The following is a 144,179-nucleotide window of genomic DNA, read 5'->3' as shown; positions in this document are numbered from 1 at the left end:
TCCACACGTCCTATTTAAGATGCACTTTACCCCAAAATTGCATTTATATCCCACCTTTTTCCCTCAAAGGAGCTTAAGGTGGCACACATGGTTCACCCCCTCCTCATTTAATCCCCACAATAACCCTATGAGGCAGGTTAGGCTGAGGCAGTGACCGAAGGTCTCCCAGAGAGCTCCATGGCCGAGTGCGGATTCGAACCCTGGTCTTCCACGTCTTACTCCAAAGCTAAGTGCTACCTTACACTGGCTCTCTACTGAAAACAGAAAGTCTAAAAAAAATCTCATCTGACTCCCCATTCCCCAAGTAAGTAAGTATTAAAAACAGTGCTATCAACTCAATAATAATAATAATTTATTATTTATACCCCGCCCATCTGGCTGAGTTTCCCCAGCCACTCTGGGCAGCTTTCAATCAAGTGTTAAAAACAATACAGCATTGAGTCTCTGAAATAAGTTGCCATTATATTTTCTGGGGATCTAGTGAAGTGTCTCAGCTTTGATTGTTAAGACAAACTGACAGGCCAGTAATGAGCTTATAGGCATTGATAAACCATTGCCTTTTAGCATTTTTGTATTTCTGCTTATCCAAGAAATGACAGACCACCTTCTGAGAAAATATATATTTTTATTTCATTTTTTTTAAAAGATCAGACACTAAAAAAAATTTGAAAGCCTCTTTTCAGATCAAACCTAGTGTTTTCTACCAGCATCCTTTTGTTCAAACAGATCAGGCTAAACAATGGAAAAAGCCAACCAGGTCAGGTGTTTTGTGCTGCTCTAGTCAGATTAAAAGAGACAACTGCCAACTGCAGAAAATAATGGACAGGAAAGATCATGCAACTGGAATAGCAAAAGAGAAAAACTTGGTAGGGAGAAACCGAAGGCATACTATGCATAAGGGTAATGTGCCCTAACACAAGGAAGTCTTCGTTCTGCCTTGAATTCTCCCGGTGAGCTGCACATCGATTGCTGACAGAGAACTAGGGCAGTACATGAAGGTTGCTAAATTTGACGTTGCCTGAGCCCATGTATCCACCCCACTCTAATTCTGATATTAGACTGCAATTTCCAGCCAAAGAAACATTATTTCCCTTGTAATCCAGTTCAGCTTTCCCTAACCTGGTTCCTTACAGTATTTGACAATGCTCATCTACTCCTGACCATGCTATCTAGGGCTGATAGAAGTCAGGAGATAAAACAATACCTAGTAGGCACCAGGTTGAGGGTTTTCTAGCTCAGGTGTGGGGAACCAGATATTGCTCAGCTACAACTCTCATAATCCCAGGCAATCAGCCATGCTTGCTGGGGCTGATGGGAGCTGTAGTTCAACACCACTAGGTGGGCCAAAGGTTCCCAAATCCAGCTGAGTTTAATGGCTTGCTTATGCAACACTTAGCCTCAAGCTCATTTGGCCTTCATCTCGTGGATCAAGGTTTCTCAATGAATTGCTCCCACCACAATTAAGTCCGCTTTCTCCAGCTCCAGATGATGCAGAACTTCTATTCTCAGAGGCTGATGGGAGTTGGAGTCTCACAGCCTTCATGGGGACCCAGGCTGGGGGAAAAGCTCCTTTAAACTCTGCTTCCACCCCTGACCAGTCACTCAACTCCAGGAACAGACTTAAACAAGCCTTCATTACAAGCAGTATGCCTGGCAGTTAATGGAGCACAGGTAGAAACATTCATTCTACCAACTTTAGTTAAAAGGGGGGCCTATATGTGCGCTGAGTGCTTGTAATTACTCTGCCTTCTTCGTTAAGGTGGCTGCCATCAGTCCCGGTGTAATACAACTGGTGAGGTGCAGCCATTGTTTTTGAAGTGCCTGGGAAGATATTTGGCAGAAGATGGGGTAGCAGTTTGAAAGCCAGCTCAGGGGACAGGAATGCTCACGACCTCTTTTTGCCCAATTCCGCCTTGTTTCAGACGAGTCATCTCAAAGGGCAGAAGGGGGGCAAGTGGTCATGGCACCATCGTGCAATCAAGTAAGAAGAATAACCCAAAAGAGTTCAATACATTGTATTTATTTATGGTGACAGATTCTAAAGAATCTAGCAAGTTACGTCAGGCCTACTGCATGACAGGTTCGATAGCTGCAGAACACATTCAAACGCAAGACTGGAAGTGCCAAAGTGTTACACTCTTCAAATCTTTCAGATACCCCCACGCATACAAAGAAACAGCAGGATCACAGCATTTGTTTGATGCAGCCATTTGTGAGAATTTCACCACGCATTCGCACACCACAAAAAGTGCAATTTTCTTTAAATTTCTCCAGCAAGCCCTTGGATTGGAGAGGAAAGTTCGTTTGCTTAAACGAGGCAGGTCTATCACTTAGGCTTCTCATTCACAATTCTGCCAAAAAGTGCTGCTAATCAGCTGTGCTCCTTTAGTGCGAAACCAATTCTCCCCTTTTAAATGTGAAGTACTGAAAGCTGTCAAAAAGGAGATAAGAAGCCGCCCTTTCCTCAAGTGAAAGAGGAATAACCTGGTGAAGCCCCTTACATTAGACCCTGCAGCCACACACATCTTGGAGCATGGAAGGATTTACTGTACATAAAGGAAATGTCTTTGAGAGCCGTTTATTTTTCAGGGGAACTCTTCACTTACATAGTATTGGACCTCTTAAAAGATGAGCAATTGTGCCTTCTCAGCCAGTCAGAGTCGTGACAAGACAGAAGCAAACAACATGGCAGCAGACTTTTAAAACAAACAAACAGCCCAGCTTGGTCTTGCCAGACTAGCTCATGTTTCCCAGGAAGAGGCAGAATTTTACCTAGACACAATCCAAGTATGATATTTTATTTCAATTTTTTTTCAGCCTGCCCAAATGTGGTACAGCTTTACTGCAAAGAAACAGATTAGTAAGTCAGTCGCCCTTCAAGGATACACCATGAAGCATCTTCTTGTAGCCCTTTCAAAAAAAGCAGGTCTACCCAAAAAGCTAGCAATCTTTGCCTCAGCTTCCTAAAAAAGCATAAAAACAACAACCTGAACTGACACATTGCACAAGGAACTGGCAGGCAATCCAAAAACGTCAGTAAAAAGAACTATTGCGCTGTGCAAGTAACTACTTCAAAAGCTTGTGTATTTCAGGTGTAGGCAACACGGTGCTTTCTAGATGTTTCTGGACCAACTCCCATCACTACTCAGTCGATAAGCCATGCTAGCTGGAGCTAATGGGAGTTGTGGTCCAACAGCTGGCAGCCTCTGTATTGACTCTTCCTACTGCATTTGAACAAGACACCAAGAGCTTTTTGGGTTCAGAAATTTGGCTACCAACAGCTCTCTCCCACCGCCTTTCCACTGTTAACACCAAAGTACCAAAACTTGGGAATCTTTTCCACATGGAGCCAAGCAGCTGCACACAGGCCTCCAGAAAGAAGAACAGCAGCTTTCAGAGCCTATGGATGATGTTGGCAGCTGCTGCCCTTCATTAAGAGGACCAGGGCATCTGGATCAAGACTGAACCTCAGCTCTGCAACTACTAAAATGAACAGACTTCTCTGCCCATGTTGGCGCACTGTGTGCAGCTCATTTAAACTCCTAATAAAAGTTAGCCAGCCATTTTAATATCACGCCGAACTCCCATACCTGCTCGTTCCCCTGATGGTACTGATACAGCAAACACTAATCTAGATCCTTTCCTTCAGAAAGTCACATCTTAGGGGTTTTTTGGCACGGCACATTGACTAATACTTTGGGGGCAGGTTCCCATTCTTTTAGTGTTCATGATCATCTGTCAAAACATCTGCTGCTGTGAATCCAACCCCATTCTTTTGCCCCACCCACACCCTACCCCACAGCTCTCCTCTGACTGATAATAAATACAGCTGGTCCATCGGGGCAGCAAGCCATGGTACACTGGCTCCTTTTACAAGCCCCCAGACCACTTCGGTTCCCTCAACAGAAATGATCAAACGACCCCCAAACTCCCCCAATATTCATCGCAGACATCCCAAACTGAACTACCAACAGGGAGTTCTACCCCCTACAAAAAAAAATAAGGTACAGTGTTGTTTTTTCTTTTTTCTTTTCTTTTCTTTTTTTGGTTGCAGGCACTTGAATAGGATTTCTTTGGTCCCCTAAAAGGAATCGGCCACTCTGGCATATCTTCAGAAACAGAGTCTGCACAGCCCTTAATGCTTCGTGTACTAAAGAAAGAAAGAAAATCAGCTTGCATCTCAGGTAGTGCAGCTCTGCTTTCTTAACCTAATCCTATCCATCCACCTCATACATAAACTCAATCATTTTCTTACTGTAAACATCTCTGGTAACTACTCATAACACTGCACAATTGCCCACAATATACAGCAGACTTTGTTCCTATGTAGGAGGAAGACACTTTGAGCAAGAGACCCATTTTTCTTCTGAATTGTACAGCCTCTGCTTCCCAGAGAACAAGGACTGGAGCAATGTCAGTGGTTAGTTGCAGGGAAGCCAAGTTGGATAGGAGTGACTGCAAGGCAGCAGAGGCTGCATGTGGGTTACATAGTAGTTTACGTTTACTTCGCTGGCATAAGGGGCTGGCTGATAATAGCAGGTCACGTTTGTGACAGTCGGGATTATGTTCTGCTCAGCCAGGACCCTCACAGCCAACATGGCAATGAGGTTCAGCGTCTGCCTCCTCTCGTGTCCCATCAGGCACACCGTGCTCTCATTCACCACCCTGTGAAGGGTCATCAGGCAATCGTACCGCTTGCTCTCCATCCCCACAAAGTGGCTCTGAAGGTAAGACTCCAGCTTCCGCTGCTGCTCCCCAATGTCAGGAAAGTCTATAAAAAACCTGGAGCACATGTATCTCTGTAGCGCCTTCATGTCTACTTCCGATTTGGGCTTAAATCCCCTCACCAGGAGGTTGCAGTACTTCAGAAGCCCACCACCTCTGATCTCCTCCGGATTCCTGGTGGCAATGATCCGGTTCCTCAGGTGGTCCATTGCCTCCTCAAAGTCCCCGTACATGCTCTCCCCGGTGACTGTCGGGTGGAAGTTTGCAGACATCGGGTTCTCTGAGCACTCTCCAAAAAGCAACAGTGAGTCCAATATTATCTGGAAGGAATCTACGCTGAACTCAAACTGCCGCCGGAGAGTGTCTACAAATTTGAGCTCCACGTTCTTCCCGCTGTTGTTTGAAAGTGAAATAAGGCTCCAGCGGTCTGTTTCATTGCACACTTTCACTAGCTTCTGCACATAGGCCTCCTTTAGCGTCATGGGAGTGATCTTATCTTTGTTTACGCCTTCCGGGAGGAAGTCCAACAGACAGTCCATCACTACATCTTTCACTAGCTGGAAGACGTCCTCACTCTTCAAGTCTACACCAAAAATGAGGTCCAGATCTTTATACCCCAAACCGCTGTCCTGATGGAGCACGTGGCTTGCAGCCGAGCCATTCAACCTCACGTTGTGGACTGCAATTCCCTGCTTCTCCAGACGGCTACGGACCACCTACAACACGGGGAAAAGCACATTGCTGTAAGTACGGGAGGAAACTTTAAATGGCCTAAGCAAACATCAGCTGGTGTGTTTAAATAGGTGACCTGTGTGAGTATGTTAACACACTCATAAGGGCTAAATGCAAGACTCGGGGCATATCCAACACATCCCATCAGTACAAGAATTTCTGCTCATGCAATGCAACTTCCCTCCTCTCAGTCCTCTGCACATGGCCCAACACACTTCCCAAATCTGCTCCAAAGGGTGGTCATGGTGGGGAACTCCTAAAACACATTCAAGGGGCACGCGGGGGGGGGGGCATCCATTGTGCAAGGAGAAATCCATGTACTGATTAAATGAGTTGCTTAATGCTACTTAGGATATAACCTTTAGTTTCCATGGATGCAACTAGATCAGGAGATCAGCGATCTTATCTTTTGGTTTTAAAAGTAGTTCAGCAGCAGCAGGGGCCACAGGTCTGATGGCAACCATGCTGCTTCTACTAGCCATTCAGCCTTTTCCAATGTGCCAGCACCTCCACAAAGCTGCTCTGTGACTCAGAGGGGAACCCAGGCCATAGGTACCTGTATGTTTCCAGGGGCGAGTTGCTTTGGCAGAGCAATTTCAAACTAGGGAGTGACATGGGAAGGGTTTGCACCTACCCAAGCCAGTATTCCATTGAACAAAAAAACAAAAAAACTGGAAGAGCACCTATCTGCTGACATCGCATCTCGTTTGACCTAAAATAGGCTTCGGAGCACAAATGGGCTTACATGAGCACTGCTGTTCAGGCATTCCATGTTGGGAGCTGGAGATCTGTTGCTGATCCCCACCCTAAAGCAGCAGCTGCCTGGACAAGTTCAATGCAGGAAACCATGCCTCCTCCTACAGCCTTTATTCTTAAGCCAAGAGTATCCTAGAACTTTCATCTGGCGTGCAAAATGGCAAGATTAAGAGCCAAGGGAGGAGTCTACAGCACCAAACACGTCTAACTGGCACAAGGCGCCTAAAAATATTGGTAGTGCTTTTGTTCATTTCTGGAGCTGCTCTTACCAGGGCTCTATAGCAAAAGAACCGCCATATGAACCTAACCAGAGTCTTGGGTTTCCAGGCTGTGTGATTTTTGAGCACCTTTGGCCTCTCCAGAGGCTGCTGAACTACAACTCCCATCAGCGCCAGCAAGAGTGGTCAGGGGTGATGGGAGCTGTAGTTCAGCAACATCTGGAGAGCCAAAGGTTCTCCACTCCCATTTTAGAGATTTAACTTACCAACATGAAGCCAATCCAAGGGGCAGCTGCAAGGGTGAACCTAACTGATAATCAATGTAGGTTAAAATATACCAGGGGTCAAAGGGAAAGCCCTGTTTTGGGGGGTTCAAAGTTGTTGAGCTTTTCTTAGGGAGGAGGAAAGCCCCATATTTTTGGGGTGCAGGGCGGACATCCAGTGATCTACCGGTAGATCACAATCTACCTGTTGGACGTGCCTGAAATATACCAAAGGGGAAATAAACCACAACCCCAGTCTGTTAGTGGATCTTCCAGAGTAAGTCACCGTAACTTCAATATGCCAGCACCAAACATGTAGGACAAGTACAACCAGGTATTTGCAAGTATTGAAAGGGTAGCTGAACCATACGAAGTGTACCCTTCGTCATCCGGACAAAGGCGGGGGGGGGGGGGGGCAAATATAATTCATCTTGGAGGCATTTATATGTTGAAATTATGCATATATCTTTTTTTTTAAAAAAACCCCAGCTAGAACACTAACACAGGATTCAAAAACCTAGCAGCAGAATTTAGCCTACGAGTACAGCTTGGTCAAACCTTCAAATATGCAGCAGGGAAGAGAAGACTTCGCTTTCAGGTATATTAGGAAAGAAGCTATCTTAATTGTGTATAAGGAGGGGAGCTTATGAAGGAATTTGGTGAATTTTAATGTTAAGGAAGTTGGTAACTTTATTACTTTTATCCCTGACAAATGTGATGTGCCCCCGGCGGTTGTAAAATAGCAAAAAAATAAGAAAAAAATGAACAGGCACACTTCAGTTTGGATTATGAAAAGAAGAAAGCTGTGTGGCAGGTAAACTCTCATTTATCTAGCAACAATTTGGGCTGCTTGTTGGCAGAAGCTAACAGAAGAGGGCTGCTTGCCTTCTTTTTGGGAACACGGGTCCGTATATAGAATTGCCACCTACCCACTTGGTAGGCCAGACACAGCAGCTTATTCAGCTGCCTTTTCATCCAGTGTTCCTTACCTCTTTTGGTTTAAAGGCTACACACATCAAGCATTCACAAAACTGACTGCCTTTTTAGGTTACTTGCTCAAGACTGGCAAGCTCTGCATCTGAGACTGACTAATGTTTATCTGGTCAGAGTCATTCGCCTTTCTGTTTACAGAAAACTGCCGGGAGCTGTTTGAGTGTGCTGCTAGGGTTCTTTTTGTTTTGTTTTTAAAAAGCACTGGGTTCCCTTTAAAAACATCAGCCCTTTAATGCTAAAGTAGCATTGCTGAAAGCTACATGGGTGTGATGTTTCTTAAAACAGAAAAAGATGTGTGGGCAGACACATGCCATCTATAAAATAAAATAAAATAACAACAACAACAACAATTTTATTGCTTATACCCCACCCATCTGAGTTGCCCCAACCACTCTGGTTGTTTAAATGGATGGGCAACAAAAGGCCCTTCTTAAAACCTGTGCTTTGGCACAGTCGAATCTATGAGGCATGTTGGCTCCTCTGGATCTATTTGTCACACTGCAATGCAGGCTATAATTAACATCTAACAAGGGATGAAGCCAAACAGAGGTACGGTATGTCTACTCCAAAGGGTACCCCCAGTGCTGCCACTTTTGACAAGTTCACTTTCTAGAGTTAAATGAAACTAGTTGGATCAAATTGGCCCTGTTTGTATATCGTAGTAAACCATGAAGATGGCTCTAGCTTCAGTCTTCCCTTAGCCTGAGCATCAAACCAAGGTCCCGGGGCCAGGTTTCTTGCGTTGCTCAGGCCATCCATGATTGATAAAGCCAACAAACTTTGGCTTCAGAATGTGGCTCCTGGGTTTGGATGCCAGAATTGTGGCTTGTTGCCTTTTCAAGGAGCAGAGCAAGAACCACCTGCACATTCAGAGTAGACCGATGGTTTAGCACAGTGTGCAAATGCAGCCACAGAAAAGTGCTATGCTACCCTTTCTGCTAGATGATGGAAGTGCTGGACGGATGCAGTTGTTTAGTGACGTGTCTTCCAAATGACCTGGGCAACATCCTTTGTAAAATATGTAAATGCCATGCAAGTTCTATGGAGTGGTTAAGTAGGTTATATACTTATTGGAAGCATGTGCAAAAGCTTTTACAAAATTGGCTGTGACCTGCCTAAAACAGGGTGCTTTGCCCCAACCCATCTGCCTAAATAAGAGCTTGAACAACTCAGGCTTGAAGTTTCTTTCTAGCCAATCAATAGATTAACTTAAATTGCAGTGCATTATACATAATCAGATACCACCATCACCGGCCTCTATTTGCATTCAATAGAAACTGAACTGTTGCATTTGGTTCAGTGCTCTACTTCTACTTGTCTTCTTCCCCACTCTCAAATGATAGCTACTTTGAATCACATCGCAGCCTGGCATATTTCTATTTAGATTTCATAGGTATGCGTCCACCAGTTACATGGTATGTTTAGCATGTCCTCCAATTGCAACCAGTTCCATGCCCCAGGATTTCTGAGCATTTCGTAGCCAGGGCAAATGGCTCCCTTTTGACTACTACAAAGTAGTGGCAAGGTAGGAAGTTACTACTGCAAAGGAGGAAGTTACTTCGAAGAGGCAAATCTCTACTACCCTGTATCGTCTTGGAATTCTGCAAAGAAAGTGGATTTGCTTGTGTGTAGGTTTCATCATTCCACAGAACTGGAGAGTGTGTGCTGTGTTCTTGCTTCTTGTGCTTGTATAAGGAAACCAGGCAGATACAGAGCAGGGGTAGTTGCTGCCAGGACCATTTACTGCCTGTGCTACAATTTCACATACCAATCCTGATGCTCCCTCAAGGCATCAAACCCAAAATGGATTAGAAAGGCAAACTGCCTACCCAGAGGCCATACCATCCCTTTATTCAAAAAAGCTGTTTTCGTTTCCAGTGAGGGAGTGGGGCCAGTTAGAACTACTGATCTAAACCCAGGTGTCTCCATCCAGTTCTAGCATGCCAGCCTTCTACATCTAGTCTGCTAAAATCCCATCATCAGCATTACTACTATCTCCCAACTGCTATCCCATACCCAATAAAGTTGAACTCCTCAAACAAGCCCATTTCCTACATGCCAGCGCTTGCCTTCCAAATCTTTAGCATGCTGGATTAGCACTTCTTTATCCCTTGCCAGCAGAATCTTCTCCACTAGCTGCCACATCATTTGTGCCGTCCCGCAAAGAAAAACCTTGCAGGTGCCACACTGCAGCTGCTTTGCCTCTGTGCAACCATTCTTTGTTGACTGGTGTTGCTAATTTAGAAACAGCACAGACATGTACATGGGAACACAGGCCTAGTCCACATAAAAGCTATTCACAATATGGTCTCTTCCTACGTATACACTTTATTGTCCACCTAGGCAAGTGCAGTTTTACCTTAAGTTTTAGGGTATGAGAAGTACACAATTTAAAAGCTCAATGAAATGCAGTATTCTGCTTAGGGTTGCCATTTATTTTCAAACAGTGAAAATACAGACAGAAAAGTTGTTTAGCTTGTTTTTAGTAAAAGAAATGGCATTTCTGAGCTATTTTTAAGGAAAATCATGACACTGCTGACAAAATTTAACAGCATTTTGAACTTGCACATAATTCATTTAATGAGTGCATGCATGCACCTCTTGAAGACCTTCAAACTCCTGATAACTGATGTTGTGAAAGGCAGCCAGCTTTATAACAATGCTTTAAAAAAAAGTCAGAAACCAATGTGAGTTATTTTACATTAGTGAGTCATTGCAGAGGAATGAAGCCACCTCCCATACAAAATGAATATGCAGCAGCTTATTGGTGCAACGTTAATGCCTACTAAGCACACTGTTGCTACTTCACGGACAAACAAATCCCTAGTAATTTGTGGCAATTATGACACACAGCAGAGCAGGCTATTTCAGGGCAAATGGACTGTACTGGAAACAACCTTCAATGCTATCTAGCTTCATTGGAAGAGTCAACAAGCATTGGACAGTTTTGTGACTGTTGGAGATTTCAGTGTACCGACTTTCTACACAGATGCTCACTTAAGTATACCAAGAAGACCTTGCTTCCATGTACATGTTAGCACCAACAGATGCCCCTCCCCGCCAAATGAATATAATCACTATGTAAAGAAATATAATGTGTTACAGCCAGTGTGGTTTGGGGAGATCCAGGTTGAAAGCCCAATTTAGGCATTGTTTCCAGGGTGACTTGGGGCTGGTCAGTTTCTCTCAGCCTAACTTACATCACAAAACAGTTCGGATGAAATTGGGGTGGAGGGAGAACCTTTGGCTACTTGAAGGATGGCTGGGATAAAGAGGATAATAATTTATAAAATATCAAAGGAAACTACAACCGCCTGTAGTTAAATTGCACATATCAGTTTGATTCACTTTCGGTACATACAAACTAGGGCGCCGAGTTCTCCGGCAGCTCCAGCCCTGTGCATGCAACTGACTTCTGCTTTGACATGCAGAAACTGCCCTCCATAAGGGAGAGAAAGGAAATGTACTTCCATATCAGACCTGCCTGACATACTGCCAAGTACAAACGAAGTCCAATTTACACCCAGAAGTGTTACAATGTGCTAAGATTCGCTTTCTGCAGATTGGAAGTGTTTGGCAGCCAAGTGTGAAAATTGTAAACAGTCATGCTTTGGAAGTGAGTGTAAGGTTCAGCTAAATGGCGACTGCATAGTTACCTGTCTCAGGTTGTCCCCATTTCAGCTATAGGTCAGGCTACTGTGTTGTACTTAGGTGTCTACTTTAAGGGCACTGCGTTCCAGTTAGAATGTTAAAAATCCACCTTGATATTTAGACATGGAGTTGTATTTTACCTTTCCAGGAAGTCCAAGCTAGTAGGTAAAGCTGGGCACAACAAGTTGCTTTGTGCCTGTTAAACCTGTAGGGTTAATCTGTCATTAACCCAGAAGGCACAGAAGCAAGTCAAAGTGTGCTGGAGATTAAAAAATACCAGCGATATCAGCTGATGCTAAATTGCTATAAGTTAGGTTTGTATCTACGAATCTAGAACATGCTGGTCTACCATATTGTTAAACCTTTGCCATCAAGATAATATCCAAGACTAAAGACCACTAATAACCATATATTGCCAATAAAATAGAAAAAAAATCTGTCCATCTGGCACAAGCATTGTCGTCATTACTACCTCCCCCATATGTGATAGCCTATCATCAGGTTTTGTCTTGTAGGTCAGTTTTACAGCAATTCTCGGTTGAGCTGGTCAGGTAGAAACAGATATGAACAAATAGAGATTTGAACCCATGATGCTCAGCAAAGTGGCACTGGGCAAGTCACCATTATCTCATCTCAGTCTACCTCACAAGGGCTGTGCAATACACTTGTGTGTAAACCTACACTTCTTGGATCAAGCACATGGAAATGCTCTACGGCTGTGATGGCCAAACTTGGCCTTCCAGCTATTTTGGGACTACAATTCCCATCACCCCTGACCCACTGGGTCCTGTTAGCTAGGAATGATGGGAGTTGTAGTCCCAAAACAGCTGGAGGGCCAAGTTTGGCCATCACTGCTCTGCAGTAACCTTTCTCAACCTTGGGTTCCCCAGATGTTCTTGAACTACAACTCCCATCATCCATGACCACTGACCATGCTGGCTAAGAATGATGGGAGCTGCAGTCCAACATCATCTAAGGATCCAAGATTGAGAAAGGCTGCTCTATAGAGCCTGTCTTTGTACACACATCTGTGCTGCCTGCCATTACTTAAACTTTTTTACTATTTTATTAACCCCAAGAACCCATTTCTGTCCAGTTTACTTAAAATGCAGACCTATTGGATAATGGTCACCTGCAATATTTACCATCAAAAGTAAAATGTTCTTCACACCCGTTGGAAGAAGTTGAAAATATTTTAACGGCCCCAACTCCTGCAGTCCGATGCCCCACTACATCTCCCAACCATAGGGACTAGGAAACCTGCACAGATTTTTCCATTCCCGCTACAGCTAGAGACTCCCAAGCCCTGATGGCACAGAGCCAAGCCCAAGAGACCAGATATCACTACCTCAGCAGATTTATTTTCTGCTAGCAGATTCCAAGCTCCATATAAGCTGACAGAGGGGTGCCAAATGAAGGGCCAGCCAGCATGCAAGCTCATCAGAGCAGGGTCCAACATTTGACATGAACTGCTTTAGTCAGACTAGTCAATGGTGACATCTAATGCTGAGTGACCTTGGGCGATTGCTTGCTTGCTTGCTTGCACACCCACCCACCCAACTGTTCTGGTAAAATGACATGTACTCTCGTTTCCCAAAGAACCCAGATAATCACTCTGCCAAACTCTCACATTCTAAAGTTTTTCCTCTTCTTCTGTCTTATACAGGGCTTGAGATTTCTGATCTGCACCACAACTGCACCACCAGCCAACACATGTGGACTTGCAAAGTACTACTGAGTCACCTGGGGAAGACCCACCTTCCTACATGGCTGGCCTTTCCCCACTGTGCTCCTGTGAGTCTGTTTTCAAAGATGCTACAAGTCTCTTTGCTGGGAAGCAGTTACTTGGTAGGATTTCAACCTGCACTGGCTGCTTGTACTCATCATAGCAGGAGTACAAGTCCATTCTCCATTAGCTTCAAAAGATGGCACTTACCTCCATTTCTGCACTAATATGCTAAAATATAAGCCGACTTGCACAGCAATTTTATTTACAGTATTCTATTTCTTAGCCACTCTCAGGCTACGTTCCAACAATGCACTGTGTGCTTTTGCTATGGTGGGGAGGGACAATTCTGGAGAATTGTAATGGGGAATCTAGCACACCATTCAATGCCGCATGGAATCACATTGGAAACGGAATCATTTCCAGCCAATTGTGAGGAAGTAATGCATCAGGTGTGCTAAAGACCTAGTGTGAAAGGGGCCCTCGTTTCACTGAGGAAGGCAGCCACTAACCTTTGAAAGAGGCTGATGCCGCGCTACAGATGCGAACCATACACAGGGGCAACAATTCCTATTGCTTCTATAAGCCTCCCATGCTTTATGAGAAAGCTAAATGAAAGCCTCCTCCAGTAAAGGGAGCCACCCTTGGCAGATACTAAGTGCCTTGCACATCTTGGTTTCTTCCCTCCCCAAAGGATATTGAGTAAGAGCTGTTCAAACACAGCTTGGCATAAGAGGCATCTCTGCCAATTGTGGCCTTTCGGTTCTGTTTCCTTCTAAATCTTGTGGTTTTACACTTTGTATATGGATGCCTGCTTTTTAAACCCATTCTGCCAAGCGTCCTTACCAAACAGTCTGTCAAGGCAACGCTGTTTTGAGGATTCTAAACACACCCTTTATCCCAAAGGAACCCCGGGGAGTCATATACAACACCTCCGTTTAACACAATACCAAATTTAATACAATTTAGAATTGACCTCAGGCATATTAGTTCTGTTTCAAGTGCCAGTTGGCAACAGCAGTAGACATCAGTTTGTAAATAATGGAAAGATCAGGCGTTGTAGACACCAATTTCAGCTCCAAAGCAGTGACCACCCCCCTTTCCTAGACAAATGTACTGTTCTTTCACTAACCCTCACTCTTTGCAGTATTGCCAGCTGTTTACCAGCAGAAAGAATACTCCCTTAACAAAACAACCTCAGACCCTTTGGGAAGGGCCACAGCTCAGTGACAGAACACCTTCTTTACCTACAGAAAGTTCCAGGTTTGATCACTGGCATCTTCAGGTAGGGCTGGGAGAGAACCCTGTCTGGAATCCTGGAGAGCTGCTGCCAGTCAGTGCAAACAGTATGGAGCCAGATGGACCAGTGGCCTAACTCAGTATAAGGCAACTTCCTATATGTTCCTATGGGAAGGGGAAGAACCTGTCCATTCCTTCCACATCTTTATCTAAAATATCTTTGAAGAGGTCCCAGAGGTCCCTGCGAAGGGGGATTGTTTGTTCAACCACTGAGAACTGCTCTGTGAGGGGAATAAAGGCTGCCTAACAGCACCCTTAACTACAGGTCCCAGTATTATTCAGAGGAAGCCATGACTGTTCAAAGCGGCGTCACAGTGCTTTAAATGTATGGTGTGAAGGTGGTCCTGGACCACAGCAGAATGTTCTAATGGAATGGGATTTTGCTGTAACTAACTCTGCTCAAGGAATCGTTTCTTTTTCTGCAAAATTATCTGGATGGACTTAAGCGTGCTTCGCTAGAGCAAGTTTTCCTCACCCCCGACAATCAAGTCTAGGGACCGACCATTGCCAGAAATATGGCGCTTGGGAAACACATGGAAGGGATTGGGAAATAAGGAGCAGGGGGTTATTTCTCCCAGCTCTCTGTGCTCAGCCTATCGACTCTCTTGCTCACCAGCCTGAGGTTGCCTCTCCAACAAACCCACTGCAGTCGCACACCCATGACCGACGCCTTCCTATACTCCCAACCCTATTTAACCTAATTACTGCTCTTCTTGGGACAGGGTTGCCTTCAAAATAGGGCACCTGAACCTAGTATACAATTGTGGGTTTCTACTATGGAAGGTATAGTCTTCCATAGTAGACTTCTATAGTCTTCCATAGCAAGACTATGGAAGGTCTCAAGAGCTGCTCCAATATGGAAGGACTTTGCCCACTTCTTTCTATTAGGATCTGGGGGTGGCACTGTGTGGCACTCCCCACCTCTCTTCCTCTAGGTCCCACAAATAGCTCAACATAAATTGTGCATAGAAAGTACCTCCATTTCAGGCAGCCCGCCCCCCGGTTCATTCTTTCCCCTCCTTACAGGCGATTCACAGCCAGAAGATGTCTTTGCCCTTCTTCTCTCTCTAGCCACTTTTGTTAACGGGCTGTAGCCCTACCGCCCCTGTGATCCAAGAATTCCCACCTGCGAACCAACCCATCTTCTCTAGTACAGGCCAATGAACAGTTGTCAGCATACAATCCTGTGTTAAAATGAGTGTTGCCTCACAGCTGATAACTCAAATGTCATCCCCAGGCAGCAACACCTACTCCACAACGATGGCACCCTAAAGACTTGGATTACTATGACAAAAAATTTCGTGGATTAGAGCTAGTTTGGATATTCTATAAACTTCTGTGGACTAACAAATCTTAGGGTGTCACTCTTGTTTAATGCTGCAACAGACGGATATGGTTACCCCATGGGAGTTGGGGTTTTTTAAAGTCTTCCATTTCCTTCTGCTTCAGGGACAGAGCCTTTTCCAAATCCACAGGATCAAAGGGAAGGGTACCCTAAAACACAGACTGCCTACACTTGTCTTTGTATTACATTTATGTTATCATGTAGTAAACGATCCTGTGGCCTTTTGATAGAGGGTAGTGTATAATTTCTTAATACCACCACCCACTACATCAGGGCACTTTTCAGTATCCTACCAATCACAGCTAACATTCCTCATTTCTAAGATTTCACTTAGACTAGTCTCAACTCAGTTAAGAACTTAGAAATTGTATTTCATTAAAGGAACTACAGATCTGGTGCAACACTGCAGCAATCTACCATTCTTGGCTCCCACCTGTAATTGGGGGCATCAGTACGAAGGTTGTTGCAATTACTAACTGTACATATACAATACTCTGAACTATTCTCTGCCAAATAAATTTTTGTCAAACCTACAGTTTGCCAAGGCCTGAGCTGTCAATTAAGGCACCCAAATTTTGGCTTCGATATAAGCCTGGCCTACTCTCCACAGTATGGAGTTAATGCTCATTTAGTTTAATGGGGGATTATGAGAAGGATTAGCACAATTACTCAAAAAGCTTTACATTCTCAGAATATATTGTATAAGGCTAAGTACTCACAGCCAATATGCTTCCTTGGCTTTTCCAGCAGGAGCCACAATAGCTAAACTGGCTACAAAATTATGCTTTACAAACACCTATTCATTCCAATCAAGAATGATGGCTACATAGAAGAGCCCTTTAGTATATAAATAATGTTATCCAAGATAGGCTCTTCTAGTTCCTCTCCTAATTGACAGGCTGAGTACACACTGTACATTTTAAGCACCCTCCCAAAGAATCCAAGGAACTGTAGTTTGTTAAGGGTACTTGGAATTGTAGCTCTGTTAGAGATAAACTACAGTTCCCAGGATTCAGGGTGGGGAGAGAATGTGCTTTAAATGTATGGTATGTATGCAGCCTCTCACATACAGGCTTTATACCAGATATTCTAGTTCAGAATGAGTCAAATAAGTGAACACTGTATAATAGCTAGAGAAGGCTGCACTGACCTAATGACAGTTGACAGCTATGTTGCTTATTAAGGCTTCATCCCTAGGGAGACTTCCTGGGGAGTATGACCCGCTGAACTCAACAAGTTTTATATTCAAGTAAACATGACTAAGATCAGGCGACAAGATTTGTCTTTGAGTTCTTTGTCAGGAGGGAAACTCGTGGACTTTTATCACATGCAATAAGAAGCCTGGCGAATGGGTGCAATCTTGGGCATGTCCTGCTGCAAAGTAATCGATGCTTTACCGCTGCTCTTTTAAAAGGCATGTTTTATTGTTAAATTGCAGTGCATTCTCTTTGCTGTTAGGAACTTACGGCAGTTGTTGACAGACGGGGCAAGGTTAAATAGCCTAATAAATAATAAGAGCCCAAAGATGTGCCTTTAAGACTGTTTCCAGAGTTTTCACTCCTGAAAGAGTCAGAACCTTAGAAGGCAGGTCCACTGAAGGCAACGGGGATTACTCCCGTGTAAACGTGCCGATTCTTAATAATGCCTCTTTTTTTGGGGGGGGGGGGGATTAAGTACGCGGCCACCCCGGTCCACCGGGTCCTGCCACTCACCTGCACGATCCTGCGCGGCCGCACCGATAAGGTGGGGAAGTTGCCGCGGCCGTGGATGGGGACGGCCTCCTCGAGGATGTGGTCCAGCCGCTTCACCTGCTCCCAGCCGAGGACGCTGAAGCGCCCGTCCCTGCCGCTGCTGGGCGGCTGCTTCTCCGAGCTCGCAGCAGCGCCCGAGGGCCCGGCGCCCGTCACCGCAGCCGCCGACCCCGCCGCGCGCATGGTGAGAAGAAGAGAAGAAACGCTGAGGCTGGAGGAGAAAATTAAAACGGGCCGGACTCGCCGAGAAAACCAAACCGGATTGATTTTTAATTTTTTTAAAAAAAAAAAAGCCGAAAGAAAATTCCAGGCTGGGCAGAAAAACAGCAGCAACAGCAACTACCACACTGCAGAGCTGAGAGAAGCAAGTCTATATCTGAAGGGACTGGAGGGGGCGGGGAAAAGGGAGGCGTAACCGCGCCGCGTGCAACTGCCAAGTCCCTATTTCGACCCGTCCCCTCCTTCCAGCCGCGCCTGCAACACGAGCACTGCGGATGCCTGTAAGTGTGCAGCCGTCTTATATATCCCTGCGGCGACGCGTTGCGATTGGCTCGGCTCGACCAACCAATCCTCGACGTACTTTGGCAGCTCCGGACGTTCTAATTGGAAGCAAGCCCCACCCCACTTTCGATAGCGTCCTGCCCCCTTAAGCAATCCGAATGAAAATATGCGGGGAGGGGGCGGTGATGAAGTATTGGAAGAGGGCAGCTGAGTCTCGGCTCGGACGTCGAAGGGAATCCTGTCTCTGATTGGTCAGCGCGCGGAAGGCTGTGTTTAAAGAGACAGAAGTGCTGTTCAAAGCAACCTGACTTAAAAGGTAAAATAGAAATTAGAGCGGTCTGCGTAGCCGGGGCTCGGAGCCGGTCTGGAATTCACGGCCATCGTCTTAAAAGCGCAGATAAACCTGGTTGATGGTGGTTATTCAGAGAGGTCGTGGAGAGAAGAGGGGGGACGGTACTTTGCACATACTTAGAAGTACTCTCGCCTTCATGTTTCTCGCGATCCAGCCCTGACCCAAGTCTAACCTTGGAAAGGGGAGATAGTGTGGACTAGAAGACAGGATATTGAAACTGACTGGCCTTTATGCAGATTGGATGTGAGAAGTGTGAGGGAAGATATATGGAATGGTGAGGTATGGGGAGTTTATAGAGATGTATTTAAAAGACTTTTTTTTCCCCCAGGTGGAAGGGAGGAGGATTTGGGATGCAGTAGAAGAAGGGAAGTGATTGGGTGCTGCAGGAATTTTGTGCTGATGGAGCCCTCCAACCGGGTACATGCATGCAAGGTGGGTTAGTTTAAGAAAACAACAAATTAAAAAAGCCTAAATTTAAGCCCTTTACTATGTCTGCAGTTAACCAAATAAGTGGCAGCTGCCAATCAATCATTTTCCCTACCTTTGGGGTCTGAACTGACTGAACAAAAGCCAGCACAGAGTTCAAGCCCCTGATTTCAATGGGTTTAAGATTTCCTAAAACTATATTGGATTGCAGCAGTTGACCAGAACACTGTAGGCAGATTTAGTGTGCAACTGATGGAATCTTGTATGCACATTTTTTGTTTTGTCTCTGTATCTTGAAATGTTGAAAGAGTAGGAATGTGACATTTTCAAAAACCAAAACAAAACTCTCTGTAAATTTAGCTAAGGGCCCTTGGGCATCTTGGAGGCGACCAGACTCACTCATCCCTGCCCCCCTCCTCCTTGCTGTGATCACATTGACGTGATGGAAAAGCATGAAGCTTGGACGGGTGAAGGGCATTGCTTGGGGAAATCATTTTGGGAGATGGCTGAGATGGTGGGACAACTAGATGGATTAAAATGCAGCATAAATAAAATTTGTGCAGCAGTCTTTCCTGTCTTCATATGGAAAGGAGCATGCACTTTCCATTTATATCCTGATATTCCTCCATGGAATATCCTGATTTATTGCATTTATATCCTGATATTCCTCCATGGAAGCCAAGGCAGCATAGGTCACATCCACACCATACATTTAAAGCACATAGTCCTGTCCCCCCGAATCATGGGAAATGTAGTTTACCCACCACAGAGCTACAATTCCCAGCACCATTGACCAAGTGATTCTTTGGGAGATGCTATGGGCTCTAAATGTATGGTGTGGATGTGAACATACATGGTTCCCTCTCACACACACTCATGGCCCCATTTTATTTTCTGTGAGGAAGCTTAAGCTGAGAGGGAATGACTGATCCAAAGTCACCCAGGAATGTCGTGGCTGAGTGGGGAGTCAAACATTGGTCTCCCCAGTCCTGCTTCTGCACACAAACTAATACATCGCAGTGCCTTCTAACACATCAGACCAATTGTACTTCTGCCCATAACACACCAGGCACAAAAAACGTATTTGTGTTTCAAGTGTTTTGCTCCAGCCAACCTCCCTTTAAAGGAAGGAAGAGCAACCTTTGGTCTGCTGAAGCCACATTCGCATGTGGGTAATTTGTCAGGAGCCGGAACCAAAGATGGACAGAGCTACCCCTCTTCCCTCTTTCTCTGTGACTTGTTTCTCTCTTTCTGTCACTCTTCTTTCTCTCTCTGTCTCTGCCACCCACTTTAGTCCATTGCCTCCTCCCTCACTACCCACCAGGGTAATATGGCACCCTGTGCGAGGCTAAAATCAGATACCCCTCCCTGCCCTTGCACCACCTTCCCAAAACTGGGCTTTGGGACGGAAGTACAAGGACTCTGGCAGGCTCCTAGAGCCTTCCCACCTCCTTCCTAATGCTGGGAAAGTGCTAACTAGGCTTTGGGAAGGAGGTGGGAAATTAGGCAAAGGGCTGCATGCAGCCATAAGTTGCCTACCCCTGCTTTAAAAAGTGCCTAATCAGAAAGCACTTGCTCATTTACATTACCAGGAGCTTTGAAAAGAGCCATTGCTGGTTCTCTTGTAATGTACCTTCTCCTCCCTATCTTTCAAAATTGTGACTTAATTGACTTTGATGTAGTGTCATCGTACTCTATTGTGTTGTGACATGTAATATGCCCAGAGCGCCAGTCAGCCACTGTCTACGTGTGTGTGTGTGTGTGTGTGTGCGTGTGTGCGTGTGTGTGTGTTTATTTATGCCTTTCCTTTCCTTGAGGGGCTTCTGCTGATGCAGTGCTTTGACAGGCTATTTATATCTCATTTTTTTATACTAATTCTTACAGGACCGGTTTCCAAATGGATACCTGCTCCTTGATTCTAACAAACTGTACACAAGTTAACACTGCCGATTCCAACAGACCTGATTCACACATTGGTTTAATTTTGCCAGCACCGTATGCTCCCAATTCTTCATAGTAAGAGGAATGTTTGAAATAGGGTCCACTTGTCTTAAGACCCACAAACTCCAGGTAAACTTCAGAGATCTTGTTGGGCAGGGCTCGTCTGGTGTCATGAGTCCCTTGTGCCAGTAATTTGATTCAGCAAAACGTTTGTGGCAATGAAGCAACCACCTGAGAAGTGATCTCCAGCATTGCCATCAGCATCGTGAAGCAACCTCATACCACAGGTGCTCACCAAACACAGGAGGCTGCCTTAGAGTTGGAAGAGACCACCAGGTTCATCTAGTCCAGTGCCCTGCAATGCAGGAATCTTTTGCCCAATGTGGAGCTTGAACCCACATTCCTCAGGTTAAGAGTCTGATGCTCTACCAACTGACCTATCCACAATCATGCCATTAGTTTTTCTAGCCCAGTGCTGTTGACATTGACTGGCAGTGGTTCTCAAGGAGGGGGACAAGGTGCCATCTAACCATCTTAAGGACTCCACTCCAGATTTGTGTAGGGTTTACTCCTTAGCGTTTTCTTCTTCCAAAGATGTCCCACAAGGCAGTGGGTATGGATATTTCCTCAGGGTTTACTCCCAAAGCCTTTCTCATGAATGAATGGAGAAGTTTAGGATTAGAGTTTTCCTTCTTCTAGATGGGCTACCTTCCCAGGTTGATGAGCGTCAAGCCCCATCTACCCCTCATTTCCCCATTAAGCCATTGTTTTCGCCATCACTTTCCTAACTGCAAAATGTTTGCTTTTTAAAAAATGGATTTGGGGGGGGGGGCTTACATTTCCAATAAGCAATTGACTCCCTCCTGCAAAATACTGAGACGACCTTGGTTTCCATTTAACTTTTTTCTGTTAGCTGTTCCTGAATCTCTTCGCTTGCAGAGAGGCAGAATATGAGAAGTTCTTGAATGGAGAAAAGAAATGAGGTTGAAGAAGGACAGAGAGGTGGCCGTGTAGTTAATTAACTAGCATTTAAGGGGTGTGAGTACTGTACACAGAGGCTTGCTAATTCTGAGGAAAAGCTTGCGTAGGCAAGTCTTTGTAGTAGGGTGATTTATTTGCAAGGGAACATGGTGAAACCTTGCTGGTTTGCTCCTTGGCTGTAAACATCCAACAGTCCAGGAAGTGTCTTTTTTTAACCCATGGTTTCCATTATTGTCATAATGATAGCTTGCGCTTGAGCGGAATGTTCTAAATACATTGTGGCATACTGTTTACCACAACTGCTCTTTGCATAACTTAGAAAACCTTCGTGTTATTGTGTCTCTCGCCTGTCTGCTTACCTGTCTGTCTTCTTAGTGCTATGCACTTCCATTTCCCGGAGCGGAAGAGGAAGGGGCAGTAGGACAGGTTTTTGCTGTACATCTTTTACAGCTCACTCAGCCTTCCCCAACTTGGTGCCCTCCAAATGGCTGGGATTTATGGGGGCTGGAGCCCAATAACTTCTGGGAAGGCACCAGGTTGGGGAAGGGATACAAATAGACCGCTTTGGGGGAGAAGACTCCAACAGTTGATAGCATACCTGCTAATCCTGCATCACGTTTCCAAAGGGAAGCAAGTGGAGCAGCTCAAGCCAATTCACCTTTAGGCAGCTCCCATCTCTTTCAGCTTCTTTGTTCAAAAGCTGCTCAACACTGCTGAAGGGGGTCACCTTCCAAAGGCAGGGAGGAGAGATTCCCAGCCATTAGGAAGGACCCATTCCTGTAACCTTTACTCATTCAGCTCTACCATCCTTGGGTATGTATATATGTATGTATGTATGTATGTATGTATGTATGTATGTATTTCTTTTCTATCCAATCCTGTCTCCTGAAGGAGCTCAGGGGCAATGGTCAAACATTTTTAAAAACAACCACCACCAGCAGTTGTTTTTTTAAAAAAAGAAAATTCTAAAAATAGTTGTTAAATACATCCTAGAAAGACTTGAAACATTCACAACCAGTAATAAAAGTAATAATAATAATAATAATTTTAAAAATAATTATACCCCACCCATCTGACTGGGTTGCCCCAGCCATTCCGAAGGTTGTCATCAATAATCTCTTTCAACCACCAAATGCCTGGGCAAACAGGAATCTTCCAAAATTTCTTCCGAAATTCAATAATGAGGGAGACAGACCTAACTCACTAGGGAGGGTGTTCTATAAATGAGGAATCGCCTCTGAAAAAGCCCTGTCATGGGTCACCATCATAGGAAACAGAAAGGATGCTTGTGGGGCCACACTATCCCAAAGCCTTGGCCCTGAGCAATAATCTCCTAGTACTACTTTCTGGTAGTGATCCTGCAGGTAGGAGCAGCAACACAGCAGTACAGTACTTCCAATTTCCAACTCCCACCTTTTTTGAGTCACTCCAGAAGAACGCTGACAATGGTGTCAAAAGCCACTGAGGGGGTCAAGGAGAACGTGTAAGGTTGCTTGTAGTAAGGTTAAAGCTTACTGGGAAATGATATATAATGAACTGAAAAAGATGTTTAAAATAACGTTTGTAAAAACAACAACCCCAGAAGCTTTACTTTTGGGAATTATAGGGACAGAACTACCTAAACTGTATAGAAACTTATTCATGTATGCTACTACAGTGGCAAGAATGTTACTCGCCCCAAAATGAAAAGAAGCAGAAGTCCCAGCAAAGGAAGAATGGATACAAAAACTTATGGAATATGCAGAAATGGCAAAACTTACCGGAAGAATAAGAAATCAAGATAATCTTTTTCTAAATGAATGGAAATGGTCTACTGAATATTTACAGATAAATTGTAAACAGATAAGAACATTGGCAGGATTATTGTAATGACCTGCAGTTTTATAAGGGTATATATTTAAAGTAGATGAATAAATGAGCAAATTAAGTTAATTTGGATATGCAGAAGATATTAAAAATAAATTTAAGGAACCACAGAAATACGGGGAAGTCAAGTTTTGAAGTGTAAAAATTATTGTAAAATTAGTGAAATGTATAAACTTGAAATCAGACAGGAATGGATCTAGATAATCTGCTTCCTCCAGGCATATCTGCAGCTGGGTAGCCATCACCCCCTTGATCACTTTGCCCCAAAAGGAGATGTTAGAGATTGGAAGATAGTTTTTTTAAAAACCTTTGGATCCAGGAAGGACCTCTTCAGGAGGTTTTGCACCTTTGCCCTTTTCAAGGTGGCTGCTATAGCTCCTTCCATAGTGAGGCATTGACCACCCCCTGGACCTACCCAGACAACCCCTTCCACTAGATTTTACCATGCCACTCTAAACAGCTCTGCTGGACAATTCACTGAGGATGTAATAGTAGTAGTAGTAGTAGTAGTAGTAGTAGTAGTAGTAGTAGTAGCAGTAGTAGTAATAATAATAGTAATAATAGTACCTCACCCATCTGACTGAGTTACACCAGCCACTCTGGGTGGCTTCCAACAAATGGAAAAGCATCATAAGAAACACCAAACATTAAAAACTTCCCTAGGTAGAGGAAGTTGCTAAAAGTCTCCTGCTCCCTGAAACAACTCTTCATTTCCCCCCACTGCTCCCTTGAGCCTGGAACTGTTTGCTGTATTGCCTCAGTGCAACTATTTCCCTTATTCCTTTTAATTGCTCATCAAAATTAGCTTTCCCAGAAAGCCTTTGGATCCTCCACCCAGCCTGTAGCGTAACCAAGTTAAAGTATGTGTAAATGAAATTTTCTTTCCTTAGCTACCTGTGCCTCCATTTCCTCCCTCCCTTCTGCTTCCCTCTCTTTTGGAATAGGGACCAGTCCTACCTGTTCTTCAGAAAGCACCATGCAAACCAATTGGTCTGTATTAAATAAATGAAATCGCTCCCATTTAGGGAACTTCAACTGATCACTCTGAGTATTAGCAAGTGATCATCTTAAGATAGAATGGTCCCTGCCCCCAGCAACCATCAAACCCATTTTTGATAGCCTTTGGTGTGACCAAGGAACAGAATACACAATGCAGTGATGCACATAGATGCAGGCTTGATTCTTCATGGCAATAATAGCTGGTTATGTAAAGCATGCATGGCCCTTCACTCCCATGATATCCGCAGTGCACCTCTCTACTCTCTCCCATATAAGTAAGTTTGCCACTATTGTTGGGGTGGGAATAAAGTCCACAATGATACTATGCTTACGGTAATAAGATTTGAGTTCGACTAAATGCATTTTGGAGCCCCACCCAACCCTGTGACTCTGGTTGTAAAAAGAGACTGCTAATGAGGTCAAGCCAGATGGACAAATGTAGCCTGGCAGGTTTCCTTTTGTTGGGAGAATGGTGGGCTTTTGCAAAACTACAGAGAGGCCAAGTGCAGGTGATGTGTTGCTACAGAAACAAACTTATGACAGGGGGCATGCCTTTCTTTCTTGTCTGGAGGTTATCTCATCAAGGTGTCTATTTCTGAAAGAGAACAAAAGACCAGCAGTCTTGAAGCTGGAGCTGAAAGAGACACAGAAGCATGACTCACCCTCTGCAAGAGCTATAGCATTGGGAGCCCTCTAGAAGACTAATGGAGCAGGTTCTGTTGGAGTGTTGATGCTGTATAGCTTCCTTCTTATGCTCAATAAGTGTGGGTGTTGGTGTCTGTAAATAAATCTTTATATCACAGGAACCATCTTTAGTCTCCAGTGATCTTGCTTCTAAGGTACATGCTGGGAACCTCTGAAATCTCTCACCCCTCCGAGATTTGGGTGTGCATAACAATACTTATCTGGTCATGTTGTGCGGATGCCTGATGTTTGTCGTCCAAAGCAACTACTCTATTCCAAACTTAAAAATGGAAAGTGTAATGCTAGCGGTCAACAAAAGAGGTTTAAAGACTGTCTCAAGGCAAATCTTTAAAAATGTAGTATAAACACCGGCAACTGGGAAGCACTGGCCTGCGAGTGCTCCAGTTGGAGAACAGCCTTTACCAAAGGTGTCATGGGCTTTGAAGACACTTGAACTCAGGACGAAAGGGAGAAACGTGCTGAGAGGAAGGCACGCTTGGCAAACCCTCACCATGATCAACTCCTGCCCGGAAACCAATGTCCCCACTGTCCAGAATTGGTCTCCACAGTCACTTACGGACTCACTGTTAAAACCGTGTTTATGGAAGACAATCTTACTCGGCTACAAGTGATCGCCAAAAAAGAAGAAGAATACGACTTATCTGGGAATAAGTTCTCACTGGACTTCCTTCTGAGTAGGCATATGTGGAATTGTGCTGTCACTAAGCTCTATTTCCATGTTCTGACTTAATGTGGGACAATCACAAAAGCTGCTATGTTAGGATGTAGGACTATACTGCTCTGCTGAAGGGAAAACCCCATCATCCGATACTGTTAAGTGCAACTCTGTTCTTTAAATTAAGCTTTGCACCTTGTTTTTTTGAGTACTGTTGTAGCCAGAATGTTCTGTCTTCGTGCATCCTAATTCACACATCACAACAAGCTGTGTGTCAACAGCTACACCATGGGTTAGCTGTATGAAGATGGATTCACACCTTTCATCATCCGCTTTTCTCCTTTGGCTGCAGGGAGGCTAATCTAGATTAATTAACCAACGTTTAGTGTTACATCTGAACTGTAAAATGTTTTTGACCTAAACATAGTTTGTTGAAACAAGTCACCTTGCACAGCTGTGGTTAGAAGATGATTTGTTTCAACAAACCATAGTTAAGATTAACCACAGCTTATCTGGTTTGGATGACCAGGCAAGTTACAGTTAATAGCCAAGTGGGGATTTGAACAACTCTGGTCTTCCAGGCTCTTGTCCAGAACGCTAACCACTACACCACATTGGCTAGAAATAATTGCTATGATTTAAATATGAATACAATCAGGTGATCTGAGTGCAGGATCAGCCTGCTCCTTGGGTGCTGTTGATGGGTCCCTAATAATAATAATAATAATAATAATAATAATAATAATAATACATTTATTATCTTTACCCCACCCATCTGGCTGGGTTTCCCCAGCCACTCTGGGCGGCTTTCAACAGAACATTAAAAACAGAATAAAGCTTCAAACATTAAAAACTTCCCTAAACAGGACTGCCTTCAGATGTCTTCTAAAAGTCGGGTAGTTGTTTATCTTCAGATTGTTATCTTCAGATAGTTGGAAAGTTGATCTCTCTTCATATGGTTCATAATCTTTAAAGCAGGCTTGGACTGGACAGCGCTTCAGAAAGAGGGCTCTTAAGAGGGGAGGCAGTCTTCAAATATGAGGACTGTCCTCTACAAAGTAGGGCGCAGTGCCAGCCTCTTTGAGAATGTGCAAATCATGCCAGGACCCATAATCCCCAACCATTACCCTTGGAATATGACAGTCCCCAAGTTGGCCACTGCATCAAGGAATTTGAAAGCGCAGCTGTGAGCACAAACTCAGCAGCATGGGGAGGGAGGAGGAGGGAAGAGAGGGAGAATGACACATGCATTATCAGCTTACAAGTATGTGGTTGTTTAAATCATAGATGCTGGAGCTCTGATGACATCAAAGGAGGCCTGGCTTGAACACGCCAGCTGTTGGTTGCAAGTGACACCTGACAGCACAGAGTATTCCAACTATGTGGCTTATCAGACAGCAGCCAATTAAGAGATACCCTGACCACACTCTATAATTTTCCTACAAAGGGAAGATTGGGAGCAGCAAAGGTGGAGAAGCGCAGAGGAAAAGGATGTAAATTAAGCCTAGGTATGCCATTTCTGTGTCGCCAGCAAATTCCGGATCCAGGTCTATCAAGCCATTACTCCACTTTTCCTTGATCAAGTCTCTAGGGCAGCCTTTCTCAACTTCCTCTGTCTTTCTCCCTCCACTGTCAGAGGCGTTATGCCTCTGAATACCAGTTGCTGGGATTCACAAGTGGGAAAGAGTTGTTGCTGCTCACCGCACTGAGACCCTCCTTGCAGTCTTCTCATCTGGTGGACCACTGTGAGAACCGGATGCTGGACTAGATAGATGGCCTTTGGGAATCACAGATTTATAGCAAGAGGGGCAATTTGCAGCAGGTTCCAGAAAGGGCTACAGAGATGATCAGCCGTATGGATTAGTTACCCACAACTGCTCAGGAATGAGTTGTCCCCATTTCAGCCTTTCAAGTTGGCCTGAAAGAAAGTGACAGCCCACTGTGCCGCAGGGTTGAGAGAGGATTAGAATCCAGAACTTCTTGGCTGAAGTTCAGGACTATCCACTGCCCTACTGTTCTTCAACCTTGGGTCTCTAAATGTTGTTGGACCACAACTCCCATCTTTCCTGACCCTAGACTAAGATGGCTGGGGATTATAGGAATTGCAGTCCAACAATGTACAGTGGTACCTTGGGTTACATACGCTTCAGGTTACATACACTTTAGGTTACAGACTCCGCTAATCCGGAAATATTACCTCGGGTTAAGAACTTTGCTGCAGGATGAGAACAGAAATAGTGCGGTGGCAGCGCTGCGGCAGCAGGAGGCCCCATTAGCTAAAGTGGTGCTTCAGGTTAAGAACAGTTTCAGGTTAAGAACGGACCTCCGGAATGAATTAAGTACTTAACCCAAGGTACCACTGTATTGGGATCCTAGGTTGAAGCACACTGCACTACACCACATTGATGCTTCTTGCACAACAGAATGTCTTAATATATTGCACATCATGCTTGTTAGAGAACACATGACAACTCTCTTCAAATACCAGAAAGGCTGTCACAGAGAAAAGGGCAAATGTTGTTGCTTTTTCTTTGCTGCCCCAGAGAGCAGAACTAGATCTAATAGGTTTAAGTCTCTGGAGGGTGGTAGATCCTGATTGAATGTGATGGCCTCTTCCTCTTTCGAGGTCTTGTAGCAGAGACTGGACAACCACTTGTTGGAGGGGATCTTCTTTGAGTTTCCTGCATCAAGCAGAGGGTTGGCCTACAAGACCACCTCCTACCCTTATGACTCTATGGCACCATCTGCACTGTGCATTTAAAGCAGTATCATACTGTTTTAAATAGTAATGTCTTCCCCAGAGAATCCTGCAAACTGTAGTTTGTTAAGGGTGCTGGGGATTGTTTGGAAACCCCATTCCTTACATGGAGCTACAATTCCCAGAGTTCCCTGGGAAGAGAGATTGACTGTTGAACTGCTCTGGGAATTGCATCTCTGTGAGGGGGCAGATGGGTCCTAAGTCTCTCTGCTGAGTAGATGGAGTCTGAGATCGGCTCCCCCACCCCACAAGAAGGGATAGCTCCTCACTTGGCAATTTCAAATGTAGCATTTTAAATGTTCCTGGATTGTCAATTGCAGCCTCATTTTGAAGATGTGGATTGGGGTTAAGAAGTGATGCAATTTTTGGAGAAACCTCGTATTCCTACTTTTCTAAACAATGATCCTCTGGTGGATAATTTGTATCAGGGCTCTTGGATTGTCCAATATATCAATTATTTGCCTAATTTGAAAACCATAGTTCAGAACAAACTAACCATAAAAGGCACAGAGAAGAATTCAATACAAGAATTGTCCAAATGCTCCAAATGATTGTTTATTTATTGCAGATTATTTTACTCATTTGGTGCAATGATATCCTGCCTTCCCTCCAGACAGCTCACCTGGTGAGCTTCTTGCCAATGAAGATAAATTCACAAAGACAAATTTATGGATGATAAAGCTCTCTGTGGTTATGCTCTGCCTCCACAGTCCAGTTGCTGGAAACCACAGGAAGGGAAAGTGCTCTGATCAGACTCTTCTGATGTTCTTATGGTTGAGTGGAGGTTTTGATCCCATGTCTCCTCAGTCCCTGAGTTCCTCCAGAGAGCCTATTTATTCAGCATTCATGCTGATACTGCTTGGACAGTCTTTATTGAGCATTACTTCCAATTTATTTCTTCCCATTAATCATGCATTCATCCCACACTTTTCAATGCATTTCCTTATCATTTTCCAAAATGTCAGTGGGTTTGTTTAAGTGGATTTGTTGCAATGGGGTGACAGTGTGTTTTAATCCACTTTAATTGTGTAGACTTAATCAAGATGTGGAAAATATGGAAACAACGAGGAGAAGCAGGACTGAGATTTGGATATGCTTCAAGGTCCAGACTATGGGAAGCCCCAAAAAATTAATAATTATAATTTGGATGATAATTTGGTCTTTTTTATTTTAGTTTTTTATTTTAATGGGATTATGATTTGAAATGTTAATTGGATGCTTTTTATTGGAAAATTAATAAAAATGATTTAACAATAATTGTGTAGACTTAGGACTCGTCCACGCTTGTCTCATGCATAGAAAGCAGGGTTCTGAGAGGTTTACCTCTTGCTCTGATATTTTCCCAGAGAAAGCCTCCTGTTTAGTGCTAAATCAGAGAAAACGTCAATCCAGAGAAAACCCAGATTGCCATTTGCTCTGACTGAATGCTAAAGAGTAGCTTTCCCTGGAGGAAAGCAGCGGGACAAGAGGAAGTATGGATAAGACCTTAATTCCTCCCAGACAACATTGACAGTCTGAAGACACCCCTAGTCTGACATGCCAACCATTACATCACACTGGCTCTCGGCTCCAATTCATGGCAATAGGATTTCATTTCTCTTCTATCCCTTCTCGCCAACTTTATCAACATCCACATTTGAAACACTGTGATATCACTCTAACAGCCAATGTTTGCGTTAAACAATCCTGGGAGCTGTAATTTGAGAGTTGTTAGGAGACCCCTATCCCACTCACAGAGCTACAATGACCAAATTTGCTGAGAAAAGGGATTGATTGTTCTACCACTCTGAGAACTGTTGCTCTGCGTGGGGAAGAAGAGGTCTCCTAACAACTCTCAGTACCATAACAAACTACAGCTCCCAGGATCCTTTGGGGGGAGAGCCACCAGGTTTATTTAAAGAGATATCACAGTGCTTTAAATGCACAGTGCAGGTGCAGCCCTTGTCTGGATTTAGTGTTTTATAGGACACGACTCAGCAAAGAGCCCTCCTGCATAAGTGCCATGAACAGGAGGAGGAGCACAAGATATTCAGGCTCCCTTTATTTCAGCGTGGCACTTGCATCATAGATCTTGCTGCTGGATGGGGCCCTTAATTAGCTGCATTAAGGAATGCAAGCCATTTATATAATCACCATGCATTAACGACAGACTACAACAATACCCGGCTACTCGTTGCCTACTGCAATAAAGCCGGTGCGTGTGGCAACACAAAGGGAGGCACGTTCAAGGCCTTGCTGAACACACAGCCCAAAAGCCCACATTGTGCATACGCTGCAATTTCGGCCACATTAGGGAACTTGCTTGCATGGCACAACTCTCCTTCTGATGGTGCTACCTAAGTAAGCAAGTGCTAAGCCACGTATGTAGGGAGCAGTGAAGGCTAGTCCATTATGGCAAATGGGGCACTGGCTCACCAACCTCGGTCTGCCCACCGCTAGCTCCAGCCTGCCTTCTTACTGACAACGAGCCCAAGAAGCAACCCAGCCTGTCAACCTCTCCCTTCTCCTTCTCCTTCTCCATCTCTCAGTATTGCCCTTGTAGAACTTAGCAGGAAGCTTGCCCTCCAACATGGTGTGGCCCAAATCCAAAGAACCATCTTCCAGGTCTGAAATCACATGACCTGTGCAAGATCACTGACCTGGAAAAAGCGCTATTTTCGGGCACGGCACCCAAAAAGCACATGTTTGGGGGCACCGCATAAGATCACAGACCCGAAAAAGTGCTTTTTTCAGGGCAGGATCTGAGCCTGAAATTGTGTGGGAGCAAGGCACCCAAAACAGCCACCATACTTTCACAGGGGGCAGCGGGATGTCCCAATTTTTCCAGGGCAGTTGATGGGTATGCAGGAAGGCAAATGGGCTCTGCTTATCATTGGCTGTGGCTCCACCTCCTGTTGACTTCCCTACCTTTTGTCCCTCCACTCTCAATGGTCAGCAGCTGCCACTGGTTGGGGGTGGCATGTGCCGAAGCTAACTCATTTGAAAGATAAAACTCTCCAAATTGATCGCCTGCAACTGTGCAAGGCTTTGACTATACCGAGCGTGTGCTCAAACAGAAAAACGTTGCACGCCCCTTTGTTTTTGGTCACACATAACTTTTTCAGGAATTGCCTTTGAGGTGGATCCATGGGAAGCCAGACCATGGCTGAGGTTGCTAGGGATTAAACCGGGGATCTTCCAGATGCAGTACCTAAGGCTGCAATCCTAAATCCACCTACCTGGGAGTAAGGCCCATTGAATTCAGTAGGGCTTACTTCTGAGCATGGCCGTAGCCAAAATTTTTGTTAGGAGGGGACAGGCTTTGTTGGGGGGCCAGAATCTCAGGTTTGCATTGATTTTGAGTGATTTAGGTGGGCAACTGCCCTCCCTGGCAACGCCTGTGCTTCTGCATAGACATGATTGGGCTTGTGCTGTAAACTCTGCTACTAAGCTTTGGGTCCCTTCTGGTCAAATCTGCCAGGATGACCAGATGCATTTTATTTCCTTCTACTCCTTTCATTCTAATATGCACCTGTCACTCACAGTAGGGTCAAGCATTGCCCTGAGGCAAGCAAAACCTGCTGGGGACTGATCCTAGACGCTCTGTGATTTTATGACAGGATGACATCTTTTTTAACTTGTTGATACTCATTTTCATTTTACTTTGTGTTTTTTTTAACCCACTGAATTTATTCTATTCTATACATTTGGATACTCTGCTTTATGTGTTTTCTATTTTGTTTCCTTATGTTTTGTGCTGGTCATTGGCCATAAAAATAAATATTTCTTTTGGGTATAGGAAATAGAATCCATTTCAGCAAATGGACATTTTGCATTGCAAATAAAAACAGATACATAGAAGTCACACAGGGAATCTTGGAAATGTGAAGGAATCCATAAATTCTAAATTGTACTGCTGCATTTGAAATGAAAAATAAAGGCCCATTCTCAGAAGTTAAGTGTGGCACTTACAGACAACTCCTCATTTGCACGCATTCAATATGTGTGCAACCGCACATACGTGCATCACAAAAAACCCAGAAGTGACCTGAAAATGTCACAAAAAATCACAAAAAGAGGCAGAATAGGGTGGGGCAGGGGCAAGGTGGGGCTAGAACGGAGCGTTTGCAAGCTTTTTCAATGGTGTTTCAAATATACACAATTTCACTGACACACACGATGTCTCGGAACATTACCCCCAGGTAAATTGGGGGAGGGGGGTTAGTGTTGCCTGTACACTGATGGCATGATTTCTTACAACAACCCTGTGAGGTTGGTTGAATTGAGAGATAGTGAGTGGGATGTGCCAGATGACAAGCAAGAGAGGGGAACCAATGTCAAGAGCGTGGTAGGAATGGGTGGGAGGAGCAGTTGCTATTTGAGTTGTGGGAGAAATTTGATTCAGTTTGCATTTAAGGACAAAACAACCTAAGCGATGCTTTCCAATACAATATATGAACCAAAATACAGTAATGGTTCAAATTCTGCACTTCTCTGAATTTTGCAATGAAGTTCTTCAGCCAAGTAATATTTACAAAAATGCATATGCTGGCGAAAATGGCATGACATCAGGGGAATTTGTTTCACAGAAATGTGTACAATAGGCCAGATTGCATACAAAGATATGTATATTAGGACAGGGTTTCAGTAACATGCTGCTGAATTTTCAAGCAACTGCTTGAAGGAGACTTGGAGAATTGAATTTAAAATGGAAGAAACAAGACTTCAAAACTGATTCCAACATTTCTAGTTTCTACCCCTAAGCAACTATGGATGGTGTTTGTGGTAAGCAGTGACACAACCATAGCCTGAACATTAACCTCATCCATCTCAGCTCATAGCCCATCAGCAGGGGCGGAGGAAGGGGGGTGCGGTGGGGGTGGGCCGCCCCGGGTGTCACCACTGAGGGGGGTGACAAAATGCCGAGCGGTACTCACTGTAAGGCCTGCAGCGCGCCCGAGCCATGCATCTCTCCTGGGAGTGATGCAGTGGCTTGGGCACCTGCAGGCTCCATGCTGCCCCCAAACGGTCTGCCCTCCGCCTTCCCTTCAGCTGTAGGGCGACTGAGTGGGAGGAGGCAGGCAGACTCCTTGGAGGCCCCACAGAGCGTCCTGCCCCAGCTCGCCATGCCACCGCAGGCGGCTGCCCCCGCCCCTGGGTTCAGGGCACGCACACCGCCCCAGGTGCCCAACTGGCTTGCTCCGTCGTTGCCCATCAGTGGGAATCTAGGTATGCAAGTTCCCAAACAGATACTATGAGCCAGAGCCACTTCACTGGACACGGGTCTAGCCATTGGCCATTACTCTCCATCTCTCTAGGAAAGAACAGGTCGGCATTGGAAGTTTACTTTGGATATTTTTTCCCCCTGGCAGTTTCTTGGAAAATGATGGAGACATCTGGTAGCAAGAAGGGGGGGGGGAAACAGATCAGAGAGGAAAGCAGGGAGGTGCAAATTCCCAGAGGGGAAGGCAGTGCCTGTCTGCTTCTTACATAAGATATATAGGTCGCAATCTGCTTTGGAGAAGGGCAAGGCGCTCTGTATGCCAAAGTAAACAGGCTTGTCTTATGGAAAACCACTCTGTGGTTAATATTTATCAAAGGTCATTATTTAAGACCCAGTGATAAGAAGATCAAGAGACAAGGAAATAGATCAGTTTTCAGTTCCCCTCTCAAGTTAATTGCAATCTTGAGGAGGCAATAGCTACGTGGCTCAAACAAATTAGGCTGCACACGCGTTGTACCTTTAAAGCACACTTGCTCCTCAAAGATTTCTGGGCACTGTAGTTTGTTAAGGTTGGCTAGGAATTGTAATTCTGCGAGGGGCAAACTACTGTGCCCAGAATTCTTTGAGGGAAGAAATGCACTTTGAATGTGCTTTAAATGCATACTATGTACACAGCCTATGGTGAAGGCCTGTGATTTGTTGTATCCACTGTGAAAAACGAGCATATGGACAGCCATCCACAAGTTTTTAAGCCGAAATGGGTTCCTATGACACTTTGAAAGACTAACAATTTTATTATGGCCTTCACTTTCAAAGACTAAGGGTCCCCTTCAACAGGCACATCTATTCAAGGTTGCCATCCTATACTCAACTTATCTGGACGTAAGCCCCCTTGAACTCAGTGGGACCTACTTCTGAGTAGACAAGTCTAGGCTTGCACTGTTGGTCCCACTGAAAGAAGCAGGATTTACTTCTGAGTGATCACGTATAGGAATTGCACTGTGATTCAGTTAATACTCTGATTCTAAGGCTGAAATCATCCTCTAATGTACACTTACTTGGAAGTAAATCCAGTTGAGCCTGGTACTTACTTCTGAGTAAACATGCATCGGCAGGAATGAGTATACACTCTGAATTCCCTCTCAGGATAAGTCAAGCCAAGAGCTACACTAGTAAAATGTTTCAAAACCTGTCACAGGGATCATCTTCACCATACATTAAAAGCATCGTCATACCTTGTTAAGGGTGCTGAGAGTTGTTAGGGAACCGCTGTTCCCTGCACAGAGCTACAGTTCCCGGGGTTCCCAGGGAAGAGGGGTTGATTGTCAAACCATTCTGGAAACTGTAGCTCTGTGAGGGGAATAGGGGTCTCTTAACAATTCCCAGCACCCTTAACAAACTATAGTTCCCTGGACTCTTTGGGGGAAAGCCACGGCTGTTTAAAGTGACATAGTAGAGCTTTAAATGTATAATGTGAATGGGGCCATGGTGGTGGTTGTTTTTTTTTACTGATGCCCTGCTGTAAATGTTAGAACTGAGAAGCCCAATGGGGGGCGGGGAGAGGCTAAACTGACTTTAATGAGAGAAATGCTGAATATTCTCTAACGTTGATGTTCAGCTCAAAATTAGCATATTTAATGTGGCCAAACAAATTATCTGTCCCAAATACTCACCACACCAAACATTCCCATTGTTTCAACGCTGCATCTTCTTGACATCATTTCCCTCGCCCTCCCTGCCTTGGCATCATTTGGCCACTGCACCACTTAACAAGATTGACTGTGGGCACCCATATGATTTTCTTTACAGGCTTCTGCGACATCCTTGTCAAAATTGCACAAGCCACTTAAATTGTAGCGTGGGCAAATGAGGACACTGACAGTGAAGGCAAAGGAGAAGGACGGAAAAGGCACAGAGCAGAATGGCAACAAACAAACAAACAAACAAACAAACAAACAAACAAAAAACAAATAACTGATGATGACCTGGTACCAAAAGCATAACCATTTAGCTGAAACTACATGCAAACTCAAACTCAACCATCCTTTGATATGCACACTTCTAATTTTGCAATACAGTTTTGTAAATGGGTGCAAAAATGTGTAAACTGGGGTAAAGTGTGCCTCTATCTGTGAAAATAACATACACTAGAACATTGTCTGAGAGGAAATCCCTTTGCAAAAAAATATGAATATGAAGCAAAACTGCGTACAAAATGTGCATATGAGAATAAATTTGCACTAAAATGCTGGTGAATTTTCACAAGGATATTTTAATTTTTTAAAAAACTAAAACATAAACTGATGTGGAAAAATGAGAAACAGAAATCAACATGTTTGCCTCTATCCCTAGATATTTGTATCATTTTGAAGGAACAGCTCTTGGGCCAGCCCACAGTATTTATTATCTAAGCTGTTTTTAAATAACGGCTTTGACTATTTTTGTACATTGCTTTCAGTATTTTTTGGTTTGTTTTCAAAACACACGCACACACAGTATAAAAAAAGAATTTGATGTTTCAAAAAAGCATCCAAGTGACTACTTTTCATGGGAAAAATCAGAACTTTGTGAGACTTCCTTACCCTGCACTCCACACTCTTCCTCCATTTCTCTGTTCTCTTTTTATTATTCATCCCCACCTTAAACTGAGGGGCATCCTGCTAACAAGCTTCATTGAGTCAGGTTTGATGAACTTATCCAGAATTTTGCAATCAGAAAATCTAGAAAGACATTATTTTAATCACGGCATACATGTAGGTTTTGTGCCATTTCAAAAAAATTTTTTTAAAAATTGCATGTTAGGGGGCACACACAGAGGTGGGTGTGGCTTGGGGGAAATGGCTTTGCCGACCAAATGTGACCACCTGGTGAGCCAGTTTTGGCCCATGGGCCATATGTTTCTCACCCCTGCACTAAAAGAAAACTCTCTCAATTGCCGATGGATGGCTCCATCGGCTTTCCTGCTCCTTCTGGCTTTGTGCATCCTCCAGTTCTGTGAACGTCAAGAAAATAATGGCTCGCCACTCTTTTTCAGCACCCACAGGTGTTCCCCATGTGCTCAGCTAGGAGTGCTTAGCCAAGGCAGCATAAATACAGCTGCCTCCGGGCCAGCAAATGTGGATCAAGGAGGCGGGGCGCTCTTGCGTCCGAAAGCCACCCTTCACAAACTGATCTCACTGAGACTGCATTTGCAGATTCCTGATAACCACATCATGTATTTCCATTGCACCAGCCTCATTCCAAACATGGGCTGCGACTCTCTGGGTCGCTGGCTCAAATGTTTTCACAGATGCACTGCAGATGCTTCCAAGGCATCCCACTAGAATGGACATTGTGTCTATAGGCCAGTAAGCATAGGTACTCAACGCTCATCTGGTGCTACAAATAACCCTTCCCCAGTTTACTGTTTCGTGAACATGGATGTGCTTGAATTTACATGTCTAGAACTGCTTGTGTGTATGAGAGAGAGAGATTTAAAAAAGAAAAACCCTCAAAGCAACATACAAAATCTTTGTATCTCAACTTTCAACCAAATAAGAGCCTTTCCCCTGCAATCGACCTAAAGACAGTTATATCAAACAATGTAAAGGTAAAGGGGCCCCTGACCTTTAGGTCCAGTTGTGTCTGACTCTGGGGTTGCAGTGCTCATCTCGCTTTATTGGCTGAGGGAACTGGCGTACAGCTTCTGGGTCATGTGGCCAGCATGACTAAGCTGCTTCTGGCGAATCAGAGCAGTGCACAGAAACGACATTTACCTTCCCGTTGGAGTGGTACCTATTTATCTGCTTGCACTTTGACGTGCTTTCGAACTGCTAGGTTGGCAGGAGCAGGGACCGAGCAACGGAATCTCACCCCGTCATGGGGATTCGAACCGCTGACCTTCTGATCGGCAAGTCCTAGGCTCTGTGGTTTAACCCACAGCGCCACCTGCATCCCTATCAAACAATGTAAGGCAATATTAAAAAAATTTTGTCGTGGCACCCACTACGTGGAATGTTCTGCTCACTGAAATTAGGTAGGCTCACTGGGAAGGAGAGAAACAAGGCACTGGGAAGGTTGGCACTATCCGGGCACACCGGGAGAAGCACCATGTTGGCTGTGCCAGTGTGTTTGGAACAATATTTACCTGACACTGCCTTGCTTCTCCCCCTAAGTGGCAGCAATGCTACAGCCAGGATGCAAGATGCATGGCGTCTCCCCTCCCCACAACCTGCTCCTGCTTAATATTGGGATGTTCTACTGTTTTTGTTTTATTGCATTGGAAAAGCGGTATCAAAGTATTTTATTTTAAAGACATAAAATGACAACAGAGAGCAGTCCGATCAATAATTAGCAGCAGCTTTAAACATTATTTCAGTTCAACTTCCTCCCAGAGCTCGCTGGCATAGCCAGGCTTTTCAGTAGGGTGACATAAAGCAAGCAGGGAATGGGATGGAGCCAGGTGGGCCTCACATGGGAGGCCATAGCCAAGCATAGGATCAACCACAGAAAAGTCCCTTTCATGTGAGACTAACTGAACTTCAGGTGGAGGTCAGGGGTGGGGATGCAGAGCAGAGCCTGTGAAGCTCACCTGAATGACCAGGACTCAATCTAGTTCCAAATCTGGTGCTTCTTCAGCCTCTACTTCTAGATTAATGCTGGATTCAGAGGTCATGAGAAATTTTTATTATTATTATTATTATTATTATTATTATTATTATTATTAATCATTACCTTTATATTCCACTTTCCTCCATGGAGCTCAAGGTGGCATACATGGCTCTCCAACCACCTCTCCATTTTATCCTCAGAACAATCCTGTGAGGTACTGTGACTGGCTGAAGGTCACACACCAAGCTTCAGGGCTGAATGGAGATTTGAACTCTGGTCTTCCCAGGTTCTTTCCCAACATTCTGGTCACTAGCGGACCAGTTTCTTCTAGAAGCCTTACATGTGTGATCGGTTTAATTGCACTACAACAACCTTCCCACCTTTGCAAGTGTTATGAGCTCAGAGCTTCCTCTCTTTCCGCCATGCATGTTTCCACAAGTGGCGGCTCTTTTGCTGCAGATGTTTTCTACCCTTGGGAACAGCAATGCCTCCGAGGCAAGTTGCTGTTGATTCGTTCCCTTTGATCTTTGATATCTCTCTCAGTGGAAATAAAATCTTGAAATAAGTTGTCAGTGGAATGCAAATCTATGTGTACATCCAGCCAAATGAAGTAGAGCTGTGCCGAATATATTTCAACGTTTCTTTTTTTTTAACCATTTGTTGGGTGGTGCTGGGGAAGGGACAGAGAAACGAACTCTCAAAAGCTGGTGGCTGGCGGATGTTGGATGTACAACAGCAGGGATCATTCCATCAGTAACTTAAGGGTTAACCCTGTTGACAGTCAGCCAGGCAAGGGGTGTGTGTGTGTGTGTGTAGAGGTGTTGCCTAGCAACCAGCTGGAGTTCCATGATCCACACTGAGATGCCTATGTAGGCCTGAAGGGAGTTTATATGCTTAGTTGTATGTCTCCCTGTTATGAACATGATGCAAGAAGGACAAAGCCCCTCTGTTTATTTCTCCTCAAGTTATACAGGACTTTTGTTGCTCTCCCTTCCTTATGACACTAGAAGTTGGGGGCACCCAATGGAGCTGAGCATGGGAAGATTTGAAGTACTTCTTCACACAGTGCAGAGTTAAAAATATGGAATTTGCTCCCAATCCAAAGCCCCCAATTGGGATGACTTTAAAAGAGGATGAGACAAAAACATGGAGGACAAGGCTATCAGATAAAGCTATTAATGGCTACTCTAGACCCATGGTTCCCAACATGGGACACATGCCCCACAGGGGAGCAATTTGATTTTTAAGGGGGGCACTTTGAGAATGAATTATTGACAGTGAATGGCCTTTTAGGCTTCCTCCATGTGAGTACTTCACTTTTTGAATAATAAGAATTATATGTCAAGGCAGGGGAGTGCACCAGGATTTTAGAGATGCTTAGGTGGGGCATGGCCAAAAAAAGGTTGGGAAGCACTGCTCTAGGCCACTGTCGGAGGCAGTATGTCTCTGAATTCCATTTGCTGGGGAATCACAAGTAGGGAGAGCAATTGTGTGCACAGGTCCTCTTTTTGGGCTTCCCATAGCACCTTTGTTGGCTCCTGTGACCACAAGATGCTGGACTAGATGGGCTTTTGGCTTGATCCAGCATGGCTCTCCCTATGTCCTTATCTTCTATTGCCTCTTAATTATCTCTTCTCCAGCATACCAAACTCCTTCAACCTTCCTTCAAAGGACTTGGATGACAGGTTTCAGATTTACAATGCAAATCTGATCCAGCAGGCTCTTCTTCTGTTCTTCTGACAATGCAGAGCTCTGCCCCTGACCCACAGTCCCTCCCCGAAATATTTACTTTAGAAAGCTACTTCAGGTAAAATAATACAACCAAATAAACCCAGGCAACACTGGTACAGCAGGACTAGAAGCCTTGTCGCTCAATCAGCTAGTTTCTTACGTCAAATTTAAAGAACAACACTACAAGAGTGGTACCAGTTTTAGCACTTCCCAATGTCTTTCGGCTGTGTTTGTACACCCACTTCAAGCACAGTGAGAAAGACCAGCATTTATGTCACAGTACAGACAGGTATGGGCGTAGGCAGGATTTGGGGGGGGGGGGCAGGACTTGGTTCAGGGCAGGGCAGGATTTTGGGGGGGGGGCAGAACCGATGTGATTGGTCAGTTAAGTATTTCTATTGTTTTACTTGATCTTGGGGGGCAGCTGCCCCACCCCCCATGGCTACAACCATGCAGACAGGAGACCTGGGAGAAGTCATAGTGCGAAAGCCATGAAAAAAACAGTGTGGGAGCAGGAGGGGTGGGAGGGACAGGAAGCCAGTAAAAGCCTGACTTGCAGCCCCAGCCCCAGATTGTGCTGTCCTCTAAGAACCCTTTTTGAAATTCTGCTTCTATTTTTGGGTGTTGAACTCTTGAGGAATCTCACTTCAAGCTCCTCTGCAGAGCAGGCCAAAGCTCATGCCTAAAATGTCGTGCTGAGCTGGGATAAGAGAAGGGTACTTGCTCTTCATTAGTGCTTAAGATGAATGGGGTTTATGTGGCTGTGTACACACCATACATTTAAAGCACATGCCTCCCCCCTCCAAATCCTGGGAACTGTAGTTTGGCCCTCACAGAATTCTAGTTCTCAGCATCCTGACTTACTAATCTTCACAGGATTCCATGAGCTTTAAAATGGTGCATAGGAAGCCTGTATCCTTTGTGAACCATGTTGAATATTCTGCTTTGTGCATATCCACAGTTGCTGGAATGCACTGGATTTGAATAACTTGCTAAGGTGTAGGTGGGTGGGTGCGTATAGTGTCTCTATTGCTCCTTAGCAAATGCTTCTAGGCAAATTTACCCCCTCACCCCCCAAAAAACCACCCCAGTAAAAGGTAGAAGTGCTAGTTTAACAAAATTTTATATACCGCTTACTCAAACAAAAAACCTGGAAGCGGTTTACAAAAGGCAATCTAAAATATTCATTGCAGAATACCAATAAAAGCAAACAAGTCACAAAAGCATTTTAAACTATTAAATGAAACCAGTAATTCTAAAACAAATTTACCTACCAAAAACACATGCGAAAATTGCATGGGGAAATAACTATTTATGTAAATTTATTTAATTTGTTTGTTTTTGAGAAGGAGCGAAAGAGAAGTGTATTTTCTGTGGTGGCACCCCAATTCTTGATCCCTTTTCCTAGATGGGTTCACCTGGTGCCATCTTTGTGATCTTTTAGGCACCAGCTGAAATCCCGGTTCCGTTCTCTCATATGGACTTTATGGTATTTGAGATCCTTTTAATGGTTTTTAGCTGCTGCTGCCTCTGTTAGTTTCATTTTGTAGTTTTACTGCTGTTTAGTATTTGTTTTTTAAAATTAATTTCATTATTCTACGATAGATGAAAACTGCCTCAAAGCTGCTTGCAGCAAAAGGTGGGATGCAAATTCTATAAATAAATCGAATGTGGCTCATGAATTTTCAATTTGGCACTGGTGACCTGTTTTATAATGCCAAATGATGTCAGCAGAGGGGTGGATATCAGAGAATCTCCCACTGAACCAAGTGTATTCTCAAGTGTCTTTTAAGCCATTCAGCTAGGCTAATATAGTTACCTCAGACTAACTAACAAGATACTCTGGTATATGCATTCTGAGTCTGCCTCAAGATAATGGCTGCATTTAGTTTCCTATGGTTTATCGTTACATGAACAAGCGCTAGGCTTACCACTTCCTCCCTCTTTTCTGCTTCTCTGGTGTGGCCATTAGGATATTAGAAGATTTCACTCCATTTTTAAACTAACCACTGTTAGCATTCTGTCTGGGTGTGAGAATTTATAAACTACTGTGTGGTTTATAAAGTTGGCTTGTTTCAGGAAACCACAGTTAAGATAAATCACCTTTTCAGGTTCAGATGTAACCCTAAACTGCGGTTAACTAACAACAGACGTCAAAAGTTCCAATCTTTTTACAGCTGAGCTGGAGAAGGAGAGAGAGGAAGAAATGTTCCCGAGGCTCATTCATGTAATGATAAACAAGGAGCACCCTGGGCCCCTTGAAGAGGAAGGGAAGGTATGAATTCAATTAATAATAATAATTTACCATCAACGTGATACAAACACATAATATTGCTTGAATCTTTCTTCGCTAAAATGCCTGCCACAGACCTGAGCCCTTGAAATAGAGTGGGTTGTAAATTTGCAATATAATAGCTCAGTCAGTAGAGCATGTGACGCAATCTCAGGGTTGTGGGTTCAAGACCCATGTTGGGCAAAAGATTCCTGCATTGCAAGGAGTTGGACTAGATGACCCTCATGGTCTCTTCCAGCTCTGCAGTTATATGATTCTATGATTTCCAGACGTTCTTGTTCAAAATGCCCTGCAATATAAAGCAGGTGTGGGGAATCTGTGGGGCCCCAGATGTTATTGGATTCCAACTAACCTGCTCAATAGAAGGGGAAGAAATGGAGGCAGTAAGAGATTTTACTTTCTTGGGCTCCATGATCACTGCAGATGGTGACAGCAGTCACGAAATTAAAAGACGCCTGCTTCTTGGGAGAAAAGCAGTGACAAACCTAGACAGCATCTTAAAAAGCAGAGACATCACCTTGCCAACAAAGGTCCGTATAGTCAAAGCTATGGTTTTCCCAGTAGTGATGTATGGAAGTGAGAGCTGGACCATCAAGAAGGCTGATCGCCGAAGAATTGATGCTTTTGAATTATGGTGCTGGAGGAGACTCTTGAGAGTTCCATGGACTGCAAGAAGATCAAACTGATCCATTCTGAAGAAAATCAGCCCTGAGTGCTCACTGGAAGGACAGATCGTGAAGCTGAGGCTCCAGTACTTTGGCCACCTCATGAGAAGAGAAGACTCGCTGGAAAATACCCTGATGTTGGGAAAGATGGAGAGCACAAGGAGACAGAGGACGAGATGGTTGGATCGTGTTCTCGAAGCTACCAGCATGAGTTTGACTAAACTGCGGGAGGCAGTGGAAGACAAAAGTGCCTGGCGTGCTCTGGTCCATGGGGTCACGAAGAGTCGGACACGACTAAATGACTAAACAACAACAACATGCCCAATAGTCAGGGATAAAGGGAACTGTGGTCTAGCAACCTCCAGAAGGCTACAGGTCCCCCATGCCCGAACTAAACATTTTTGCCCAAGCAAGACAATGATAGCATCACTCGCTGAAAGATAAGTTCATCAAATGTACCATTCACCTATATGGCATTAGAAGGATGAGGAGGCGAGGCTAGGGCAAACCATGAGACATCACAGTTTATTGCTTTGATGTGCATCATGCTGGTATTTATTGGAATGGTCAAAGCTTAAAAGGGAGGTGGTGATCCAGCAGCCGTAGGTTCTATTAATGGCTTTGTCACATACTTCCTCTGTGACTGCAGGCAAGTCGTCTGACCGCTCTATGCCTCAGTTTCCCTCTGTGTACAATGCAGTTAATAACACTTAACACCTCCTTCACATTGGGTGTAGTGAGATTTAATGAGGGCTTAAAACACACTTTAAAATTCAAAGATGAAAGGAGCTGGAGTTGGGCAGGTTGTCATTACAGAAGGAGAGGCAAGTGATGCAGGACTGTGTGAACAAACAGCTGATGCCTCTGTGTGAGCTGTTTAGGAATCAACACAAGCCCACAGGCAAGGATGACGGTAGTGACATCTGCTGGAAATCCGGACTGTCAATGTGCCTCCACCCTAGAACAAATCCAATGAAGAATACAAAAGTTCAGGGCTTCTATGTGTACATATGTGTATGCAGTCTTGCTTCCTTGTATAGTCATACCTCGGGTTGAATGTGCTTCGGGATGAGCGCGTTCAAGTTGCGCTTCGCGGCAACCCAGAAGTAACGGAGCGCATTACTTCTGGGTTTCGCCGCTTGCGCATGCGCAGACGCTCAAAATGACGTCACGCGCATGCGCAGAAGCGGTGAAAAGTGACATGCGCGTGCGCAGACGTGCCATCGCTAGTTACATTTGCTTCTAGATGCGAACAGGGCTCTGGAACGGCTCCTGTTCGCATCTAGAGGTACCAATGTACTGTATATCACAACACTCAGTCTGGATTGCTTGGGGCCGACACATTTTTGGAAATGACAAGAAAGCAAAGTTTCTAGCCCTCACTGAGGCAAGGAGGAAAATGTGGGGAATATGCAGTCAGTTTCCGCTAAAGGCTCAAAATGCGTAAGACAGCAAGTGGTGACTTATTCTCAAAGCCCCAGTTCTTCTTCTTCTTCTTCTTCTTCTTCTTCTTCTTCTTCTTCTTATTCTTATTCTTATTCTTATTCTTATTCTTATTCTTATTATTATTAAAAAGAGGAGGTATCAGGCCTCCAAGGTGAAAACTATTATGTAATCTCAGATGTGTAGGTGCTGGTTGTGATTACACAGAAATGAGGCAAACACACGCTTCAGCAGCACTGTAGTGGTAAATTTAGAAGTTCAGGACCTTATTATGACAGCCTCCATAGCCACACCTCCAAGGATAATTCAAAAATGCAGGCAGCTATGTTGCCATGATAGACAAATAGCTATATACAAAGATACATATCCACAAACAGCAGCAATATATACCATAATACCCAGCTTATCAGGAACAGCTAATAGTAATAGAAAAGTGAGCTGGCTGAATGTGGTGTGACAATCAGCATGTTGGAATTTGGCTGGACATACCTGGGTTCACATCCCTGACCAACCATATGGCATGACTGTAGTCCTAAGTATTCAAGTAAGTGCCATTGAACTGAATGGTGTTTCTTTTCTGACTGCAATGGTTCAACGTGTAAAACTCATTGAGGTGTTTTTCTTCTTCTTATAACAACAACAACAACAACAACAACAACAACAGATCTTCATCCAGCTGCAATGCAACTTTTAGCATTTAATTAGAAATGTAAACAATTTAAACAGGAAGTGTTGCCATTTAAACTGGAAGCATGAAGTAGGGATCCCATAAACGAAAACAGAAAGAAGTACAGTGGTACCTCGGGTTAAGTACTTAATTCGTTCCGGAGCTCCATTCTTAACCTGAAACTGTTCTTAACCTGAAGCACCACTTTAGCTAATGGGGCCTCCTGCTGCTGCCGCGCCGCCAGAGCACAATTTCTGTTCTCATCCTGAAGCAAAGTTCTTAACCTGAGGTACTATTTCTGGGTTAGCAGAGTCTGTAATCTGAAGCGTATGTAACCTGAGGTACCACTGTACCTAGTCTCTGCTTGATTCTTTTCCTTGTTCTGTGACACCCCCCCCCACTATGCTAATATTTCACAAAAAAGACATGAAAAGCCCATTATCACTCCATTCTCTTGTCAGAGCAAGGGGAATCTCTCTGTTGCCCTGACTCCTCCTCCCTGTGCCTGACCTTGGTTTGTTGAGAATACAGCACACTTTCAACCCTGCTCTCTTGAGTAAGTGTTAAGTGATAAAAGGCTTAACCCACCTTTCACTTCCTGGAACATGACCAATGCAAGGTGGGATGAAGCCCCTGTCTCTCCCCCACAAGCCTGCATAGGATTCCTTGTCCCCTATGGCTACTTGGCTCGTGCTTAAATTAATGGCTGCATCTAATGCAGCCTAGCAAAGCAACCTTAAGAAAATGATAGCAAGTTGCCAAGCAAGCAGATTCCTGAAGGATAATCAATCCGTTCCATTCCATGGTGTTATTATTAGATGGCCAAGCGTTTCAAAGGCTGCGAAATGGAGGAATGCCCCCACCCCACCCCACCCCGAAAATGATCAGCCATTTGCTTCACGTTACCTTTGTCTGTAGCAGCCACATCATGGTTGCCAAATCACACAGGGTGTATTGCTTCTGCTTAGACGTATAGTGGCAGAGATAGAAATCTCTTCAGATCCAGCCGCCTGGAGATGAGGAGGTAGATAGCATCGCCCCAACCCCTGGGTGTGTCTGAACAACCGGGGAGGGGGTGGCTTAGCCACTCATGTTTTCTGTGCCTTCCCTGAGGGGAAGAGATAAGTATATGGTTGCGTGTGGCTCTCTGGATGGGGGAGGAACCCCCCTAGAAGCAAGGCCTCGTGGTTGCAACTTGTGCTGACAGAGTGGGCGTTGAGATTTATGTCTTCACATGTTGTGTTTTAGGAGCATTAAGCACATGTGCTGAGCTCATCAAGCCAATATGGTGGGGTCTTGGGCCTCAGTGTCTGGGGAAAGTGTTCAGCAGCACCACAGAGTTCACTGTTTGAGGAGCACAGCTTAGAAGAGGTGCTGGGTGCCTGTTTGAGAAGGCAAACCCAACAAGAGGAGATGCACCCGGAGTTAACCAGTGTGCTTGGCTAGCTCATTTGACCCTGCCTTTCAAATATAGAGGCAAATGTTGTAACTGAGTCTAAATTAAACATCAGGTCAAATATTGACCCATATTTTCCAGGCACTCCTTGGTTTTGTTTGTGTTTTTGTGTGTGTTGTTTCATCCACCAACACATCCAATGTTCATTTCAGCCAAAGGTAAACAGAGCCACCAGACACTGCTCCATCCATGTCTTCTGGAATTAGCACAGGTGCTTCCTTCAGAATTTGTCTATAATTGCCCTGAATGGTGCCAAGGCTAGACCTTCAAGAGGTGCTTCCTGGCATTCAGCAGAGGTAAGAATTTGACAGGTGAGGACGAAGGATGGGTTCCTAGCCTGTCTGCAGAGGCTTCACATCTGACTTCCTTTCTCATGGACCTCGTGCACTTTTCCCTTCACAACCCAAGATAACTTTTCTGGTCTAGAGAAAAGTCAAGTAAAGAGTGAGATGTGTGGTGTAGAGAAACGTGGACAGAGAAAGGGTTTTTTCCCTTCCTCTCTTATGACACTTGAACGAACCTGAATGATGGGAGATTCAAGACAGAAAAAATGAAGTACTTCTTCACAAATTGGTGAGTTGGCATCTGTCTGTCTCAGGTGACAATGGAAGAATGCACCTGGTCTCACCTGGAAACTTCTTGCTCAGGGAGTGCCAATGGTTCGCTTGGGTAGGCAGGATGAAACCAGAACCTGGGAAATTTCACAGCCCTCTCACTATTGATTCAGTATCCTGGGCAGAAGTGCAGAGGACCATGGTTTCCTGTGTCCAGAAGCTATAGCCTAGGCATATTGGACCATTGGTTCATGTGCCAAGATGAAAGGGATGTTCTGGAGTCAGAAAAAAGGTCTAATAGATTTCTGTCTAGAGATCAGACAAGGTCATGGACTGCGGAGAGCCCAGAGGACAAGGTTGGAGTAGCTAGTCAGATTTTTTTGGTGAGGGTCTGGAGAATAGGGCAGAATGACTACAACCACACAGCAGTGACACTCACGGTGATATGTGAGGTCTGGAGAGCCAATCACATTTTTGGAAGGAGGCACTCAGCCAATCAAAGGCACTAGCCTTGAGTGGTCCTAGTACACATCCCGTTACACATTTATGAGCCAATTTGTGTTTGGAAAGTCAATATAATATCCCAGTGACCCCAGGATTCCAACATGGACAAATGGGCTCTTGCGCCTCCAATTTGTGACTCTGCCTGCTCAGAAGTGGCCTCTGGTGCTCCCCCTATTGCTCTCATCCTCAACCTAGATGAGGAAAACAAGATTGTCAGCACCAGGCTGAGCCTGGCTTGGAGGGACTGCCCAGGGCTTGCTTTCCTGATAACCCAATGCCCATGGATGATTAACCTCACTCTTCATCTGACTGAAATGGTTAGACTTCTAAGCAAGCTTTGGAATGGGTGTGCACTTGTTTATGGGATGTGGTCCTAATTGATTCTGATGGGAGGAGGATCAAGCTTCTTCCGAACACTTCCTAGACTCCCAAAAGTTTAAGTATATGATGTTTGCCTCCGGTGAAGCTAGCCTTCTGGTTTTCCCAGTCATTTCCTGCTGTGCTTGTGTCTTTTCGGGTTACCTGGTTGTTGTGCAGACCATTTATTTCCTACTTGCTCTTTATGAGTAATTGAGCTTTGCTTGGAGTTCTTTAGGGCTCTCAATGCGAACATTGTGGAGTAGGCACCCTTTCACTTGGAATAAACTTCTGTGGAACCAGTCATGAATAATGGAAGCTTTTTTCTTTTCTTTTTTGTGCTTCATGTTTTGAGCTGTTGGCCTCAGCTGGAGTCTCTCATTCTCAGCTGAAGTGATTGACCAGCAGCCCTTTTGTGTCTGCCCAGAGAAATTGATTTATGTGTTTACTATTTATTTTATCGATTTAATATGAGTTTCATGCTAGACCAGCCAACAATATACACTAGAGGTATCAAAAGCCTATCCAAAGAGATCATATTCCAAGCAGCCTAAGAACAATGCAATTACGTTGGCCATGTTTCCTATTTTACAAAAGTCAGTCCTCTACATAGGCGCCGGCTACCAGGGGCTATGGCAGTTTCAGATCCCCAGTTTATTTTTTGAGGGGGCTGGGCTCCCTCAATGTTCACAAGGTGTTTGGCTCCACCCCCTGGCTCCTCACGATGTCACACCAGACGCCCTCAATCAACTAGAGAACATGGTGCCTCTGGTCCTCTATTTGAAGAGCTGCTGGAGCCCAGCCTCGGAAGGAGTTCTCTCTTTAAAGGGCTGTCTGGGTTAAAGATAAATAAGGCAGGAGAGTGAGGAAAGCTGAGGTTGTCCCAGCAATAGTTAGCACCTGGATAACAGACTGAATATGCACAGAAATCACCTGGTCATCTTCGTTATGGAGAGATGCACTGTATTTCTACTGAAGTTGCAGTAATCATGTCTAAATCTGCATCTAGCCATAAAAATCTGCATATGCACATTTTAAGGCAATTTTTATTTTACTTTGTTGGTCTCCATCTGCACTATATGTCTAAAGCAGCAGCATGCCACTCTAAATAGTCATAGCTTCACCCCAGAGAATCCTGGGAGCTCTAGTTTGTTAAGGGTGCTGAGGGTTGTCAGGAGATCCTGATTCTACTCAGAGAAATACAGTTCTCAGAAGTCCCTGGGAAGCAGGACTGATTGTTAAACCACTCTGAGAGTTGTAGCTCTATGAGGAGAATAGGGGTCTCCTAACAACTCTCGGCTCCTTTCACAAACTACAGCTGCCAGGATTCTTTGGAGGAGGCCATAATGCTTGAAATGTATAATGCAGACGAGGCCTTGGTGATGCATTTCCTCTGTTTTGACAATGTGTAAGTGGCAACCCTAAAGACAACAATCATTGTTTTTTATTGGACGGCTTTAATCATGTAGGCTTTAATTGGATGGTTTTATATAGTAATATGTTTTTGTTATAGTATGTTGTGTGCTGCCTTGTCTGTAAGAACAGTATATGCTGGAAGGCAGCTTAGACTTCTAAATAAAGAAACATTTGCCAGCCTTTAAAAAAAAAGTCCTGAAAGAACCATCAAAATATTTCAGTGGGAGTGGGAGGCATAATGGAGAAGGCTTGGCTCTTTGGTTCCAGCTCTACCATGAGGCAAACTGAGGCAGCTGCTGTGGGCAACAGAAGCTGGGGTGGGGAACAGCAACAAGGTGTTAGTAGACAGAATTAAGTGTGCTGTGCCGCCTGCCCTGTCCTCCCCTTATCCAGCCTCCTGCCATTTGTTGTTGTTTAGTCGTTTAGTCGTGTCCGCAAGCCAGGCACTCCTGTCTTCCACTGCCTCCCGCAGTTTGGTCAAACTCATGCTGGTAGCTTTGAGAACACTGTCCAACCATCTCGTCTTCTGTCGTCCCCTTCTCCGTGTGCCCTTAATCCTTCCCAACATCAGGGTCTTTTCCAGGGCCTCCTGCCATTAGTTATGGTGAAAGATGTTGTCCCATTGCCAGCGCTGGAGTAAAGTTCAGCTGCCAGTCCAGTCGGTTACTGTAGTTGGAATGAGAGGGGGAGCCATGCTTTGCCTCAGGCTGCAAAATGTATTGAACCAGCCCTGTCTGCTCCTCATTGTCTCACACTTAACAAAGGAACCTGGAGTAAAACTCCAAAGTCTGTCCAGGCTGAAGCAGGAGTGGACACACACACATACACGCACAGAGAGAAAGGATAAGGCTCTCCTTTGGGTATTCTGGTCTGAGGGAGCTCTCTTCTCAACATCAGTTTCAAAACAGCCTCTGTCATGACTCCTGAGTGGGCAAGCCATGAATGAGTGACTATTGAGAGAGGACAGTATCCAGTGTAGAGAGTCAGGATGGACAAAAAACAGTCAACAATGGCCGCCTTGGTTGGGTTTCAGGTTTGAGGCTCTGCCAGAAGAAATGGACTTGTGAAGCCTTCCTTTGACAACGGTAGTTATAACTAGCTACGGAGACAGCTTCCATTCCATGACTGTCTATTATTTATTTGTAAGCATGGGTGAGTTCTGGCGTTCCTCCAGTGCAAAGGATGAGCTTGTCAACAAAATAGCCAACAACTGGCTTTTTAGGTTGAGAGTGGAAATGAGGTCAAGAGATATGAGCGTCTGGCACTTGGACATGTTTTTTTTGGAACACCCATCCATCCTTAGCAAAGCCAGGCAAAACTGGAAGTCAGAGCTCCACCGCCACCCAGCTGGCAAAAGCTTTGGTAAAATTAGAGGCATTTAGGCAAGAGGTCAGGTGGACCAGCTTGTTTAGAAAGGTTCTTGGCTGAGCTATTCAACCTTAGGAACAGAATGGAGTGGTGAAGCTTGCTCAACACTTGCTCTTTGTCCATCTTCGTACTTTCCACCAAAAAGCTTTGCAGTACAGAAAGGAAACACAGCCTTTTGTGAAGGCTGGAGATTACAGGCAAACACATTCCATTTCCACCCAAAAGGAAGAACTCTTTCTCTTTCTAACACCCATCTTTTCATGGTATGCTGAATATGGTTGACACTATGGACTGAGGGGAATTTTGTTCAGACAACATTTTAAGTCAACCAACCAAATTTGCACCTCCCCATACGAATACATAGGTCAGAATGTAATTATTATTTGGATTCCACATTTCTCTAAATTTTGCAATCTCCCTCTCTCTCTCACACACACACCACACACACACAAATATATAAATTAGGATAAAACATATTCATTTCTTAAAAGAAATAATAAAATAAGTTTGGGTGAAATAAGTTTGTATCCAATGCTAGTCCTGCTCAAAGCAGACCCACTGAAATTAATTAACATTAATTCGAATGGGTCCATACTAAGTAGACCTTAGTTGGCTTTCTCTCGATACATTCAAAAATGTTTCTAAAATACAGTGGTACCTCAGGTTACAGACGCTTCAGGTTGCAGATGCCACTAACCCAGAAATAGTTCCTTGAGTCAAGAACTTTGCTTCAGGATGAGAACAGAAATTGTGCAGTGGCAGCGGGAGGCCCCATTAGCTAAAGTGGTACCTCAGGTTAAAAACGGTTTCAGGTTAAGAACGAACCTCCAGAACATATTAAGTTCTCAACCCGAGGTACCACTGTAGGTATCTAGATACATACTTTGCAACAAAATAAGTATCTGAATATTTAAATACAAATTTTATATGGGTTTTTTAAAAAGTGAAAATCACAGATAAATGGGGAAATGGGCAACAGTAGCATGCCGATCCGGACTGTCTCAGAAAGGTAGTGCAGGCAGTGGCCAAAACTCCACGCTTCAGCTATGCTAATGGCTTGGAAGGCACGCTTGCACTCGGAGGAGGTGCGCAGAAGCAGCTTAGCAGGTTGTCAGCATTCCAGGGGGCATGATCAAGAGCCTCCTTAATCTGCACCAGCTGCCTGGAGCAGAGGCAATGCTATGGAAGAGGAAGTGACTGACATTAAGAATGAAAATGAGAAAATGGTATGTTGCTCAGTCCTTGGTCGCTTGACAGTGCAATCCTATACATGTCTGCTCTCAGAAGTGAGCCCCATTGAATTAAATGTGACTTACTCCCAGGTAGGGATGGGTATATCTACAGTGGTACCTCGGGTTACATACGCTTCAGGTTACAGACTCCGCTAACCCAGAAATAGTACCTCGGGTTAAGAACTTTGCTTCAGGATGAGAACAGAAATCATGCTCTGGCAGTGCAGCGGCAGTGGGAGGCCCCATTAACTAAAGTGGTGCTTCAGGTTAAGAACAGTTTCAGGTTAAGAACGGACCTCCGGAACGAATTAAGTACTTAACCCGAGGTACCACTGTACCAGTTTCAGTTTCTCTTTTTTCTACTCTTAAATTCGGTTCTTCTCCACATCAGTTTTTGATACTTTTTCTTATTTGTAAAGATCTCATGAAAATCCATCAGCTTTTTAGTGCTAATTTCCGCCAACTCTATAATGCATTTTGAGGTGCCTTTTTGCACTAATACCGTATTGGCCTGAATATAAGCCTCACTTCCCCCCCAAATTTCCGACCGTGAAAAGTTAAAGTGTGGCTTATATTCGCGACCTTACGGTATGCAGCCAGGAGCGCAGGGCAAACAGTACCAGGAGCGCGGCAAAGCATCACCTGCCCCATGCGTAGTCCCCCATCCTCTCCCCCAAGGCCAGGAAGGGAGAGAGCGAGGAAGGGGAAAGGCCACCAGCAACGCAGCGTGGGCTCCCCCCCCCCCAGTATGCAGCCAGGAGCAGCAAGGAAGGGAGCGGCTTATATTCGGGTATTTTTTCTTTTTTTCTTTTCCCCTCTCCAATTTTTTAGATGTGGCTTATATTTGGGTCCCTGGATCCAGTAAGTGTTGAACTCTAATCAAGCCTTCTAATCCCTGGATCCAGCAAATGTTAAAAGACAATCAAGCCCTCTAATTCCTGGAATAGCCAAACCAGCTTCCTGATGATGCGGGTTTAAGGGGCTTGGTGTGAGACAGCAAATGGGTGGGTGGGGACCCCTCCCTTAACAGAAAAAGCCAGAGCTGAGAGCAGAGTTGTCAGTGATGTGGACCAGAGGAAAAGCACCAAGCAGGGAGAAGACAGAGAGACAGATAAATGATTGATTTCTGTTTGAATGCAAAGCTGCGGCTATAGAGGAAGCAAGACTCTTTTGGCTCTGGTTGTATATGTATCTCACAATATGCCTTTCAATACATATTTATACATACTATACAATACATAGTATATGTGTGCTGACCTAGTATATGTGTGAGACGCGGGTGGCGCTGTGGGTAAAAGCCTCAGCGCCTAGGGCTTGCCGATCGAAAGGTCGGCGGTTCGAATCCCCGTGGCGGGGTGCGCTCCCGTTGCTCGGTCCCAGCGCCTGCCAACCTAGCAGTTCGAAAGCACCCCCAGGTGCAAGTAGATAAATAGGGACCACTTACCAGCAGGAAGGTAAACGGCGTTTCCGTGTGCTGCGCTGGCTCGCCAGATGCAGCTTGTCACGCTGGCCACGTGACCCAGAAGTGTCTGCGGACAGCGCTGGCTCCCGGCCTATAGAGTGAGATGAGTGCACAACCCTAGAGTCTGGCAAGACTGGCCCGTACGGGCAGGGGTACCTTTACCTTTACCTTTATGTGTGCTGAAGAACTTTTGTTACAGAATTGAAAACTAAGAAGGCGGGCTGTGTTTTGGTTCCTGTATTGTTTCAGAAAGAGCAGATTAGGTAGGTTCACCTTGTAGTGCAAAACGAAACCACCTTTTCTCCACCTTCCCTAATCTCAGGTAAATGAATGAGGATTACCCTCTAAAAGCATTCTTTTTATGCTTCTCAGCATAGAGCAGAAAAAAGAGTGCCCTGTTCATTAATAACTTTCTATTGGGTTTTATAAACAGGGATATAGGAATAATGAATGCAGGGGCATAGTGGGGGGGGGCTGGGGGGTGCGTGACCCCAGGCACACAATGAACCAGGCACCTCCATGCAGGAATCCCCATCCCACCCTGTCTGCCACTGGGGGTCTCTGGGCTCTGTCCCAGCTCCTGCCAACCTGGCAGTTCGAAAGCACGCCAAAAAGTGCAAGTAGATAAATAGGTACCACTCTGGCCGGAAGGTAAATGGCGTTTCCGTGTGCTGCTCTGGTTTCGCCAGAAGCAGCTTAGTTGTGCTGGCTACATGACCCGGAAAAACTGTCTGCAGACAAACACTGGCTCCCTCAGCCTGTAAAGCGAGATGAGCGCCGCAAACCCCAGAGTCGTCTGCGAATGGACTTCATTGTCAGGGTTTATTTACCTTTTAGTGGGGGGGGGAGGCTGTGGGGGCCATGGCCCCAGGCACACAATGAAGCAGGCGCCTCCACACAAGAATCCCCATCCCACCCTGTCTGCCACTGGGGATCTCTGGGCCCTGGAGCCCAGCCTGGCCTTGCCACCACATCCTCTGCCCCCTCGCTGAATGGCTGCTCAGCTAGTGCTTGCTTGCTCCTCATTCAGATGGTGAGTGGGCATGGAGGGAGGGAGGTGGGCAAGGGGTGATTCAGACTGAAGAGCAGGAAGAACTTTCTGGTGGTAAGCGCCATTTGACAGTGGGACGGACTCCCTCGGGAGGTGGTGGCCTCTCCTTCCTTGCAGGTTTTAAGCAGAGGTTGGATGGCCAACTGTCATGGATCCTTTAGCTGATAGTCCTGCATTGCAGTGGGTTGGACTTGATGACCCTTGGGACCCCTTCCAACTCTATGATTTTATAAGCCAGTCACATGCTGCAATAACACCACTTGTGGAGGCACACGGAGTGAAAGATGCTGGCAGTGATGTACTCTTCCCCTGGTAAAGCTGCTAATTCCAGTCTTGCAACTGACTTTGGACACCTCAGCTTACCTCTCTATGCCTCAGTTATCCTATTTGTAATATGAGGCTAATGCTGCAGGCTGGTCTGCCCCTGCCTAAGCATCTTCTCATTACAATGGACAAGGAAAATCCAGAAGATAGTAATCATAAACAGCATAGCGTAGATGTGAATGATGTTCTATTACAAGCAATGACCCATAGCTGAAATGAGATATAAATATGTAGCACAGGGCTCGATTCGTTTAACAAGTGGTGCAGTGAAAAGCATGGTGGACTTGTGGGATAAATCCAGCCACACATAACCAGCATGCTTAGCTCTAGTTAATGCATGAAGGGGTTAAGACCATAGAGTTAGCTGTACTGTCATACTCAGTTATGTCACGCCCCTTCACCTTGGGATGAAGGGTTATCAAAGCCTTTGTTCACTTTCTTCCACCATGTGAATCCAAACAGAAAGGACGCCCAGACCACGTGGCTTTAGCAAGTCATCTTTGTTTTTCTGTACAACTAATTTAAGAACATTTATTGACTTTGATACTAAGTTTTGCTCCCTGTGTTTTCTTGCTGCTGTATGGAAAAGCACATGAATCGGACTTTTGAGGGGTTTGTAAGGAAACCATTTTAACTTACCAAATGTATGGTCTGTTTCTATGCTAAAGGGGAAGAAAAGAGAACTTTGAAAAGAAACTTAGATGGGGATATTGTAAGGACCCAACAGCCTACATTTCCTCACTTTGCTGCATGTTTTTTGATTTTAAATCTCTTCTGGAGCCAGTGGTGGAGCCTGCTCTCTGCACCGGGGGGCAGAGAGCAGGCAGGGGCAGGGCGCATCCTGGGGGCGGGGCGCCCAGCGCAGGCGGGGAGCAACTGTGATGGCACCCCATCGGGATCGCGCTGCCGGGGGTGGGGCACTCCCCCCGCGCTCCTCTTCCTCCGCCAGTGGCTGGTGCTCACCCACCAATAGAATATCTGCCTCAAGTATGAATCTAGACATCCAGGGAATTCTTGTTTTATTCTTTTAAACTAATTCCAAGCAAATATTTTTAGAAAACCAACTCAACTAGGACTGTTTCCCCAAGGAGAACTATTGCACTATCACAAAGTAAAAATGGGACACACAAAAAATCTGGAACATTTGTAATATGAAAAGTTATGGGATTTCAGCAGGAAACTATGGGACATGCACCTATTGTAAACAAAGTGGCATTAGAACCACAAAATCTTTGCAGGAACAACTGGTACTGAAAGTGCCATCACATATAGCTGCCAAGATACCATCACGAGTACAAATCAGGATGAATGCTCAGTTAAGAAAAGATGTCTGGAGGGACATTTAGTCATTATTAAAAATCAACTCCCCCTCCCCCCGCAAGCCACAGGAAAGGCAGTCTTAAATACAGGCCGAAATAGAAGCAGAAAATCAAGAACTTGCTCATAAGAATTAATGTTATCTAAATGCCTTTACTACAATCAAAACAGTGTATTAATATACATCATTCACTGTACATCAAGGAAATTAATAAACGGTCAGAACAATCATGTTCATGTTAACTCAGGAATAAACCTCTTTCTGTTCAATGGAGCTCACTGCCTAGTAAGCAGGCCTTCAGCTGTTACATACGGTACATCAAACAACTCCAAAGTAATGTTCAAAAAACCTCCTAACGCAGTAAATCAGCCTAACATTACTAAAAGTGCCAAACTTGATTTAAAATTCCAGCGCTTAGCTTCATTAATATGCAGGATATGAGAACTATAGACTGGCAATTTCATTCACTGCATTGTGAGTGATCTACAGTAATTGTTTCACTGTAATAAGAGTGTTTAGATAATATCAAGTGTTAACAGGCCAACATCTTGTATTTCTGCTCATTATTCATGACATCACTAGTACTAGCCAATTGTCGCTGGCAACAATCAATGCCACGCTCACTCACGCAGAGGGTGAGCTTGCTGTGGAAATGTGATTTGAAAGACATCCAGATTTACCCATACACATCACTCTCACTCAAATCACATCATCTGGAAAGCCACTAAAAAGAGGCAGATTTAGGTGAGTGCAACCTTTTTGCCCGCACTGGGCGCCAAGCCGAGAGGGTGCCACAGGGGGCACTGCAATAATGACAAACATTGGGAGGCGAGAGGCAGCAGGGGGCAAAATTGTGGCACTGCACAGGCTGCCCCTGAAATTTCAAAGCTCAAAATCTGCGACTGAACTCAAATAAACAAAGGACTTGTTTTGAAATATTTTAGCTGCATGGAAGCACAACAAACATAGATCAGTGTTCCAGGAGCAGTGGCAGAGCTTCATGCTCGGGCACTGGGGGCAGAGAGCAGGCGGGGGCAGGGCTGGCGCACGTTCTGAGGGCAGGGCGCGCCACCTGCGGGGGCGGGGCACCCAGCGCAGGCGGGGGGGAGCTGTTATGTACTGAAGTTCTCACCCTACCAGCAGGGGGATACTGTAGGTAGTTTTCACTCAGGTCCACATATGCAAATAAGGGATTGAAAGTGACGTTCAGTGATTGGATAGTTACAGAAAGTGGTTACTGTTGCGTTGTAGTGGAGCTCTATATAAGCAGGCTGGCTGAACCCTTCAGTTCAGTTCTGTTCTGGCCTGTGAACAAACAAGAGCTGTTTGAAGAATTGCTGTGTCGTCTGATATGTTCACCCACAACTTAACAGGGGCAGCCGCAATGGCACCCTGGGGATCGCGCTGCCGGGGGCAGGGCGCTCCCCCCGCACTCCTCTTCCTCCGCCAGTGTCCAGGAGCTTCATGTATTTCTAAATTCCAAGCAATTCTTACAGCCCCCCTCTAAGGTAGGTCAGTATTATTGACCCCTTTTTGTATATGGGGGACTGAGGCTGAGAGAATGTGGCTTACCTAAAACTGCTCTTATGTCAGAGGAGATATTGGAAGCAGGGACTTCCCGGTTTCTAGTTCCATCCCACACCTACTGCCTTGCACTAACTTGGGAATTGCTTACGCGCATGGGGTGCTCATATGAGCTCGGTGCTTCCTGCTTGCTCATCAAGATGGCAATCACTTCCAGATGAACCAAGTCAGCTCCAATAAGCCACAAGGCACAACACTGTCTGGAAGGAGCCTTCATGAATTGGAAATTACTTTCTCTGTGTACACAAATCTGTTGACGGATAAAGTAGAAGGAAAGGCAAACCTGCACAGAATGTGTGGGCTGGGAATACTTTGGTAAGTCTGTGACTGTTTGATGCAAGTGTTTTCAATATACCCCACCCACATTTCAATATCCTCACGGTGGATTCCACAGCCCAATAAAGCCCATACTTCTATGAATCTCTCCCCCCCCCCCAATATTTTATGTAGCTTGATCCTTTTTGTGTTCAGTAGGGCCAGGGGCCAAATGCACTTCTCCAGGGCTGTTTTGGGTAAGGTTACCAGACGTCCCCAGATTTACAAATCAGTCCCTATGCAAAATCCATTGAAGTTGAAAAGTGTCCCTGGATTCATTGAAAAAAATATGGTAAGCTTAGTTTTGGGACTCTGTACAGATCAGAATCCCTCCCTGGGCAACAGCCCCTCTCCAGGATCTATGACTTATTGGCCTTGTTCCACATCCTGGAGTTGGGAGTGGGAAGTTACTTTGCTGAAATATACCCTTGAATATACCCTTGCTTGCCTGGGTGGAGGGTGTGTAGCCTAGAATGTAGTCTAGTACACAAAGATAAGAGTCACATTCATTGATGTGGAGAACTCACCTTAAGAGTAGGAAAATGAAAACTTGAGGTCCCATCTGCACTATACATTTAAAGCAGTATCGTACCTCTTTAAACCGTCATGGTTTTCCTCAAAAACTCTTGGGTACTGTATTCTGTAAAAGGTGAGAGTTGCTAGGAGCCCCCCATTCCCCTCACTGACCTACAATTCCCAGTGTGGTTTAACAGTCAATCCCTCTTCCCAGGAAACGCTGAGAATTGCAGCTCTGTGCAGGGAATCAGGGTCTCCTGACAACTCGCAACACCCTTAGCAAACCACAGTTCCCATGATTCTTTGGGCAAGCCATGACTGTTCAAAGTGGTACGATACTGCTTTAAATATACCGTGCAGATGGGGCCTATGAGAACCTAAAATGGAAACATTCGCCCATTGTTAGCTGTATGTGTGACTTGGCTCACACCCTAAACTGGCCTCCTGTCCTTAGGTACGATGGAAGCTGTAATCCTCTAATCCTGTCACAAATGCTGAAGATTCACTTTTGGTGTTTGTATGATGGATGAGGTTGAAATGGCACCTTCCTGTCCTTCACCTCAGGCAGCAAAATGTCTTGGACTGTTCCTGAAATGGTGGCTCCCAGGCCCACACTATGGGAGCCATTATTAAATTACTGAAAGTGCCCTGAAATAAAAATTAGATCAGCACTTTGTGGGAAATTAAAATGGTGGTTCCAAGACCCAGCTCCCCAACAAAACAAATGTTTAAGTAGGGGAGGGACCTGGGTGGGCATTGGCAGCTTTCCCCCATCGCCTCAGCATATTGTTAATACCTATAATTTAGGAGTGAGAGGTCACTCAGTCCTGCAAGGGATTCCACACTCTGAAGGGCCTTCAGAATGATGGATGTGTCTGAGATACTGGCTTTTACAAGGCATCTGTTTAAACCTCTAGAAGCACATTGTTTGAGAATCTTGGCTCTAGGCTCATACTTCTTTGTCTTTGCTGCCTGCCTTGTAAATTATTTTCTCCAAATAATATAAAACAACCACACCTGGTTTCATCTGACAAGCATTGACAGCAGATGGCGGAGGATGTGTGTTTAGGATCTGAGGAAGCCCAACTGAATTCACTGTTGACTGCTGTGTCTGTAACCAGAACCAGAGCCAGAGCTAGGATGCTGCTGGCTCTTTAATAATGTGGGATGGAGGGAATGGATCTTTTTCAGCCAGGGTGATTCGAAAGGCAAGCAAACGCACTACCCCTTGGCAGGCTGAGAGCAAACAACGAGGGCAAAGGCTAGCAGGGGCATTTCTTTCCACAGTGTGGCACGCCTGCAAGAGGGCATTGCTTTCCAGTGGCCTCAGCAGCTTTTTGCAGGTGGGAACCTTGAGGGGTGCTTGTTCCACAAACAGAGCAAAGTCACCTTGAGCTCGGACACCAGGGCTTGATGGAAATAAAAGAGCTGAATTGCAAAGGACAGGGAGCTCTCTTAGTGGGGAAGTGGTACCTGCCTCTTTTGTGTGGTGAAACAACAAGGTACGTAGCACGTTAGATCCCCACAGATAAGCCATTCAGCTGCTGTTGCTTCTCCTTAGGCTTGCCATATGCCCAGAAAATTCCGGACATGCCAGGAAATTGGACACCTAAAATGGCGTCCTGGGGGAAAAAATTAAATTTTAAGAGATGTACGGAATTTCCTGTACGTATGGCAATCCATTTTTTTGTTCAGTTTTCTGGTTTTTTTCCTCCCTCTGAGCCGCGGAAGGAATGCCCCCCCTTATGTGGGAGACCCCAAGTGCGCTCATGCCCCCTGCCTCCCCAAGCGCAGCAGCCCCAAATGAGGAGGGGAGAGCGGAGGGCAGTGGACAGTTTGTGAGAGCATCCCTAAGCACCTGCCAGCCGTCCGGAGAGGAAAATAAAGACGACTCAGTTATCCTGCCCCTGCTTTTCTCCCTCTTTGTTTTTCGAAACTGCTGCAGCGGCTGCTTTGAGGAAGACAATCTTTCCTCTTTCCAGGATGCAGAGCAGGAGGCAAGGAGCCCAGCTAAAAGGGAACAGGGCACCTGTGGCTACTCGGGAACAGATCAAAAGAAACTTACCTCCTCAGTCCTACCCTCCCAAAGGAATCTCCCTTCCCTTCCCTGCTAGAAGAAGAAGAACCAGCTCTTGGAGATGCTGAAGTTTGTTTGAGGGGAGGCTTTGCCAACGCCCCATTTGCCCTGTGTGGGGGGAGGGGGGAGAGAAGGAAAAATAACTAAATAAAGTTGAATTTTAAAATGTGTCCTCTTTCTTTGTTTTAGTGGGTTTCCTAAAAAAAAGAGAGAGCTCATAAATTTGGGGGTGTCAGAAATTTTACTTTTTGAAATATGGCAAGCCTACTTTTCCTACTTCAGTGCCAAAGTGCCAAAAAGGGTTTAAGTCCCCTTACACTTCTTACAAATCAAAGAGAGAAATGAAATGCACATTTTCTTTCTCATATTTTATGGAGAGACTCAGGCGATGATGAACCTCTCTCTGTGCCCCTTCCCTCTTTCATGCGACCATTTTTCTCCCATGAAAGTGAAGGGGGGATGATAGCTGCAATTCTGGGGAGTCGTGGGTGAAATCCAAGAACATTCGTGGAGTGGGCTTGCTTTTAAAAATACAGTAAAGTGGCTGATGGTGTGTGTGTGTGTGTGTGTTTGTTTGTTTGCTTTAATGACAGGAAAGTTCTGCTGCCACTTCAAACATCTGCTTGGCTGCTGCCTGCGGCTCAATGGTGTTTGCTTTGCAATTAGGAACAGAATGGGCACTATGGGATTGATGCCATGCCATGTCATGAGTTCCCAGTTCTGAGCTTTATACTGGTAACCAAGGAACCACTGAACCGAAGCTGGCAGGCAGCAGCCCACTGAATCTGATGCCACAGCATCCTGCCCTGCAGGACTAGAGGCAGGACCCTCACTAGAGGCCTTCTCTTGCACTCCAGGAAATGATGGTCTTCCACACTACCTCATCCCCTGCTTTGCATGCATGCAGATGGTCACTCATTCATTCCCCAGCTGAAACACTCCCTGTCTGGAACCCTGAAGAGCTGCTGCCAGTCGGTTGTAGACAGGGCTGAGCTGGGTGGACCAATGGATTTGACTCAGCATAAGGCAGCTTCCTGTGTTCCTACGTGTATGCATGTCACGTCAATGAGGTTTGTCCAGGAGAACTTCTGTACTGCTTTTAATGGTATTTACATCTTTATATGTACACCGCCCTGATATTTTATGAGAGGGCAGGATATAAATACTTTTTTATAAATAAACATAATAAATAGGAGCTTTCTGTGGATTGTGCCCATGGCAGATCAAGATCCACCTTTGTCTCCTACCTGGAGCCAAATTAAACAAAGGACTGCCCTTTCTTCACATATAAAGACAATAGTAGGCCGATGCTCAGATAAAGGGGACCACACACATTCCAAGCACTTAAATAATCTGAGCACTTTACATGGTGTTAGGAAAAGTGGTGTTAGGTACCTCTGGTACCAAAATAAGCTTTTAGCATGATGGTTGATAAATGTGGATGGAGTTGTGGCAGGTGATCACAACAAAGCAGGTGCCACCTTCATCACACCAAAGGATATGCATGTTGGGGACAGGAGCGCTTGCGGGGGCCACATCATTTCATTAGCTCCATCTCTTCTTTGAACCACATAAAGTGGCAGAAACCTTGACAGTCCTCTAGTTCAACTGCCTATGTCCTTATTGCAAGATGCACAATGAAGGCTGCAACAACAACAGGAAAATTTTGGCTTTCCAAATATTGTTGAACTACAACTCCCACTATCTCTGGCCATTGTCCAGCGTGATTGGGCTGGCAGGAGTTGTAATTCAGCAACATCTGGAGGGCCAAAGGTTCCCCATGTCTTAACTGCATTCTCCTCATGTTTAGCCAAAATCTGCTTACACAACATTTTCACCCACTGGTTCTAGTCTTGCCTTCTGGAGCCACAGAGAACAAGTCCGCTCCATCTTCTTTCTGCATGTCAGTCCTCTATCACGTCTCATCTTAATCTCTTCTTCTCCAGGCTAGACATACCCAACTCTTTCAAATGTTCCGTCTGGCAGCCTTCCCTAAGAAGAACTGAATGCCTTTGCAAATCAAACACCGGTGTGTTTTACATCCCAGGCGCACTTTTGATGGGTGCTGTCCAAGTTTCCTTCTAGGATAAAGACTGAGAAGTCCTTAGGATAAGAACTGAGAAGGGGGAAAGACTGGCCTATAGATTAAGGTTACCAGATGTCCCCGTTTCCCGGGGACAGTCCCCGGATTTACAAATCAGTCCCCATACAAAATCCTATCGTTCCTACTGAAGTTGAAAAGTGTCCCCGGAGTCATTGAAAAAAAATCTGGTAACCTTACTATAGATGGCAGGTTGTCCTTGTCCCATTTTCCTCTGCAAGTTTCTTCCAGGCTACACAAGTTCATTCACCCACGCAGCACTCAATAAATTACTCCGCCTACTGCAGTTGGCACAGGAACAGCCCTGCTTGCTAACGAGGTTGCTGATCATCACGGCAGAGAAAAGGTGCCTGCAATTCAAAGGCAGCATTAACAGGAATGGAGATGGGGTTGCCACTTCAGGTGGCACAACCCGTGCATCCATTGCAGGTGGCAAAGGGCCAATGGTGACATGGCAGTAGCAGAGGAAAGAGTGGCTCTGATTTTCACAGCAAAGGGTGAGGGGACTCGCTCTGCCCTGCCCTACCTCCCCACAGCTTCTCTATCCAAACGCTTTCCTTCTCAGCTAAGGTCCCAAACTGGGCATGGTGGTCTCTCAGCTGGCTAAAAGGCAACTGAAGAGCAGCTACAGGAAAGTAAGATGATGACGATGATTTATTGAATTTATATACCACCCTATACCTGGAGGTCTCAGGGTGGTTCACAGAAAAGATCAACAAAATAAATATATATAATCAAAATAAAAACAACAACCCAATAACATCCTCCCCCCCAAAAAGAGCCACATTTTAAGAGGGTGTAGGAAGTCAACCAGATCAACCAAAGGCCTGGTTTAAAAGGAATGTTTTTGCCAGGCACCTAGATGCAGACACAGAATAAATTCAGAACCCCTGATCAACACATGCGCCCCAAAATAGAAAGGGTTGATTTACTATGATAGCCATGATCAGATTGCCCTCTGGTCATATGCAGATTCCCCTGAAAGACCTGTGTGTCTTAAAACACATGCACACACCTTATTTTGAGAAAGGCCAGAACTAGAGCATGTGTTCTGCATGCAGGAGGTTCCGGGTTCAACTCTTGGCAGCTCTAGCTAGGAGACCCCTGGAGAGCTGCTGCCAGTCAGTGTGGTTCAGGGGTGGAGAATCTTTTTGGTTTTCTGGACATAGGCTTAACTGGCCCCACCCCACAGGGTGAACCTACCTAATTTTCACTTTCTAAAACAATACACATTCCAAAACACAGTCGTCATCTTCTTCCTCCTCCTCCTCCTCCTCCTCCTCCTCCTCCTCTTCTTCTTCTTCTTCTTCTTCTTCTTCTTCTTCTTCTTCTTCTTGGAAATTTGCACTTCTCTGAATTTTGCAATGCAGTTCTCCAGCCAAGGAATGTGTGCAAAAATGGATGTGCTATGGTAAATAATGCATTAAAAATGTATTTTATTGAAAATAACATTAAAAATGAGTATACTGGGGAAATTGTTTTGCAAAATCATGTATATTAGGCCAAGTTGTAAAAAAAAAAAAAAGGTGTAAATTAGTAGAAATTCTCACCAAAATGCTGGTGAAGATTTAGAAAGAATCTGTGAATTGATGTGGAATTTTGGAGAATTGAATTTAGGATTGGGGAAAACGAGAAACAGAGAAACTTAAAAGAACAGTTCCACCCATCCTTAGTGAATGTGTTTGTGTTGCTCGTTTGTGGAGAAGGTGGAGTCATATTTGAGGAGGCCAACTGAGTGAAGAAGCACATCCAAGTAGTTAAGTTGCCCCCACCCCATCCCAGGCCAGTTTTCCCCAGTTCAACACCACCACAGATTGCTGATCTCTATCGCCCTGGGAACTGGGCCAAGGGGCAGGATCCCATTAAAGCCATGCAGCCAGAGAACCAACTCTGCCACTCCACCTCCCCGGGGGCAAAAAATGCCCTACAAAGGGAGACTCTGCAGCAAGGCTCCTTGCTTTGGCTATTAAAGACAATTATTTTAATTAAGGGACATGGACATGATGTAAGTAATGTCCTCTCCTCGTTCAGTGTCTTAATACCACTCCCTGTGCACCTCCTGCCTGGCTCTTTCAGTAACCAGTGCTGTTTTGAGCCCTAATATTACTACAGAGTCCTATTAGGGAGTCACATCAGTGCTGTGAATTTAGCAAAGAAGCTGAGAGCTGCCTGGGGCAGCTTGTTAAGGGGCTGGAATTTGAGGTTGCAGAGTTCTTTCAGGACCATTTTCCCAGAGTCTGGGTGGAGGCCTTTATCTTTCTCCTCTTCATTTTGGCTCTCTCCCACCCAACCCCACCAACCACTTACCAAACCACCAGTTTTACAGAATAGAGTCTGGATTCTACCAGTTCAGACTGCTGATTGCAAGGAGTCAATTTTTCAGCACAGCCTAATCCACAGCTTGAAAAGTTCATTTTAAAGCGAAAGAGTTCTCTTTCAAGTCGACCCATACGGAATTGATTCCCATTCCTATTCGTTCCTTTACACACAAAAAAGAAAAAAGGCTAGTTTGGTTTATGTCCAATTCATGCTTCATCCAAATGATTCCTGGGGGGTGGGGGTGGAATCAAGCTTTCAGAGAGCTACAAGCTTCTGTGGAAAAATATAAAATATACTTAAGAAGATTAAGAAAGAAGAAAAGCGTTCTCTCTCTCTGTGATGCCCTTCCACCCAAAGATTTAAAGCTTTTATTCAGACAGACCTTGGGCTTGTGATCTAATTCCATGCTTTCGCTTCCCATTCTTGAAAGGTTTTAACTGACTGTAGTTTATTGATTTTATCTTCTCCCTGGAAAAGACCCTGATGTTGGGAAAGATGGAGGGCACAAGGAGAAGGGGACGACAGAGGACGAGATGGTTGGACAGTGTTCTCGAAGCTACCAGCATGAGTTTGACCAAACTGTGGGAGCAGTGGAAGACAGGAGTGCCTGGTGTGCTCTGGTCCATGGGGTCACGAAGAGTCGGACACAACTAAATGACTAAACAACAACAATAATAGTTTTTATCTTTTTTTTATAGGACTGTACAGTGGTGCCTTGGTTTTTAAATGTAATCCATTCCAGAAGACCATTCGACTTCCAAAACGTTTGAAAACCGAAGCATTTACTTACGGAAAACTCAATATGGAAGCCGTGTGGCACGTTCGACTTCTGAAAAGCTTTCGAAAACTAAAGCAGTTACTTCTGGGTTTTCGGCGTTCGGAAACCAAAACATTCAACTTCCAGGACATTCTAAAACCAAGGTGCCACTGTATTTATTTACATTTATTACCTGCCTTAGGAGCTGTGTGCGGAAACATGGGATAGAATTACATTGGAACAATAAACAAAGAAAATTGTTAGATCCATTGCCTCTTGTGAAGTCCACTATACAGACCTGACACAAATTACCTGAGGGGCAAGAATCGTATATCCCACTCACATACCTCTCAACTGTCCCACTTTAAGCAGGACATCCTAGAATTATAGACGCCATCTTGGCTTCTGAGTGGATCCCGGGATGTATTGCTTTGGCTCCCGCAAGAGCGCAGCCCCAAAAGACACCTGTTTTGGAGGGCCATGCTCTCTCACAAGTCACATGACTCCTGTGGTAGCTCGTCCCTGAAAGATGTGCATCCCAGTTTTCCTCTGTGGCATGTTAGAGGGTATGCACTTATTTTCTCCCACTTCTGCAAAGCAGGCCCAAGGTATCATATATCAGTCAGTTAACCCAGATAATTGAGCTGATGATCTTCCAATGCAGCTTTCTGCGTTAATTCCTTAAGCTGCAGTCACTATGGATAATAAGGGCAGCCCATAATCACGCCCTAAAGAAGCATCCAGAAAGGCAGGCAGCTGTGTTGATCCTTTATATATAAGGATCATCCAATGGTAATAAAACAGTGAGCTGTCAAAGGGCGGTGTAAGGGTATTAGCACTGTGCTGAAAACTTCTTGTTCGTTTCCTCACCCAGCCATTCTCCATCAATGGGGGGGGGGAGAATTGCACTCATAATAATCAAAGTTGAGAAGGAAAGATGGTGAAATTTTCAAAGGCAGAGTACAGGATTTTAAAAGTTGTGCCTGCAGGTCCTGCTATCCACCTGCTTGCTATCGGAAAATTCACTTATCCACAACCAAAGATTTATGCCCAACCTTGCCATATGCACCATGGATTCACTCATCCAAACAGCCCATTTCCTTACTTACTTACTTACTTACTTACTTACTTGTTTGTTTGTGCTTTGTTTTGGCGGCAGCCATTTTGGGGGGAAACCATGGCGAGAGGGAGTGAGATTGGACACATCTGGGAGCAGTAGAGTTCATACAAATGAGCTTTCTACGTTGTCTAGCAAAGGGATTATATGTGCCATGCCAAACTTGTTTTCCAACCCCACTGTTTTCTAACTCTAGTAAGCATCGTTCCAATAACAGGCATCCTTGCTGGTGTGAAAAAAATGCACCAGAACTACTCGTCCCTATGTTACGGCTCGCTACACAACTGGCTGGGTGCTTATCGGTTTTGTGTGGCCTAGTTTGGGGCAACGAGTGCCAAGCAAATGGGCCAGAACTCTTCAGAAACACCAAGGTGAAAGGAAGGCAGAGCAGTCCCCGTGTGTCGTCCTATCCTCCACGGAAATGTGGAGCTTCCAATCAGGGAGTGCTGGACTGTGCGCATTTATGCAATAGCATTTCCCTGTATCTTTGAAAGTCCCTCAGCCTTGATCTGAGCCAAAGTGTGCAAATGACTCTTATCACGCTTCCTCGTTGCGATGCAAAGGGAAGCCATTGCAAAGAGGTGGTGGTGAGCTTAATTACTAAATGCTTCTAAAGCAAGAAAATTGCAGCATCAATCGGAAAGCCTTGCTTTGCGCAGGGCAGGGCACAGCGGCAGGACTGGCTGGCTGGCTGTGGTGCTAATTGCTGGACCCGGCTTACGCAATATATATATATATATATTGACACCACCAACAGACTTCCTGCTTTGCTAACAAGATGTGGTCCAGCCAGTTGCCATTCATCAACCCATCCAGGAGGCCAACCACTGAATGCGACCCAACTCTGCGCAGATTCCAGGGCTTCCCTCTCCCTCGGCCCCACCTGAAAAACAAGTGAGTCAGGGCACCTTCAAAAGGAAGGTGTGGCAAGGGAGATAAGGGAAGCAGCAGGCACGGGGACTACAAAAACAAAACAAAACAGGGAACACCCCCTGCAAAGGGGATATAAATGAACTGGAGGAACTGGACACATTGCAAGGAGAGGAATTAAGAACTGGAAGGGCACTTGGAATCTGACAAAGGGACAATGTGCATGAACTGGAAAAATTAAATGCAGCTCCCTTCCATGATTGGTTGGAAGATATGTACAAACTCACTACACATGAACAAGTTGCATACAAATGTAGACTTGCCATGGACAAATTTAGTGATAGTTGGAATTCACTTTTATAAATACAGTAATAAACTAAGGTCTGGTTAATTATAATGACAATTTTTTGAAATGTATACAAGTATTTGGGTGCCCCCCCTTCTGTTTTGTTTTTACATGTGTGTTGCTTCTTTCTTCTTCTTTGCATATTATCTTACTATGCACTGGTAATTATGTACTTTTTATCCTTCAAAAAAATAATAAAATAATAATAATAATAATAGAAGAAGAACTGGAAGGGTACTTGCTGTCAAACACCCGACTAAATTCCACAGTGATTTACTTTATTGCACTGCAATTATACCCACTGCTGAAGTCTGTGAAAATTATTTACTATCCAGTGCAGAAGTAATAAGGGTTGTGTGAAATGCCCTCCAATTTTGATATTAATCTCAAAATCAGCACATTCCACACAGCTGAACAAATGTCTAGAAATGATGCCTCGGCACATTGTTTCAGTGATGCACAGCACTGCTTTGTCCCCCTGGCAACGGTTTCTTCTGAGCACCATTTTGATTTCTCTTCTTTGCCCTCAATGCTCTTGGACTTACTTGCCTGCCCTGCTCTTCAGCCTGGTTGGCTAGCGATGATCCGTTCTATTTTATTTGCAAGTGCTCACGTCGTCACTGTATTGGATGTAGCTTTGTAGATGTGATGCTGCTGGCAAAACTCAGGGGTTGCACAGCCAATAGGATTAAACGCCAACGAAGGCCAACAAGGTTGGGGACAGTGAGAGTAAAAAAAGACAAATGGCACTGGGAACACCATGGAAACGATTTAAGCGGGCTTATGAATGCCATAAATTGCTGAAAAAGAGAGGCAGTGTTCATTACAAAACAAGGCAAGTCGTTTAGGTTTGACCCTTAGAGTAACCAGCAGTGAGTGGTGACACGGGAATTTTGAAGGGGGCTGTGGAGTGATGTAGAGACTCAACATTGCTTCTGTGAGATGTGGCCTCTGTCACATCTGTGATGCAGCGAACTTGAAGCAAAGTCTGCCCTCTCAATGGGGGCAATTGTGGGTCCGTGGCTCAGTGGTACAGCATCAGCTTTGAGTGTTAAGGGTCCCAGGTTCTATCCCTAGGTCCAGAAATTGTGGCAAATAACTCCACCACCAGCAGTAACTGGGAGCCCATCAGAAACTGCCCAGTGGCACACCAATGGATTGCACCCCATCTCCTCTATATCATAGAGGCAGGAGTGGCCTGGTCTGTCTCTGCTCCCAAGGTGAAATGGGAACTGCCCCCAACTTGGCAGCCCCAAAGCTGTTTATGGCCCACCTTTTTTAGGTTGAATAGTGAACTGAATGTCATTTCCTTCTTGCCAGTTCCCCCCTCTCTCTGGTTGCTTAAAAACGAAAAAAACTTGCTAGCACTGCATGCCAATGGAGCTTTATTAAGTACAAACCCCAAAATTTTTACAGGGCAAGGCAAAACATTGGGTTTGTGCTCCACAATGCTGCAAATGGAGTCAATTGATGCTGCCAACTACAATGCCTTTAACTAGGATCCCAGGTTTTAGTATCAATTTTTCATTTTGGGAGTGGGGTTTGTGGTGCAGAAGGGTTTGAAACTCTTGCAAAAGTTTGGGACCGGTTTGGAGTGAATTGGACCATACTGGGTTTGGCGGGGATACCTGTAGCCCCTAGCCTCAGTATCTCAGTTTGGGGAGTGGTACAATACACGGGGTTCTCAGTACAAAACAGCACAAAATGAATAAAATTATTTGGCACCAGTTGAGGAAATCCCAAATTTTGGGGTTTATACTTAACAAAGCTCCTGAATGGGGTGAGGGGAGAGTCAAGTCTTTGAGAAACTGGTAATCAAATTTCTCTCAAAGAAGACCACACTGCAGCTCTAACTTCTGTAAAGAGTTTATCACACTATAGATGTTAATGAGCGAAGCCAGGATGTCTATGCTATCGTCTCCAGCAACTGTTTTATGAATGGCTGCTGTTAATAAGGCGATTATCACTGTCTGTGGTGTCTGCATTTCATTTTCCTCTGTCCTCACTGTTTACAATCCTCTCCTCCCTGGCAACATCTATATAACACATCATGCACATAACAATATAGATTGTAGTATATGAAAGCTTACGCCACCATTAAGGATGAGCTAATCTGTCAATTTCACTTATTTCAGTTATAAGTTAAGTTCTCCATGTTAGTTTGTGCATGTTTTCTTTTAAGCCCTCAAGGTAAATTCATCAGTATCTTAGTGCAAATTTCTTCTCATGTACACATTTGGTGTGCCATCTTCCACAATACAGTGGTACTTTGGTACACAAATGCCTTGGCTTCCGAACAAATCGGCTCCTGAACACCGCAAACCCGGAAGTGTTCTGGTTTGTGAACATTTTCTGGAAGCCGAACATCCAATGCAACTTCCGATTGAGTGCAGGAAGCTCCTACAGCCAATCAGAAGACGCCCTTTGGTTTTCAAACAGTTTCGGGAGTTGAACGGACTCCTGGAATGGATTAAGTTCAAGAACCAAGGTACCACTGTATGTGTATAGTGCATTTTTGCACGTTCTTTTCACCAATATATGCACATTCTAAACAGGTGCGTGCATTCTAGTATATGTTTCTTTGCTGCAGAACTGCATTGCTAAATTTGGAGAAGTGTGAATATCAAAGGATAGCTCTCTTTTAGTTTTCACATTGTTTCATAAAGGGATTGTGAACTGGATTGAATCTCTCACACAGCTCTCCCTACACACAGCTCTCTCTGTACCACATCCTTCAGCATCCACCACCTGAGGCAGCTGCCTCTTTCTGTTTAACGGTAGCACCAGCCCTGCACCAGTCCCACAACTCCCCGATAAATGATGGCAGCCCCCAGACACAGATACTGTTTCCTGCTCCCACTAGGTAGGTTTATTGAGGGGTCTAACCAGAGGGCACTGTGCTGAGAAATAATCAATGCCTCATCATTGTAGCCTAGGATAATGCTAATGCTGGGCCTGGCAGCAAGGGATGTCAAATTTTAATAGCCCCTTACACCAAAAACTCCCTGCGTGTAGAAACTTAGCACATCTCGATTCCCCACAACCTTTCTCCTTGACATGCTAGCTTTCCACATGCAAGGCACTTCCGAGATAAGAGAAGCATTCAAAACAATTGCCAGCCGGCGTTGCTAAGTGGTGCTGTCCCAGGGCAACTGTGGTGTGTGTTTTTCCTTAATATTTGAATTGGCTTTCATGTGCTGCTGTCTGTAGCTGTTCTTTAGCCCTTGAACAGCAACCTGGAAAGGCCTGAACAGCACTCTGCACTGGTGAGTCATCTGCTGACAGCAGCAAAGTCAGCCCTAAACACAGGTCTGAGGACAAGGCAGATTCAGAGTTTGTCACAACAGATCTCAGAATGGGGAGCACATGGGAATCATGAACAGGACCTGTGAGCTCTCTCACACAGGATCAGAAAGAGCCCATAGACCACTTCTTTTCATTTCACTTTCCCTCCTTCCCCATTTCATTAAATATTAATTTTCTTTTTGTTTCTAGCTACATTTTTTTCAAAACAGCTTCTTTTCATTGAACTGAAGTGTTATAGGATTGTGATTTTTGTTCTGTAATATTTTGTCATTTCTATGGTTTGCAAACTTCTTTCTGCCTGAGAGATGGAGATTTCCACTGTCTCAGCCACAAATATGGATAGTCTGGACCTCATATTTTTGTTTTACCCTTAGAACATGTAACATTGTGTTACAGAGGATCTTCCATTATTGTTGTTGTTTTTTAAAAAAACAAACCACAAATAAATATGAGATTTAGTGGGGTATATAAAATTCAGCATCAGACCCTCCCTGTGATCTTAGGCTGAAGTAATAATAAAAATAGCAGTAATACTGAGAACAGAAAAATCAGCAGAGCTCTTTTTTCTCCCACAATGCCTTCCCCAACATGGTGTCCTCCAGATGTTTTGGACTATTGATCCCATCAGCCCCAGTCAGCAAAGCCAATGGTTAAGGATGATGGAAGTTGTAGTCCAACCATATCTGGGCTGCACAACCATGTTAGTAAAGGCTGGACAGGGGCATTGTGTTGAGTGTGTTTGTGGAAACTGTGACCAGCACCCACAAATGCTACATCTAGAGCATTAGGTGGAGGGAAATGTTCAGGAGCCATCGTTTCTCTGTAGTAATTTGCTGTTGTCTCTGAAGGAAGAGCAAAGGCAGAGCCAACACAATCTGGCATTTCACCACTTTAGATCAAACATCAATGCATTGTTCAGATATCTATACACTGCATAAATTCCTATTTTAAAAAAAACCCAGAATTTCCCAACAATTTTGAGAATTGCCTTATGCTTTTCCAGACTCAGCCACTGCTTCCCTTCCACCTTCTGCTTCCTGAGCTACCCCGTCAAAACCCACACTTGCAAACAGAAGATTAATATTTCAGAACCATTTTATGGAATAACCTGGCAAAGTTAGAAGCAGACCGGGGCACTATAGCCTGGTTCCTTTAATCCCCCGAGTCATGCTCCACAAGGATACCACAGCTGATGCTAGCATTGAGGCATTGAGAGTTGGGTGTGCCAACACAGCTTGCCCCCTCCCATGGCACAGTTCCTTTGCCAGGGCCAACCAAAGCATTCTTGGTCCCGAAACTTGGCCTGGAACCAGTCTGAAATGGATCCAGATCATTAATTTCATCCAGAAGTGCCTCAACCTGTTCAGCTTATTTTCCTGGGAAAGCTTAATGTCTTGAGCAAGAAATGGAGCTTTGCTGATCACTTGTTATATTCTGAATGTATGGAAATTGCAGTCATCTCATATACCAGAAACAAAGAGCTAAAGATGGATTGTCTACACTACCACTAGACAAAATCATGGAGCACAGGGCTACCAATGACTACTAGGCAAGGCGAGTACATGTAACTTGCAGGGTCAAATGCCTCAGAATTACCAGTTACTGGGGAACAGCAGTAAGAAAGGTGCTGTTGCTTGTGGGCTTCCCATAGGTATCTGGTTGGCCACTGTGGAAAACAGGATGCTGGGCCTTTTGTCTGACTAAGCAACACTCTTCTTAAATATCACTTGCTGGGGTAACATTTGGAGGAAGGTTGCCCCCTAGTGGTCCAGTGATTTGTGGCACTTTCCCTAAGCACGTTGGAGCTACATGGTTAACAAATCTACAGTTCCCAGGATTTTTGAAGAGAAGCCATTGCTGATCGAAGTGGCATGACAATGCATGTGGGACTTCTCTTTCACTTGCATCACCCTCATAATCTATTCCGCCTGGCTTTCAATTTGAATTTAGCCTGATCTTTTATTCCCCTTCCTTCCCTCCCCTCCCCTTTTTATTAAGGTTACCCGCTCTGGGATCCCACAGCTAATTCTCCCCTGGCCTCCTTGCTGGGCCAAATAGGACTAATTTAGCTAGCTAGCCCTGGTGATCTTCTAATGTTTATTGGATGGATTTCCCCCAAAATTGATTTTCGAACTTTGAATTTGTTATTCACGCTTTTATACTGTATTTTATGCTGTTTTTTGTTGTATCACAATTGTTTTAATTGAGCCCGGTTTTCTGAACTGGAAAGGGCGGGGTATAAATATAAAGTTGTTGTTGTTGTTGTTGTTGTTATTACTATCATCTCTTCCTCCCCCCCCTCCCATTCCTTCCTTCCTTTTCTTTGGACAGCGACGTGGCTGCTTGAAGCACCCAAGCCCTACCGCTCTTGCTAATTTGCCTCTCCCTTCATTATCCCTCAACCTGTCCAGGCTCTCATCAGCCCAAGTGGGCCTCCCTGCTCCTGCCAAGCCCTGCTCCCAGGGGGCCATTCCCACTTTGGCGCAACATGCGAAGGTCGGTGCCCAGTGGCCAAACAACACAAGTGACCCTCTCCTTCATGGATCGACCTTTTCAGAGTAAAGAGAGAGTTTCTGCCTCCATTTAAAGCACTATTACGCTACTTTAAACAGCCATGGCTTTCCCCCAAAGAATCATGGGAGATGTCAGTTGTTAAGCATGCTGAGAGCTGTTAGGAGACCTCTGTTCCTCTCACAGAGCGACAATTCCCAACGAGGTTTAACAATCGATCCCTCTTTCTAGTGGGCTATGGGAATTATAGTTCTGTGTGGGGAACAGGGGTCTGCCAACAACTCCTAGCACCCCAACAAACTGCAGTTCTCAGGATTATTTGGGGGTTAAAAGTTAATGACTGTTAAAAGTGGCCTAAGAGCGCTTTAAATGTATGGTGATGATGTGCTCCAAGTCTCCAAAAAATCATCAAAAAGTAGCTAACCTTTCCCAGCATCGTGTGTGTGTGTGTGTGTGTGTGTGTGTGTGTGTGTGTGATGTTTAAAAAACAAAACAGAGAGCACATAAGATAGTGGTAGGGAGGAATCAGTACAAGCCACTAAAAATTAAAACATTCATTTATTAGAATATTTATGTAAAAAGACTCTCTTTACACTTCTTTTTTTATACAATAGTTGTTTTTTTCATTGCTTTATCAGCTCCCGCTGGAGAGAGAACATTTGTACATGAAAGCACATACAGGCTACTGCGGTCTACTGATCTCTGCTCAGCCTGAAGCAGAGCGCTATGGCAAGGCCCAGGTTAGGTCGAGAGTACACAGAGCCGTGTGGTGGGAGTGGGGGCGAGACGGATGAGCCCCCTTCTGCCGCTCTTCCCCCCTCTTACCTGTGCCTCTTGCAGCTCTTCCCCTCTTGTGTGTTTGTTGTGGGGGGAGCATGCTGGAGGAAAGAGAGGGTGTTGCTATTTGGGTGGGAGAAAAGATGGACAGGTTTGCACAGAGAGCTATTAACAGGCCTAGTCTAGCCGTCCCGGCTGGAGCCGGGAGGGACCAGACAGAGCGAGCGGCAAATCACAACACCATTTTTATTTTATTTTTGCGCAGGCAGACACTGTATGGCTAAAAAGGCACAGCACAGGGGGCAGAAAATTAAAATGCCCCCTTCAGGATGGGGTGGGATGGGGGTGAGGAACTAAGAACTACCAGAAGGGGGGGAACAGCAGGCACCAGCATGGCTCTGTAAAGGGCACACTTCTTGAAAGAAGCTTCGATAACAGAATTGCAATATCCAGAACTGGTGTCTAAAGTGCAGAAACTCATTCTACTCTCTACCTTAGTCTTATCACCACCACCAACACACCCATCCTCAGAAAGGGGGGGGGACAAAACACAATCAGCTCAGACTGGGCAGATATAGATCACTTCAGTGCAGGGCAGTAACCTAACACACAGGATTGCCCCCACCCCCCAAACCCACCAGACATCCCACAAGCCCTGTGGGAGATGAAGACACAAATATCTGGAGGGTGCCAGGATGGGAAAGGCTGCCCTCTCGTCCTCCAGATATTAGACTACAATTCCCATCATCCCAGGCTGTTGGGCATGTTGGCAGATGTTGTAGTTGTAGTCAAGCGACATTTGGAGGGTCATAGGGTCCCAAACCCCCTGGTATAGAGCGGAAAGCAACCTCACTGAGCAAGACAGTTCTATGCCCCTTTCTGAATTCCTTTCTTTTTCTTTGGGGGTAAGCAATGGGGAATCCCTGCAATGCCTTCACAGGAAAGCCATCTTTGGCTAAGGGCCAACTCTACGAAGGGAGCAGACCACTCTTTGATGAAGCTCGTCATTTGAGAATGCAGGGCAGGGGTGCAGCTGAAAGACTCCCATATACCCACCTATCTATAAATACCCAGCATATTGGAAACAACCATGTCAGAGCAAAAATTGTAACCCGCATTCAGATTTCCCCCCCCCCTTCACATGTGAGAACATTCAATCATGCCCCTTCCTCCACCTGCCGCTTTGAAGAGGCACCGTCTCAGCCATGTGATTTGCTTGCTCTGTAGGCAACACTTTGTCTTCGTGAACCCCCACCTGGGGGATGGAGGGGATTTCCTGGAACTTCCAGACACGAAAGCCTTGCTATTATTTGCAAGGTTGGATTTATTCCCGGTTGTAGAATAGTTGTGGCGCTCCACCATAATACATAATTTGGTGGTCAGGGATGGAGACATGAGTTTTATAGGCTAGGATAATGAGGGGCTAGATTTTTGGAAACCAGAAGTAAGGTAACTGAAAGAGGCACTGGGAGCAGCTCTGGGGTAGCCAATGTGGGTGCCCTCCAAAATGGCGGACTCCAACTCCCATCGGCCCCAGCCAGCATGGCCAATGGTCAGGAGTGATAAAAGCTGTAGTCCAAAACATATGGAGGGCACCAAGTTGGGAACAGCTGGCCTAGCACCATCTATCGGAGGAGGATGCCCACTGCAGAGTGAAGGCCGGAGGGAGAGCAGAGTCTAGCAGGCAGGTGAGGGAAAACAGAACTGAGAGGAGCTCGTCAGAGGGCGATGGGTCATAAACCAGTTAAAGGATGCCCCTGTTGAGATAGTTCTCTCTGGCAGGAGAAGCAGCTGGCTCCTCTGCAGCTGATATTGCTAAAAGGTAACGCCCAAACCCAGCTACCTATTAGAGTTCATGCTCTCAAGTTTATAGGCAGAAAAAAAAGGCTATTAAAGCTTTTCACAGAAGCAGCCAATCTGATATCTTCCAGACATTTTGGACTACAATTCCCATCAGCTCCAGCCTGCATTGGTTGTGGCTGATGGGAAACTGCATACCCAAAGCATCTGCAAGGCACCAGGTTGGCAAAGGACAAGTGGAACAGCCCTCTGCGCAGGCACCCCAAGTGCCCTTTGTAGAATAATTTGACGCCTTTTAAAGAAACAAATACCCTGTGCCGTTGTTTTTTTAAGGTTAAAATAAACCAGCAATTATATATGCACAGCCATGTATTCATCTTTGGTCAACAAAATGCTCTTTGTGTGTGTGTTTTTAAAAGGTAATTTGGATTATAAGATGAGAAAGTGGGTAACTCCAGGAAAAGAGGGGAAGGTATGCTGGAGAATTTTAGACAGGTGGACGACATGTGATCAGTCCCTGGTGTCGGAGCACACTTACCGCTCAGGTTCTAGGAGCAAACAGCTTAGTTACACTTAACAGACTTGTGAAACAAAAAGAAACCAGGTGACTCTGAAATTTAGAACGTCCAAAAGGCTAGAATAATTTTCTTATGGCTTCATGGGATTTTAAAAGAAATCCACAAACTCTCTATGATTGGAATGCTTTGTTAACCCAACCAACCACCTGGTGCAGAAAACTGGTGTCAGAAAAATGCCACACTCCTTCCAAGCCAGAAGTGCTCTAAAATAAAATTTTAAAAATCACGCCTGGTTTAAAGCACGCCTGGCTCAGTGTTTTCTTTCAAGAGCCCTCTTTAGCGGAGAAGCTACTGCCAACGCCATCTCTAGAAGACAACAAGCAAAATATACAGAAAAAAATGAAGAGAAGTGCAGCTGGTGATTTAAAGCCATACTCGAATCCCAGAGTTCCAGCTTCACCACTGGCCCACAGGAATGCCAGGGACCGGCTTGGGGTGACACAACACGCCACCCCGCCCCAGACTGTGCTATACCTGATACAAGATGCACTTCCTCGTCTTCTCCGGTGTGTTTGGAAAGGAAAATCAGAGCAGCGACAAAGCAAGAAGGAGAAAAGAGAGGGCTCTCTAAAGTGCAAATGAACAAGAGGCTTCAGGTGCCTAAACGAAAGCAGTCTCTTGGCGCTAAGGGGAAAGGTAGCAGTGGGGCAAAGCATGCCACCCTACCCATCCCAGAGGAAGGGATGCTCCTCTTAATGCGGAAAAGGGGATGAGCAGGGCTCTGGCATTTTTCAGGACAAGGGATTTTGGTCACCCACTATGCCTGCCGCTTTCCTTAGCAAAACAGCCAAGCTGGCATAAGATGTGCATTCCATTTGGGTTATTATTTCTCACCTCCTAGTAAAGCTTCCAAAATGAAGAGCACAAAGAGAGAGAGAGAGAGAGAGAGGGAGGGAGAGGGAGAGGGAGACGGAGAGGAAGAGGAGAAAGCAACTGAGAAAAGCCCAAGGTATGTGTGTGTTTGCAGGAAGCTCCCCCCACTGGTCAGGTCTAGAAGTGCATGGGGAGGAGCTCACTGGCCTTTGGGGATGAAGGGTTCCCCCTCGTCAGGATCGGGCCTAGGCCCAGGGTCACTCAAGCATCGCATTATCCGCTGGTTACTGGGGCTGTCGCCAGTTCCAGGGGTGAAGACGTCATCTGTGCCTGGAGAGGAAGGTTCTTTGGCCCGCATTACCAGCCCCTGCTCATCCTCGTCTTCCTCTGGGGATGGTGGGAGGCGGCTCATTCCCTTCAGCGCCTCGTTCACCAAGTCAACAGATTCTGGAGACTGCGGGGACGCAGGGTCGATGGTGATGATAGGGAGGTTCTCGGAGTCCGGCTTGGGGTCATAAGCTAGAGGGTCTGGAGAGGGAAAGGAAAGATCATGTTGGAGGTCAACAGCAGGGATCATTCTGTTGTAACTTAAGGGTTAATTCTGTTGCCAAGAAGCCAGCTAACCAAGAGGGGCTGGAGCTGTTGCTTAGCATCCAATCAGAGTGGGATGGTCTTTGCTGAGGTAGCACTTATTGTGATTGGCTATGTAATTCTGAGGGAGTTTTCTCCCCTGTATGTTTGATTGAATATCTAAACCTTCTATGTACCAGGAAAATTTGGAGGAACACTGAAAAAACTCCTATTCAATATTTTGCCCTTTGGAAAAAAAGACTTTTTAATACAAGGTTTTACTCACTTAAAATGTGTAGTATGAATATGTTCGTGTCCCCTCAATCAACAGCATTAGAGAGCAATAATTCATATGTACACTATAAACATATACAACACTCAAATCCATTATAAATTTCTGCATCTAGGAGCGCCTTCGTTGCTTGTGAATAGCTGCTTGGTTTCTTCCGGCGACCTGTTTTAAGCTTAGATATACTAGAAGCAAGTATCCCAAACCTGCTGTCCTTTTGACTGGCACCTCCCTTGACCAGCACATTTTCATATCTCCCTTCAAATGACTGTGACATGTATATTCAAAGTATGCACACTTTGGGGGCTGCAACCCTGTGTGTGGTTTCTTGAGATGAAAGCACCTCTAAAGAGTGCATCTTACTTTTGGGTTAACACATAAAGGATTGCTCTGTAAATTTAATAAATACGCCAAATATCACATGCTAAGTTATAAATGCCACATCTCAGCCTGTTAAAGTAGGAAAATAATTTAGGTGTGATAAGAAAGTATTGCATGTATTTAAATCCCCCCTCCAAAAAAAGTTTTCAGGTATTTCTTCACCGTCAAAAATATGCCCCCACAAGACTACAAAATGTCCCTATATTTTACACTCTATTCCTAAACGTAGCCAGTTAAGAGCCAAGGCTGGAGCAGCGAGCAAGTCAATAAAGAGCTGCAACCGCCACTTTGTGGATGGGTAAAGCTGGAACATAAGAAGAGTCCTGCTGGATGAGCCCCAAGGCTCATCTAGTCCAGCATTTGGTACTTACAGTAGCCACCCAGATGTCTGTGGGAAGCCAACAAGTAGGGCATGAACACAGTAGCCCCCTGGAGCATTTACATTCATTTTTTGTGCAACCCTGGCAGTTCTCTGAAATGAGGACTGTTGAGTCTCTCAGGACACTGCCAGGGAGTTGCAGAACATGACTAATACAGGAGGACAAACAACTTCCACAGTGTCCACGAAGTGATGGGCGACAGGGGCGGAGAGGTAAGAATGGGGGTCTAACCAAGTAGAGGAAACTGCTGGGTTTCATTCTTGGTTTCAGGGAGGGGAAAGGAGAGACAGGCTTGTATAGATCACAGCAGGGGTGGCTGGGTTTGGTTCCGTTACCTGCTGAGGAGGAGAAGCACCAGTCTTATTTATAGGCAGGGGTCTGATAAAGAAAGAAGAAAGGCACAAGAGAGGAGATCAATCCTTCGCAGAGACCTGTTAGGTACCTCTTGCGGAGACCTGGTGGGCAGGTTCTCCTTTGATCTGAGGGTCTAGCAGAAGGAGGCTGGGGATCAGGAGAAAACATTCACCCAGATCCAACTGGGGTTAGGGACCCTGAAGATTTTTTGCTTCACCCTCAAAGAGTCTGCTGGCTCTCTCTGCTCTCCATCGCTCGGCGCATCCCTTTCCTTGCTCCTCCTGCCTACTGGCAGCATGTGCCACTCTGCATCTTTTGGAAGATCTTCAGCCACCTTGGAGCCCTATGGCACAGGAACCTTGGAGGCTGCCTTATACCATGTCGGAATATTGGTCTATTTCGCTCAATACTGCCTGCTCTGAAAGGCAGCAGCTCTTCGGGAGGAGTCTTTCCTAACTCCACCTGGAGATGCCAGGGATTGAACCTGGGAATTTCTGGAACCCAAAGCAGTAGCGAAGGCACTTGCGAGAGGCTATTGCTGCAGCTCCACCCTAAGTGGGCGAGCAGCTGCTGGGACCATGTCTGCCCTGCAAGCCTCTCACAAGGAAAGAATCCAACGCTCAGTGCAGAATTCCGCATTCCAAGATCCTCAGCTTTCTCTCCCTCTCTCTGCAAAATACAAATTGCTTTGTTCCCAAAGGTAGCAGCCTCCCTTTGCTCCAAAATGCATTTAGCCTGGGATGGGGAACCTGTGGCCTCCCGTTGGTGTCAGGCTCCAACTTCCACCAGCCTAAGCCAGCATGGCCAATGGTCTGGGATAATGGGATGTGTACTCTAGCAACCTGTGAAGTTCCACAGGTTCTCCAACCCTGCATTAAACACACACACATACACCAGAGTTTCTTTGGTACCTCCTGCAGATGGGCCAGGACTATTGGAGTTGCACCATAAGAACAGTCATACTGGATCAGGCCACACGCCCATCTAGTCCAGCATCTTGTTCTCACTGTGTGCTATGGACAGCCTGCAAGCAGGGCCATTAAAGCGAAACTTGTGGGGCATGAAGTTAGTGGGGTAACTGAATGCTAACACAGCAGCAGTGCCTTGAAGCTTCCTTCCCAAATGGTCCACCATGCCCTGGTTTCAGATTTCTAATTTCCAGAAATTGCCACAGCCTCCTCCCCTCACCTGAGCCAATGCGCGCCCTTGACATGGTGGGCGAATCGATTTTGTGTGTCGGCACCGTCAGGTAGTTGTTTATCTGGAATCAGAAACACAGCAGCCATTAATTAAAGGGCTCTTCACCTCAGAGACTCCAATGACATCTCCCCTCTTATCTTCCTCTCTTCAAGATGAACTTAAGAAGAACCTGCTGGATCAGATCAGTGGCCGATCTAGTCCAGCATTCTGTTCTCACAGTGGCCAAACAGATGCCCCTGGGAAACCCTTGAGAACAGAATTTTCCCCCTCCTTTGGTTTCCAGCAACTGGTATCTGGAAGCCACTGAAGAGAAGCTCGCACTTTGAACCTCCACACCAAACTCTCCACCATTACAGCCTTCCTTCCATCTATGGTACCTTCTGTTCCAGCTGTCGAGCCTTCTGCCTCCTCAGCAACATCTGGTTCCAGGCTTCTTCATAAGGGTCGGCCACCAAGGTGTGTCGATTATATGACCGCAACTAGAACAGAACTCAAAAGAGGTTACATATACACACAGAGAGAGCCCCCCACCCACCCTCCCGGCTGCCATTTGTGTGAAGACAGTGTGGTTTCTAGGGCAGATGTGTGGGGTGGGGAATACAACTAGTACCTGTAAAATGACAACAGTTATTCAAACAGAGGCTATCGACTTTAACCAGAGGTGCCCAAATTCCAGCAAGTTTTGAGCTAAGCCACCCTTCCTCTGGGATTATGAGAAACGAACTCTTTGACCATGACTTGCTCAGTAAAAATGTGTCTGTCTCCCAATCGATTGCAATGGAAAACCCAGCTAGATTTCTGTTGCTGTAACATTAGTCTTTTCCATCCAAACAGTATAAAATCTGCAGATATTCAGCCAACATGCCTGAAGAATTTCAGGCAGGTGGTCGGACAAAAGGGTCCCAGCGTTATAGGCAACTGGGAAAAAGTGGACAAACATAATAACCTAATGATTATCTTAACTAAAGAGAGTTTCCCCACTGTGCCAGTTTCACAGCTTTCTCTCTTTCCCCAATTGTGACTTTTTCGCAAACTGTAGATAGAGCTCTAGCCCATCTCTTCAATGCAAGACAATGCCACCAACGCAAAGCAACTAAAAACGAATAAAACAGCTGAACAAATTTTTGTTTTGCTTTCATTCATTCAAACTACTAATTGTTTTTACTATACAGAGAAAATAATCTTTCGTTTAGCCATTGTTGCTAATGCATAGGGGTTCACCAACTTTGATTTTGACAACTCCCCACTGTTTGAATCACTATTGTTTTGTTTGAATAGGACCATCCCCTAGGTTTCAGATGTCAATGATCTGGGATCCTCTTTGCCCACAAAATCTGGGGGTGCTGTCATCTCACTTGCAAGAGTGAACATTTATCTTCTCTTGCAGTCCCAACATGCTGAAGGCTTTGCAATGCCCCTCTTAGCAGACAGGTGGCAGCAGCTGTTCCTTCAGACTTCCCCCTTTCTCAAATGCCTTGTCTACCATCATAAGGTTGGGCATAGGTGGGCACAGGAAGATGCAACAGGTGTGTCCCCAAAGAGGCCCCTCCTCACGGCTCATTTCTGCTAGGCCCCTGGAAGTGCACAGATCAGGAGCCCCATATGGCATCTGTTTCTGCTGTGCAAGCCTTACCGCTCCCCCCAGTCGAGTGTATCATTGCTCCAGGCACACATGCTCATCTGCCTGATGACTACAGGTTCCATCCTCAGCTTGCAGTCCCATCACTGCCCATCTTTTAGCAGACTGGTCAATTTGCTGCCCCTACCTTTAAGCCAGACAAAGGCCTTTCTACCCTCAGAGTGATGTTCATTTATTGCCTTGTTTATTACGTCAAATTGTTGAACCAAGCTGCAGATTTATCACATTAATCAATGTATCTGGCCAAGTAACAAAGCAATTTTTTGTTTGCTTCGCCAGTTTGCTTGGGTTGCCAGCTGGCTGTAAATGCAGGTCCGGCCTGTAAATATTTTTGATGGACTGCAAGAATCGGAGGGATGGTGAGTGGGGGCCCCCGGAAGAAGGTGCACTGGAAATAGCTCTGACCTACCACAGTTTTCCAGACCAAAGATGCTAATGGGGTCCTCTTTCTTACCCTCTGTCTGGTTTTTTGCAAGTTGGTGCGCAAGATCTTTCGGATTTCCTCCTCTTTGTCCTTCGACAGAGCTGGCAGGATGCGTTCCACAGGCAAAGTTTTCGGATTGATATTTCTGAAAGATTAAGAGAAGGTTAAAAAGCTTCAAAGGTTTGACCTACAAGAGAAAATCAAAATGCTCTATTACTAATCACAATTTATTCATCACTATAAAGCAGGCATCCCCAACCTGCGGCCCTCCAGATGTTTTGGCCCACAACTCTCATGATCCCTGGCTAACAGGAACAGTGGTCAGGGATGATGAGAATTGTAGTCCAAAACATCTGGAGGGCCGAAGGTTGAGGGTGCCTGCTATAAAGCTTATAGAATTAGAGCACATGCTCTGCATGCAGGGGGTCCATGCGGAAGATAGGACTGGGAGAGAACCCTGCCTGAAACCCTGAAGAGCTGCTGCCAGTCAGTGTAGACAATATTGAGCAGGATGGGCCAATGGTCTGACTCAGTATAAGGCAGCTTCCTATGAGAAGGTGGGGAAAGTTTTGTTGTGCAAGCAGAAATCCTTATGCTAACAGAATTAGTGTATAGGCCAGTAATACCAGGGTTTTTTTACAGCGGGATTTTTTAAAGGGTTAGCAAAGTAGCATAGTCGTACCTCGGAAGTTGAACACCTTGCGAGTTTAATGTTTTGGCTCCTGAACGCCGCAAAACCGGAAGTGAGTGTTCCGGTTTGCAAACATTCTTTGGAACCCGAACATCTGATGCAGCTTCTGTGGCTTCCAATTGGCTGCAGGAGCTGCCTGCAGCCAATCAGAAGCCTCACCTTGGTTTTTGAACATTTTGGATGTCAAACAGACTTCCAGAACAGATTCCATTTGACTTCCCAGGTACGACTGTATATGTTAAGTGGTTTGAACACTCAAAAGCACTGCGTTTCCTCCAATCAGAGTAAGCCTTTCCCCCTTTAATGAATAAAACAGCCCCACCTCCCTTGCTCTCCATGATACTTACTGCATGGAGACAGTGGAGACGGCAGAGGGGATCTTGCCCATTCCCCCGCTCTCCACCAGCTCAATGGCTTGCTTCATCTCCATCTTGTGATAGAAGGCAATCAGCTGGGGCTCCTTCGACCTCTCCCCAGCAATTAGGCACTTCTTCACATATTTCTTGTTGAAGCGATTCAGCCTTTGCAAGGGGATGAGAAAGACAACAACAATGTAAAGCTACAATAAGCATCGCCCACCCTGAAGATTTTGGACAGCAGCTCCTATCATTTCCTGGCAACTGGCCATGTTGATTGGGGGCAATGGGTGTTCGAGTCAAACGACATGGGGTGTGTGGTGTAGCGGCACAGGTTAGCCAGCCTGGGGTTTAGCTCATAAAAAATAGCACCATGTAACTTGCCCAGAGTCCTTGAGATTAACCCCCCCCCCCAATGTTAATGTGGCATCTTAGAAAACCAAAACAAAAGAATTCCCAAACGTGATTATTACAAAAATCCAGTTACAATAGTAGACAATAATAACTGTAAGCAACTTATTATTTTCTCCCCTAGCTCAGTAGCACTTACTTGTCCTTCCAGTGGTGATGGCCATAGTGGCCACAAATGTCCTCAATCCCAGTCAAAAGATGATCCAAGAACTATTTGAAGGAGAGAGGAAAACAAAAAGTATGGATTTTGCCTCATCTACAGGGCACACCTGATCTCTGCAACAGAAGCACAACCTGGTGATGAAGTGATCTCTCCTTGCCAACCCCCCTCCACACTCCATCCCTTTCATCTGCAGTATTTTGCACCTAGGACAAAAGTGACTGTAGTGGCAGCACACACAGAGCTCATGGGTATTGTTTTAGCATGACACGGGCAGCGATGAGGGATGCAGCTCATTAAACGTTTTGGAGGAGAGGATATCATGGTCTGCTCTCACCCCGTTCCAGTGCAGCTCTAGCATAGGATTTCTCTTTCACCGGCTGGTGAAGTTAAACAAACCCTGGAAAGATGTATGTGCTTCCTTTCCTGTGCTGCAGCACACATTTAACTACTTAAAAAGGTGGGGTGGGTGCGAACTTCCCATCTGTATAATAAAGGCCAGATATTGCACTATAACTATCGAAAAGGGAATTGCAGCAAGGCTAAAATACAGCTTACTGACTGTGCAGGAATGTTCTTTAGCAATTGAACTGGGGGGGGGGTGAGACACACACACACACAGAGAGGGAGAGAGAGAGAGAGAGAGAGAGAGAGAGAGAGAGAGAGAGAACCAATGCTACACAGCATGCCATTAGAGCAGGCATAGGCAAACTCAGCCCTCCAGATGTTTTGGGACTACAACTCCCATCATCTCTGGGCCTGTCAGCTAGGGATAATGGGAGTTGTAGTCCCAAAACATCTGGAGGGCTAAGTTTGCCTATGCCTGCATTAGAGTATCATCCCTCAGCCTTTTCAGGCTGGGACTCATTAATCCCAACCTAAAACAAATCAAAACTAGGTTCCATATTTAACATACATGTTCCTCTCTTTCTTCTCTTGGGGTTTTTCTAGTATTTACGCTTCGGACATACTGGTTTAACTGTTGGCCCTTCCCCCAAAGGATCTGGGAGTTGTACCGTATTTTTCGCAAGATAACACGCACCCAACCATAACACACACATAGTTTTTAGAGGAGGAAAACAAGAAAAAAAATATTCTAAACGAAACAGTGGATGTATGATTTTTGTGGTTCATGCTGTGGCCACAGACATGTGATTTGACGGTGAGGTTGGGGTAGCCCAATGCAAAAATCCTGAGGATCCATGTGGATCCATGCTTTGTAACTACGTTTTTGCACCACTGCGGCCCCAGGCAACAGTGGGTGCGTGATTTTTTTGGTGCAAGCTGTAGCCATGGACATGCTATGTGATCTGATGGTGAATTTGGGGTGACCCAGTGCAAAAATCCTGAGGATCCATGTGGATCCGTGCTTTGTAACCACGTTTTAAGTGGGGAGGGAAGGAAAAGCACTCAAGGGACAAGGAACACGCGTGGGGTGGGTGGAGAAGGATGCTGTTAATAATGCAGAAGAGGGGTATAAGAGGAGAAGGCTCCTCTCCTCTCCCGCTTTGCTCCTTTAAAGGCTCTGCTTCTCTCCCTCCTCCAGGCTCGCTGAAAAACTTTGCTACTATTTAGCCAGCTGAGTGGGGAGGAGAAGGAACAGAGAGCCTGATTGCAAAAAACTTTGCTGCTATTTAGCGAGCTGTTCTCTCCCTCCTCCCCGGCTCGCTGAAAAAAACAGCTCTGGACTCGTGTAAGCGGCTCCTCTCCTCTCCGCTTTGCTCCTTTAAAGCAAGCAGGCTCTCTGTCTCTCTCTCCTCCTCACTCAGCGGCTCTTCTCCCGCTTTGCTGTTTCAAAGCGAGCCACGGAGGAGGGAAGGAAGGGGAACCATGGATCCTCTGCTCACGACTGCAGCAGATCCCCCCGCCATCCGTAGGCATTCGCTCCATAACACGCACAGACATTTCCCCTTACTTTCTAGGAGGAAAAAAGTGAGTGTTATGGTGCGAAAAATACGGTATTTATTTATTTCATTTTGTTTCATAAAATGTATGTGCTGCTTCATTGGAAACTGCTTTGAGCTTCTTTAATTTTTTTACCAAGAGTACAAAACAATAACACTGTCAGTAAAAACAGTTAAAAGCAACAATTTAAAGAATTAACAAAATAAAACCAGCAATAAACTAAAAACACATTAAAGCAGACGTTGACATTCCACGTATCTGATTAGACTCGTCTAAACAAAAATGCTCTTAGCAGGGTCCAAAAAGAGAACAGCGAAGGTGCTTGCCTGACGGCAATAGGGGTTACATGTGCAGGATGGTAGTTAGAGGCCTGTCAAAATTCTTGAACGCAAGTTACAGTTAGTTTCCAGAATTACGGGTGTGGGAGAGAAGGGAACTATGACTGTAAAGATCTAGTATTTTAAAAATTGTTATGCAGACATATTCTCACCCCGCCCGTCCCCCAGTTGCCGCCACCACATTCTTCTTCTACAACTTTTTTAAAAGTGTGGAAAAGTTACAGTTTATCTGCAAAAGCCTTCCCACTTTCTGTTGGTATATCTAACATATTTTGAGTATGACAACTTTATCAGATGGGCTGATCCTACGATTAGACAGAGTGAGGCAGTCTCATTGGGAAGCTGATTTTCAAAGGGCAGCAAAGGTTTGTTATTTTGCACTTTTGCTACCAGGGAGAGGAGAGGTGCTTGCTGGATTTTCATATTCAGGTGCTGAATAACTTGACAGACCTTGGTGCTTGGCCTGGGGCACCAGTTGCTGTTTCACCTCAGGTAGCAAAAAATCTGGCCCTGAATTGCTATTTCTTAGCTTTGGTATGTGGAGATCCTTTTCCCCAGTCAAAGGAACTTATTATTCCAGAAACAAGGGGCAAACCATCACAACTAGACCACTGGAATGCTTTTGCAAATAAACTATAGCATTTCCTCAGCATCTTGCAAATTTTGTTCTTTTGGGGTGTGAGTGGTTTAGAATTGGTACTGCCACCTTTCCCCCTGCCACTGGTGAGATCCATCTTAGGCGTGACCCACGTGGTCCTGACCCACTAGCAGGAAACAACTGAATGTGAGGACACGGGTTACATGAAGTGCCTTGATCAGCTGCTAGGTGGCACCAGCAAGCTATACCAACCAGTGCTTTGTTGAATTAAGCTACGGGAAATCTTTGAGACAAGAAATACTGGATGATTTTGGTTGACATATTTCAGCTTCCAATAAATCTTTTTGTGTGTGTTTTTTTAAGTTACATGTTATTTTGTACTTTGTAAAGTGTAACTTGGAACCTGATATGAACTAGAAGAGTAGTATGGCTTGGCAATCAGCCTATTACCGATTCATGTTATTTCATCCCACTTTTTGCAAACAAAACACAAAAAACCCACACATACCATCACATTTAAATTGTATACATTTTGTACACATTCTTCCTCTAAAATAAGCATGGGGGGGTTCCTTTCCTCCCATAAAATATGCTTTTTGTGTGTGTTAACAGCATGACAAAATGTAGAGAAGTGTATAATGTGGTTGATAGCTCTGTTACGATTTCCATGTCAAAGTCTGTGACAGGTGAATTAGGCCAGTTTGCTTTTCAATGCAAACTCTAGTATTAAGGCAGCTAAACAGAGGTTCTTCCCCTCTCTCTCTCTCTCTCTCTCTCTCTCTCTCTCTCTCTCTCACACACACACACACACACACACACACAGAGAGAGAGAGAGAGAGAGAGAGAGAGAGAGAGAGAGAGAGAGATCACTCAGCACAAAGTAAAACAGAACTATTACCTGAGTGTGAATTTCCTCATTGATGGACCTCTTAGTCTCTTGCTTTTTTTTCACAGCCAAGAGATCTACCAAAGGGCGGATGGTCATTCCCTGTGGAGACATAAGCCTGGTTGAATTCAGCACGCCTTAAATACGGACTCTAGACTGTGTTTGGTTGGATTAATTTAACCTTTACTCCACTTTACTCCCCCATATCCCACTAGTTCCTGCCCCCTTTCTTGGGGGACCATTAAAAATGGTCTCCTTAAGTACAGTCTGGTCTACCACCTCCTTTTGTTGCATGACCTCATTGCTGCCATGATGCCCCCCAGGCCTGGGAAACAGAGGGGCTTCTACAGGCCTACCTGCACAAACACTGTGAAGAAGATGACCGTAATGATGGCAGTGAGGAACATGTCTCTCATTGGGAAGTGATCGTATCTGAGGAGGTAACCCAGGGAGAAGGCAATGGCACCTCGTAGGCCACCATAGGCAATGATGAACTGATCCTTTGGAGTCAACTTCACAATGCGGAATTTGTTAATGAACCATGTCAGCCCCAGGACACCTGAGGAAATGATAAAAAGGAATGGTAACAGTTAAGTGAAAAGTCAAGTTCAGGGTCCGTATATTGTCGCCAAGGATGGGAAGGCAAAGAATTCTGCCACTTAGCTAAAAATGATGTCAAATTTGTATAATTTGGGTGGTATTTGACACTAGTCCTACGAGGTGCACGCTACCAAATTTAGATTAGGCTCGTTCCCACCTTGATAAATGATGGTTTCTCATGATGTCCAAAACACAGCCATAATGTGCAAACGTGGAATACATGAGGCTCTCCACACAAGAAAAGCATTCAGATGCCTTGGACTTGTTTGGGGGGATCCTTTTCCTGTTAAGCCTGCTGCTCTGGCCCTTTTCAGGCCTTACGCATCTGAGATTCAAGGCCCGCCTTCGGCAGCACAAGCTGTGGGCAGAGGCCACCCCCACATCTCCCACCACTCTTGCAACTTTTCGTCCCACAGCCTCACCTAAAACCCTAGCGATCAAGCAGAAAAGCAGGGTGCAGATGACAAAGGTCCAGTTCCAGTGATGCTTCCCGGCCACCGTGGACACACCGAGGAAAATGAAGATGAGGGTTTCGCTGACGCTGCTCCACATCTTCAGGAAGTACTTGATGGTGGTGTGGGACTTATGGGAGATGTTGGCTTCCACGTAAGGGCGCATAACCACCCCGGCAGCAATGAGCCTGCAGGGGAGGAAGAAGTATGCTATGGAAAGCCACAGAGCAGGCAGGATTCGTTCATTTCTTCTCAAGAATCAGGGAGGCCTTGTTACCTTTGCAGACTCTATACAGTCCACAACAGCCAATTTCGACTGGGCCTAAGAGATTAAGGAATGGGCCAAAACCCTGTAGTAGATCACATGTTTTGTCTGCACGGAAGTCCCAGATTCCATCTGTGACATACCCAGTTAAAAAGCTTAGGGGCAGGAGAGACCTTTACATAACTGTCAGAAAAGACACTTGGGGGGCTAGATCCCAGCATAAAGACAGCTCCTTCCAGCTTATAGTGGACAGAGTGCATCTCAGTGAGTACAGCATCTGCTTTGCATGCAAAGGTTCAATCCCTGGCATCTCTCATTCGAAAACCTTGAAAGCTGCTGCCAGTCCATGTGAGCTGAGTGGAGCAACAGTCAGACTTCATTCCTTGCCCAAAGAAACAGGAATGTCTGTAGGCAGGCTCATGCACACCAATACATCACTTGGGCTCCAGCGGCATTTCAAGCAGCATCACGCCAGTTGTAAAAAGTTATGGCTTCCCCCAAAGAATGAAGGGGAAGTGTACCGTATATTTTTCTCTATAAGACTCACTTTTTCCCTCCTAAAAAGTAAGGGGAAATGTGTGTGCGTCTTATGGAACGAATGCAGGCTGCGCAGCTATCCCAGAAGTCAGAACAGCAAGAGGGATTGCTGCTTTCACTGTGCAGCGATCCCTCTTGTTGTTCTGGCTTCTGAGATTCAGAATATTTTTTTTTCTTGTTTTCCTCCTCCAAAAACTAGGTGCGTCTTGTGGTCTGGTGCGTCTTATAGAGCGAAAAATATGGTAGTTTGTTATAAGGGTGTTAAGAGGGAGGGCCGAAGGTTGAAGAAGGCTGCAGTAAAGCAACAGGGCCATGTATTCAAGTCTTGACAGCTGAAAATGGGGGTTGGGGGCCCTAACTCCCTATGCAGTGCTCCCATGCCCTTCTGCCCAGATTGGATTCATATAATCATAGAGTTGGAAGAGACACTACTCCAACTTCAGACATGAAGGAATCTTTTGCCCAACATGGGGCTCGAACCCACAATCTTGAAATTAAGAGCCTCGTGCTCTACCAACTGAGCTATCTCTATTGCTTCTCCTTTGCCTGCTGGTTTCAAACTATGCAAGTGGGGGCCACTGTTCCTTTTCTGGCTGATGCAATCCAGCCCGACGATGACTCACTTCTTGAGCTTGGTGGGGAGCTGTTGCTATGTCAGCCTCTAAGAAAACAGGGTTACAAAACAGGAAGAGACCATGTATTTTGCTGGACCAATTGGGAGAGCTTTCATACAGTGCAGGCTTCATACATGGAGACAATGCCTTTGTAGAAAAAGACTTGTACACTGGTGTGTGTGCGTGTGCGCGCATGCAAAAGGGAGATCAGGTGGAGAGCTGGGTAATTTGAAGCAGACCTGCAAGGGTTTCTCACCCCCAACAATAAAACAATAGCAAGTAAACTTGCACCAAGTTGAATAAAATATGGGGCCCCCACCCACTGCTGAAATGTTGCCAGGAAAACTTGTACACTGGGGGGCTCACTGGGGCATAATGGTAGGCCCAGCCTGAACACTTCCCCCTCCTATCCCCACCCAGATGCCAACAGGTGGCGGGGGGCTTGTGGGGCACTGGGTCCAGGACAAGGGTGCTGGAGGGGAGGGGAGGGGAAGGGAAGAGAGAGGGTGCCCTGGGAGAGATGAAAGATTGGGCAGCTTATCAGTGCTCTCACACAGCAGAAAAGGAGGCTGGGGTGGCTCAGCATGGTCAATTTGGGGAGGCCCGAAGAGGTCTAGGCCCCTTAGAGCTGGCGCCTATGGTTGCAGGTCTTTGTCCAGCTCTGCTAACTAACTTGAGAATTTTGTTTTAGAATTCCCGATCCACAGTGACTTATATGTAGGTCTTCACATACAGATGCATGCTATCCTAGTGGCTGCATTCACATGTAACATTTAGCACAAGGTTTGTTTTTGAGCTAGCGGCTGCTGTTTCGTTCTGGGTTTTACAACTTGGTTGAATTTTGGTTTCTGCCCACCACATCGTTATTATGCACCAAAGGCCTGCGTATAAGGATTGTATAGATTGTTAGCCTGGAATTAATAAACACAATCAAGTTAGGTCACAAGGGATACACCCCTTTAGAAAGTCCTGAGCCTCCATACACCAAAGGTCTGCCTCCATCTAAGGCCGCTTCCTACATTCCAACTCAAATGTGGCATCCAAGCCCCCACCCACCGCCATACTTACGCCATGATGCCCGAGAGATGGAACAGTTCTGCGGACAGGTACGCCATGTAGCTGTAAAGAAAGACGAAGAGGGGCTCGATGACACGGATATGGGAAGTGAAGCGGGAGGTGAAGGCTCCGATGATGCCATAGACAACCCCGACAAAGACGCCCCCCAGAGACACCACAAAGAAGCTGAGGAAACCCAGGATGATATTGGTAAAGGTGACTTTGTCGAACGTAGCAAACTCTTCAAAAAGGTGGTAGAGAACCTGGAACGACAAAAGTGGGAGGGAGGGAGGGATCAGCAATGTAAGCTCATGGGAGCATTGATCAGAGGTTGGCCACGGGTGTGCCAACATGAGAGAGACGAGAAATTAGTATCCCACAAGGCAAGTGGGGAGGTTTCGAGAAATGGATCAAAAGGGAGCATTAAAAATAGACAAGAGCTCATCCTGCTGGATACAAACCTCGTTCCTAATTGCTGCCTTAAGAGTTGTCAAGGCTAATGCAGACAACTAAGCAGCCCTCCTCTAGTTGGAAAAGAGCTGCCATTTTGCTCTGCTTTCACCAGTGAGTTGGTTAATATGCAGTTAGTAGGAATCTGTGTTCCTTTCTCTCTCTCTGACCTCTATACCAGGAATGGGGAACCTTTGGCTCCCCAGATGATGAAGAATTCCCACAGGACCCAGCAAACACACTCAACAGCCAGGTGTAATGAGAGTTATGAGCTGAGAACATCCGGAGGGCCAAAAAATCCTCACCACTGCCCTACACCTTCAGTGTCACCCCTAGGGCTTTTTAAAACAATTTTTTGCATGCAATGAGCCTGATTTCCTAAACCATTGTTCAGGAACTGAGTGATGAATATTGGGCTCCCATGTCTCGGTTTCAGGGCTCTGATCCTTATCCTTTGTTATGTCCGTTTACTATTCAGGATCTTCAGCTAGACTCAGATCATGGGTAAACTGACATTAAACCACAGTTCCTTGTTTCAGATTTAACAGGGAACTGTGGCTTAATGAGAATAGGATTTGAGTGTCAAAACCAGTCTGCAACAGAAATTGAAAAGATGGGAAATGTGCAGGCTCGTTCTTGGCTTAATGACCAACCCTTTGAAGGGAATGATGATACTTAATTTCTAAGAGGGGCTGTTTTGACTTGTAAATGATTCATTCAAAAAACCTGAATATTTCTTTCTAACTTAAGAGTCAGCAGTAGCAACAATACTGATGGATGCTGATGAAAACAGTAAATATATCTAAACACACACTAGTCTACACCAATCTAGTGTTCTCTCTCTCTCTAAAAACAATTGGCCAGGAGAAAGAGTGCTATCCTAACTTTTTGACATTTTAATTTTTAGCTCCTGTTTTAATATTTAGCTATTTATTTCTTGCTAAAGCACATTCAGTGCAGCCTCCATTGTCAAATGCTTTTTCGAAGCGGGAAGTGAAATCCAAAGCCTGGTCCATCAGTGTCAAAATACCAAAACTCCACTGTACAATTTTCTTGGAATTTCAACCTTGACCAGCACAGAGCCTTTTTCAAAGACTGCCTATTAACTCTGTCCTTCTTCAGCCTCCCTTACTGTTACAGAGCTCTAGAAGAGTTACAAAAGACCATCATTAGAAAAACACCACCACTTTCCTTTGTTGAGACGTCTAAGATGAGCATGAGCTACAACATAGGTCTAAAAGACCTCATTCGCACATTGTGGCAAACTATAAACCATGGTTTACTGTGTACAAGCAAACTGCTCCCATCTTGTTCCCCTCCATTCCCCCCAACATACATTAGGAGGAAACTAAACCATGAGTCCTACTTTAGCATTACATCTGAACCAGGGGCCATGATTCGATTTGTTCCCCAAAAGACACAATCTGTAGACAATCTTTGTTTTTGGCTCACTGATCAGGGGTTGTTGAGAGCAAAACAATCCAGGTTCCCTGGCTTGGATGCAGGGCAAAGCTAGGAACTGTGGTTTGTTTCTCCCCAGTGTCAGCAGGGAGGAACAAAAAAGCCAAGTTCATTGAGTTCACAATAGTAAACACACAGTAAACTATGGTTTACTGTGATGTGCGGATTGGCTTGTGTAAAACGGATGGGATATCTGTGGCACTTCAGAAATTTGTGGACTGCAACCCCCAGCATCCCTAACCACTGGCCATGGCAGCTGGGGCTGATGGGAGTTGGAGTCAGTCCTACAACATCTGGAAGGCCGCAGGTTCCACATTCCTGCTGTATAAACTTGGCTAAAACTCTCCTGCTGCTTTAACGTTGCTGCTCTTGCTCTCCATTTCCATTACATATGGCGTTTTTTATAGCTTCTCCCTTCCCAAGATTCTACTGCTTATTCAGGGATGGCATTTAAAAAAAAACAGTCTGGAGGGGAGGCTTATTAGAGCCAATTTATAGATTCAGCTCCCCTGGGCAAATGAGCTTTGCCCTACCAGGATGGAAGGGAAAATCCCACCCTTCTTAGGTCAGATTCAGAACCAAGTTCACCAGTGAACTCAACCAAAGGTGATGGGGTGGAGGGGCATGTGGGTCCCCGGAGAGCAAGTGCCAGTCAATGTATAAGGCAGCTTCCTATGTTCCTAGGAGAAGCAAACAAAAAGGGCAAGGCCTCGTAGCATGGCACTCCCTGCCTTGGCCCATTAAAGCAATGGTCCAAAGGTCGCTCAGCGTCCAATGTCTTGGAGAGATCTCTCCGGTTTGGAACATTGCATCCTCTTTCTCGCCATGCCCTGTGTTCTGGAAAGGCATGTGCAAAGGGGAAAACAAGATCACAAACTCTAGTGTTACAGACAATGGAAGAAGAAGAAGAAGAAGAAGAAGAAGAAGAAGAAGAAGAGGAGGAGGAAGAGGAGGAGTTTGGATTTGATATCCCGCTTTATCACTACCCGAAGGAGTCTCAAAGTGGCTAACATTCTCCTTTCCCTTCCTCCCCCACAACAAACACTCTGTGAGGTGAGTGGGGCTGAGAGACTTCAGAGAAGTGTGACTGGCCCAAGGTCACCCAGCAGCTGCATGTGGAGGAGCGGAGACGCGAACCCGGTTCCCCAGATTACAAGTCTACCGCTCTTAACCACTACACCACAAACCTTCCTCTATCCACTTTCTCCATGCCATGCACAAATTCATGAACTTCTATCATTTCACTTCTTTCCTGCCTTTTCTCCAAACTAAAAAGTCCCAAATGCTGCAACCTTTCCCCTTTATCATTTCGGTTACCCTTTCCTGAACCTTTCCCAACTCTAAGACATCCTTTTTTTTAAGGTGAGATGACCAGAACGACGCACCGTATCCCATGAAGTGAGGCATTCAAAGAGCTGGTGTTTACCTTTAAAGCCCTTTATGGCTTAGGATTCCTGAAGGACCACCTGTCTCTATGGGTAGTAAGACCTTCAGCAGAGGACCATCTTAGGGATGCCTCACCATCTGAGGCAAAGCGAGAGGCTACCAGGGCAGCGCTCCAGAGAAAGGACACGGCTCACATGCACAAGGTTGGCTCTGTTTGCAAACCACAGTCTGTCAGCATTCAGTCTGCCTCAGGCCAAGTGAGGATTCAATGATCTAAGCCTTATGAATTACTGTGTGTACTACTAGTAGCAAAAAATTAAAAAACCCCGAGGACAATAATAGTGAACAGGACTGAGAACACTGCAAGCGGAGATCTGTTTACACTACTGGGCATATATTGACATCAGGCAGGCAGGCGCCTTCACTATACCCTTTTTGGCGCCGGCTAAAATGTTTTTGTTTAGGCAAGCCTGTACAGAGATGTAGAATGCTGGCGTGTGTTTTAAACTGGGTTTTTAGCTTATTGTTGATGCTAATTATTTTTTGAAAGCTTTGGAAAAGTTGCTTTTAACTTTTTTTTAAAAAAACCCCTGATAATCTTATGATTTGATTCTTTTCAGGGTGGCTTTGATTTAAATCAAATCAATTTAAATCAAGATTTAAATCACCATTTAAATCACTAGTCAGAAAGACTCATTCTTGATGGTATAATCTTAATATTTACAACCAGATAACAGTTTCATTTTTGGAATAATAAATTTTCAGAGTAGTTTTTACAGTTATAGCAAAAATTGCTGATTTGGTTATACTATTAGAAATACAAAGACAGGTAATTATGAAATTATTGTTTATATTTGGACAACTTTTCTGCTGTACCTTATTGGAAGGAGAAAAATAATCATTTCCTTAATAACAATTTAAACAATTTATTTAACTAAAACAATAACATCATATTATATGTATCCATGTTTGTTAACTGATGTGGTTAAATGATTAAAAAAAACACACACACATGAAAAACTTAAAACAAATCCTTATTTCCTGATGAATTGCCTTTGGACTATAATGTAACTTAAATAGAAAACTATCTTTAGAAAGATTTTTCCTCCAAAAGCATTTTATTTAAAAAATCTGATTTAAATAAATAAATAAATAAATAAATAAATAAATAAATAAAATCTGATTTAAATTTTAAAAAAACCATTTTAAAAAATAATAATCCATTTTTTAAAATAAAAAAATCATTGATTTTTATCCACCCTGATTGTTTTTGCAAACTGTTTTGCAAACGGTCCATAAATCTTGTGAAACAGATAAATATATCAAGTCGCAGGGAACACATGAGAAATGAAGCAGTAGGATTGAACCCTCGTATTCCCTTTGGTGCAATGAGAGCAGGGAAGGAGATACAGCATCTCCTTCCCCCAATCCCCCCCCCACTTGAACATTGTTGTTGTTGTTTAGTCATTTAGTCGTGTCCGACTCTTCATGACCCCCTGGACCAGAGCACGCCAGGCACTCCTGTCTTCCACTGCCTCCCACAGTTTGGTCAGACTCATGTTTGTAGCTTCAAGAACACTGTCCAACCATCTCATCCTCTGTTTTCCCCTTCTCCTTGTGCCCTCAATCTTTCCCAACATCAGGGTCTTTTCCAGGGAGTCTTCTCTTCTCATGAGGTGGCCAAAGTATTGGAGTCCCAGCTTCACGATCTGTCCTTCCAGTGAGTACTCAGGGCTAATTTCCTTAAGAATGGATGCGTTTGATCTTCTTGCAGTCCATGGGACTCTCAAGAGTCTCCTCCAGCACCATAATTCAAAAGCATCAATTCTTCGGCAATCAGCCTTCTTTGAACATTAGCCCCACCCTAGAATTGATTTGAGTTTAAATTTGGATTGAGTGTTTCTGGTTTGCATGCGCGTGACGTGCACAGCCTTAGAAACTAACAAATTACATTATCCATTTAGAGATCTCAGAACTCTGTTGTTTCTTAGAATTCCTGAGCAACACCAGGTACTTTCTGCTAGTCTACTATATATTTTGGAAAGTGGTTTGTCTGATCACTGTTCACCTCTAAAGCAATGCTATTTTTCTAGGAAAAAGAGGTCCCGGAGCTCACTGTGAACTTCTCCCTTGTTCTCTTAGAATGGCAATGGTGCCCCACCTGAGTTGAGCTCCGGCTGGGAAAAAAAGCCCTGCTCTTAAGATATCATAACCAAACTTTTCATGACAATTCTAGAGATCAAGGAGGCCGTTTTGAATCAAGATGCTGAGCTGAACAAAACTGCACTGGTTTTAATCACCGATTTAAAAACTATACTGATTTTCTGATTTCTTTGAATTCCTATGTAAAGCTTGGTACGAGACTGTGAGTTACAGTACGCCTAAGCACTGCGCATTCAACTTGATTTATAACAATGCACAGCAACACAAGACTTTCCTGCCTCCACCGTCCCACTGCCTTCTACGGCACTCTTCTGGAAGGCCGCTCTCAAGGTCTCTACTAAATAGCACATGGTGTGAGGGGGGAGCTGGCAGAAATGCCTTCCTCTCGGGCAAGGAGGACTCTGTGTCCCACACATTAGGAAGGGGAGTGGAAGCACCCCCTGGGTAGCTTCACAGCCTTTTGGAACTGGAAACGCTGCTGCCAAAACAGAACAGCCACAGGTTCAAACTGTCAAAGGGCAAAGGAGTTCACTAGCTGCAATAAATCACAACCACGCCAGAGAAACCCCTTCTGGAAAAGGCAAGGAGCACCACCCTCTTGAGTCACTACGAAGTAACAGTACACATCTTGGGCAACAGAGGCCTCAACGCAAATGAGTCACCCACCCATGTCCTTTTGCCACATTGGTAGTCATAAATCAGCTTTCCGACGCCCTCCTTCCCCCCGCCCTTTCAAGTGCTTTCTGATGGGTGAGGTGAAAATCCACATCTGCCTTAGCAACGGAACTCATGGCAAGGCGATGCCCATTTAAGCACGCACAAATCCCACCAGGTGTGTGAGCCTGAATGTTTGTAGCTGGAGAGAGACAAATAGACTTCAGTCCCAGCTTGGCTCTCCTCTGTCCCTGCCAAATCACACGTGTGGCAGGCGATAAGGCGAGATATGGGGAGCTGCATGTCCCCCCAAGGCTCTCCCCCACCCCCACAAAGAGCAGGGAGCATCAAATGTGCCACAGGAACCTTGTCTTACAGCAAGTCAGACATTGGGCCTTCAAGCTTAGTAACATCTACACTGACTGGCAATGGCACCCAAGGACTTCAGCCAGAGAGCCTCTTCTGCCCTACCTGGAGATGCCAGGGATTGAGCCTGGGAACTTTTGCATGTAAGATAACTGCCCTAGCGCTGGAACACAGGCAGCTGCCTTATACAGTGCCAGACTGTTGCTCCAGCTAGTTTATTGATGTCTACATTGCCTGGCAGCAGCTCTCCAGTGTTTCAGAGTTGGGGGGGAATCTTGCCTGGAGAATCTAGGGATTGAACCTGGGACCTTCTCCCTGCAAGGCCAATGCTCCCCCACTGAGCTACAGCCCTTCCCCTTCTCTACAGGCAGAAGGGTATCTTGCAACCAGACCAACACAAGAGCTACAGCAAAGGCACAACTGCTTCTCCATTCTCAGCCATTTGCTGACAGCAATTCCTCACTGGCAAAGTGGAAATCATGCCCTGGCTGATCATCCAGTTTACACCCAGGTCATTCTTAAGAGACTTTGCCTTACAGTATACGGCAGAGGTAGAGCCCAGGGGTTGAAGGTAGCCCTCCAAGCCACACTATCTGGCCCTCAGGACTGTCCCCCATGCTACAACCCGTCCCCAGATACCCTGCTTCTCCCGACCAAGCCCCTCAACACCCCAGCTTTGCAAACTCCTTGAGTGATTTTCAGCAAACTGGACCGTGCGCTTCCTCTAATAATGCCTTTCACTTGCCTGGATGGAGGACAGAGAAGGATGGGTGAGTGTGTGTAAAAACCAACCTAATATTCAAAGATAGCATGTACATTTGTTGCTCCAACTACATCACACTCTTCCTGCAAAATTCCACGGCATATACGTGATCAGTTTTTGAGACAAAGGTGGACTGTGTACCTTGACCAACATGCCAAGGGTCGTATGCAAAGTACTCGTTCCTTTTGCACAAGTATTTATGCTTGTGCAATGGAATATCCTACACACACATCCCCAAATCTGTTCCGGAGGGTTGGGAGAACCCCTAGAACAGATTTAGGGGGTGCACAAGGGGAGAAAAGAAGGGAAAGTTCCACTGCAGAACTAGAAGTCCTTGAGTTGATGGAACAAGTCATGTAGCACTACTCCGGATGCAACCCTACATTCCCATTCTTGTGCCAACCCGTTTGTGTGGCGCTTGACAGATAGTGCCCTGGGGATCAGATCTGCTTCCTATCCTTCCACCTTAAACAGAGCCCCAAATCCAAAACCTGAGGCAGCTGGCACATGTTCCAACTTAAGGTCCATTTCACTTACCACAGTGACCGCGTCATTCAACAAAGACTCGCCGAACACCAAAATGTGCAGCAGCTCATTGATGTGGATCTCCTCAAACACAGCCAGCACGGCAACAGGGTCCACTGCCGAGATGATGCTGCCAAAAAGCAGGCAGGCCAGGAGTTCGGTGTCCTGCAAACCGGTGCCGTTGATCTGGCACACGGCGTACATCAGCGAGCCCACAAAGAAGGCGTTCCACAATGTCCCCAGCACGGCGAAGATCAAGATCGTGCCCAGGTTCTCTGTGAACTGGCGTAAGGGGAGGAAGTAGCCGGCATCCAAGATGATGGGCGGGAGCAGGAAGAGGAAAAAGACGTCCGACTCTAGGATTGGAGGCGTCTCTCCCACAGCTTTGATGAGTCCCCCAACCAGTAGCCCTACAACAATCAGTAAGCAGCTCTCTGGAACTATACTGGAAATGGTTGGAATCACGTGGAACCCTGGAAGGGGAGAGAGAAGCAAGACGGTAAAGGCCAGTTCCTCTTCAGCTGCATTGTGTTGCCCCCCAGAACTTCTTCCACCCACAGTTACACAAAAAGCCTTTGTCCATCTGGTGCCCTCTATATAATTTGGACTATGACTCCCTTCAGCCACAACGAGTACAGCCGTCCTGATGGGAGTTGTACTCCCAAACACCTGGAGGGCATCAGGTTGGCAAAGGCCGAACGAAGAGAATGGCACAGAGTCGTGGGAGGGCAGAAGGACCCCAATTGAAAGACAAAATTTCAAGTAAACCTGAATTTGCTGTGGGAGAAGCTGAATTCTATTACCCATATATAGTATATTACACAAACCGGATATATTTGCATAAATCCTTCTTTCAGCCTTAGGCTGTAATCCTATATGTGTCCAGGAGTAAGCCGCATTAAAATAAGTGGGAATTACTACTGAGTAGACAGGTATAGGATTTCACTGCGGGAATAAATTAATATGTAATTTCTCTCTCTCTCTCTCTCTCTCTCTCTCTCTCTCTCTCACACACACACACACACACACACACACACCCTCTTACACATACATCAGCTTCCCAGAGTCCAAAAACCAAGACAGGAGTTCATTTGAGCAAAAGAGTCACTTTACTCAGTCACAGAATGATCCCCTGCCCTTTAATGCTAACACTCCATGCCACAATTAATTTACTGGCCTTTATTTTAGCATTTCAGTTGAGTTTTTAGCTGTTTCTTTTAACTGTGGTGTTGTTTTAATTATTCTATATTGTAACAATGCTGTGCAACCCATTTTTACGTTTTGTAAACCACGTCAGAAGTATGCAAACTTAAATTTAGCACACTTAAAAATAATTACAATACAGACTTCAAATTGAAACATTAATATTCATGTATTTATTTCCTCAGAGATAGGAACCAAGCAGGTGAGCACCGGATAACACGCAGTGCAATAAAACACTGGAAAACATACACAGCATCTCTTCAAGTAATTAAGTTATACAACAAGTGTTGTAAACAAAATCTGCCCTTTTTCCCTTATGGGGTATCCAAGAGCCAGTATAGAGTCCTTACGTGGGTTCCCTATTGGTAGGAGAAAATAACAGAGGGCAACCAGAGAATATTGAGGAGCAAAGCAGCTAGTAAGCCTGATCTTTATTAAAGCTGTTGCAACAGGGTGCTCCCCTCACACGCAGGAGGATGGAGGAGGACCCAGAACAAAGGTGTGCCTGCCATTTTAAATTCCCTGCCCTGGAGCTCAAGACCACCCCTCCATACATCACACATACATCACAGAAGGGGTGTAACCCAAGACCACCCCCACAAACATCATACCTACATCACAGAAAAGGTGGTCTATAACAGAAATTTGAATGTTGTTGTTTTTCCTGTCTGTCAGGTCATCTGATAATGCCTTATCTGATTGCTTTTCCTGGTAGTCTGCCCATTCCTTTGAGATGGTGATTTCCCAATTCCTGAGACAATGGGAAGGTTCCCTCACCCCCTCCCTCCTTGCAGAGAAAACATTTGGTCAGTTTGGGAGTCAAAATGGTTTCAGGATGGTCTTCCTGTGCTGCTCCAGACATGTGGTCCACATATGTATGTAGGTGTTTGGTTGGTACATTTATGAACATTTATTATATATATAAGACTTGTAATTTTTTATTACACAAGCGACACTGTATTCCGTACCTTGACAGCAACTGGCTATAATACCTAATGCTCTCCAAAAGCCTCAGCAAAGAGCCTCAGCAAAAGCCTCAGCAAAGAGTAATGGTGGTGCTCAATGCACCTTAAAGTGGAAATAATGACATAACTGCCACTATGGAGAGGGCCGTATCCTGCACCAATACCCCATCTACTATTGCCTCCACTGAGAGGGGGCGAAAGCAAGAATGAAATGCCTTGAATCCTGAACAGGAAGTGCTCCGCGCTGCAACAATATGTTGCAAATCGCCGTTACAGTGGTGCCTCGCAAGACGAAATTAATTCGTTCCACGAGTCTTTTCGTCTTGCGAAGCACGGTCCGTCGCAACTGCACCCCTTCAAGCGGCTTTAAGAGAAAACGAAACAAACTCGCAAGACGTTTTCGTCTTGCAAAGCAAACCCATAGGGAAAATCGTCTTGTGAAGCAACGCAAAAAACGAAAAACCCTTTCGTCTTGCGCGTTTTTCGTTTTGCGAGGCATTCGTCTTGCGGGGCACCACTGTATAGCTAGAGACCTTCAAATCGTGCTGTCTTCCTCCCAGAGCTGTTATGGGTTTTGTTAATTCCTCTAAATGCAGCCCTGCTGTTTAGGGAGGTGGGAAGACAACTGGTAAGCACAGCGTGTTCCATCCTCCGACTCCCTGGCAAAGGGACCTACAGTATTTTCATGAGAGGCAGCCATTCTTGATCAACACCTCCGTTGCTTTGTTCTTCCATGCTGGGCAAGTCCAACCATCTGGCTCAGGGTGCAACCTGTTGAGCTGTAAAATGCATCCCCCTGACACTAGGGGTGAGGAGCATGCAAGAGGGTATAACAGAGGCCAACCTGAGATACTCCGTGCCTTCATTCAAATACGCCCCCCCCCCACGAGCATAAAGGGCCAACAGCAGGTTTGTGGCCTGGAGGCATGAGATATGTACACAGGGAAGAGGGAAGGAGTAAAGTTCCTGTTCCGGAGGTGAGGACTCTGAATCTGAACGGCATGCAGGGGGAGCCCCAAAAGTGCTGCAACCCAATGAACCTGTGAGGCCAGTGGCTTTCACCCCCACGTCTGAAGATGTGGCACCGCCGTCCTCGTGACTCCACTGTAGAAGATCCTGGAAGCCCTAAGCCTCCCCAGGCTCCACTGCAGAAGATCGCGTGAGAAGGCTGGGCCTCTTCAAGTAGAGGAGCATCCTGCAGCAAAGGTGCTGGTAACTATTAGACTACGTCTGGCACTGCTGCTATAAAAGGGTTCAGTTTGAGCAACTTCAGAGCTGTGTATTCCCCCAAGCACAGGCTTGGAACCAGTCTGTGCCCTGCCTGAGCCACCTTGCCTTGCGTCCAGCCTGAAGCTGGTCGAGCCTTGCAGCACCGCAAAGCAGGGCAGCAGAACTGGCACCTGTTGGGGGGCGCTCTGGCCATGGATTTCCTGCATTAAGCAGAGCGTTGATCTGGATCAGGAGTGGGGAACCTATGGCCCTCTGGATGCTGCTGAACTCCAACTCCCATCAGGCCAAGCAAGCATGCTCAATGGCCAAGAAGGATGGGAGATGTAGTACAGCCACATCTGGAGGGCCAAAGGTTCCCCATTCCTGGTCTACATGGCCTCCAAAATCCTTCCAACTCTGCAATTATCTGAGTTTGCTCTCTAGCTGTCTGGCTTTAGCACTTAAGATAATGCAGACATCTTGGCACCAAGAACACAGACCCACCCTCTCCATTTCACTATCTGCCTTTCTTTTTAAATGAAAGTTGGGCTGATAGGGGATAGGTATTGTTGGGAGCGCTGCCTTAAGACCTGGGGCTGGATGATTTGTGGGGTGGACATTATCCTCCTCCTCAGGCTCCATATTAAATTTCTGGGGTGTGGGTGTGGAATTCCATTCACTCATGTATCACTAGAAAACCCAGAATGAAGATTGTTTGATTGGCATAACTTAAAACAGCTTCCAGAATTTGGATTGTCTGGGTGCGGAACTGCAATTGTTTTTAGCAAGGGAGTACAGCTTGCTGAGCCCAGCTGGTGAAAGGCAATCCTTTTGCACACTGCAGAGAAACACCAGGCAGCCTTCCTGGAATGGCAAGTGCCTAGCCCCAGCTCAGAACACACTGCTCAGAACCAACAGCTCTGCACCGGGCTCCTTTGTGATCACACCCTGGTTTCCCCCTCACACCACCCCTGTCTCATATGCAACAGACCAGAATTTAGCCGTTATCCAAGGACAGAACGATGAGTCAGCAGTTTGCCGCCAATGCCAGATGAAAAACGCACCAATGGTGGCATGAAGAGAGAATGGACCACCAAAATATGGACATCAACGCCACTATTTCCCTCTTTCTCTCCTCGGTGCACGAAGTAGAGAGGCTTTCATGGTGCTGCCTGCAGAGTATCAGTTAAAATCCACAAACCGAATGCCAAGCAGACGCCGTGCCCCCTGGTGCTGCCTGGCATTCAAACCAGTCTGAAGGCAGGCATCATTAGTGATGGCAGAGACAACAAAGCTGTACAGAGCTTTTTGATGGCTGCTCTGTTCTAAAGCAAAGGTATCCCGCTAGATGCCATTATCCCCTAGCTCCCATCAGTCCTCCCTTTTAGAAAGCAGCCTGTTTAATGGTGTGCATACAAACATTGGAGGGATGTGCGTGCAAATCTTTAGATAAAATATTTTTTTTAAAAAATAATCACCTACCACTAGTAAAATGTTAGTGTTGAATGAGAGATTTCTAAAATAGAGAAGCAAAACCTAAAAGCATCTCCTAGACTTGTGCTTCTGAGAAGAGCCAGATAAAGACCCAAAGAATTGAGAATCGATCTCCCGTCTTCTTCTAGCGGCTCAAACTATGACTAGGGAATCTTGGAAGGACTTCAAATTCTCGCATCTTGATTATTGGTACTAGTGGGTTTGGAGAGTAGCTCAATTTGAGAAGCTTGTGTACAAGATGATCAGGAGGTCAAAGAAAATGCAAGCTATTTGTTGGGCTTAGGTACTCATTTATCGAATTCACTTGGTTACAGGATCAATAATAGAACTATTCCAACCCAGTGTGTCAGGTTGGTTATTTTAGATATTAGTTGCTCTCTCTTAAGTGTTCAGCAGGGTACCTCTTTGGATTTTGCAATCTGTAATAACGGACTTTCGAGCTTTCCTTGGTGGGTTTTCTCGTCGTAATGATATGTAAATGCATGCTTTGTGTTTTATGGCTCTCTGTAGCAGGTGGGACATGTAGGGGGAATGACTACTTGGGAGTTATGACTGTGGAGATGTAGTCTGTGTTGCTGAGCATATGAAAACTCAATAAATATTATAATTAAAAAACTCACAAGCAAAATGTTAAGTACTGAGATTCCAAGATAGTAATAACTAGGTAAGTCTCTGCCCCAGCCCAGCCCCTTCCTCAGTTCCACCCCTGTCCAAAGTATCAATGCTTTGACCATGATGCCCATTAGCTTTCTCTGTCCTTGCCGAATTAATCCAACAAAGCCAAATTAAAGTTGGAAGCCAATATCCATTGAACTCGTCACCCACCTGCAGACTCGTGAGCTGCTCGAGTCGCTGAAGGCTGCAGCAAAGTCACTCCCCCAACCCCCCACTTTACAAAAACAGCAGAGTTAAGTACAAATTAAAGACTCAAATCTAGAAATTATAACTGTCTCTCACTTTGTCCCTCTGGGCTGTCAGGATTCCATTAGGATGGAGCACTCCTGAGTTAATGAGAATGAAGGATTCAGAATCTTTTTTACAATGCTCTAAAAATAACACCCACACTGAGTGTGCTTTCATTAAATCTTTGATCTTGGTTGAAATTCAGAACACCCAGTCACTCTGCACCTCCCATCTTTTTATAACTAAAGAGCCTGGATTTCTTTTGTTTTTGGTTCTAGCAGATTGCTGCTGTGAGTGTTCCCGAACAATACAAAAGCCAGATACTGACGAGAGACAGAAGAACAGCAGAAGTTCGCAAGCTGGGCACTTGGGCTACAAGACATGTGACTAAAACCAAGCATGTTAAATCTGTCGCTCGCTTGGTCGCCTGCGGAGAGCAGAAATCAACCCCAGGTGAGCAGGCAGGAAAATTATCCCAGTCTTAAACAGAAATCAAGACACGTAACTAGAATCAAGCACATGAATTGCTGGTCGCCTGCAGAGAGCAAAAATCAACTCCAGGTGAGCAAGCAGGAAAGTTATTCCAATCTAAGAAACAAAGGAACAAACTCCCCGCCGACCCTCTTGAAGTGCCATGACAAAAGGCGTAAATCTTTTGGCATTGCCATTTCAGCAGTGGTAGTAGAGGAGCAAATGGAAAATCCTTCCCTGGAGTATCTTGCTCCCAGACCAATCCAAGAAGACAGCTGATAAGAATCAAAGGAGGAGTGAGTACTTGAAGTTGGGACACGGGGCAGGTTCAAAATGTGAACCCTTGCTTGAGAAGCAACTGCAAGCTCCACAGAATGTCCCTGTCAAAATGAGGCTGTTCAAAAGTACCTACCAGCATTTAGTATTATAATAATGAGTTCCTGGTGCTGCCAGGGGACTTTATTTGCATCTCTTCCCCAACTGGGAAAACAGAGATTAAATACTGAAGCCAGCCCTCCCCAGGACTCCTTCACGTCATTTGCTCATCTCTGTAACCAAGGAAACCCTTTCCTACAGGCTGAATCTCCTGTGCTCTTCCAAAACTTTCTCTTAGTGCTGCACACTGGCTAAGGAGGTGATAACACCAAGCATCTTCCAGATGTATCAGACAGGGTCTCATGCAGCTGAAAACACCCTTCTTTGTTTCCTGGGCAACGTGTGACATCTTAGCTCCAAAAAGGCACCCAGAGGACAGAAAAATCTCTTCTACCTCCAAATCCAAAATAGCTTATGCCATGGGTAGGCAAACTAAGGCCAGGGGGCCGGATCCGGCCCAATCACCTTCTAAATCCGGCTCACGGATAGTCCGGGAATCAGTGTTTTTACATGAGTAGAATGTGTCCTTTTATTTAAAATGCATCTCTGGAATATTTGTGGGGCCTGTCTGATGTTTTTACATGAGTAGAATGTGTGCTTTTATTTAAAATGCATCTCTGGGTTATTTGTGGGGCATAGGAATTCGTTCATATATTTTTTTCAAAATATAGTCCGGCTCCCCACAAGGTCTTAGGGACAGTGGATCAGCCCCCTGTTGAAAAAGTTTGCTGACCTCTGGCTTACGCCAACCTTCCCTAACCTGATACTCCCCCCCCTCAGACATTGTTGGGACTACATATCCCATCATCCATATCCGTAGGCCATGCTGGCTGGGGCTGATGGGAACTGTTGTCTAAGAACCCTCAAGGTCTCATTGCTCTGCAGCAGCTCCATAAACCACCTCTGGAACTGATATTGGGAATCTATAAGGTTGCTAACAGAGATTAAAAACAGGACTACCGGATATGAGCAACACACCTGTAACATTCCTCTACTTACAGGCGTGGGGAACCTTTTTCACCCAAGCACTGCATTCCCTTCTGGGCAACTTTCCAAGCTGCCTGGGATGGGCGGGGCCAGAAGCAAAAACGGACAGAGAACTGAGCGTAAATCTTTACCTTTGTAAAGGCCAGTTACTGCACAGTTGGCTAGTTTCTGCACACACTCACACTCCCCCCTTCCTCTGCTTCAGCCAGAAAAGTCAGAGGCACTATCGGAGTTCAAGAACACCTTCAGACATGAAGCAGGGTCAGTGAGAGATGTGGGCCAGGCAGAGAGGCCCCAAGGGCCACACTGAGCCCCCAGGACAAAGGCTACTCACCTCTACCCTACTGTATAAGGAACGGCTACATAAACAACAACAACAACAACAACAACAACAACAACAACAATAACAACAATTTATTTATACCCTGCCCATCTGGCTGAGTTTCCCCAGCCACTGTGGGCGGCTTCCAACCGAATATTAAAAACAATACAGTGTCAGACATTAAAAACTTCCCTAAACAGGGCCGCCTTCTGTTGTCTTTTAAAAGTAAAATAGTTGTTTATTGCCTTGACATCTGCTGGGAGGGCGTTCCACAGGGCATGTGCCACTACCAAGAAGGCCCTCTGCCTAGTTCCCTGTAACCTCACTTCTCGCAGCGAGGGAACCGCTAGAAGGCCCTCGCTGCTGGACCTGTGTCCGGCCTGAATGATGGGGGTGGAGATGCTCCTTCAGGTATACAGGACCGAGGCCGTTTAGGGCTTTAAAGGTCAGCACCAACACAAACAGGTCATTTGCTTGATTCAGGTTTTACGGGAAACAAAAATGACCTAGCACAAGAATGTCTGAAAATTTACCGCAATGAAACTTGATAAGATTTATGAAAAAAATGGTTGCACCCTGACTCAGGTCTGTTGTTTAAGCCTCAACCCACTTTTCTCAACTTCTTTTCCCTTGCACCATATTCCGTTCTTCAGGTTTCTCTTCCTGCTGAGGGTTTTATTGCTGCCACTCCTGAAACGTCCTTACAACTCAATTCCCTCTCTCTGCTCCAATGTTCCCAGGTTAATCTGCCATTGCTGAGCTTCATTACTTTGCTTCCTTCTTTCTTTCCTTCCTGGCTATTAAAATCCTGCAACAACACTGGGCATCAACTTCACTTTAGCCTCCCTAGGAATACATCTCATGGCAGACTCTATAAAAGGATAGGCCAATAAAGCACATCCAGGGAGATCAAAGAGGCAGGGAGCAGCTTCATGTGGAATAAAAGATTTGTAAGGTGGGCTGATTTTGTGCAATGATGTTTGGCTTGTAAAGCCTTTCATAACCTAGGAGCAACATACCACAGAGAAAGCCTCTCCAAGTAAGCTCCTCTTTTGTCCTCTAGTAGGACCTTGCAACGACGTTGTTTCTCCTTTCTAAGATGCAGTTGGTCAATTTACAGTCTTATGCTTTTATTATTAGCTACCCTCGTGCATTTGGAAAGGTGGGTTGCAAAAAAATGATCAATCTAGCTAGGGGTCATTTTGTGTTCCTCTGCATCTTCAGGATGGCTGAGAAAGGTATTTTTTCTTGCACCTTTCCCCTCCCAAAGTAGAACAAGGAGGAAGATAATACAAAGAAATGCAAAGTAAAAATATGACACGTCGCAAAATTGTGGAAGTGGCACCCACACATGCGATTCCATATACAGTCATCAGGTTAAGAGTTACAGTTAATGTAATAGACAAATAAAGGTTTATGAAACCCATAAATCAGAAAGCACTTTAGGAATCTTTCTGTTGTTTGTCAGAGTGATTTGTAAAAGTAATAAATCTCCACCATGTAGCCAATAATGTGGCTTTGTGTTTTCTCTCATGCTATATGTAGCTTTTGTTTACATTTCCCAAGTAAGTCTATTTGCCATACCTTCTTATACCAGGATGCCAAGGTAGCCCCCTTTCTTTAATGGACTAGAGTCAAATTCATGCCACAATAAATCAGCTAGTTTTTAAGCAATTACCTAAACACTGGAAATGATCACCATCAGCTCTTAAGGAAGTGAGAGGGCCATGGTGCTTCCCCTCTCCCCAAAAAACTGCCACATTCTCTCCCCTATTTCTCTCTTTGCTAGAATTTCTAGCTGTAGTTTTCTGAAACTGAAAGGCCAGCCTTGGATGGTTGCCCCAAGTCCCCCTCTGGGAGATCCTGAGCCTTGTAGGACTGGCTGTTCGCCTCCACTTATGCCCCACTTGTACATCTGCAATTAAAGCAAATGCACACAGATCTTGCTTTTCAAACACAATGCGTTCCCTAGAAATCATTCATTAGGCAAGCATTTGCATAACAAGTCAATGATTTCCACTGATTCCTGTGGGGAAATTTCTTATGCATTCCCGACCACAGAATTTTGACACCCTCCACCGAAAGTCAAAAGCCCCTAGGAAAACCCTCTGGAATCTTACTAAAATACTCTACAGCTGCTCAGCCAACCAGCAAAAAGCAAACAAGGAAGTAAAAAAATGCTCTCCGTTCAGGTATCTAAATCTGTGGTGTGAATCGTGAGTGGGCAGAAAGTGAGCCTGGTTCAGATGCAACAAACCTTGGCCTTTTTGGATTCAATACATGCCTTGTGCTTTCACACTCACTTCTCTCCCCTTCATTTACATGACTTCAAGGGAGAGACTGTGGTTAAGCCACAGTTTCCTGTAACTTCTGAACCAGGAAACTGTGGATTTAAAGAGCACAAAGGGACTTACATCTGAGAGAACATGCATAGCACAGTACTCACATATAGCAGAACTGTAGCAAGTGAGGAATGTGTAATAATATATAATATATTTAAACATATGCTCAGTTAAATGGCTTTCATTTTTTAGGGTTTAGGATTTGGCTCAATGGCTGCATTTCTCAAGACTGTAAAGTGAAGGATCCCCTGACTTTTGAGAGGAAAAATCCCAGCTGAAATTCCATCTGGAAAAGCACAGTTACAGGATGACTCACTCTTGATGCATGAGACCCATAAATAACCTTCAGCACTAACAGGCACGAATTCAGACACCAACCCGGCATGCTCAGAACCCGTACTTTATAACAACTGTCAGAACATAGCCAAATGCTATGCCAGGCACGGAGCCTGCGGCTGGCTGCTCTTGCTCTTAACGACCTGCCATGCAGAGCTCCATTGAAATTATTAATCGCCACAACATTCGAGGGAACGATGTTACTTCGCAATGCAAATAAAGAGGGAATTAAGCAGTAGAATTCTGCCAGACTCAGCCACAATTTGAAAGTTGTTAGGAGTAAGGGCATATGAGTGAGTGTGTGTGTGTGTGTGTGTGTGTGTGTGTGTTGTGTGGTAGAAACCCAGGCAGTTTCCAGCAAATGGTAATCAAAATCCTACTGTTCTGACAGAATGAGCTCTGTTCTTCGAGGAAACCACCTTTCACTGCAAGCCCAACCCGCCAGAGCATTTTGGCAGCTGACCCCAGGAGCAACTCCCCGTATACTAGGCCCTATGAAGTCCTACCCTCAAAGCTTGGTTCCCTGTATGCAGAACCCATCTCTGGTGCCTGTTCCCTTTCCCCGCTTTAAGGCCGCCTTAAATCCTGACCTTTTCCTGGTTTGACTTTTGCACCCAGCTAAAAGCATGGTAAAACTGAGTTCAGTTTCCTCAAGGTAGGTGAGTGGTCATGTGTTGGGCAAGCCATCATGTCTCATATCTATAGATAGATAGAGCAAGACATGACAGGCTTACTAAAGCAAACACAACTAAGGCAGCAATTTCATGTGCACTTTCCTTCAGAGTAAGTCCCACTGAGCTCCAAGTGAAGATGTCCAAGTTCCAGAGTTATTTGCATGCCAAAAAGCTCTTTAGAACTGAGGAATAATAAAACACAGAAGTGGCAATTAACACACACACACACCATTTTTGCATAATGTAATAGCCTTGGATTTCAATTATGCTGAACTGGGAAGGAACTCCTCTCTGCAAGTGTATTGGAACCCACACATTTCTTGTGGCAAATCTTAAGTCAAGTTGCCAATTAGCCTCAGCAAGAAGCCCTTCAAACTCTGTTCAGGTCCCCTCGCCCAGCCCTAGGCATACACAGCAGTATCACCACCCACCTCCCTGTGCACTGCTTGGCTCTCCCTGGAGAGGCAGTTTAAAACCAGGAAGGATTCAATAAGTAATTCTGGGTAGCAGTGGACTAATTGGTCAATTGCTGTTTCTTATCTTAACTAGTCTTAAGCTCCATTTCCCATCTGTTTGCATTAAAAAAAAAAAGTCCACATGAGAATTAGTAAGCACTTATTTTATTTATGAATAGCTGCCTACAAAACATCTTGAAGGGATTTGATAATAAAAACACCAACAATCAAAACATATGCAAACCATTGTCAAATATAAAAACAAATCCAACACAGATACAAAGGGGGCGGAGGTTCCACTTAAAAGGCTTGTTGAAAAAAGGAATGTCTTCAGTAAGTGCCGGAAAAATAATAGGAGGGAGAGGGAGTGCTTGCTCAATTTGAAAGTAGTTCCAAGGGATCTGTGCCATCCAGCTGAAGGCCTGGTTCCTGCAATGTATGGACCAAACCTCCTTTAAGAGCGCATTTCTCTGAATATACACATATTTGCAAGCCATTTTCCCTAATAAGTTGGATTTTTGTATGTTATTTTCACTAAAGGAATCTCTGCATCTGCACCTGTTATTACTAAAAAGGGAACACACACACAAATTTGATCCTGTTCATTTCAATACTGTTCTAGCTTCAAACTGATTCTTAAGTTACAAAAAAAATACAATTTTAAAGGTTTGTGGTCAGCATTAAGTCAATTCCTACATCTCTTTTTTCCCTTTTCCACAAGTAATTGTTAGTCATCATGCCAATCAAATCACTTTCAAATTTCCCACCATAAGCACTGTTTCTAACCCCCAAACATTATATATACACACACACACACACGAGAGAGAGAGAGAGAGAGAGAGAGAGAGAGAGAGAGAGAGAGAACATTTATTGTCCTCCCTCTAATCTGACATCCTATACTTCAGCCTTTATCTCACCTAATACTGCACAAAGATTTACTGTATCCTGCATTTTATCATTCCACTTCTCAATAAATTTATATTACATGGTTGTCTGCTGTCTGACACTGATTCTATTTGTCAATTTCACCACGTGTCCTAGATCCCAAGGTATTAGGCATCTGTCCAAAAAGAGCACGATGCATTTTGTTTCATTCTGTCTTGTCTCTATTGTGATTTATATGAGTTGTTTGTTCCCTTTTTCTAAGAAAAAAGAGTTTTGAAAGAAAAGTAAGAGCATTGTTGGGAAGAATTCTAAAGCCCCTTGGAGTTTTTCTTCCTCTGGGCTGTATGCCCAGGACTACACACCACTAGTCAAGGAGCCGGGAGCCAAAGAACGAATGCTACTCTTTCACTTTGTGGTGACAGCAAAAAGCTTCCTGCGTGTGCCACAGCTGTTTTAACAATGGCCACTGCCGCCAACTACTACGCCACACGGCCACAGAACACATTCCCCAACATGTTACATTTCCACACCAACATTACCCCTATTGTGGAGTGGAACGTGGGTGCATGTGCAAGGTCAAGACAAGGCTGAGAGTAGTATTCTCCTGGCCTGGTACTGAACTGGACCCAGTGTACCTGAGGGAACCCTCGGTATATGACCCAGGAGCCTTTGCAATGCCCCAGAGCATTCTGCATGAACCTCCTTGATTTTTTTAGTGAGTGCCACATTGCCCACGTCCAGCCTGGCTAGCATGAGGTAGAAGCTGCAGTTGAGGTTTGGTGGGCTGGAGTGCTGAACTAAGACTTGGGAGACCATGATGCTCAATTGGTGGCCTTGGCCCAGTCGCCATCTCTCAGCCTAACCTCACAAGGTGGTCAAGTGGATAACATGTGCAGTGGGTGTGGGTGTGTGACATGTACACCACTTTGAGCTCCTCCGATGAAAGGTGGGTTATAGCTGTATTAATAAATGTATATGGCTCCTACTGTGATGTCAAGGGTCAGCCTGTCTAGACCTGGAACCTGGTGGTCATCATGGAGAAGGAGAAGCACCCCCTGGAAGACCACTGCACTGCCAGTAATGCTGAGGAGGCACTGGATCCAGATATCCCTACTCCAGGACCAGAGGTCTTAATCTCAGTTGCCTAGGTCCTTGGCCAACTCTCGGACATCCTACTCTCATCACACAAAGGACCGTAGGAAAAGAGGAGATGGCAAACCAAGCAGAAGAATCAGGGTCACTGGTGAAGAGTTCAAATAGATGCAAATGAGGTAACTCAGAAGTGCAGGAAAGACATATATGAGCATGCCTGAGTGAGATCCAGGAAGTGGCAGGACTTCCAGCTCCCTTAGAGCTTCATATTCTAAACCTTCCTGGTGTAAAAGGCATGCTGGCTTCTCCCTGTCTGGTGGGGAAGCTGGCTCTGAGGAGCACTTTGCAACCCATCTTCTTCTCCAGTTACCTCATTCTGGCCAGCTCCTTTCCTAAGCTATGAGCCCAGAAGCTGTACCCGTGTATTAATGAGCCAGGACCAGAGACCTGCTCAGGTCAGTGGCTCCTAAACTTGCTCAATGGAGGGACATCCAGTGGCTTTAATATCTGAACTAAGTACTGTTCCCAGAAAAGACATTGCCTCGGTGTTCCATTTTTAGTGCCATTCCCTGCAAAGCATCCAGCACTGGCTGCCAAATGAAACACGATGCTCCACTTGGTTTGGACGGCTGATGAGATGCCTGTTTACATTTCGGAGGCCAAGAATGATGGATCCCATCAACGCCATTCTGGAATTTGCAGGGACAGGAAGAAGGCATTTATGAGAACTAGGGCAAGGATTAACTTTCCTTTTCTCTTGTAGATGAGGCAGATGTAAGGAAAAATATTTCAAGTATGCGTTTCCTATTTGATTATTTTGAATCCAATAAAACCAAGGCAGGAAGCATTGGAATAGCCTGGAGCATCAGAAAGCCTAGCATATTCACTGCTCCAGTAGGTCTGAATTGTCCATTCAAATCTAAACTTGGGGATGAAGAGGAGGAGGCGGAATTCCTCTCCTTTGTATCAGGACATATGTAAGCCAAAACTTGCTTACAGAAGGGTGAAGCTACTGCAACCCATCCGACTTGAGAAAACCAAATAGACAGCTCCTGAGAGTGAGTAGCCCAGTGGAATATGTGAGCTTTGCTTTAAGAGCAGGCCAGGGTGGTTTGTTGCACCTCATCGGCCCACCAGAAGCTTGGTACCTTATAGTCTGGCTCACAGCTTTTGCCATGGCCAGTGATCAAGAGGATTTCAGCACCAAGACAGCAACAGAAACAGGATTCAAACAATGTTAAGACTAGCCCCAGAAAGCATCCTGGAAGAGCAATGTTTTAACTACATCAGTCTTTGCCAACCTACCGTAGTTCTCATTAGGGTGCTTAGGGCTCCAACTCCCATCAGCTCCAGCCAGCATGTCCCAAACATCTGGAAGGCACCAGGTTGGCAAAGGCTGGAGTAGATGAAGGAAAGCCAGATGCAACAGCCCGCCATAGTACAAATGGCTCAGGGTTCCACAAAGGGTGCCCTGCACAGCCCTCCCATCTTCAAGAAAGGGGCACAGGGTGTTGCCTCCCTTATTACAGCAGGGCTGGGGGGCCTGTTACCCCCTCCGGATGTTGCTGCACTACGTTCCCTATCATCCCTGACTGTCAGCCATGCTGGCTGGGGTAAGGGAAGATGGGAGTCCCATCAACATGGCCTAAACTTGCTTTAGGCGTAACTCTCCTTTTGAAAGAGGCTGGCATCAATCAAAAATTAAAACCACCCTCTTTTGGTTTATTACTTTTGCAGGATGTAACAGATCTAATGATGCTCTCAAGCTGCTTTTTCCACTGCACGCATGAACTGCCTATTCTAGTATACGAGGCTCCAGAGAGGAGCAGCCTACTATAATGTCGCTCATATATTCCCCTCATAGACACTTTAATTATACACTTCTCCAGGCCTTGGGCAATCATCCTTCCGATGGGATGTTAATGAGTTTTTTGTTTTTAAAATACCTATAAAAGGGGACTAGACAAAGAGAAACAGTCTGGGAAGGGGGGAGCCTTCTGTGTCCTTAGGTGAGAAGAAAATGATGCAGAGAACCAAAAAAAGAAGTGAAAAACCTTTAGAAATCAGCAGCATATTTGCAGGCTCCAGAATGGCTTTCCGAAAATGCACGCACAGCTAAGTCAGCCACGCACGCCTGTGGCTCCTTCTTCGCTAGGCTGTGTGACGAAGAAATAGGTTCATGCCCTTGCCCCAGATACTGAGCACAGAGTGAGGATGAGTTGCTAATATATAGGAAATTGGATTTTATATATAAAGGGAAGAAAAGAGAACACACTCCAGTGGGGCCTGCCCTTCTGAAGGACACTGCAGCTAGATTGCTCCAACCAGAGTGTGTGTGTCTCTGAGTCCACACACACATACCTCTTCAGACAGCAGGAAAATGTCCCCTTCTTAAGGCAAGCATAACTTCTCAAGAACCAAAATGGTAAAGTCATGCACTTAAGGCCAAGAGGATATTCCAAGTCTAGTCTTTGCCGTCCCAGCAAAAGCATCCTGTCATACAGGGCACGGCATTTAACTCCCACTAAACATGCATCTTCCACACTTTTTATGCATCAATTGCCATCCTTTTGAGGGCAGATCCTCACCATATTTTTAAAGTGCATTCAAAGCACAATTTAAAGAACATGACTTTCCCCAAAGAATCCAAGGGTTGTAATTCCTCTCAAAGACCTACAATTCCCAGCACCAGTGCTCCCCCAGGGGTACACAAGGGTACTCAGTACCGCCACTTCTTTTATTTATTTTTGTTTAAAAGTGTGACACTTACCGTAACAACTTTATGGCGAGTATTGGCACCTACTTTTCGGGCGGGGGGCACTGCCCAGTACCCTTAACAAACTACAGTTCCCAGAATTCTTTGGGGGAAGTGTGCATTGAATACACTTTAAATGTATGGTATGGCTCTAAGTAGAATTTTTGCATCCTGCTTTTCAGCCAAAATGGCCCCAAGAGCCATTTACATACCACAAGGTTACCCAGTGAGATTCATGGCAAAGTGAGGATTTGAAATCGTGTCTCCCTAGTCCTACTTTGAAACTCTTAACAACTATCCCACACAGGCATAAGGAACTAGGAACTAACTTATTCCTCCCTGGTCCATGGAGACTGTGCTTGTAACCATCTGCCTCTCTCATTCATTTTGGAGCCAAGAGTGACAACAGAAGGAACTGGCATCTCCTCAGGTGTCACACTGATTAGGACCTGCTTCCAACAAGTGGAAGTAAATCACAATAAATCCTCTTTGTTCTCAGTAATCCACCCTACAACCCTATAAGGTGGCTCAGTTTTATTATCCCCATACTGCAGATACAGGGAATGAGCAGAGATAGAGTGGCTTGCTTAACACTACAATTAAGAATTAAGTTCTTAACCCGAGGTACCACTGTAGTGTGCTACCCTGGCTCTTTCAGGGCAGCTCATAGGCTTCTAAGGCACCCAGTTCTGTGCGGGATTAACAAATGTGGGATGCGGTATTAAAAAGACCCACGCAGATGTCCTACACTGGCACTGCTTTTCCATGATCCCTTAACAGTACAGGTGAATAGCAGGCATACACAGGTAATGCACAGTCTGCTCTGAAGGGATCAAAAACACAGAAGGGGAGACTCCTACAGATTCATCTGTGTATAGACACCCTGCTAGTTTCAAATCTAAAAATAATAGTAGGTTGTATCCAACTAGGTTTTACTCAGAGTTCACCTATTGAAATTAATGGACCAAACTTAGTAATTTAAACGTGTCTGTTTTGAATAGAACTAGCATTGGATACAACCCAGTGGTTAACAGTGATGTCAAACCTGCATCTCTAGAAGGGACGGCACAGGGCACTTTCTCCTGTACCTAATATTTAAGGGGGAAGGTTTTATGGGAAGCTCAAAAGAAATAGGACAGACATCATTTTTGCACATCCCAGAAGGCCAGTAACAACTGGGCATCATATGATTTGATTTGATACTATCTCTATATACCACTTACATTGAAATGAATGTTTACAAAAGTAAAATACATATTAAAACAATTTAAAATGGAGAAGCCAAAAGCACAGATAATAGGGCAGAAGGGTTTAAGTTAATGAAGTTGGAACAGAAATGAAAATGAGATTTTCCGCCTCTGAGTGCTCAAAGTTTCTGAAATCCCATCAGAGCCCAAACACACACACACACACCCTTAATAATTCATATCTAAAATGGAAGGCAAATTGTCCTTCTTAGAGACTTAGAATTAAATTAATGGCAAACAAGTTCAACGTTTCATCACGACCTGCCAGTCACAAATTCTTCATTTCAGGATAAGCTTGCTCCAAATCCACCCTGCTTTGCAAATGCCAACAACATGACTCTTCTCTAAGACTTAGGTCACATTCACACCGCTCATTTAAAGCACATGTCTTCCCCCAAAGAATCCTGGATGGTCATCCGTCATGGATGTTTTAATTGAGATTCCTGCATTGCAGGGGGTTTGACTAGATGACCCTTGGGGTCCCTTCCAACTCTACAATTCTGAGAGCTAAAAGCAGTGGGGGGGGGGAGGTAGTCATTCTGATGCTTCAGTAGGCAGATAAAGAAGTGGGGAGATTAAACTCTCTCACACACCAAGCACCCTGGTCCGAGACTCTAAAAAACAAATACATTTTTTTTAAAAAATGACTATGCAATAAGCACTGTCATGTTTGGATGAAGGACACTCCTGACAGTGATTTGCAAATTTCTGTTAACATATCCAGATTGTCATTTTTTGCATGTGTTTCTCCATTCCCAACCATGCATGCAAGAGGGGGTGTTTCTAAGACCACCCAAAAAGAAAGACACTGTGTTCCTTAAAAAGCAGAGCGGAAGAGAGCTGCTTTTCAACAGCATTTATAGGTGCCTTCCTTCCCTTTGGGAAATCCGCTCCACTTCCCAGTGGGGAGGAGTTGCAGTGGACCGCGTGATCACCCACTCCCCACCGGGGGCGGGGGACTTTGTCCCCCGTTGCCTGAGGGATCCCGGCCACGTCAGAGCCTGGCCAGCCAATCCACTGGTTGGGGGTGTGTGGCCGGAGCCGTTTAAACGAAGGAGCGAGCCAGAGGACTTCCTCTTTGGCTCACTTCCTCAATCACCCTCCCTCCCTCCTTATTTTGCAGGTTAGGCAATGGCCTTACTATGGACTTCGGTCGGTCGCCTTGGTTGTCCGAGGGCCTGGTAGGAATTTTCCCACTTGGCAAATTGGCACTGGCCACTTGGTTTTCGCCTACCTCGTAGCAATGGTCACAATTTTGTTAGGGTTGCGGTTAGGCATTGTTTGACCTTGTGGGGGGGAGGGAAGGTGTGGCCATCACCTGCCCCTCCATGCTTAAGGGTATTTTGTTAAAGGAATCTGGGGGTGTTGATCTAGTCTGAAGCCTGGATGGGGGCTAGGGCCTTGACATGACCCCAATGGGAATACCAGGGGGAGTTTGAGTTGGTTCGCATCGACAAGGCTCCCCCTACTGGTGGCTTATCCTTACTGGACTTCCTGCACAATGGGCAGGAGTCAGATATAGTCAGGTCCAATCAATGCCTAAGCCAATACCGCTCACATTCTGTAATTTCAATAAAGTTGTGGCCAAAATTTGCCCAATAACATAAACCTAATATCTGTGTCCTTGTGTGAGTTATTTCCAACGAGGGGGTGGCTGCAGGGTCTCGACACACAAGATAAAAAGACAGAGGTGCACTTCGTTCAACAGTGGAGAGAGAACACAGTCATCAATGCTAGCAACCTCTGGGAGCCTTATCCCCCATGAATTTGTCTTAACCTCTTTCAGAGCCATTCAAGTTAATGGGCAGCCCCACTTTAAAAACTGCGGAAGGCAAAACTGAGCATTCGGTTTGGAAACAAGAACGTCTGTCACCCAGTGTGAAGTTGGGGCAAAGCCAGGAGCGAGAAAACAGGTCAGCTCCTGCTTTTACACCTGTTTACACAGTCTAAAACTGCCCTCTTTGGCTATTTCCCTAAGCACCTACAGTTTTAAGAAAAGCAAATATACATTCCCCACAGAGGTCCATGCCCTATGTCAACAGCAGGTTCCCTTCTGAATTTCAAGCCACGCCTGTAGATAAGAGATCAAGAAGGCAAAGGCCTGCCTATTGTGTGTTCTTCAGGTACCTGGTGCAACTTGCAAGCATAACCAACTTTGTGACCACCACTTCCCTGCCTACGGGGCAAAGCAAATATTTTACAAAAAAGCAGCAGCCTGGCAACCAGTGCCATTATTTGATTATCACTACAGCCTCCTAGTTAAAGTAATGCTTAGCATTTACATAATGCCTTCTTTGCAGCATTCATTGCTCTTTACATCCTGGCCACATTCACAGTTAACTGTAAGGCAGACTTTCTGGCTTTTTGTGATTTATGTGGAATGTGGGTTCAAGAATTACTAGCTTTACCTCTGCAGCAGGTTTGGCAACTGGCCCAGGTTCATTTACCAGCATTTCCAGGTGGGGCTAGGAATGTCCCTTGATTGCCAGCCTGAGTATACAATGCTGAGCTCGATGGACCAGTGGTTTGACTCATTATAAGGCAGTTTCCTATGCTCCTAATCTAACCGTATTGCTTTGGTGTTAGCAGGTACGAATTAGGACCAACAGTGAAAGTTTCCCATACAAGCCAATGCTTTGGAGCCATTAGGATGGAGCTGCTTGTACTTTTGTGCACAAATGAAACTCCACACTGTTTCTCCGTTATCTTATCTGCTCCTTAAAATTCTGCTCGCAGCCTGTAATGAGCTGGAGCTACCACAATGAAGATGAGAAATGGCCGTGGAATTGACAATAACCGCGTGAGAGTAGATTTGAGTCTTTAAACAACTGTGTTTCCCCCTGCAAGCGAAAGACAAGAAGTAATCTCGATAGGAGGACAAATAACACAGGACAGAAGAGAGGAGATGCAAAGAGCACCTTCCCTTTGTACAGGACCAAATTCTGCTCAAGATGTGTGCAATTAACATGATAACATGGACTTCCCAGTGATTAATAGCTAGCAAAGAAATAGCTTTTTGAGGAGTTATGGGGAAGAGAATGAAGCACCCTCGTAGCTTAAGAAGGTAGAAATAGAGGTTAGCAAATCCCCAACCTAATTAGGGTTGAGGGGGAAAGAGATGATGGAAATCTAATTATTTAAGAGTGCTCCTAGGGACCCCACAGAGGGGACAAATTGAGGTTGAACCCACTGCAGTGGGTGTAGGTTTCCCCCTTCAAAAAGTGTTTGTTTGTGAATTGCCTTTTACATGCACCTGAAGGCCATTTACAAACACCATAAAACAGCTAAAAATAGTTTTTGAAATAATACAAAAAAAACCCCAGCTGAAGCTAATATTTTAAACAAGTACAGTGGTACCTCGGGTTACAGACACTTCAGGTTACAGACTCTGCTAATCCAGAAATAGTACCTCGGGTTAAGGACTTTGCTTCAGGATGAGAACAGAAATCACGTGGCGGCAGCGGGAGGCCCCATTAGCTAAAGTGGTACCTCAGGTTAAGAACAGTTTCAGGTTAAGAATGAACCTCCAGAACAAATTAAGTTCTTAACCCGAGGTGCCACTGTACCCTCCCCAAAAGGAAAGTATAGATCAATTAAACAGGGCTTCCATATGTATTTAAAAAGTGCATATTCCCCACAGGTTACAAAATTGCAGAGAGGATGTTCTGCAGCCACATAGGCCATCTACTGGTTTGAAAACAGCTCAGCCGGTCATCATCTGGGCTCATCACAGAGACATGCGGTTTCCATTTAGTCAGCAACAAGAGACGCAACTCAGTGGGGACGGTGGCAGAGAAAAGAAGCTGGCGACAGAGTACTGCAGGTGCAAAGGTGTGCTGCAGAGGAAGACGTCCAAGCCTTGCAGGAAAACTGAAGATAAAACTGCCTGCATTAAAACTGGAATCTCTCTCTCATAAAAGCCAAAGAGGCCCACTTCTTCTAGAGCACTTCTAAAGGCATGTATTGTCACCAATCTATTTTCCTCCCACACATTTTCTGCAATTTATAAAATGCTCCTCTCTCTTTTTTCATTGGGGAAAATTAACCAAAAGCGTAAAGCAGGAAAATTCACTCTGGTTAAAGAAAGCCTACTACAGAATGCCTGGGAAAGCATTTGGACCCCCAGACGTTGCTGCACTCCTGCTCCCACCAGCCCCAGGCAGCATGGCAAGAGGTCAGGGATGCTGGGATTTGGAGTCCAAAAACATTTGGAGAGCTGCAGCTGAATAGACTGGTGCCCTTGAGACCCGTCCCATCTCTGGAACTACAGCTTAATTAGACTGCAAGTTCCGATGGTGCTGTGAATTCTTAATACTCTTCTGCTGGCCAGCAAATTGCAAATTTCATTTGACTATAACTTAAATGGGTGTTCTGTCATCGTAACAATAAAGGCTGATTGATACGAAACACCATTGTTTTCAAGAGCCCAGCGCTTCCAAATTCAGATATGAAAGATACGTATTCAGATACGGAGAAAAACAGCCCAAACTTCCATGTACCACGTGAAAACATTCCCCAACTATCTCCTCCTTTTGCTCTCATGGGAACCTTTTTTTTATACACACCACTCTGGAGCAGACCGATAAAGGCGGATGGAGGGGAAAGATAAGGATAGCCAACACACACACACACACACAAACACACACACATACACACGAAGATGAACATGTGGCACTGGCCACATGACTTGATGAGAGAAATATGTATTCCAGGGAGACAACCAGCACTTATGTCGCCTTGGCTCCTCATACTGGAGAAGAACTAGGCCTTTCTGAAAGAGAAGCAGGGCAGCCAAAGAATCTCCAGAGCCCAGAGGAAAGATGCTCTGTTTCCAACAATAGTTTCCTATTGCTAGCATAATAAGCAGTACCAGAAAGAAGGCGTGTGATGGAGCACTGGTGCAAGGGAGGGCAAACTCCCATTATACCCACCCTAGCTGTTTGCCCCACCAATGACAAGGCAATATGGCCACACCATGTCCCTGGATCAGGGCTCCATTTCTACCAGACAAGGAAGCAAATGCTCACTTAGATAGGCTCTCACCTTTCCTGACCACGTTTATTTATTTCAATTATTTATTTACCACTTTTATGCACCGTTTTAATTTGGGGGTAGGGTGGGATGGAATACCTTAAGCGCTGTACAACATAAATGCGACAAATAATACCACTAAAACGTGACTATAAAAGCCAGGAAAGCAGTAGTATAAACGCATATGATTTTATTTTATTTTAAAAATAGGAATTTGGGGGATTTATACAGATGAAAACAGAGTCTGACTGCATGGGCTAGGGAAAGCCTGGGCAGAAAAAAAGGTACAGTAATAATAAACAATAAAAGGTTATGTCTTTACAAGCCATGTTCCTGTCAGCCTGGCCAAATATTGTACTAGAAACGTTCTCAACCGCAGGATGATAAGTTGCTCTGATAATCAATAAATCATGCTTTGGAGAGGCGGGTAAGCATCGAGACCAGAGGACTGCTGCTTCCAAAGGAAGGCTTCAACCTGCCCCACCAAGCTTCAAACCAGAGGTTATTCCACCAGCAGAACTGTTCCTGACTTAAGTATCTCAGCCTACTGGGTGACATGGGAAGAACTGGCAAAGTCATTGCCTGAGCTGCTCCTTGTGGGTGCCAGAGAATAGTATATAGATTACTGGCACAATGAGGGTCGTTTCTCCCTCCTCCTTCACCTTTCTGTAGAAAGGATTTATGGAAGAATGAACTTATATGGAACGCAACCGACTCCATCTTGTCCCAGCATGCTCCTGTACAGCACCTTCTTGCCAACCTTTCTGGGCCAGTGGGTGCATTTGGGATTCTGACGTGGGGCACCAGTCACAAAATGCACACTGTTGTGCGCAGTGTGTGGCACAGCACACCATGGCAGCCACATCAAAAAGACCAGAATAGAGGGCAAGACCACAAAAGGGTATGGGCATCCCTCTCACACACACGCCCTCCACCCCAATCAACTGGGGAAAAGGAGCCTGCATCGGCCACCATCATGCTTACACACAGAAAGAAGCTGTTAGCACCTTTCCTCCTGCTGCTCAGAATGCAGGGAAGGTAGGCATCTAGTGTTGTGAGAGAAAAGAGAAACTGTGGAGAGATGCTGCCAGTTGAAGCAGAGAATTCTGAACTAGAGTTGCCCTGGGACTGCAAACCTGAAGGGCCTCTATCATCAGTGATGGGATCCAGGGCCACAGGGAGGAAGCTCCATCTGCACCCCAGGGAGAATACCATGGTAGGAGTGGAGAATAATCTGGCCCCATCCACTGGCAGATGCAGGGAACTTGCTTTGCTCTTCCCTGCTAGAAGATGATGTCTAAGAACTTTATATCAAGGAGCAGCCAAGTTTGATTTTTCCCTCCTCCCTCCCACTCACTTTTCCTTCTGTGACATGTCATTTAGGCTGTAAGCCTAAAGGCAGGGGCTGTCTTGTTGTAAGCCATCCTGGGAGCCTTTTGAAGCCTGCTCATGAGTTAAAAGATGCTTTAAAGAATGTGACAAAAGAATCTGCCCTGTACCAAGTTGCTGCTGGAGGTCTCTGTGCTCTTCCTGGACATTCTGCATGCAAAGCATGTTCATGTCTGTGCACAAGCACACACGTATTCACAACTTACGTGGCTCACATGCATTGCATTTACTTTGATATCTGCATCAGAGAGGAAACCGTAGCAGCAGATGCTCTCCTCACATCGGCCAACCTGTCACCATCCGCTACGTAACACCAGCTATAATGGCATGGAACAGGTCTTCCCACTGGGGATTACTAAAGCTTTATAAACCATTAAATATGAATAGCCATTAAAGCCACAAGGAGAGGAAAAAATGCATCTTGAAAAACAGGACCATAACTAACCTGGAAACCAAGATTACATTATTACTTCTCATGACTTCCAACACAGTTGGAAACTTGATTTTTATTCTAATTCGTTTTTGTAAACCGCCCTGAACTATGGTTTATCATTTAAACATGTAAAGGCTGATTCACTCAAGATTTAAGGTAGCTCTAAAATTACAGCCAGCAACATACGGGTCATAGGCTCCAATCCAATATTTTCTTATTGGCAACACATAACAGCTAAAGGAGTAAGACAGGGGCAGGGAGCCTCTGACCCTTGAGATGTTGTTGAACTGCAACTCCCATCAGCCCCAGCAAGCATGGCCAATAGCCAAGGATGATGGGAATTGGTCCAACATCTGGAGGACCATAGGTTAGCCAACCCTGACCTAGGGGTTTCAGCTAAGGATAAATGACCATTTTCGTTCCCACCACTGGCCATGCTGGCTGAGGCTTGCTGCTTTCAGTTACTGTGTTGTCCATGGTTGCATCTTGTTTTATTGTTAATTTCTGAGGCAACCTGGGAGTTGACCCAAATATTAAATGTCACTAAATAAATAAAAACAGGGCTCAAAGCCAGAGTCTGAGAAGCATGTTTGCGTGTTACCAGAGCATCAAATGCAAAACCTCTATCTAAATACCAGGAAGTAAAACGGAGAAATTCACTCTGAAAGGGAGACTGATGCTACTGAAGCTGGTTCCCTATTTGCACATGGAAACTATTAAGAAGTTTCTAGTCCTTATGACTTGGTGCAATGCTATGGTTTGGTACCAAGCGTCTGTGGGCCAACCCAGCAGTCATTCAGTTGCTTAGACAAAAAGGCTCACAAAATGCTTGTTGGAGAACTTCATTTGGTGTCTCTCTTCAGCTAAACATCTCTGCAAAGATGCTGGTACACGTGTGTTATATTATGAAGAAGCAGAGATTTGACAAGGTAGCACAAGATAAACAGCTTATAGCAGAGCAGTCGGGTGGGGGGAAGGCTTCGCTATCTATTACTGTACATCCAAGCCACTGAGTAGATAGATAAAGCCTTCCTGTTTCACTGAAGGGCAAATCAATCATCTTGACATTATTTAAATATTGCTGATAAATTGAATGATGACTCTGATATAAAAGAGCACTTAGCTTAGCCCCCAAGAAAGGATGTAGAATTATTCAGTGTGGCATCTTTTGTTATAATCATTTCTATCATGTTTTTATCATTTTGCTTCTCGCTTATGCATTTTTACTCTATTTTTTAAACTTTTTTTAGGCTACCCATAATCATATATTGAAAGGTGGTATAAAATCTGATAAATATAACTGATATACTAAACCTGCAACCTCTCTTTTATCCATAGTAAGGTTTAGATAGTGAGTTCAGGTTTCACAAACAGCCCTTCTGCCAGGCAGTTTCCACACAATTCAGATGCTCACTGCTTGGACACATGTGTACGCAGTGTTAGAAACTGAGATATGAAACCTAGGAGCTAAATAGCACCTTAAACCTAGGTTATGGGTGCAACGACAGAATGCCTAGGTGCGCTTTTTTATAACCAGAATACAAAGCTGAAAATATTATGTTCATTTTTCACATGGTCTAGTCCTTCCCATGGGACACGGGTGGCGCTGTGGTCTGAACCACTGAGCCTAGGACTTGCTGATCGGAAGGTCGGTGGTTCAAATCACTGTGACGGGGTGACCTCCTCTTGCTCAGTCCCAGCTTCTGCCAACCTAGCAGTTCGAAAGTACGCCAAAAAAAGTGCAAATTGATAGATAGGTACCGCTCTGGTGGGAAGGTAAACGGCGTTTCTGTGCACTGCTCTGATTTCGCCAGAAGGGGCTTAGTCATGCTGGCCACGTGACTCGGAAAAACTATCTGCGGACAAACGTAGGCTCCCTAAGACAGTAAAAAGCGAGATGAGCGCCACAACCCCAGAGTCATTCGCGACTGGACTTAACTGTCAGGGGTCCTTTACCTTTTTAGTCCTTCCCCTTTGCAGGATACTTATGCAAAATACATTATTTTGAAAATTTACCCTGGAAAATTTAACTTGTTGCATAGAATTTGATTTTTTAAAGCCACCAACTATAGGGAAGGGATGCGGGTGGCGCTGTGGGTTAAACCACAGAGCCTAGGGCTTGCCAATTAGAAGGTCGGCGGTTCGAATCCCTGCGGCGGGGTGATCTCCCGTTGCTCGGTCCCTGCTCCTGCCAACCTAGCAGTTCGAAAGCACATCAAAGTGCAAGTAGATAAATAGGTACTGCTCCGACGGGAAGATAAACAGCATTTCCGTGTGCTGCCCTGGATCGCCAGAAGCGGCTTAGTCATGCTGGCCACATGACCCGGAAGCTGTACACCGGCTCCCTCGGCCAATAAAGCGAGATGAGCGCCGCAACCCCAGAGTCGTCCGCGACTGGACCTAGTGGTCTGGGGTCCCTTTACCTTTTTAACTATAGGGAACCATTCCCATTATCTTATTCAACGTTATTATTTGTTCAATAGCAAACATATGAGATTATCTTGCTGCACTTTTGCATTTTGTTTTTGCATTTAGAGCCCATGTTATAAGGGCCTTCTGTCTACAATAAACAAGAGAGGGAAGAAATCTCTTTCCCAGCTACAGTATTTTCAATGCAAAGGTCTGGCACCTTGCTAAGTATGTATCTGCTCGCTGCTTGGTCCTGATGGGAATTGTCAGTTTTGATTTGGGCAAATTAAGCCTTGGGGATCAAAAGAATAAAAAGTGTTTACAAGGCTGGCTCCTGCAATTCATTCCTATTTACATTTCTTTTTTAAAGAAGTTTCTTCCCTTGGCGCATTCAAGCCATTCATGAAGAAGTCAGATGAGGAAAACATGCACAAAACTTTTTCCGCGATGGTAAACTTTAACCAGCTGGTTGCCAATAAATCAGGTTCCAGAAAGTGAAAGAATTGAGGCATACATTCTCTTTGGTTTTATCTCTTTGGCCTTGCCCTGGGATCATTTTCTTTTCATAACAGTAGGATAGCTATGAATGCCCCCGTCCCCCTTACACAACCTCAAAAGGGGGGGGGGAGCTTCCCTTGCTTTAAAATTGTATATGTCAATTTGTAGATGCAAAATATAGAAACAATTGCTGTCATTTAAATAGACATATAATCCATCTCATCATAGTAGGAAAGACTATGATCAAGTGAATGATACCCAGGAACTGATCCCCTGCCCTAACTGTTGATGGGTTGTTTCAAGGCCCCTCCTGCTCTCGCTTTCAAACCTCTAAATACATTGGGAAAGGTCAACAGAGGTTATCTAGATAATTTTCTAAACCTTCTCACATAATATTCCTAAAAATTAATCAGGATCCAGGGCAAACCAATCCATCTTGATCTCTCCAGTTCAATTTCTTCAAATACCTGTTGTTTTTTACTGAACAACATAATGTTCTCTGTTCTTTCCAATTCTTCATTCATTAGTGTCAATGTCTTGACACAGCCCATAAATTTAAGGTTTCCCTTTGAGACATTCAATTTACTTTCTTTTAATAACTGTTGATGCCTCTAAAATATATGACGATGCTGGATTCTCATATCATATTGCAATGGGGACACTCCTGAATCAAGTGAAGACATGAGTGTCTGTTGTATAACCTGGTTATTGCCAATGAACACCTGAGGTTTCTGAAGCTATCAAGGATGCTTGTGCAATAGCTGGAAGGAGAAGTTTTCTTGTTGTTATTTTTGTTAAACTCAGCATCACCATTGGTAGCTAGTACCTTCAAACCATCCCACATAACTAGGTGGGGCTGGAATGATAATGTTTCATTTGGAATACAGCCAGGTAAGGAGACAAGCATTGCTGATGGCTGGAGGAACAGAGACGTTTGGGGTGGGTGGGTTGAGGCGGAGACTCAAAGTAGGCGCCGTTTGATTTGTGGGGGATTATATTGCAGTCCCATGGACTGCAAGAAGATCGAACCTATCCATTCTTAAGGAAATCAGCCCTGAGTGCTCACTGGAAGGACAGATCCTGAAGCTGAGGCTCCAATACTTTGGCTACCACATGGGAAGAGAAGACTCCCTGGAAAAGACCCTGATGTTGGGAAAGATGGAGGGCACAAGGAGAAGGGGACAACAGAGGACGAGATGGTTGGACAGTGCTCTCGAAGCTACCAGCATGAGTTTGACCAAACTGCGGGAGGCAGTGGAAGACAGGAGTGCCTGGCGTGCTCTGGTCCATGGGGTCACGAAGAGTCGGACACGACTAAACGACTAAACAACAACATATTGATGTAGCATTCCTGACCTCCCAACCATGTTTAGAGTGGCAGATTCACCAGAGGGTGGCTTACACACTCCATTCCCTTTTCATAGCCAGCCACGGTTATGGCTTTACATCTCTACAACTGACCACTTTAACCATGGTTAACTCTAGCCAGGGTCTACATTGCCCACAGGGACACCTGCCTGGCTCTCATACTGATTTAGGGGGAATCTGGATGATCGAGTATGTCTTTTTCATAATTCAGTAAGGAGGGTGCATTCGTATTATGAAGCATCTATTGCACAGCAGTATTTTGTGCATCTGCAAAAGCTCAATAATAATTAAACGTTTGCCCACCCCCCAAAAAGAGCAAGGTTTGCAAACCACCTTTTGACCCTCAGTTTGACTGTTAAGATTCTGAGCAAAGCTAACCACGGTTAGTGTAAACAGGGATGAAGCAGCTTAATTAGCTCCTCTTGGTTTTCTGACTTAATTTTGGCTTGCAAAGAAAATAATGCCTTTGAACAAGTGACATCACTGACATCAACCTCCAGTGTGGCAAAACTCTCTCTCACTCCGGCACTGTCTAACCTCAAGAGGAACATCTGAGCAAGCCGTTATACTAATTATTAAAGCATACCCAACTTAGAATCAGTCCGTGGTATTCATGAAGCACAACATATTGAGAGCCTTCAAAATCTCATAAGGGTGTAATCATGTGCAGTTAGGCTGCTTAAGTCTCATACACAAAGTATTATTATTAAGCCACTCCATGAGATATTACCACACTTGAGACGGTAATTAGGATCTAAAAATGGGTTCCGGCTCCCTCACTCAGTATTTTATTAGGGTGAGCTTCTCTCTATTCCAGAGCGAAAAAGCATGCCTACATTTTAAGACACTGAAATGCTATCAATACATGTGATTTCACACAAAGAAAGGAAGCTTTATTATAAATATAAATTTCATTCGGTGCTCCAGCCCTACACGCCTCAAGCATTATTAACTTACAGAACTCTCTGCCACAAGATGGCCCCTTACTCAGATGGCTTTGAAAGGGGATGAAGCAAATTTTTGACAGCCAGTTATTGCTATATATCCAGCATGCAACTCTACAGGACTTGTCCTGGCTAGAAACAGTTATCGCCTTCACACCAAGCTTGTGGGTTCCCCCAAGGGTATGTGACCGGCCTGTTTGAAAGCAGGTGCTGGAGGAGATAGAGCTTTTTGTCTGGTGGTACCCCAGAGAGAGCTGGACCACAGATAAACCAAGGATCCAGGAAGGCCTTGTTGCTCAAACAAGACACAAGCCCCTTTATTCTCCATCCTGCAGAGGAGCCAATGGCCAGTCTGGGTAGCCGGAGTCAGCCCAGGGGCTGAAGGCTGCCACCGTTATGGTCACCATACAGGCTTGAGTAGTTCACCACATGGGAGAGGTGCACGTGGATCCAGCAGTTCGCCAACCCGATCAGCACCATCCAGAAAGAAGCGTGGTGATTTGGTGGGAAAGAGCGTCATGATCAGTCATTCCAGCAGTCATGCTATTCATACACACAATGCCAACACCCAGAGCAGTGTGGGAATCACTGCATGCCCCCAACACTCTGATGCTATCGTTTATTTTGCATGTGTATGCCAAGGAAAGAGTGCCTCTGGTTACTTTGATAGTACTGGGGCATCACCCAACTAACATGTTCCATCAGCCCAAGGATTTATATTGCGCAAGGCAACTCCCTGCTCCTTTCCTTGCACACGGCCTCTCCACATCTGCTCTGGAAGGCTGGTGGGGGAACCCCAGAACAGTTTTAGGAAGGGCACAGGGGAAAGAGGGAGGAGTCCTGTTGGAAAAGCCTGAAGCCTTGCATTGTCAGAACAAAGGACTTAGTACAACACTGGATACAACCTACTATTTTGTCAGTGCTGTACGTCCTTAAACCGAAAGTTAGCCTTCATCTCACGCTCATATGGAATGCAGAAATGCTTGATCTGGGCATTAAGAGCCAAACTACATGTTATGGGCAGGTAAATATTGCTTTTAAAAAAAAATCTCATGGAAAGTTCAGTGTTTTGTTTTTAAAGCAGAAAGCAGTTACTTATGGGTGTAAAATCAGAAGCAGGGGGAGAGAGTTGAAGGGGGGCACTTAGCACCTGGTCATTTTTCCTCTCAAAATCACCTCCCAAAAGCTATTCCTTTCCTCTGCTCCTGAGAGTAGGGACATACCTGGAGCCACCTTAAGGTCGGGGCAATTTTGAAAGGAAAATTCTGCAAGGGCACAACTAAAACTCCCTTCCCCAGTCACCTTTCCTCTGCTTCCAATGAAGTCTTGAGTTGTTGCTTTTGGTTTTTTATTTCTTTAAGTCAGGGGGAACTTGCACAGAACTCCATTTAATACATAGTTTTGCCTGAGCAACTAACATATTCTGGGTCCAACATCTTTATTATTTATTTATTTATTTATTTATATTAAATTTGTGTTCCGTCCTTCATTCGAAGATCTCAGGGCAGTTCACAAGATTAAAAACAAACAAACAAACCTCATTTCAGAGATTTTAGAGGGTATATAAGAAAATTTTAGTTTAAAAATTGCTGGGAAAGGAGTGTATCAGTTGTATGCTGAGGTTAACTGTTAAGAAATTTAGCTCTCAGTGCTTTGGACTTAAAGTCTTGCGACTCTAGGGGGGGGAACCACTGACAACAATTTTTAAGCATCAACAAAAATGGAGGGATCCTTCCATTATATGAGGTGACCCAATGCACTCTGTCCCACTCCTCTATGCCTTTGCTATACAGTGGTACCTCGGGTTACATACGCTTCAGGTTACATACGCTTCAGGTTACAGACTCCACTAACCCAGAAATAGTGCTTCAGGTTAAGAACTTTGCTTCAGGATAAGAACAGAAATTGTGCTCTGGCGGTGCGGCGGCAGCGGGAGGCCCCATTAGCTAAAGTGGGGCTTCAGGTTAAGAACAGTTTCAGGTTAAGAACGGACCTCCAGAACGAATTAAGTACTTAACCCGAGGTACCACTGTACAGTAAACCCATGACTTAAACAGCGGTTTTGTTCCAGGGATCACACCTAAAGCTAGAAACATGTACGGTCAAAACACATTGGGTTCAATGGCAGGTGGACCTTGCCCAAGTCATTTTCACAAGAACTCTGGCCCCTTTTTTATTTCAGCAAAGCTGAATGTGCACAAGTTAAATGCATGTAAGTTGCAGGCTTACTCTCCTTTGTGTAAAACTGTAAAACTGAAGGACCTGAAGTTGTGCATATGAGTGATTTTTTACATTATTTTCATCATCATAAAATAGCAGTTAACAACATTAACTGTGCAAGAGGTTGTACTGGCAGATTCTCATCTTTGAATTTACTTCCATTTTCTTGCACAACGCTCTGCTGTGAGGTGCAAAATAGCCATTCCATGTGCAGCAGAGCACCCACTGGATCCAATCCGCGGAGGACATTATCTGGTTACCTTTGCATATTAGTTCCCACACACAAAAGTGTTACTAACCCACATGCATTTACACTATCCTGCCTCCCAACACACACCTACGCTACCCATTTTTTATACACCAGAGGTCTGAAAGTGGGAGGGAGGAAGCAATGAAAAGCTGAACTACTCTTCCAGATTATAGGAACTCACCCTCCCTGGTCACTTGGAAGGAAATTCTAGCTCCCCAGAGGCGAGGGGTAATTTACATGCCTAGTGGAAATATCTGTTATACTGATCTACGGTTGTTAAGAAAATTCAGGAGAAGCAGCAGCAAAGAACACTAAGAGGGCTGGAAACAAAAATCAACGGTGTTCATTGGTTAAGAAAGGTAAGATGACCAAGAGTATTTGGGGAGTTAAAAGATGAAGGTTTACTTCCAGGGTGAACGTTACTCCGGGGTTCAATTGTGTTGAGCGTGTATCTCAAGAGAGCAAACGTTGCAGTAGAAAAGCCAGGATGTCACTGCAGGAAGCCGCCCAACAGAGCAGATGACATTTCTGCAACGCAACCATCCCACATTACAAAAATAGCACATTGTGTAAACGGACCCATGTGAGGCTTGTCGCGGGTGAGGTATATCTAATAAGCTCCTTGATAGCACATGGCTCAACCCATCACACAGCGGTCAGACAGTCTGTCCAAGTGCACACAATCTGCAAGTAGTTCACTTTTTCAATCATCATAATTAATATGAAAAGGCTTAAAGCCAAGATCGTTTGGCAGCCAACCTTGCTTGCCTAAATTATAGAGGTACGTTCTCCCCCCGCCCTGTCCCCAAAGCACTGTTTGGAGTTAGGTGGCAATTAAGAGCCAGGTCAATGAAGCCGGTGGCTGCACACCAACCCAATCAGCCAGTCCTGACCTAGACAGATTGCAAAACCCAAGGGTTGCAAACAGAAAACCGGCGGGGGGGGGGCACCCTCTGCAATGACTCAGTCATTACAGCAGTCCCAGCTAAGAAGAGGAGCTGCATCAGCTGCTGATCTTACATCACACACAGCTTAGCAGAGGGGGGGGGGGTGGAGGAAGAGAAAGTCAGGAGTGGAAGAAGGTGTACCCAGAGGCTGCATTATGTTAAAAGACACCTCACAGCTTACAGTAATAAAATGTTAAGGGCATCTACCCCAGCCTTTGCCGGCCAGCGGCCTTCCAGAAGTTTTGGACTACAACTCCCATCAGCCCCAGCCAGCATGGCCATGCCCCTAAGGTGCAGTCACGGCAGAGCAAGCCATGAAACTCAGGTAAATACCAAAAGCAGCCATTTAATAAATTGCACATTAACACAACACACACATGCACGGTGGGCGGGGGGAACGCACTCAGACAAAGGCCTTCGAGGCAAGCCAGGTCTTAAGTGCCTAAAAGTATAAAGTATCCTTCTTTGTTAGTAGACAGGGCCTTTCTTTCCTTTTAAAAAGTCTATTGACTAGGAATTTGGGTTTGAAGGATCCTGGCAGCCCTAACCTGGCCAAGCCAAAGTCTAGCTTCACTTCAAAGCTTGGGGATGGGAGTGCGAGGCCAAGGCCTCCACCTCCAGTATATCTTTAGAGCAGTGTCATACCACTTTAAACAGTCATGGCTTCCCCCTGCAAAGAATTATGGGAATTGTAGTCTGTTAAGGGTTCTGAGAGTTTTTAGGAGACAGCTGTTCATTTCACAGATCTACAATTTCCAGAGTTCCCTGCGAAGGAGGATTGACTGCTAAACTGCTCTGGGAACTGTAGGTCTGTGAGGGGAAAAGCAGCCAGCACCATCAACAAACTATACATTTACTTTCTTTGCTCTGCCCCCTTTGACTTATTACTGCACCCACAGCACTGGCATGTGGCCCCTAGAAGAAAAAGCGGCCCTCAGGTTGGAAATGGGTTGCCATCCCAGCCTTAAAAGTCATGCTTCTCCAGCTTGCCATCTCCAAAGAATTATTTCCACACTGGATTTTTTCCTCAGGAATCCTTCTGCACTGCTAAAGATCTCTGGGGCCCGATCCAGGGTTTACATAGGGATCAGGCAAAGAACAACTAAAAGGGAACAAAATATTTTGACAAGGTGATGGTGGGGGTATCCCACTCAGCCAGAAGAATATGAAGACGCTTGACAGAAGGTCCAACACCAGTCATGAACATTCATCACCCAAGATCCTTTGCGCCTGATACTTGGACTCTTGACAAAATGTCAAGGAACAGATGGCTTGCGCCTTGCGACTGTCATCACAGATCCAGAACCCGGTGATAATTAAATCTGTCTCCAGAAGAAGGATGCTTGGCCTAGCTCACTAAAGATTAACCACAATTTTAGCTGGAACCCACAACCAGGGATGAAGAACTTGTAGTGTGCCAGATGTCACAGGTTGTGCTAGGGGTGATGGGATGTGTAGTCCAAAAGATATGGGAGGGCACCAGGCAGTGGCTGCTGGTGCCCATTGAGGCTGGTGGGATGGAAGGCAGGGAGACTAACAGCAGGTGGGGTCAAAGCCAATGACAGACAGAATCAGAACCAATTATCATTTTGTTCTGATCCTCTTCCCTGCAGAGTTCTACAAGGGCAACACTGAGGTTGAGGAGGAGGAAGCTAACTGGTTTTAAGTAAGATGGAAGGAAGGTGGGGCTGCGCCCCAAGGAGCTTGGTGGGGCTGTGCCCCTTTGACTCTGTTGCACCAACATCTGCAGGCGCCAAATTGGCATGTATTTAGCATGTATTTCTAATGGGGTTTTCCATTCAATTTTTTATGTTTAAAATAAAAAAGACTTCTCCATATTTAGATAATGCAGAATTTGCACAAATGTTGCCAGAGAGCAGACTGAAAAGAAGAGGGGAGGAGTTTTAGTCTGGATCAGGATGTAGCCAGGTTCCAGGATCACTAGGTAACTGGTTTTAGAACATATAGTTAATAGTTCTCTACATTAATGGCAACACAGGTTAGTGTTAAAGAGAGGACAGTCAGCCAAATAAATTAATGAGGGGCCAAGCGATGGCTGGAAACAGGGACGGTGTATTACTTTCCCCCAATAAAGAGGTATAAACTTTTCCATGATTTAACGATCCATCCATTTTTCACCTGGGGATAATACATAATCAGAGTGTTAAATAGGAACGAAGGGTAACAAAAAAAAGTCCTCGTGCAGAACAGACTGTACCCCTTTATTATAACACTTTTGGCAGGAGGCTGCAGCCTGGAAGACCATTTAGGTCACTACAGAGCAAAGCAATTGGAATGAATGCATTTTCGAACAACACATCTAGTTTGGACACAGAGTGCTGTCATACTTCAGAGGCAGCCTACAACTCCCAACAGCCCTGAACATTTTGTTTAGGGTGGCTGAGGCTGACAGTGGTTGTAGTCCAATAACATCCAGGGGACAGTGTGTTGGCTACCCCCACCATCCTTTCTAAAGCATGCCCACATACCGTCAGGTTTTCATTTTAAGCATCATTACACACCCTCAGGATTTGGGATAGCAGCATGCTTTTAAAAAGAAGAAAGCTTAGTGAGCATAATTCTTGCCTTACCAATGCCCCATCATGTAAGCAAACAAGTTTGCTTGGGACATTAACACACGAGCCCCCTACAAGAGCAACAGGTGGGGCAGACAATCAGATAAAAGTGCATGGCAAGCAGAACAAGACAGAACCACAGAGGCAGACAAGTATCCTGTTATTTCCATCTCATCTGCAATTGTCTGTCTCGGTACTACAATGAGATGCAGGAGTGGTGCCAATTAAACACCCAGATCATCAGACAAAGAGGTGGATGTGCTGGAAAATGTAGCTCAAGCCCCCTTTCTTCTCCCACATCATTAAAAGTGGAGGCGCATCAGTCCAGCAACCAATTTAAGCAAGCCACACTTATCTGGGAGACACACAGATTTCAGAACTAAATTGTTAGGCTCAACATTGCAATTGAGAGTTATGGGCTAAGGTTGCAAAACACTCCCGGGTAATTATCTTGCCCATGTTGGTCTGACCTTACATTAGATGTCTGGAAACTGGCTGGAACAGAAGCAGCTATTAGAGGGGTGTCTGCATTAGGGAAGGAGAAGAACTTGGTCCAGTCCATATTTTAAAATGCACCAACCACCCAGACTAATACACTGATGGGAGAATTCAAACTTTGCACTTTTTCAACCAAAATTAAGAAGGCCACAGATTCCCCATCCTTGCTCTAGGGGAGGCTTCAACAGCTCAGGGACTCCCCCAAGGAAAGAGGCCTGGTGTCAGGTACAAATGTGCCCTCCTAAAGTATCTTAAGTTGCATCAATATGAACAAAGGCAACGTATTATAAGATATTTCTGACCACTTTCTGCACCTGCCACGTAGAGCCACTATGGTACAGTGGAAAGCATGTCAGGCTAATTGGAGAGAACCAAGTTCAGACCCCTGATCAGTCATGGAGCTCTCACTGAATGAAGTTTCTTGAGGGAGACTGACCTACCTCTCAGGGTTGCTGTGGGGATGAAATGGAAAGGGGAGAAAGACCCATGTACATAGCATTGATCTCCTTAGAGGAACAGCCAGATATAAATGAAATGAGTAAGTATGGCCCTTTAAGCACTTTTTGTAAAATTTAAGGAAGCTGTTTTATTCTTTTTCAGCACCTACAGTATAAAACAGCCTTCCCCAACCTGGTGCCCTCTAGAAAATGTTAAGGAGTACAATTCTCATCAGCCCTGACTACTGACCGAGCTGGCTGGGGCCCGATGTGAGTTGAGAGAGTCCAACAGCACCTGGAGGGCACCAGCTTGGGGAAGGCTGATATGAAACATAGAGTAACAGAAAGGAACAGAGACTTGCCTGAAGGTTCACTGTCTGAAACATGCATGTAAGGAAAAGAGGGTAGGGAAGGCAATGGATGAGATACCGTGAATCAAAACAACTCCATGAATTAGAGAAGGTTGCATGAAGTCAGAGGTGATGCTTCCAAAGTCATGGAAAAGCCTCTGGATGAAAAAACCCACACATTCCGGGGACAATATACTATTGCAAAAGAATTATGATGTCCTGTGGGGACTGGGCGGGGCAGGAACTGGTCCACTGGCTAGATCTACTCTGCCAGCCCTGCCCTACCTAGTGCTCTGCACATGTTCTACACTACAACTATTGGGTGGTCCTGGTCTCCTTTGGCAGGAAGGGCAAGATATCAATGTAATAAATAAATAAATTCCCATCAGCCCTGAACACTGGCCTGCTGAAGGCAAACTTGGCTGTCTCCCGTAGTAAGGATCCTCATTTGTCATACTGATCTGTAATCCCTCTGTAGAAACATGTACGCAGGATGGGTTTCTACAAAGCTAGCTGTTTAGTAGAGAAGGGAGCTTTTAGCTTTTAACAGCTTGGAAATAAAGATGAAAACTGTCAGTTATTAGTAGTATTAACATTATCATTACTTAAATTTGTATGCTGCCTTTCATCCAAAAGTCACAGGGCAGTTCAATATAATACAAAATGAAAACACAAAATACAAAACAAAAACAAACCAATAACTGCCCTCCACAAACACATTTAAAAGAACATAGAATGTTAATCAGCCCAAAGTCTGGTGAAAAAGAAAAGGTTTTGCCTGATGCCTAAATATATGTAATGAAGGTGCCAGGTTAGCTTCCCTTGGGACAGCTTTTCACAAACTGGGAGCCACCACAGAAAAGGCCCGTTCTCATGTTGCCACCCTCCGGACCTCTTGCAGAGGAGGGACACGAAGAAGGGCCTCAGGTAACAATTGCAAGGTCCGGGTCAGTTCATAAAAAGAAGAGGTAGTCCTTGAGGTATTGTGATCCTGAGCCATTTAAAGGAGCCTGTGGCCCTCCAGATGCTTCTGAACTACAACTCCCATCACCCCCAACCATTGGCCACCCTGGCTAAAGCTGTTGGGAGTTGGAGTCCAACAACATCTGGAGGGCCACGGGTTGTACTGTCTTCTCTTATGCCTTGAGATTTGTGCATTCATTATATTACAGGACTCTAAGCTGCATAACAACATATCATATTGCAGTGAGAAGGGAGCGTTCAAGACTTCTAGGAAATGAGGCTGGGATTTCCACCCAATGATGTAACTTCTGCTGACACATTTTTCACATTTGTGGCATTCCAATTTAATATGAATTTCTATGGAATACTTGCGTTTAAGCACCAGGAAGAAACATCCTTCCTCTCCCAGACCTTTGACTAATTAAACAATCTATGGCCTTTTAAAATGTGTAGGGGGAAATTGTTTTGTTTGTTACTATGTTATGTATTTTTGTGTTTATATATTCTAAACCGTCCTGTGATCCTCGGATGAAGAGTGGTATAGAAATTTAAAATATACCGGTAATAATAATAATCATAATAATCATAATAATAATAATTTTATGACTGAAGAGTGAAGACAGATTCTTAAATAGAACCTATTTCCATTAAAATAGTGTATGAAAGTGTAGCAAATAGTTCAAAAGTAACAAACAATTCTTAAACAGCAAAGATGGGAAACCTGATGGTTTCCAGATGTTGCGAGATGAAAACTCCCATCATCCTGGAGCATGGAGCATGCTGTCTGAGGATGATGGGAATTGAAGTCCAGCAACATCTGAAGGTCAGCAGGTTCCTCATTCCTCATCTAGCGTATGTATCTTCATGCAGATTCAGACTTCTTGGCAGCTTTCTCCTTGCACTGTCTTTGCTTCCTGTAAGCATAAAGTCCAGTCATTTAGAACTTGAGTATTACACCATCCACAAAACACAGGAAGTGGCCGGCCACATCCACATAGGCTTGCACATGGGTACTTGTTTGACCAGCATTCCCACCTCGTCCTTCCGTCCTCCACAAGCTTCTGCATATACACCCCCCCAATCTCCATTTCCTTGTGCATTACCTGCCAAGTCAGTGACATGCCTGACAATATGCATTAGTGAAACAACTGCAGGGAAATGTTCCATAAGTCATGTGCAGGAAACAGCATACCCAAAGGAAGCCACCTACTTGTTGGGGAGCACAAGTAGGGAGATGTCCTGGCCCGTACAGGGGAGGGGCAGGAGGAGGAAGGAAGAAGAGGCCATGGATCAGAGCCCTCCTGCTCAAGCCCCCAACTTTGAGACTCTCCCTCTGAAAGCCACACAGGGCTCCTCCTTCCTTGGCTCAAGATGAGAAGACAGGGCCATCCAATGCCAGAGAGGACACTTCTCCACCAGATGAGTGGGGGGAGAGCTGCACATCACAGATTGAGCTCTCAGGGGAGGAGGAAAGAGGAAGGGACAGGAGCAGACCCAGGTCCTTCCAAGAGACAGGAGTTCCCCACGTCAGGCCAGGAGTTCACAGTGGGGCAGGCAATGTGCACAAGTTAGCTGGACTTTCTCTGCTTCTGTTTAAAACTGATGGATAGGCAGGGCCAACTGTAGACAGCTTCCCTATGCAGTCTCCATTTGCAGGTCCTGATCCTGGAACTCAGATCCCTGTCCTTGTCCCTGAGCTGCATTTAAGGAGCCTTGCAGCCCTTCTCCTAAGTTGGTTTGATCCTTGCCACATCTCTGGGGCCTAAGAGTGTCTGGACCAAGTCCTCCTCTTATCTTGTTGCAGGGTTTGCACTGTCTTGTCTGCTGGCATAAAGCTTGGCTTCTTTACATAAAGGAAAAGGCACTTGTTATGATCAGCACTGCTTTGCAGGCTTCCTATATGCATCTAGCTGGTCAGGGTGAGAACAGGATGCTGGACCAGATGAGCCTCTGGCCTGATCCAGCAGGGCTCTTCTCATGTGCTAGGTCAGGGGAAGCAACACAATCGTCACTACTCAACTTTTCACCTGCAGGTACTTTGTGCACTGCATACCTCTCAGCCAAAAGTACCTGTCTCCTTTTCAGTACTTACATTTTATCATCGAACAGCCTAACCTAAATCAAGGCATTCGGCTGTATGAGATCCCAGGCTATGTTAAGAGAGCCAGTCCTGTCACTGGTACCCAATTTCCCAAGAGGCAAACATGCAACTCCATGACCCTAGTTCTTCATGCAAGTTTTTAACATTAACAAGGGGGCAGATAATAGCACAAAGGAACAGATCATGAAAGCAAGCACATCTCTCTCCATCCCTTTTCCTTTCACTTCCTCAGTGAAACAGAGGTAATCTCTGCTACAGTCTGGGATGAAGCATAGAGGTGTGACCTCTATTCAGAAGGCAGCTTTAGAGCCTGTGATACAGGCCTCTTTCACATGCAGAGATAAGTCATAGTTAATGGCTTATTGGGATCAAGCAGCATGATCACTCCCACTTCACTCCTCCCAAGGTGTGAGCATGAGCAACAAGCCATGGAGTGTTAGCTTCTCATTAGGTCTGAACCTGGGAACAAACCACAATAATTTGTCCTTGGCCTGCTGATCAGTTCAGCCAGGAGACACAAACCGTGATCCTGGTTTGCATATAATGAGACGAGGCTTTGAGGCTTGCTGCTTATGCCAGGGAACAAGCTAAGCAGGAGCGATCAGGCAGCGTGCACTAGCAAACCTCTCGACCCTGAAAAGCTATTAACTGCAGCAAAGTGTTACATGTAAATTGGGCCACACATGCAGGATGGGGAGGCTTGGGCCAGGGGGCAAAATGCAAAGATCCAGACCTCTCTGTTTGGCCCTTATGGTCACTGGCATGAGGCCCCCAGAAAGTTGCCCAGAAGAGAATGTAGCCCTCAGGCAGAAAAATACTCCCTACTGCTTCTATAAATGGGGGCAGGGCTGCACAATTGTGGAAAAAATCCTTTGCTGCATCCACTTAGGATACTACTTGCTAAGTTAGTCCCTGAATCTAGGAAGGTCAGCCTTGGCTTCAGAAGAAAAAAGGAGGCAGGCGTAACAGAAAGCTGTCTTTGTGTATGATCTCTTTCGCCTGGAGTTTCCAAGAGCACTGTCGAGCATCAAGCAGAGGGGGTGGACCAGATGGCCTACAAACCCACTTCCAATATTTGAGCAACTTCACCTTTGTCCACAGATTGTCTTCAAGGACTTGGATCTACCATGAACACAATCATTGTTACTGTCTTCAATGCAACATAGGAATACAAGAAAGCTACCTTATGCGAAATAAGATCATTGGTCCATCTAGCCGAAAAACATCTACACTGACCAGCAGCAGCTCCACAGTGTTTCAGACAGGGAGTTCTGCCCAACCCTACCTGGAGATGCCAGGGATCTCTTAGAGCTTTGAATGCAGAAGGTTCCAACACTGAGCTACAGACCTTCCACAGTAAAGTTAACCATTCAAACCCTTTAGAATGGCTTTTCCCTGAAAATCCAGGACCAAGGAACCTGTTCATTTTTAATCAGCATTTGAAATTTGCCAGGTACCAGGTACATTTTGCACTAGAGACTAAGTGAATATGCCCGGCACCTGACATCTTCACCATCTGGAGGTGAATTTAAAAACACATCCTGTAGAATTCTGTGATATTTTATCTGCACAGTCAGAACAAATTTCAGGAACCAAAACGTCAAATTGAAAAATATGACATTCGAGCTGTCTGGCCCCAAAATGGCAACAAGACATTCCGTTTTGGCAATTGTAACCCCGGTTTAAGGAGCCATTTGGCGCCCAGCTTATATATCTGAGTTTCTAACACTGCTTATATTGCATGTGACCACAATGGGCCAGATAATACATAGCACATACCACAAGGGAGTTCTATCCTGAAGGAGAACATGGGAACTTCCCTTGTTTAGTATGCAGACGTGACCCTGCAGGGTATCAGACGCTTTGCTCCTAAGCAAGCACCACATGTGATCATGTGTCATGTACACAAAGAGCATCATAAGAGAAGTACACCACTCCACAAACTAAGCATTCTGCCAGGCCTCTGGTTAAGTCACATAAGTGTCTCAGCACGGCCTCAACAGTATGAAGGGAGTAGCAATTTCAGGGAAATGCAGCCCTGCAATGCTTCAGATCAGTGGTACCCACCAGGGCAAGCCTTGGGGGAAGAAGTCATGGGTCCCACTCAGAAGAATGAGCAGGAGGGGGTCCCCAAGCCCAGCAAGACTGACCTACCACCTTCTGCAGTGAATGAAGCAAGACACGTTGCCACCTAGGAAGAGAAGTCCACACCCACCCACCCAGTAAGATCTTAAACTGAAAATCTAAAATCACCTGGCCAGGGGTAGATCTACTATGAAACTAATGAAGCTTAAGCTTCAGGGACCACGATTCCCACAGGGATCCCAGAAACGGCTTTAGTCCACATTGCATTAAAAGCATGACTCGAATTGATTAATTTGTTGTTGTATATATTTCAACAATCCCAAAGTTTGAGAGTCAGCAGAACAGATGTTGTAAACAACCGCACTGAAGAAAGTAAACAGACCCTGCCGCTGGGGGCCTCATAACAGTTGAAGCTTCAAGGCCTCCAAAATGTAGGTCCACCACTGCACCTGGCAGTACTGGTTCTGCAAAAAACACAAAATGCAGACCCATCATCATACACAAACACACACCAACCAACCAGGCACATTACATACCCAGTTTCATGAGGCAGGCAAGCAGGATCCATAGCGCAATCTCGAAGGGGATCCTTACATGCTTGTAGTCGATGCCCAGGACAGGAAACGCCTTCTGGTGCGTGTGTTTTCCGGGAGCCGAAGTGTTCTTGGGGTGCTTGGACTCAGGTTGGCTGTCTAGGGACACCGGCGGAGCAGTGGTGATGCTCTCGACCGCCGCTTTCAGCTCCGGGGAGTAAACTTGCTGAGTGACCCCGGGGTTCACGCTGCCGGTGCTGCCCGGCAGCAGCGCCAGGAGGGCCGCTGCGCAGAACAGGAAGGGCAAAGCCCGGCAAGAGCAAGGAGCCCCCAGGAACCTCGCCCCCATTGGGCCTCCTGATCTCTCCCACTCCAAACGAAAAAGATAAAACGAAACGCACCCAGGAGGAGCTGCTGGCCTTAGCAGGCGGCCGCCGTGGCTTCTTTGAAGGAAGGGGGGAAATGTCAGAGAACACAGCTTCCAGGGAGATGCTTCATTGGAGGAGGAAGAGGAGGAAGCAGGAGCCTGAGAAATAAAACGAGGCCACCGAAGGATACCGTGTCCAGGTGGAAAACCTAAACGGAGACTGGTGTGGTAAAGCTCTCATAATAAGGTCCGGGGGCGCTTTCCTTCGGCTGCGTTCTTCTCCTGTTAGGGATGGACGAGGGTGGGGTGGGAGAGAGAAAGAGCCTGCGGCTTTTCGGGGCGGGAGGGAAGAGTCCCAAAAATCTTGCTCCTGCGCCTGGGGTGCCCTCTAGAAAAGAGAGGCAAGGTCTGAGAGCGAGGAAGGAGCAGGCAGCGCCCGACAGCAAGAGCCCCCCGCCCGAGGGGAAAACGGGACCAGATGCCCAGGCGAGAGGCAGGAGAAGGAAGAGGGCGGCGGCGGCAGCAGCTGCAAGCAGAGACCCGGACCAGGAGGCAGCCGGGAGCGCGAGAGGGAGCGCAGCCGCAGCCGGAGGGCGAGAAGGAACCTCTGGCGTGGGGAAGCCGGCGGGCGGGCAGGCCGGGCGGCTGCGGCGGGGCAGAGGATCCGCCGGTGGGAGCTGGGAAGGAGGAGGAAGCGGTGCGTGTTCCGGCTCCTCGTGTACTGCAGCGCGGCAGCTCCGCCCGGCCCGGCTCCTCCTTCCCCGGCGCGCGCTGAGCTCGCGCTCTGCTGCTCTCCCGCCGTCTCTTCCAGCTCAGCCAGCGCCGAGACAAGGACACGGGGAAGGAGGAGGAAGAGGGCGAGGAGGCGGGGCCTCGGCACCCACGGCAGCCTCCTCCGGACGGGAGCAGCACTACACGGCGGGGAGCCCACCTCCTGGGGCGGAAGGAGAGGCGGGCGAGAGCAGGGCGCCTCAGCCCGGGAGAGCTCCTCCTCCTCCTCTCCTGCCTCCCTTCCCGCCTTCCCTCGAAGAGGAAGAGCTGGCCGGTCGATAGGAAGCTCCTCGCGGGCAGAGACCCCTCTCCCGGTCTCCTCATGCGCAAGGGCGTCGTACGAATAACAATGCGTG

At 45.3% G+C, this 144,179-nt stretch overlaps 2 protein-coding genes and 1 long non-coding RNA gene across 4 annotated transcripts; all 3 read right to left on the bottom strand.

Moving 5' to 3' along the window:
* Positions 1-2,004: 2,004 nt before the first annotated feature.
* Positions 2,005-17,943, bottom strand: TENT5B (terminal nucleotidyltransferase 5B). Its single transcript, XM_053398663.1, has 2 exons — positions 17,421-17,943; positions 2,005-5,441 (listed from the first exon to the last, which is right to left on the bottom strand). The coding sequence occupies exons 1-2, from the start codon at positions 17,640-17,642 to the stop codon at positions 4,422-4,424; spliced, it is 1,242 nt and encodes a 413-aa protein (XP_053254638.1). The 5' UTR covers positions 17,643-17,943; the 3' UTR covers positions 2,005-4,421.
* A 23,366-nt stretch (positions 17,944-41,309) lies between these two features.
* Positions 41,310-45,210, bottom strand: LOC128420390 (uncharacterized). Its single transcript, XR_008332013.1, has 3 exons — positions 45,058-45,210; positions 43,443-44,083; positions 41,310-42,812 (listed from the first exon to the last, which is right to left on the bottom strand). It is a non-coding gene; the product is annotated as an uncharacterized LOC128420390 (long non-coding RNA).
* Positions 45,211-74,635: 29,425 nt separating this feature from the next.
* Positions 74,636-143,868, bottom strand: SLC9A1 (solute carrier family 9 member A1). 2 transcript variants are annotated; one of them, XM_053398651.1, is made up of 12 exons: positions 142,689-143,868; positions 99,951-100,411; positions 92,183-92,433; positions 89,669-89,886; positions 89,003-89,205; positions 88,659-88,748; positions 84,899-84,969; positions 84,340-84,513; positions 83,287-83,446; positions 81,616-81,717; positions 81,227-81,299; positions 74,636-78,592 (listed from the first exon to the last, which is right to left on the bottom strand). In XM_053398651.1, the coding sequence occupies exons 1-12, from the start codon at positions 143,032-143,034 to the stop codon at positions 78,264-78,266; spliced, it is 2,478 nt and encodes an 825-aa protein (XP_053254626.1). In that variant the 5' UTR covers positions 143,035-143,868; the 3' UTR covers positions 74,636-78,263. The 2 variants fall into 2 exon arrangements, with proteins under 2 accessions (XP_053254626.1, XP_053254627.1); XM_053398652.1 differs by having other exon boundaries at positions 83,332-83,446; positions 142,689-143,863.
* Between the last annotated feature and the right edge of the window lie 311 nt (positions 143,869-144,179).

This window comes from Podarcis raffonei, chromosome 8 (assembly GCF_027172205.1).
Source record: "Podarcis raffonei isolate rPodRaf1 chromosome 8, rPodRaf1.pri, whole genome shotgun sequence".
Taxonomy (NCBI): domain Eukaryota; kingdom Metazoa; phylum Chordata; class Lepidosauria; order Squamata; family Lacertidae; genus Podarcis; species Podarcis raffonei.
The sequence above is the reverse complement of the archived record's forward strand: the minus strand, read 5'-3'. Positions and strand labels throughout refer to the sequence as shown.

What these genes read in the sequence shown, in the direction of transcription:
- SLC9A1 (XM_053398651.1), bottom strand. Translation starts at nt 143,034, where the DNA reads ATGGGGGCGAGGTTCCTGGGGGCTCCTTGCTCTTGCCGGGCTTTGCCC. An exon ending in TGAATGACGCGGTCACTGTG is followed by an intron (nt 92,434 to 99,950) that starts GTAAGTGAAATG and finishes TTGTCGTTCCAG; the next exon opens with GTTCTCTACCACCTTTTTGA. An exon ending in TCTTCACAGTGTTTGTGCAG is followed by an intron (nt 88,749 to 89,002) that starts GTAGGCCTGTAG and finishes ATGTCTCCACAG; the next exon opens with GGAATGACCATCCGCCCTTT.
- TENT5B (XM_053398663.1), bottom strand. Translation starts at nt 17,642, where the DNA reads ATGCGCGCGGCGGGGTCGGCGGCTGCGGTGACGGGCGCCGGGCCCTCG. An exon ending in GGCCGCGCAGGATCGTGCAG is followed by an intron (nt 5,442 to 17,420) that starts GTGAGTGGCAGG and finishes CCCGTGTTGTAG; the next exon opens with GTGGTCCGTAGCCGTCTGGA.